Genomic DNA, 144,179 nt, shown 5'->3' with positions numbered 1-144,179 from the left:
ATATGTACACTCATTACTCATTCTGCAATAAATATTGTTTAATCTATTCGTGAGTTGTCTGACTGAACTTATATTCGGTACAGAATAGTGAGTTACTTGCAGCTTAAATCAATGGTAAATGTCCTCTCCTCTATTCTGCTCGATGTCCCCTGGTGCAGCTAAAACTGTGGTACAGTGGTTGTTGGAGGAAAGAGGCCAAAACGTGCTCCTCAGAGAGCCTACTAGTGATTATTTTTGCTGTTCATTTGCATACAGGTCAGACTACTGTCCAATAGCAGAACAACATAATTAATAATGAGGTAGGGAGATTAGCAGCCTGGTCTGAATGAGAGGCTAGGGCAGGTTTTTTTTTAGAAATAATGGGTCACAAGTACAATTCACTGGTGTCGGCATCCCCAAAACGTCAGCTCGCAAGCATACAATTAGATCCATTTTAGTCTTGTTTCCACGTGTGTGGAAAATTCCCTCACGGCCCCAAGCCTAAACCCAGCCCTAACCTCACACTAACATAACATTTGTTGGACTATTCGAAATAATGGGCTGTCACACTAATGGGCACTACATTGGAGGTGCCATGTACTGTATGTAGTTGAAGTAATACTTACATAATTGCTTTTTGCATTATTTAGAACATGTGATTCTCTCAACTTCCAAACCTGGCAAACCACAGATTTTTATTCTAGGCATTTAGTCATAAATATTTTTGAGAGGGGCTTTGAATATTTTGTTGTTATAAAATGTTATTGGCCTGGTTTCCCAAAGGACACACATATATATACATATATATATAAAAGAAAATAGTAAAGAGAGCCTACGGTCAGAGCTGTCCAGCAGTCCAAATATTATTAAATTAAATTTCAGAATGGTAGACCTGAGGCCTACCATACCAGGACTGAGGCCTGAGGCCTACCATTGCGTGGCACATCTATGCACGGAATGTCTATGTTCACAGGCTTCTGTGTGTGGCCTAGAGGGCATCTGAGCATGTTCTACACCTACACCATACCTCTTACACCATGTGTCCTTTGGGAAACCGGGCCATTAACAGTTTGTAGAATAAGCACAGTTCAAGGAGGATGAACTCAGAAAAGCACTAAGACTTGTTTAAATTGGGGTCCTCCATTTTGAATTAATCCGTTTTCAGTCACTACTTGCATGTCAGTTCATTTTATAATGTTTTAACTGGATTGAAGTGCCTGCACTTCAAAAAAAGGGGAAAAATGGGGAAAGATTCTTTCCACATTATTTTCATGTTGGATGTCAAGCAAAAACTGGATAAATCATGTGATGCAACACAATATGTAAGTTGTGGGGAAGCGATGTAGTGCATATGGATTCGGTGGCGTGCAAGATTCTTTTGTGCATGGAGAGATGTGTGCTGACGGAGTGGTTTTGTAGGAGAAGGCGAGTGGATAATGTGCTTGTGTACCCCCTTTCCATTAGGGTAGAAGGATGCTTGTGTACCCCCTTTCCATTAGGGTAGAAGGATGCTTGTGTACCCCCTTTCCATTAGGGTAGAAGGATTGGTCATATATACTGTCATACAGTTTAGTCTCACTGGTATTCTCATAATGTAGACTTATTGTCAGTTTGAAAAGGGCTCTAGATAATGGCTCTAGATCTAAGATACAAATGATGCGTAATTGACTCTTCCATTGTTATTTAATTAGGCAACAATAAAGTAAAAAGCTGAACATAATTATCAAGGGAATTACTTACGTTTGTATTAGCTTAGGCAATATGCTCCATATTGATTTCAATTACCTTACCCTTGCTGCAGTATTTGCTGGACTGTCACAAATTATATGTTCCGTTTAGTTTTCTTGGCAGCCAACACTTTTGGGAGTGATAAGTCACTGGTGAGAAAACAGTACCCCTCTTGTGCAGAGTCATTGCCAGATACTAAAACTAGGCATAAGTAAAACAATATTCTAAGCCCTAGTACAGTGTTTCTCTATACACATATCCTATCCTAGGGGTATGGATATGTTACATATAGATACATTTAATGTATGTATTAATTATTAAATTATTTTGCGTGAACCTGCTGATTTGTGAAGTATTAAACCACCTTTAAATCAAAAACATGACGAGCAACTGTTAGTGAATATGAAGCAATACTTATGGATATTGGATTAAACCCAGACTTAACGGCCATTTTAAGATTTTAGAACCCACAAACTAACGTAGGTAAAGAGAGTACTTAGATTCAGACTCACAGTGCTATAGTTGGACTGTACTGAAGCCCCATATATCACACCTGTGCGTTTCAGAAACTTGGGTTGACAGGAGAATGAAGAAGGCATTTGTCACTTCTCTTACCTCTCAGCCACCAACTGCAAGTTTATGAGGTCTTCAGGAAACAAAAAACAAAAAACAGACATTTTAATGTTTCATAGAGTGAAAATCTTGAGGCTAATCTTAATTATTTGCCTGATGCTATGAGCCTAGACACACATATTTTTAGATTCAAAGTAGACAAGCTCATCCAAACCCTAGAGAGTTTCTATCAGGCCTACCACTGTAGGGAAGTGATGTTTTTTCTCTCATCAGCAGCGGGGGCTGTGCCACTTCCAAAGCAGGATGTCCCCATACAGGTTCCAGCCCACCTCTCCGACCTTAATCAGTCAGTTCCAATCACTGGCATCTTTTCATCTCCCCACTGTTGCCGTCATCCTCCGTTTTTCATCCAAAGCAACCCCAGATAATGTCTTGTCTTATCAGTGGAGTTCAGCAGCCACATGCTGAGTATTTTCTACTTACCGGTCCTGTTCTCCACCTCATCAGTGGTCTGTTACTTGATTGGGTGATAGCAGCACGCTGGCGGCCTATCAGGTGCGTTAATCAGCCATACAAGGCCGGGCAATGATACAACATTTTGTGGCCGATGGCCTTTTTTCCCCTTGACCTCAGAGGAGTGGAGCCAGTCATCCTTAGGACAGAGAGTGGATGCCATGGGAGTGAGTCCGAGTGACCACACTTGCGTCCTTCGAAAGCCTACAAGGGTTGTGCAAGGACGCTCTGTGATTGGCCAGAACGCTCTCGCCAGAACATTATTTACATTATTTACTATTCTCTGTATATAACCCATGTAGGATTTAGAGAATTTTGTAAATTAATCCTCATACTACAGTGTCACACAAAAGTAGCAAAAATAGCTATAGTAGCTATAGTAGCTATAGTAGCTACAAGCTCACAGCACATTGCATGTCTGTGGGTTTACAAATATTGATCCAAATAAACGTATATAATTTAACAACAGCTTGTGATTAAATACCTACAATGGATCCATTGGAACAGCGTTTTCTTTCCTTTTTTGACACACAGTTTCAGACATAGGAGGTCTCAGGCCGACAGCGACAATACATAGAAAGTGAAAGAGAGAAACTCAGAGTTCTTACACATGCTTTTTCTTTGTGTGTGATGCTTTCACACACATACTGTACTATTCCACGTGTTATCAATGACCTTGTAAAGTGATAGAGATACAATACCGACAGTAGAACACAAGTTTGTGGGTACAAGTGGAAATACTGTAGGTTTCAAGGTCTTTTTGTGTTGATTGATTAATTTATTTTATTTTAGTGATAGTACAAGAGCACAAAGCTGCTTTCCGACATACAAGTCAGCCATCACCGAGGATCATAAACATTCGGCTTATTTCCATTGTGGTCCCCAAAAAAATAAGAAATAAATAAACAAAACTAAAAACTAAAACAACATGACAAAACAACACAAAACAATAAAAAAATATACAGACAAATATCAATAAACTACAAAATGTCTCTAAAATAATGTGCAATCAATGCATTTTCCAAATTGTTTAAGTGACATCATGCAGGTAGCGTGGCATTGATTAGTCCGACCATTACTATTACTAACACTATCCCCCCCAAACCCTAACCTAACCCTAACCTCACAGGAAGCCACGGGTGATTTGTAACCCACAGCACGGGTGATTTGTAACCTGCAGCACAGGTCTGACTAACAGGAGGTCTGACTTAAGGGCAGTCCCCGCCCAGAAGGGCACTTTTTCTAGTTAGTTTTGAGTTCGATTTTTAACAGCTGTGAGAGGCCAGTGTACCAAGAGGTGGCAGCGTACTGAGCGAAGTATATCTCTGGACCAATGTTCCAGCTAAGATGTGAGGTGTTGATTCCTCCAGAAATGCAGCTTTCTTGTGCTTGCCTGGCCTGCTGCACTAACGACTAATCTCTGTATACTGCCACTTGGAGAGAAAGCAGACACAGACACAGCACTGCACTTACCAGCACAATGTAGTGAGAACATGCACACTTTCCCTTCACCCTGATCTGCTCTGACATGATTGCCTGTAGGTGTAGCGATGCTTGGCGCCCATAGGCCCTTGTGAGTGCAGAGAGAAGGCAGCATCTAGCAGTTCTAGCTGTCTGCAGTCTGCACTTTGCCTTTGCCGTACAGGCACAGGAAGACAGAGGAGTGCATATTCAACCAGCAGGCCACACAGAGACATACATATTACAAAAGTACAACCATACGTCACACAGCAGGGAACTAGGCAGCGCTGTGTTATCAAATGACATTCCAGAGCCTATAAATATTGATCTGTTTCAAGCAGCTGTATCAGATGTTTTAGTGAAGTCACATTTCAGAACACATTAAACAGGACATGTGGTGGACATCTTTCATCAGGGTAATGGCATTGGTTTTCCCTGTTAAGAGAGTAAAATGTAATATAAAGAGATAGAAGAGATCCCTCTCTTCTATCAGAGTAATTAATAGAGATTGTAAAACATTTTATCTGCATGTTTAATCTTACCCTGGCCTGCTGAGATGGTGTCGTTTACTCTGTTTGAACTATGGCAATTGGCGAACGGACAGTGTTCTCTGAATTCTATTTACATATTTTAATGCATCAATTTGCATAATTACAAATAGTCTGCATTACTACAGTGCCTTTCCTTCAAAAGCGCTTTACAATGTGCATTACATTAACACATTCACACCAACTGCAGAAGGAACCATACAACACACCAACCTTCTCATCGGGAGTAGTTACTGTAGACAGTGTAGGGGTTGAGTGTCTTGCTCAAAGCCAGGAGAAGCCAGGATGAAACGGGGAACCTTCCCACTCCCAGATTGTCACTTTACCTCCTGAAGAACTGCCGCTCCACAGAGAATAGGAGGCTGCATGCTATCCATAGCAGATATACCTGTACAGACACAGGCAGTTTCACAACCCTCAAGCTCATTTTTTGTCTATGTCCCTTGCTGCCTATAATCGACATAGAGATCAATATAGAACTGACTTCTTGGTTATTGTCTTCCAGTTCTTACTTTGCACTAACCTCGGCCCCTTTGGAGATTAATTTGGTTATGTCGGTCTGGGTGGCGAATCTGATTGTGTTCCAGGTCTGCAAAATCTCCCTACAGCTACACGGTGGCAGACGCTCAGATAATTGACTTAAAAGGTATATGAGTGAGCTCACTGAAAAGACACTGGAAAAGACAGATGTTGCAAATTGTTTTCAGTGTCCCAAAGGCAGCCAATAAAGCTGCCAGGGGGACAAACAGGTTTCAGTTACAGGACTGCCATCTAGGGAGGGAAAGATTTACTACACCCTGACCTCTACCTGTCATTCTCTCAGGAGAAGATTGGCACCCTTTTGACATTGAGTCCAATTGAAAATGCCTTCTAAATCAGTAGTTCTCACATTTTCAAGATTGTTCAAAAATAACAGATACAAGCTTGTAGATCTTCTATTTATGAATAGCCAGCGCTGAAATCTAAAATGACATGGATGCTTTCCTGGTTTTGTTGGGTTAAAGTTGAGAACTTTGTGAGAACGTTGTGTGGGCATTTCCCTGAGCCTGAGGCTTACCATAGTGTCAGTCTTCCTTCCATCTCAGTGTATGAACTAAACCGTCCTGAGCTTCCAATCCCTAGCCTCCTCATATCCGCTGGTTTGACATGGCTCCCAGACTTTAAGACCGACATGCTGTCCTGTAAACACTAAAGCCCACACGTTGATGTTTTACTGACAGTTGTTTTCAGAAAGATCTGTTAGTCAATTCATTATCCTACATTGCTGTCCGCCTTTGATAATAATAATAATTGATGCAGTCACGACCCAGTGTTTATGATATTATTTGTGTGTGTGTGTGTGTGTGTGTGTGTGTGTGTGTGTGTGTGTGTGTGTGTGTGTGTGTGTGTGCACGTGTGCGTGTGTGTTTGTGTGTGTGTGTGCGTGCGTGCGTGCATGCGTGCGCGCATGTTCCTGTCTCTCCCCACAGTACTTTGTGGCGCTCCGCCCACCGTAAATAATGCCTTCCTGATCGGACGACAGCGTTCTCACTATGATATCCACTCCGTGGTGCGTTACCAGTGTGCTGACGGTTTCCTGCAACGCCACGTACCCACTGCCAAGTGCCGCGCCAACGGCAAATGGGACAGACCCAAGATCATTTGCACAAAGTGTAAGTGATAAGATTATGCTTGTTTCATTCATGTGTGCGAGTGGGGGTTACTGTTTATTGAGACAGAGGGCTATATTTTGCGTGTCTTAAGTACCAGGTCTTATTCCCTAACTTGAGTAAACTAAAGACCTGGAGGCGTGATCAATGCCATTTGGCTATTCTGAGTGGCCAAAGAGCATTGATCACGCCTCCAGGTCTTTAGTTTACTCAAGTTAGGGAATAAGACCTGGTACTTAAGACACGCAAAATACAGCCCAGAATTGTGTGCGTGCGTGCGTGCGTGCGTGCATGCGAATTCGGTCAGATCAGCCGATCTCCAAAAAATAATCAGGAGTACGTCATCAATATGACGTCATAGTACTGTCACAGACTGGCCTTGACTCTATATTTGGGCATATGGCTCACACAGAGCCATATGCCCCTCTATACATTAAATTCTCAATGACAATGGATGAAGAATTTACGTCATATGTGGACGAGCAAATCGGCTATTTTTGTCCTGCACAAAATTGTCAAATTCCCGTTGACAATGAATGGATAATGTATGATGGTAAAGCGTTATTCATAGTATGGATTTTCGGTGGTGAGGTGACCACCGAACTACAACATGACGTCACGAGCCGCGATGAAGAGCAAACCATCGTAACCGCCCCAGCCCTTCTCTCTGTTTTTACTCACCACCGCTCAACGTTATTTCAGCTCCGGTGGTCACCTCACCACCGGAGCGGTGGTCACCTCACCACCGAAAATCCAGACTATGAATGAGCCTTAAGAGCGCCCCTCACTTCACACGGATGTGATTTGTTTGTGGTACAATTATCATTTGCGCTCCAATTATGTTGGTAGCTGAAACAAAGCCGTTATGGATGTCATTAAAATGTTGTTAGTTATAGCTGTGTCATTATAAAAGTAGTATTTTCCACATATTTTGTTGCAGTATAGTATTACCAGTGCACAGAATATGTTGTTTCTATTCTTCTGCTTTTCCAACAGTACATCCTCCCTCGGGCTTTCAAATAAACTTAATTTCTGCCTAAAAATAAATTTTTCCTTACAATGGATGTCTTAATATGTCATTTCTATATTTGTCCCTTTAAGAGGTTATACAGAATTAGAGCGTGGCTGATGTATCACGTTGTGCCTTGTGGTATTTCATTACACACTTGACAGCTAGGACGGGATTCTGTAGCTTCTGTCAAGAGTGATAAAGACTCATTTTTTTCTTTCTTTCTTTTTCCACTTATTTCGATTTATCTTTCGGGCTCCGTTGTTTTTTTCCGTTGTTTTGTCGACGAGTTACAGTGTCATTTTGATTCACTGCACATGTCTCATGGTGAAATCCAGGGAAGTACCAGTAGATCCAATTTGGCAGTACACCCCAGGAACAAGCTTACACTCAGGCTTTTAAGTGGGTATTGAGATCAGTGATGTGTTGCACTGGCACTGCTAAAGGCAGCCAGTCATGATAAAAAACACATCTCTGTAGCCTGCAGTGGCTCCTGCCATAGAGGGGTATAAATAAACCAAAGGACTGTGATCCAGGCCCCTCTCTGTGCTCTCTGTTGTTTTTGTTACAGTTTTTCTGGCATTTTACCTGGTTTTACCTCCCTCGCTGTCAACTTCCTCTGAACTCTTTAACACCCACTTGTTCACCTTTACTCACTCTTTAAAGGAGCAGTTCACCCCCAAAATACTTATTGTCTATCATTTACAGTTTACACACCCCATCATGGAGATGTTTTTGTATTTGTCGCATTCCTAAGCCAATCATTTGATGAATCTCTGGTAGGACTGGTGTACTGTGTGTGTGTGTGTGTGTGTGTGTGTGTGTGTGTGTGTGTGTGTGTGTGTGTGTGTGTGTGTGTGTGTGTGTGTGTGTGTGTGTGTGTGTGTGTGTGTGTGTGTGTAAATATATATATATTTTATAAATAAATAAAGCAATATACAATCAACAAACATAATCTATAGTGAACTTCTCTCTTTCTCTCTCCTCCTGTCGCTCCCTCCCACAGCCCGGAGGTCCCATCGTTATCGGCGTCACCACCACAAGGGCAGGAGAGAGCGCAGGAAGCACAAGAAGCACGGCCATCGGGACGGCGGCCACCACGGAGCAGACCAGGGCCACAACCATGGCCACTTCTGAACCAAAAACGCCTCTTCACTTCCCCCCTCCTCCTCCTCCTCCTCCTCCTTCACCACCTCCCTTCCCTCTGTTCCGTGGCTGCTCCATGCAGTTCGCCTGTTCTCCTCTCCTTCCTTAAGTCAACCTGGTCGCCAGAAACTCTTTCTCCTCATGCCTCCAGCACAGAACTCGTGTTCTCCCCTCTCTTTCCCTGCCTTGTCCTTCCTTGCTCCCAGCTCAGCTCCTGGCTCTTTGAGTGAGCCTTTATCATATAGTCAACTCTGAGGTCTGCTGGTGTGTTTCCAGGCCTCATGGGGACAATAACAATCCCTTTGTACTCTTTACACTTTTCCTTTCCATGGCTTTACTTTGCACTTGTTTATCGTCGACCAGGTTACCTTTTTTGTTTTGGTCTTTAACTCAGAGTTCAAAGATGACCTGAAATGTGGATTCTCTCTGACCTGTTTTGGGAACCTTTTAGTTTATTTTAACATTCGAGAAGTGGTTTAATACAAACTTGTAAATAGTGATGACTTCCATTGAAAATGCTGTATCAAATCCAGTGGAGTCAGGGAATGCACAGGGTCCATGTTTTGGACTTTTGAGTCCTCAACACACAAGTGTATTCCTTGACTCTGCGGTTTTTGAAGTGCTCTTTGTAAGACATTTTACCTGACCTACAATAACTCCCAAGTTATTCTGAAACAGATTTGAATACTTTACTTTGGATCAGAGGCATTGTGAATAATTTTTATGTTTAGAGTTGTATCTTGTCAGTGTAAGACAGTTTATTTTGGGTGCATGGCCCCAGAGGAAGATAAAGAACATAACCCATCCCATCACATCACACCATACCACAACTACATCATTACTACATATTAAAGTTACTTTATGATAGACTTGTAGGAATCCAAAACCCTCTATTTGTGTCAGACCTCCATACAGCTGTTATTGCCAGGGGTTATGCTGAACATTGGTTGACAGTTTGTCATACAGTAATAGTATTGGGTGTTTCCTCTTGCCCAGCACAGCAGTCATGAGTTCTACATTCACTTTAGCATACAGTATACTGTATCTGGTTGTGGACTGACATTGTATAAATGATCAAATAAAGACTAAGTGGCTTAGGAGGTTCCACTCACTGTATTTATACTGTTTCTCATTCTCATACTCACAGTCACACCAGTCACTTCTTATTATTGCTTGTCTGGACTGATAATGAGAAATTGTGCTGTCAGCCAAAAGGAAAAAGAGGGTATTTATCTAGATCCTTAATTTCTGCGCCACGCACATTACATATGGCGATATGACATGACTCTATAGTCTATACTGTATATGTGCAGCCTCTGGCTACAGCACCATGCCCATAATAATTAGCTTCCCAAACAAGTGCTGCACTTGTTTGAGATGGGACGGGAAGGCAGGGGAGAACTCCCCATGGGATGCTTGACTGGATGAAATACCAAAGGGCGGTGGTGATGTCACCTGGATGGTGGATCAAGGCCGTGTAAATTGGCACAGGGAACAGAAAGGTAATGCAGGGTGGAGACAGAGATGACAAAGGAAGCTTGAGATGTCTTATCTCAGTGTGTGTGCGTGCGTGCATGTCTGCAGGCGTGCATATCTGCAGGCGTGCATGTGTGACAGTGTGATCGCAAGTACTGACTGGCAAGCGGTCTCTGATTTCTCTCTCAGGACTCGCAGCAGTTGTCATATATTACTGTGTTAACTTCTTGTGTGTGCCCTGGATCTAAAGAGTGGCTTGTCTGTCTGTCTATAGCTTCTTTTTTTTTAAAGATTTGTTTTAGGCTTTTCTGCCTTTATTGATAGTATCAAGTGGAGATTGACAGGAAAGAGGGAGAGAGAGAAGGGGAGAAACATGCAGCAAAGGTCGTCATGAACGGGACTCGAACACGCAACGCGCTGTCAGGCCAAAGCCTATATGTGGCATGCGCCTGGACCACTAAATATCATGTGATTTTAGTCGACTAAATCTACAGTTGATTTGGTTGACAAACATTTTATTTTGGCAGGCCTTGATGGAGTCGCAATGGCAGATTTTCAAAGAGCAACACCCGAGCGCAACCAAACATAAAATGAAGGTAGTTGACGGGACTCGACGGACATTTTTCATCATAGTTTTAGTCGACAAAATCAACACTGGTCCACCACCGTTCTGCTAGATAGACTCAATTAATAAGCTAGGTTGTCCACAGAACATTGAAGGCATGCAGGCTCCATGGTGACAGGGGAGGTTAGCTTTAGGTTGATGGACAAGCAGACCCTGACACATGATGTAATAGCCGTCAAACCCTGATGTCTCTAAGATATCAGGCTGCTGTGGACTAGTGTCAGTCTGTCCCACAAGATGGACTGACTGAGCTGGGATGAGTGGCTGGACAGACAGACAGACAGACAGACAGACAGACAGACAGACAGACAGACAGACAGACAGACAGACAGACAGACAGACAGACAGACAGACACAGACAGACAGACTGTCTGTCTCTGTTAACCACTTTAAACCTGGATGCATGCCTTTAAATTATAGGCAAATTATTAAATAATAAAAAAGAAAAGTACATCCACATGCTGCCCATAATGTGTCGCATCACGGTATTGTACTTGTAGATTGGCAATTTTATATATAATTTAGTTCTTTGTGGTTAAGTGGTTAACAGTGGGGGGAGTTGTGGGAGTCCCTTTTTACAGGAGAATCCAAATAATGTAGAGACAAAAACAAAGATAGCAACAGAGCCAGCTTAAATGTCTGTGCTGGCATTGTCTGGCTAACAAAGGGGTGAAATACAAAATATGGTTTGTTTCAATCCATCATCAGTGTGTGGCAACTGGCAAGATTAAGACAAGTAGAGCAAAGAACCCACCTTTTGTTAGGGAAGCCGTCAAGAATAGAGGTGCTATTCTGCTATCAATAATTGCTCAACCTTATTGTCCTTGATAATCTCATGAAAATAGACTATGCGTATCTGGTCATTTGGTGTTAATAGATTCTCATTTGTTTCTGACAGCAGGCTACTATTGGAGCAGGATATTTCTCAATATTGAGGCCAATATATCAACATGGCTTTAAATTGCTATTTATCTTCTTAGCACTGTAGCACTATAAGACCAACACTGTAAGACCACACGCCAAAATGTTCGCAAAAAACAAAAATATCTACTTTTGAGCTTGTTCGTGACTGACCAGTTTTGCATGCTATGTGCAAGGTGTCAGGCTGTCTCTCATCCTCTCTGTCTCTCTCTCACACACACACACACACACACACACACACACACACACACACACACACACACACACACACACACACACACACACACACACACACACACACACACACACACACACACACACACACACACACACACACACACACAATCTTTGCTTTCCTGTCTGCAGTCAGAGCCCTTAGGCTAGGCAGACAGCCAGAGACAGAGCCATCTATAATTGTGAGTCATAATTATGAAGAGTGGCTAAACAGAGGTTGCTTCCAGCTGTCTCTTGGCTCAACACAGAGTGGAACAGAGTCTTGTGCCTGCAGGGGAGCAGTCGGCCATTGGGAAAACCATGGAGCATCGTCACTCACACAGCCAATAGAGCCTGGTATCTCCTCAGGCTCAAGCTAAGCCACCCGTCCTAATATGCCACCAAGCCATTTGCACCACACACGCTGCATGCGTGAGTCTTTTGAGCTTAGCCAGAATTAGACGTGAGTTGGATAATATGATTGCATCGTTGTATTGCTAATAACATTGTGAATGTCTGTGTTCATTATGGTCAGTATAAGTAAATGCTGACAAGGGAGAACTCATTTGGATTTGATATACATGCATTGTAAGTATTCAGACAATAGTAAAATAAACAATGTTTAAACGACTGGATGTATGTGCATGCGTGTGTGTCTGACATAATTTTAACCTTTTGGCAATGACAAACTGATAAGAATGGAGCTCGAGGCTGTTGGATCTGTTCTTAGCACCACACAAAGAGTCTATTGATTACATGATTAGGCTATCTGTCTTGGGTTCCTATTAACTCTGTCGATGACATTGAAGGTACAACAGCATGAATGGATAATTAATATCTGCTGAATGACCACATGTGCGGCAGCATCTGTCATCCTCTGCATACACACACTGTCTGAACCTTTAGTGTTGACAATGATTTCTTTATTTCTGTTTGGGTTGATGCAAATCAGTAAATGTAATTATATGCGTTTTACTCACATGTCACGTGCATAGAGACCTTTGCAGAATTGCTTTCATTTGCTCATGTACTGCAGTGGTTTTCAACCCTTTTCACATCAAGGCCCATTATTTATTCAGCATTTGAGCCATGGACCACCATTTGATGACATTTAGCTTCCATTTAGACCCAGAACGTCAAATATTTTGTCCACAATTCAATGCTGTTGACAAACGTTGATCAAAATAACATTATTGCGCCATTCTTTAATTGTGTAGACTTCTTGTAAATTAAGTAATGCAGATGTTTAACAATAATGTAACTCTCAAGAGTTAGAGATCTATAAGGGTCCATTTGGTTACCAACTCTCTGTTATTCAGCTGGGAACCACTGGTTGAAAACCCCTGTACTACTGAATCATTTCCTGGCAATAATAGGCTCACGTTTCTCATTGCCATGCACCTCATGTACTGTAAACCCCTGGTGATGAGAGATTGCATATCGTTACACTTCTATGTGATATTGAGTTGACATTTTGTTTCTACCAAGAAAACAGTGAGTTTAACTCTGCTGGGCCTGGGATGGTTGAATACTGTATCCACGAATGAATGGATGATTGGAGAAAAGTTATACTGAGTCGATGAAAAATGACAAAGACCGACACTCTAGCGACAAACGTTCCTCTTTCTCCTCTCCTCTTTGTGATGTAAATACTGTATATTTTGTTTTGTTTTTTTGTTAGCCTTTTAAACTCTGGTTGTGTTTGTTGTTTCGGCTCACTGGACCATATTCATACAGCCTCAATACATCCAAAACTCATCTTGTCCTTTCTCTCTCCATCTCTCTCTCTCTCTCTCTCTCTCTCTCTCATTCATCCTCAGCGCACGCACACACACACACACACACACACACACACACACACACACACACACACACATATATATATTTTATACTGAAGCATCACAAAATAGGAGGCCTATGCTTCAAAGAAACGGTACACATTATGTCAATTTGCTACTTTTGCTCCTTCACCTGGACTATGAACTCAGATACTATCTGAGTTAGCCTAGACATTGCGAAGCTGTGTGAATCTGGTCCTCAAGTATTTATGCGTATTTATTGATGTATGTTATTATGAATTCCAGTCCTGTCCTTGTATTATATTCTTTACAAGACAATGATCATTAAAAACCTTTGATTGGAGCTGTTTTTTGTTTCCATCTCTGGTTGGTTTATTTAGACCTGGAAACATACAACACTGTCATATGTTTCTGGTTCGGTTCACACTTGCTGCTGAGTGCACGCGGGTGAAATCAGCCGCCAAGTGTACCAACTATATCTGGCAGACGTGGAAGCCACAGGTGTGACACTAATTACCAGTCTGGTAACTGCCTTTCTGACAGAAATACCATCTGATTAATGCATTTCTGATGTATGAATTAATATCGGACATCACACGGTTGTTGTTTGTTGTTTGCGGTTGACACAAAAATATGGATTCAAACCCAGGAGGTGTGGATTGCAAGTCTATTGACTAACAAGCCATTCAGAATGGGTTTTTAGGCTGTTGTAGAATATGATGCCCATCTCGTAAATAAAAATCACACTTGTGTGAAGTGAGGGGCAGTCTTATTATCATACATCATCATACATCAGCCAATCAAATCACCACATTCCGTGATACAAACACACAAAACCCTGCTCGGTAGGGAAGCCTCGCCCTCCATCCCTTCCCCAATTTCTGGCAGAAGCCGTTGGCGGCTGATTTCACCCTTCTGCCTGCTGGGCCAATCAAATGAAGCTATGAGAAACTGACCTGGAACAGGAGACTATACTTCATATAGCTCATGAAATAAACTTGTCAAAGGCTGTGATGAATCCAGCTATTTTGGAGCCTCGATGCGTGGCACATGCAGACCATGCAAAATGAGTTGGAGTGTAAAACGTATAGTTTGTTTTCGCTTTCACGGTCTGTCTTCATAGCAATAACAGGTCTGTTGTTCATAAGCCTGTCTGCTTTTGCTGCGTAAAAAGCTGTCCCAGCCTGCTCCCTGCTGGCCTACTGGGCCTTATAGTTCTATGTGCCAGATGGTAGTAGCCCTAGGCCTAGAATATCTGTGATCATACATATATTTCATATATTCCTAATACACAGCCATAGAACACCCGTATCTGCTCCATGTGTGGCATAAATGTGCTCGGTGGGTGCATTAATCACCACCTGCCAATTGTGTGCCCCATACATTTGTTTCCCTCGTCAATTGGTGATGACGTGTGTGATGATCAGAGAAGGTTTTGATAAATGAAGTCCAGCTGGAATTCCGGGCCCCCTCGCCCGGACAGAATGGTGTCCGTGTGCAGCTCGTGAAAAAGTGGAGATATTTGACTAAACAAACATTTTCTGCCAGAACTTTCACATGGATGTGAAACTAGAGGATCTGACTCCAAGTCTTTGGAATTATTTATTGGGTGAGTACAAACGGAGCACAGAGCATTTATGCCACGCATGTCGCGCAGCTCACCCGGAGCCGATGGCATCGATCTAGGCTCTGTATTGTGAGGTAGGCTACTTGCAATGTAACATCAGAGACATTCTGGGCTAAGAGATGGTAGAGGCCATGGTCCATCATTCAAGCAGAGGGTGCTGCAGTACCCCCTGGTGGATGGTAGTAAGTAGCCTTGCCGAGCCATGAGGCCCATAGGGCAGGAGCCTATCTCCTGTTTCTGTAGCGTGCTGCGTGAGGCAGCTTGATGTACAAGTACACCCCCTGGACATGGCGCTAGTATGTCGCAGGGACTTCCCCCCAATCCAACCCTTGATGCTGAGTGTCAAGCAGGGAGGCATTGGGTCCCATCTTTAGAGTATTTGGTATGACCCGGCCGGGGATTGAACCCCGAGCTCCCAGTCTCAGGGCAGACACTCTAACCACTGAGCTGGTGGATGGTACAAGACCTGTATGTTCACAACTCTACATTTAAATAAACTATTTTTTGTTTGTTAATGTGGTGGTTAACTTTTCACTCCAGTTGTTGGATAAATTAAGCTACTAACTTTAGGTCTCACATGACAACACACATTAATGTCGCAAGCCAGCTCAAGATATAATGGCCAGCAAGGTGCTAACTAGGTGAAACTTCCCATAGACAGACATAGAAAGTATTGGAGTTTGGAAGCACTCGTTTTTAGTAAAGCAACCTCCTGCATTATGTGCAAATTTAAAACAGGTGATACGCAGGGCTGTTGAGTGATTTCCAACGAGCACTCCCAAACTCTGACACTAAGGGGAAAAAATCACCTGGAAGGAATTTCTTTACAGGAAGTAGCTCATAACATTTCTACGGTGGATTCTTATGAAACACAAACTTTACAGATTGAAAGAGGATAATTCAAGCTTTTTGTACAGCTGCAATGTTGGTGAGTTTGACGTTGTTTAATACAATCAGATAGGACTTTTCTACAACACCAGATCAAGTCATTTCCCCAAATTCAAGGTACCAAAAGTTAACTCTGAACTTGGTATAGATCTTTTGGCTTCTGTGGCCCTAATACATGGAATGACCTGCAATTGCAAACTACATTAAAATTGACCACATTGGTACCCCTGAGTCATTTTAAAACCTTGGATGCAGGGACAGGTGTAGCCCCTCTCGGAACCCTCCATAAAGCTTTTCTGAAATTTTGATGTCGCTTTGTGTAGGGTCACTGTTCATATTTATATTTTCGTATGGGAATTTTGGAACGCGGACATAAATATGCTCACTAACATCGTATCTGCGCCGTTTGACGGCCTGTTTTCCTTTGAGGGCTTCTGAAATCGTGAACTATATGTACCTATACAAACCGCTGCGAATATCTCCTGTGGCGCGGAAGCTGTTTTAAGTATTTTTACTTTGTTTGACCGATTTGGTCGCTTTATTTCTTCTTGTTTGTTTACCGTTTATTGTACCGCCTCCCGGTGTGTGGTTGGCTTGTGCGGCTACGTCCCTGCCTCTGATCTGCTCTGTCATAGCTATAGTGCCACTAGCTAGCCAGATAGGCGGTAGATTAAAAATACTTAACGGCTTCCGCGCCACAGGAGATATTCGCAGCGGCATGTATAGGTACTTATAGTTCACAGATTCAGAAGCCCTCACACGAAAAAAAGTCGTCAAAGAGCGCAGACAGGCCGTAAACACAGTGTTTATGTTTTATTATGTCCGCGTACCAGGTGGCAGGATACTGCTGCAACAGGACCCCATGGTCTGTGTCGTCAAAAATGTCAGAAACTTCAGTACCATTGGGTTCTGCTTGGAGGGCTAGGTGTAACACTTACACGCCCAAATATACCCCTGGCCAAATTGTACCCATGCAGGATTAGAGTGTGCTGGCCTGTTTTAGTTTTATATCCCAGTGTACATTTTGGGATAGTCCAGTTTAAACCCTGGGATATAAAATAAAAAGGCTGGCCTAGAATATTTCCCCCCTAGTAGAGCTGAGCCAAGCAGCAACCTAAGTCTGTGCTCTTGAAACACTTCAAAACGTGTGTGTGAGTGTGTGAGTGAGAATACATGTGCGTGTGTTCTGTATTGTGTATTCTCTATTCTGGTCTATGTATTTGGGTTCATGTGGTTGTATTTTACGGATGGGTAATGTAAATATGTTCTTTGGATGCTTGAACTGTTCGAAATGTGCGAATGCTTGAAAATTCAATACAAATATTGACCAACAAATGTGGGGTCATGGGCCCAATGTCTAATTAAGTAAAATGAAATTTTGTTTGCTGCAGAGATATCAGCTAAGCTATTTTGAAGACGTTTTTTCTATGGTACTGAGGCATTTGCTCTGCTCTACTTGCTGCTCAGTGTCAATCTAAAAGAGTAGGTCAGCCAAGGAAAATCTCTTCCACACTGCTACAGAATAAATAGATAGGGGGGGTGGGGGGTAGATAGGGAGGGATGCAGAAGTGATAAATCGAGAGGGGAAGAAGGGAGCAAAGCAAGGGATCAAATAAATAAGAGATTGTGTTTGGCAGTGAGTCGTTGGTGAATACACCTTCTGTTGTCAGTGCACTGACCTTCCGCCCTTCAGTTAACCTGAGCTTCCTCTGCCAGACAGACAATGGCCTTTACTCTGTAGTGCATGCACACACTGTCCTCCTCCTCCCTGCCCCAACCAACAGTCTCACTCAGTCACATTATTCTACCAGAATAGCCTACTGAGACAGCACACTGTCTGACTGTGTTATTGTGTTGACACTCGATCATACACAACTTCACAAGTTGTTGTTTCTCCTGCCTTACATTCTCTTCCTTGTTGCTTGCTAGCTGAGTAATGTTTTCCCAGGCTTTGGGAGTTTAGGGACAATGTTCATTAAGTCTCTTAAATGCCATGTTCTTGAGAATGACCTTCAGCCCTCTTCTGTAAATGTAATTCTGCCTGGAGCAGTGATGGATTTGTTACAGCCACTGTGCCAACATAGATGTTATGAATCAAGCCCACGGAATAAAGCCTTTCAAATTGTTATGTACATAATTACACTTAGACAACGTGTGTGTGTGTGTGTGTGTGTGTGTGTGTGTGTGTGTGTGTGTGTGTGTGTGTGTGTGTGTGTGTGTGTGTGTGTGTGTGTGTGTGTGTGTGTGTGTGTGTGTGTGTGTGTGTGTGTGTGTGTGTGTGTGTGTGTGTGTGCTTATAAGTTATTACAACTTTTTTTAGGCTAATTTACAGTATTCCATGCTTAGCACACAATCTTTCATCAAGACTTTTCCTCACAATGAGCTGTGAGAAAGCTATTGATTGTCCATTGCCCGCCTGATTACGATACTTAAGATAAACGTCGGCGTGGAGATCAGTGGATAAATTAGAGACATGAAAAGCTGTCTGCTTAATACCATGTTCTTCATTCAGTGGCAAGCTCATCTGGCAACCTTGGCCAATCAATGGGGATCTTTAACACCACCCTGCGTTATCTCCTGAAACCTAATGACTCTGCCAAAGTTCAGAAAGATTATGCCAAAAGCAACAAGGGGTTTAGCATAAGCTGCTTTGCTCTTAGACCTGTCAGTTTCTTCACAGTAAAATTTCTAGCGTCCATTTGATTCAGAAATTGAAAGAAGTAAGGGTTGTCCCGATCGGATCGGGTGATCGGAAATCGGGGCTGATCACGTCATTTTCAAATGATCGGAATCGGATCGGGAGCCAAAAAACGTGTTCGGGACATCCCTAGTATCAATATTATATCCATATCATGATATTAGACTGGATATTGTCTCTGATTTGGGATATTGTACTATATTGTACAATATGGCATAAAGGTGTTCTATAAAATATAAATATCGGATCGGGAAAAATCCGTATCAGAATCAGATCGGTAGCAAAAAAACCTGATCGGGACATCCCCATAATTAAATATGATTGCGACTGTAGGTCGCAGATTACTATGAAAACCTGTCAGTCCGTTCGTTCGTTAGTCCGTCACGCCTCATGACCTGCTCCATATATGGCTGTAATTATATAAAGATCACTGTGACCTCATCAAACCTTGGATAGCCATATACTGTACATGGAGAAGACTGGATCACTGGACATTTAGATCTGCATATATGGAGCCGGCCAGCAACTCTACATCTGACCTCAAACCCTTAGATCTCCATATATGGAGCATTGCATATGTTGATTCTTCCCCACCTGTCCTTCCTCTATGGGAATTTCCAGACCTGTTGTTTCAGCGACCTCGCCCTCAGGGCATCTTACTGATTATTTTTTACTGTGTAGCCTACCTTCACTTCAACAACATTGCATCCTCTTTGATAATTTTCCTCTTTAATTCCCTAATCTTTCTCTCTCTGACTCTCTCGCACACACGTGCTGCTCGTGTATACACATTAGTTGCTTATCCTGATATGTTTTTGTATTTATATCTTCAGCACATTTATCTTCCTTATCCCCCTGAATCTGCATTCACACCCATTTTAATGATGTTAGAGCAGATGGAAGAGCATAGTTTATTTTAAAGCTGTGTGTGTACTGTATGTACTCTGGACCGAAGAAGATGGCAAAACAACACCTTGAGCCTTCATGGTCCTTCATACACTCAATCACTCACTTCTGCTACTGGCACCGTAGCTACACAGTGCAATGTTTTGTTGTGTGGGCGGGGCGGCGGTGGCTCAGGGGTAGAGTGCCTGGATGGTAACCGTAAGGTTGCCAGTTCGAACCCGGGCTCCCCCAGAGTTACTGTCGAAGTGTCCTTGAGCAAGACACTGAACCCCTAATTGCTCCCGATGTGCTAGTTGGTGCCTTGCATGGTTTCCGCTGCCATCGGTGTATGAATTTGTGTGTGAATGGGTGAATGTAATGCACAATCTCTGTAAAGCGCTTTGGATAAAGGCGCTATATAAATGCACCATTTACCATTTACCATTTTGTGTGACTAGTACAACAGATTATCTGGAATTCTGGCTTCATTAAGCAGTTTACCAAGCATCACTCCACAACCGGATTTTCACATCTTGGAATCAAAGCAGCATGGGATGGCTGGAAGGCAAGTGGGTGGATGAAGGCGAGACGACTTTATTTGGCTGCTGTAGTTATTTTTAGATTTCTCCCACTTCTAAGACAGGCTCCACACTGTGCCTTGGACCCACCACCCTGTATGGGGTAAATATGGCAGAATCTGACTAATGACCTCTTGTGCATGCATGCAAGGCATGATAATGATCATATGACATATTAGATCAAAGAGATCTGTGATGTCATGACACAGGCAGCATAATTGTTGCAACCACAGCTGGGCATACCTACAGTTTGTCAACAGCCTTGGTGTGAGTGACTATTGTCATGGCAGACCCCTGAACAGTGTTTGTGGCAAATTGGATGCGGATTGAAACTAATAGGGTTGAGCCTGATTGGCAGGGCTGTTGTGGGCTGGGTGTTGGCTGGGGGCTACACAAGCAGCATTCCTCGACGCAAGCAGAGCAAAAGTACCCCTGGCGTCCTTTGGCAGCAGAGAGCAAGAAGGCTTTTCCTCTTCTACTCGACTAGCCTGGCTAATAAGCCAGACTCAAATCACACTGTCGTGTCCGGCAGGCAATGTTTTTTTGCCAACGGCTGATTCGCTCTAGCTTATTAGCCAGGCTACTACTCAACCCCCTCTTTCTGTTTCTGGAAGAGGATGACACTTCCGCCAGCACCTTTGTAAACGTAAACACGATCTGTATTGAAAGTTAAACAGGACAACATGACATCATCGTTCGAAGCCCAGCTTTGCAAACTTAAGACGGTGATTATCAGGCCTGGACTGGCCACTTGACGTTATGTCCAGTGGGCTGCCGAATGAACATAGCTTTAATATGTTTTTGGGCCAAATGTCAGGGATGAATTTTCGACCCAGTCCAGCCCTGGTGATTATCAGACGCGGAGTGTGTACAACATACAAGCTCTGATACTTGTGTATAATTTATCGTCTCCTAATCCTATGATGATATAGTGTAAGACACACTACAGTTATAACTACATCTCAACTTATAACAATCCAATCTGTCATAGCTAGCTACCATCTAGTGCAGGGGTTCCCAAACTTTTTTGGACCAGGTACCCCTTTTGGGGTAGATATTTTTCCAGGTACCCCCTCATCCTCGCAACACAGATAACAATATATTTACAACCACAAGCAGTGTTTCCTGCAGGAAAAAGCTTTGGCATGGTGCTGGGCGCAGGCCGCAGGGGGGCCTTCTTGCGTCGAACATTTTGATTAATTAATTAATTTGATTAAATAATTAATTAATAAGATTAATAAATTAAGATTAATTTGTATTATTGCTCTTGTATTGCTATTGGAGACACTGGGGGGGACACTGGGCAGGCACTGGGGAGGCACTGGGGAGACACTGGGGAGGCACTGATGGGACACTGGGGAGGCACTGGGAAGGCACTGAGGGGACACTGGGGAGACACTGGGAAGGCACTGAGGGGACACTGGGGAGACACTGGGGAGCATGGGGAGGCACTCAGGGGGACACTGGGGAGGCACTCAGGGGGACACTGGGGAGGCACTCGGCTGGGCACTGGGGAGGCACTGGGGAGGGACTCAGGCGGACACTGGGGAGGCACTGGGCAGACACTGCAGGGCAGACACTGGGGTGGCACTTGGGGAGGCACTGGGGAGGTACTGGACATTTCATATCACACACACCATGATTCACTAGCCCCCCCCCCAAAAAAAAAAAAAAAAAAAACCCTGGCTATGCGTCGTGTACCCCTAGGGGTCCGCGGACCCCACTTTGGGGACCGCTGATGTAGTGGACGAATAGTTGATTGCACATTATGCACATTATAGACCGACATAAGCCTACAATAGCGACGCAACTAACGCAGGGACTATGTAAGGACTAAATAATCTTGATACAGTAGATACAGTAACATTTTGATGCCAGGAGCATCTTAACACATTGTATGCTAGAGTTTTCTATTTGCTCAGGCTTGCTGGTGCTAAGCGATTAACATTGGACTTTTGAACTTTTTAGGGGCCCACAGCGAGGGGCCTCTTATAGCGAGAATCACATCGCATAAATAAAAAGTAGGCCAAACATGTCCACTTCAATTTAAAAAAAAAATTATGATTCTACCATCTTCCATTCTGGAGATATTGACCTTTTTCTAAAACCTGCTTTTGAAGGCACGCTGCTCGCTTGAAAAAACAGCAGAGATATGGAAGGTTGAAGTTGACAGACATTGACAGACAGATATAAAAATGAACACAAATAATATCATATACATACTACACACTGAATGAAAGCCCTGAATGTCTACTTTTAGGAGGAAAACAAATACACATGGTCCCATGTATAGTTTGTCAGTAATTGGCTATTGAATGCAGCTTGCGCCCACCAGAGAGGATTTCAGAAAATGCATGGACCAGAAGAACTATTATTCACAAAATAAGGCCTATAGCGAAATGTACATACTATATACCGTATGAAACAGAAGACTCTCTGCTTTCATAAGAAAAATACTTCTACTGTAATAATAATGAAAATCACACCCCTGTGAAGTGAGCAGTGCAATGTTGCGCAACATTGCACTGCTCACTTCACAGGGGTGTGATTTTCATTATTATTACAGTAGAAGTATTTTTCTTATGAAAGCAGAGAGTCTTCTGTTTCATACGGTATATAGTATGTACATTTCGCTATAGGCCTTATTTTGTGAATAATAGTTCTTCTGGTCCATGCATTTTCTGAAATCCTCTCTGGTGGGCGCAAGCTGCATTCAATAGCCAATTACTGACAAACTATATTTGTATATATTTGTATATTTGTTTTCCTCCTAAAAGTAGACATTCAGGGCTTTCATTCAGTGTGTAGTATGTATATGATAATAATTTATTTATGTTTATATCTGCCTGTCAATCTCTGTGACTTTAAACCTTTATAACTCGCTATGATAACTTCATGAGGAAATGCTCACTTCACAGGGGTGTGATTTTTATTATTATTACAGTATTAGTTTTTTTCTTATGAAAGCAGAGGGTCTTCTGTTTCATACGGTATATAATATGTACATGTCGCTATAGGCCTTATTTTGTGAATAATAGTTGGACCTGAACAACTGCATTCAATATCCTACTGACAAACTGTACATGGGATCAATATTATGTATTTGTTTTCCTCCTAAAAGTAGACAATTAGGGCTTTCATTCAGTGTGTAGTATGTATATGACAATAATTTATTTATGTTTATTTTTATATCTGCCTTCAGAACGATAGTATAACGGTGAGATGCGTTACTGGATCGGTGAGTTTAGTGGTTGAGGTTGACATGTCTGGACATGTTTGAGGAAAGAAGCACAGGAGAGAGAGATGATCAAATAACTGGCTGCTTTGTTGGACAACGCTATCTTCACTTTGTTTGGGCAAAGAAGCAGAGATCAGCGATGGAAAAGAGTTTTATCCACGGCAGATAAGTAATGACGTATTATCGAGGGACCGCCATGATCAACTAACTGCCTGGGACCGAGGCTACGTTGTCACCAGCCAATGCAGCCATCGCTATCCGTTGTGTGATTGTAGCCTTTTTATTCATTATAATTGCAGTGATAAGACCTATATCACAGCCGGGCGTCTCTCTCGATACCGTGGATATAGCCTACATCCACAATCACACAACGGATAGCGATGATGGCTGCATTGGCTGACGAAGACGTAGGCAGTAAGTTGATCATGGCGGTCCTTCGATAATACGTCATTACTTATCTGCCGTGGATATAAAGCTCTTTTCCATCGCTGATCGTGCTTCTTGCCCAAACAAACAAAGTGAAGACGCGATGGCGATCCACACAACGGATAGCGATGGCTGGTGAAGACTGAAGACGTAGCCAGGCAGTTAGTTGATCATGGCGTGTGCCGTGTGCGTGTTGAAAACGTTATGAAATGGCGATCGTTGAAGATTATTCTTGGTTTATATACTGGCAGAGGGCAAATCGACACGACTGCGTTATATCTTTTTCCGAGAATGAGAGAGCGGTGCAAGGCGATTACAAGGCGCAGTGTGGCCTGGGGCCAGGGAACTCAAACTGCAATGCGATCCGGGCAGAAGAGACTCAGACTCCCCCCACAAAGATTCCTCGGGAGAAACCATGTAGAAACAGGAGGGGAGGGGGAATCGAGTGTATTCACAGACACTAGACTACTACTAGATGGGTAACTCCATTTTAGATGCCCTGACATCTGCGTTGGTCTATGCCGTTGCCGTGCAGACCCATACGTGTAATGGAGGCATTGGAGGAGGGAGCGTCTTCGCCACAGACAGACCTCTTTTCAGGAGGGAGGGGCTTTTTACTCCCGGATCACATATTGGAGCTTCCTGGAGACGATCGCTGTTATTTTCCTCGGTGTCCTGGAGCATAGGACGTTGATGTACAGTAAGCAATAAAAAAACGTATAAAACGTATACATACGCTTCGCGCGTACGGCGTTCGATATTAATAAAGCGTATGGATACGTTTCCAGCATTTTTTGTGTTAATAAAAGTCAGTGGTACTCTGTTCTCTTCAGTATTTCAGACCAATGTCTGTAAATGAGTAACCACTTAAACCATATACTTCAAAATAATTGAAAAAAGTGGTTCAGATTAATTCAAAATAAGTCTGAGTATTTAAGTGTTACTTGTGAGATTCAAAGCATTGTGAGCTTGTAGGCCAGGGGTCTGCAACAGGCGGCTCTAGAGCCGGCTCTAGAGCACACCCCTAGTGGCTCCCTGTAGCATTAAAAGTAGCAATAAATTATTTTTCATTTATGGTTTCTGTAGGAGGCCAAACGTGACAAGCATTCTTAATATTTATTCTACACATTTTTACAAAATTGGAAAACTTAACTAAACTAAAATTTGCGTCATAGCATGCGACACACTCAGTGCCGTGCCAGCCAGGTGTCTATTATAAACAAACCGGTGGGTGTGTGAGGCTGCTGCCTGCTACGCTATGGCTTCTACAGGGAGAGAAATAAAGATAGCCGACGAAAAACAGAGGATTTAACGGTTTGTGGACAGAGGCTTTTGCCTTCACAGCCAATGCAGATTGACTGCCTGTATGTTTATGAGAAGCTATCAAACAACAAAAAAAGTAACGTTGAAAGACATTTCCAGGGAAAGCATGCTAAATTCTGCTAGTTTCGTTTCGGAGATAATAAAGCTTGGCAAGCTGCATTATAATGCGTAATTTTCTTTGCGGCTCCAGATAGATTTTGAATTTATTTTTGGTCGAAAATGGCTCTTTCAACATCTTGGGTTGCCGACCCCTGTTGTAGGCGGTAATTATGACATACATGCCCAGAATAAGGACACAGGGTTCATGTGGTTAAAATTTATATAGACAGCGGCCTATTGTATTTGGAGGTGCTGTGGGATTTTGACCAATGGACCATGGTCCATGCTAGCTCTGGTCCATAGCTCTGATGCGTTATTAGAGCTATAGGTCCATGCATACCTCTGCAGCAGAAACTCAATTCCCCCACTCCCCCATTATTAACAATGGATTTCACCAGCTATTTTCTGCCTTCCAAGGGATGGTTCTGGCGGCCTTGACCATGCCTGCAGTGCGCTGCACGTCCCCGACACCCTGCATTGCATTCGTCTCTCTTTTCAACTTCTCGGCTCGCTTCATACTCTTATCTCACTCCCCATCTTCATTCCCACTCCCATCCCTGTTCCCTCCAACTATCTCTTATCTCACTCCCCTTCTTCATTCCCACTCCCATCCCTGTTCCCTCCAACTATCTCTTATCTCACTCCCCTTCTTCATTCCCACTCCCATCCCTGTTTCCTCCAACTATCTCTCCTTCACAGGCTTTCTTTCCTCATTCTCTGACTTCCTCTCCCTCCAGCCTCTCTGCTGTCCTTCACTGCACTCTGGTGTTCCTGCTGACGCCGTCTTCCCCTTCACAAAGTTCACACACACACACACACACACACACACACACACACACACACACACACACACACACACACACACACACACACCCTTTGTGTCACATACACCTTTGTCTCTGTGTCTCATATAGCAACATCATCTTTTTGTTTTTTAAATTAAGAATTTGAAGATTTTCAGAAAACCTTAGGTTAGGTTTTAAGAGGCGTTTTTAGAATCGGCCTCAGGTCTAAATAGGATAAATGGCGCATGTTGTACTATAGTAATGTTATCCCTATAGCCTACCTAAGTTTTGACCTCTGGTCTATAGGACTGAGGTAGCCTTGGTCCCAGGCTTACTCATCTGCGAAGAGAAAAGGAGTGAGGTGTCAATACACCTCAGCTAATTGAAGCAGATTGGACACTATATATGCACAGCCATCTTTGTAGTTCAAACATCTTTGCAATTGCAACGGGCCATTTGCTTTGAGCGATTGATTGCAACAATAAAACATAAAACATACGGTTATGGCCTGTAGCTTTTTAACCTCTCAATATAAAATTTAAACCCAATCTGGGATGGTCAAAACAGTCCCGTAAAACCAGCACAATATACTTAATACCTTGGATCAGTGAGTGTGACTGCCTCAGTGCCTCCGGTTGTCAGCCAGCTGAAGAAACGACCGTGTAACAGATGGGAGCCTTAAGTGAGTAGCACACGATAGGGCCAGTCTCATTCATAGACACAGTACTCTATTAGATTTGTTAACAGTTAGCACTATCAATTAACTTGACGCCATCGCCTGCTTAAAACGTCTTTGGGGGAAAACGTCCTCACAATTTGGCAAATTACTCATCTCAGCTAACCAAAGCACTGTAATGTATCATGTGCAGCACCATAAGCATCCTATAGTTGAATTACACGGAGGGCTCGAGAGAATGCATAAAACATTATAGATTGCAGAGCTTGGCATAATAACAGAAGTCATTTCCCATGCAGAACTAATGTTACATGAATGTCACTGTACGTCATAATGAGGCAGACTGATGCAAGATAGAAACTGTGGAGATTGTTCTGCTTGTTTCTTAACCACTTAATTAAACTGTACTTAGTTGACTGGGGTCCCCCAGGGCTATGTATCTGTATATCCTCCCTTTTCCCTTAGTCAAAAATCTTTGTCATAAATAGCCAATCTTTTGTCGAATGTTCACCCTTCACCCCCAAAGTAGAGACTCTAGGTTTGCTGTTCTTTTGTTAAAGGACCATACCAGCATCAATATGTCTATTCACAGCTTCAGCCATATCATAACATAAACATTAACTATTTTCCCGTTAATATGTATACAATATAGGCCTATATTATTTTTAGATTTTGCATTTGTTTACATATTTCCAGTCATTAAAATGTTACTGAACTTGGCTGGGGGGGGGGGGTCATATTTTGACAGCAGGAATTGCCTGTCATAATTCAAATACATCCCAGTATTAGGATGTACTGTATTAGGATGTTGATATTCATTCATCAGCCAACACTCCCCACTGGTTTTAAGATGTTGATATTCATTTTGTATTCATCCTTAGGATCCCAAATCACACCTTAGAAAGCATGAGTGTCTATTTCAAACAAAGTGTTTTTTGACAGGGGGGTCATATTTGGACAGCAGGAATTGCCTGTCATAATTCGACCCCCCTGTATTAGGATGTATTAGGATGTTGATATTCATTCATCAGCCAACACTCCCCACTGACACTCCCCCCCCCCCCCCCCCCCGCCAGAGAGGACGTATTGAAATCAAACTGTTCAAGGTATCTGATTCAATGCAAATAAAATCATCAATGTAATCACTTACAGAATAGAATGATTATTTCATGTTGAAGGTTTTGCCTCGACTTGGCTGATTACATGATCATGCCAGTTGCTATGATGACGAGTGATGACCATGGTCAATTCTGCCACTGTTGCTGCAGAACCAGAATTCGCCCACTGGTGGCTGTGCCCTGCTCAACAGTTCTACTCATGTGCAAATACACTTGGGAGATCAGATACAACAAAACACTAATTACAGGAAAAGGACAGTATCCCACATCGATTAAATCAACAAATAATCTCGAGACTTTATTTATTCTACAATAAACATTCATTCATTTTCTATAGCCCTCAACACATTCAGGAATATAGGTCATAGCAATGCATTAATTTAATTGTACTTGTTCTATTTGACAATACAAGCAGTGTAGTGCAACTGATGGCCAAGGCAGCACAGGCAATTCAGTAGATGAGGTAAAAAAGCGGCAATTGCAGCTAAGTATTTCTGCTATTTCAGCCCCAGCGACAATTCTCAAACTAGAACATGCTTGCTTATCCTTAAATGAAACCTTTTATTAGGATACTAATTATCATAAAATATAACTATCTATAAATATGTGCAAATATCTGAGCAAGTGCAGCGTATTGTTTTTGTTACTTAGCCTGTAAAGCTATGATATTGTGTTTGCCAAGTCTTAGTGAATGAAAAAAAGGATCATTGCATTGTGCCACAGTGCCAGAGGGCTGTTAACAAAACATGGCTTCTAGGTATAGGCAACATAACTCGGCATGGTCAAAACATGTAGAACATCAGAGCTTTGCCATACAATCACAAATTCAAATATGCACATACATACTTATTATGTAGCTGCACAGACCTTACATGTAGACATCTACATGTACTGTAAACATCACAGTCATTATATAATCTTATGTGCACTGTGCCTAATATCCAGCTGCTGTTCAATCTTCCATTTTCCACCACCGGTTTTGTGAACTCACTGACTCCTTAAGATGATTGACCGAATGGAGACAAAAGGCAAATCACCCCGATACAGACGTCACCATTAATTTCACAAGGCCTCGCTTCTCCTCTCTGGCAAATCTGCAAATGAGCACATCTTGTCAGTGAGTATTTTATTTTAAAAGCGATGAATGGAGACTGGCTGCTAGGCGACAGTTGATGCAGTAAAATCTAAAACTCTCTCCACCTCCTGCTCCCCGTCCGTCAAATCACACTGGTGGCATTCATGGGGATGCTGTTGCTGCTCTTCCTCATTGTGGAGATCTCTGTGGGGGGCCTTGTTGCTGGGAAACCACCTGCGGCCTCCTGTTTGGTCTTGCGGAAGCAGTAAACTCCATAGAGTCTGAACTTCTTATCGGGGAATCCCAGGTGTCGGACGCCGGGTTGGGGCCCTCCACAGCGGGCGCGAGGGTTGACTATTGGATAGCGAATGCTGCCATCTTCCAACCAGCCGGCTTCACAGCGGTCAAAAAGTTGTATCTTCCAGGCAGCATACAGGTGGCCTACTTTGGCCACCACTGAACCATCACGAACGCATGCCTTCACAGCCTCTGCATAGTTCACCTTCTTGAAACGTTTCAGGAAGTACACTTTGCCTGAGAAGAGGGGTTTAGGGAAAGGTATGGAGAGATTATGAACAAAAATCTATTTAGATTGGTTCTGAGATGACAAACAAAGTTGACAGAGGAAAGTATGTTGTACAGCAAGACAGGGTGAGGAAAGACAATTAAGGCAAGTGAGAGAGAGCAACTGAAAGAGAGACACTGATAGAGTACTATGTAGTACTAAGTAGCATGTGAGTCTGACCCCATACTTTGAAATGCTGCGCGGAAGTCTCAACCAAGCCCCCAGACTTCCACTGAAGTGAATAGCGGGGGCGGGCCTGTCGCTCCTCATCCGCTCTCTAGATATATTATAACTCTATTGGTCTCAACCCAGAGTCTGTAACACCACAGAAAAGGGGGACAGGGCCTGGGCTGTGGCTCAGCGATCCAGGCACCTTGGCCGGTAGCCCAAGTCTGGCAGTGTGCCGCGGGTTCGACTCCCGATCCCGACGGCCTTTACTGCATGTCACCCCCCATCTCTCTCCCCATTTCCTGTCAGCCTACCGTCTCTCCCTCTATAAAAAAGATAAAATAAAAAGGCCACAAACAAACAAAAAAAAAGAAAAGGGGGACAGATGCACAACGGAGACTGTTTCACCTGGCTGTTAATGATACGTGTGACATTCTTGTTTTAACTGGACTGTACTGTACTTCAGCATACTTTCTCCAGAGATGGGCAAAGACTAAAGTAAACTATCCAAGAACAAAAAGCACCTGGTCTTTACCAAAAAAATTGATATCATGAAAATGTGCCTGCAGCCTCAGCCTTGCACCGCTCCTCCACTATTGATTTCTGCTTGTTTGTGACTGGTGGCTGTTAGAGAAGCAGAATATTGTCTCATATTTCCCCTGGGGCCATTCAGTAAATATCTTCCAGCTGGACCAAACTATAGTGTCTATCACGTCCACTCTGGAAGCACAGCAGACTGTCCACAATAATTAACACACAAGGGAAGTATGAACGCTTGTATACTTATAGGGTCTCTAGCACAATACCTTTTTTCTTAGGATAGAGAGAAAACATAATGGTGCTATTTCTCTTCTCCAGTTTAATTTGCTTTACAAAATGTTGTTTTGTGGTACAAAAAGGAATAATATCGTTTTTCCGTCTTTGTCTTGGAATACAAAAATGGTTTAGCTTTAGGAGAGCACGCAAGAAGCTTGAAGTTATAAATCATGTTGTTCTTTTCCAAATTGAATGTTTGAAATTCCCCGGCAACAAATGGATCATTCTGTCCAGAGACTTTGTGAATGTATACTACCTTAGAGTGAACAGCCCCCAGAACTTCAGCTACTGTAATTTTCATTGCCCCAAAAACTAAATTAGACAGCCTCCTATTTTCTCCACTTTTAGCTAAGGTAGAATGTCTGAATAAAACACTCGCAGCTGTTGTGTGAATACAATGTAAATCAAAGGCCTGTAAGATAAAAGGCTATGGTCTGCAGTTCTGCACCCAGAGGACATCGTGGCTCTCCTAGCAGGGCAAAATCAACACCGCCTGATGTAAATCCAATGGCCCAAGGCCTGTTACATCACATACGGAGATCAAGGCATTCAGAGATCATATTCCCATAGATACATATATGATACATAATGCAACATTTATGCCCAACTGTTGTCTCATCTCCTCCACCCTCATAAACTTTGTGCTGGAAATGCTGAATGCGGGGCAGGATATGTGTTCGGGAGAAACTTCATTCAAGTATTTGATAGAAGCATTGAAAGTTAGGGGCCGTGTTAGGGGCCGTGTCGACAGAAAGCTGTGTTTTTTCCATCTGCGATTCTGCCAGCACATTTCAGCCATGCATTTCTATGGTAAAGATGTGCTTGAGCGCACTTCTTCCTTGCGCCTCTCATCGCATTTCAGAGTTCTCAGCATCCAGTGTTTTTTTGTTTGTTTTTTGCCGGAGTGCTCTGGGCGCCTCAAGTAGAAAATTGTTTTGGACGATGAGTGCCGCTCATCAATGTCACTTGCCTAATTATGCAGAGGTTTGGAGAGACACAACTACAGTGATTGAGCAGGGGTAGCCCAAACATTTAGATTCTCGTAGAGGTTTTTTTCGATTCTGACGAATCTCTCTACGAGAGTCTAAAAGTTAACCCCGCCCCTAACGTCGAAAAGGAACGTTTGTGCCTCAAAATCACTCTTACCTTGTACAAATGCAAAATCTAAGCTGCTTTAAATTTTGCTTTAAAAGCTGCTTTAAATGTTGCACACCCATATTAAACACCGCACATGCTTATTTTTCAATAAAAAAGGTATTTTAATCCACTCTGTTTCGGAATCCTCCATTGTAAATGCGCAACAGAACATTGCCCGCGCCCCTAGTGGCCAGGGTTCTCTTGCGCATCTACAATGGAGAGAAAACCAAGATGGCTGCCAGATTCCGAGACAGAGTGGATTAAAATACCTTTTTTAATGAAACATAAGCATGTGCGGTGTTTAATATGGGTGCGCACAGATCACAAACAAGTGGGGCAACATTTAAAGCAGCTTAGATTTTGCATTTGTACAAGGTAAGAGTGATTTTGAGGCACAAACGTTCCTTTTCGACGTTAGGGGCGGGGTTATCTTTTAGACTCTCGTAGAGAGATTCGTCAGAATCGAAAAAAAACCTCTACGAGAATCTAAATGTTTGGGCTAGAGCAGAGGCATCTCATTCAGTGCATGTGTAGCATGTGTAGAACATGATATCCAAAGGGCTCAGCTGCAACAATCAAACACTTTCTGTGGACATAGCTCGTTTCAGATCTTTTCACATGAAAGGTAGTACAGTGCACGTACGCACGCACACACACCCACACTGTCCTTGATGTCTCTCACCATTGACATTGGATGTGAAACAGAAGGCATCATAGCGTTCGTCCTCCTTGTGCCTGTAGCCATAGTTCCGTACACCAGCTGGGGAGTCCTTGCGCCCACACTGCTCTCTGGGGTGTGAGATGGGGTATTGGACTGAGCCATCTTCCAGCCAGCCAGCATTACACCAGTCCAGACCTTCTAGCCAGGCCTGTGGGAAGGTTAATATGGACATGGAAAGGGGCAAAAGAACTCCATTCATCTAAGTCCAAGTGGTCCAATAATGCAGCAGCCAGTTAGACAGCTGCTAGGTTGAGGATTATGGCATATTAGTAAATATTAGAGAATGTTACAAGCAGATACTAGTTGTTTTACAGATGGTTTTCAGAAAATAATCTTAATCTTATTCTTGTATTGATACGGGTAGGTCTACAGGCTTTAGTTCAGGTTCAGGTTTATTTGTCATGTGTATAGATATAGATACAGAGTATAAATACAATGAAAATTATTTTGCTCAGAGCACTCTGTCTTACATACACAGGACATAAACAAACATAGTGCAAGAAAAAGAGAAAAAAACAGAAAAAAGTGCAAGTGAAGTGACAAAACAGTGCAATACAGTTCAAGGTCAGCTGTTCAGCAGCCTGACTGCCTGGGGGTAGAAACTGTTACTGAGACGGGTGGTGCGAGATTTGATGCTCTGGTAGCGTTTTTTGGAAGGGAGTGGTTTGAACAGGGTATTTGCGGGATGGCTGGTGTCTTCCATGATGTTGTGGGCTTAGACATACTATTGGTCCGACTGTCATTGACAACCTACCTCAAACACTAACCTAACCCTAACTACAAGCACGGCAGATGGATTTCAGAAAATAGGTTTCTCAATCTTGTATTGATACTAGTCTCACTTCAACATATCTCACTTTGTCATTATCTCCAAATGTTAACAATTTGGTTAAGCATTAACTCACCTTGTGTAACTGGGAATGAGAGGCCAAGATGGCATCCTGCTGTTTACAGGCCTCTTCAGCCTCGTGGTAGTTGAGCTTATAGCGCCCCACGCGGGGGTAGTAAGGGAACACCACTCCTGCAGGAGCAAAAAGAAAGGCTGATTACGTGGGAGAAGGAAAACTACACCCTTTTATTTGACATCATGTTTAACAGTCCTCAATGTATTCGCCCGGCCAATTGTGTGTGTGTGTGCGTGTGCGTGTGTGTGTGCGCGCGCGCAGAGGTAATCTCACACACTCGTCAGCATCAAACTTTGCATACTCTCCCAGTAGGTCAAGGGATGCCATGTCATTATTCAGACAGCCCATTATTCCGACGTCCCGTTGGTCTGACCGGTCCCATTACCTAACCCTAACCTCACACTAACCTAACGTTTGTCAGTCTATTTTGAATAATGGGAGGAATTATAAGTGGACCCCAGTCAAGGAAGACACTCCACAGTGGTGCTACACCAGGCTGTTTTGCATTTTGGCCAATAACTTGGCTAAACATGAACCATCTAGCGGTAGCTAAATCAATGGGAGAGAACCCAAATGGATATGGTTTCCCTGAAAACTCTGAAATTGTAACCTTCCAAATTGCTTAGTGTGTGCAGATGTGTGTTAGTGACACTGCAGGGAGTGATTCTGATGGCAGCTGAACCCAGAACACAACAGTGTTAGTGCCGAGTTTGATGCAGATCAGAGTGTTGGTGCGCCTCGCAGGTCTGCATGTTATGTTTGTGACGTCCACCCCACCGCCCAGCGCCCGCCCGCCCGCCCGCCGTCTGTTGACCCTCTAGGCAATTTTCCATATTTTTGATTACAAGCATAAATGCAAATACAATTTTTCATATGTTCCAAATGTATACCAGAAAATACATTAATGGTCAATTTAAATCTGTAATCGTGACCTAATCCTCACCTTCCAGGTCAAGATTGACAAATCCCGTGTCATCCTCCATATCATTAGTGATTTCACACTCATAGCGTCCATAGTCTTCTAGGGTAACGTTGTGGATGATCACAGAGGCATCGCCTGGCCCCGCCTCCTCCAGAGACAGACGTCCTTTGTACGTTCCATATACACGTTGCTGCCTGCACAGCACAGCATCACCTTATTGACCGTGTTTGTTTAAATTCTGCAAATTTAAACTTTTCACTTTGTATCGTATAGGAAAAATAAGCCAAATTAAAATAGAATCTTTACCTTCCTAGTGCCACAAAGACGTCCTCAAACTGCAAAGAGTCTGTCACCTTTGTCCACTTGATGCGGATGCGGTCAGGATCTGTGTTCTCTGGTTCATGGCGGTACCGGCAGGGCAAAGTGATGGAGCCTCCTCGGTGAGTGAGAACCTTACCGGGGGCTGTCTGCACGATCACCTCCCCTGTATCATCCTCTTCAAACAGGGACAGGGAGGTGGTTACACAGTACAAAATTGTGTGATTCGTCAGTATACGAGAGTTTTGAGAGTTCATGCCAATGGCATTAATTGCTGTTTGAATTGTTTGTGAATTGTGATCAAAGACAGATTGGAATCTCTATGTAACATCTTAATTGATACTAGCACAAAGTTATACCTGAAATTGGATTAGCTATAAAGATGTCTAATCTAGTTTTGTCACATTAGCACTGTCTAGCCGGTAGCTAAATCAATAGGAGAGAACCCAAATGAAGTCCAATCATTGCTGGATTACGTTTCCCCATCTGAAATTGTAACCTGCCCTCTGAAGAGACCAAATTGCTTTGTGTGTGCAGATGTGTGTGAGTGATACCGCAAGCAGGGTGCGATGTGTTTTCAGTTTGTGGTTGGCTCACTGTTTAGATCCATATGGTTCCATTTGTACACTCTCAGAGTTACAGACCCCCCAAATGAACCCTGATGGGCCCTGGGCCCCACTTTGAGAAGCACTAACTAACCACGAAGGCTGTTTAAAGAAATCCTTCTTACATGATTTGAGCATTTGAGCTTCAGGCAGTAGGCCTACCACTTGTCGACCAGTAAAGTTCCTATAGTTTCTATCTGAACACAGGGTCTACATTTCTCAATAGAAGTGCAGGGAGACCACCACCTCCACCCACTGTACAAATGCTAGTTATATGGTATTATATGGTGACATAAATACAATACAAAGAAATTACGGTAAACACATGAACCCTAACATCTCTATGCTGGAATTAACATTCTGCAAAAATAGCAGATCTACAAGGTGTCACAACATGTCTCATTGTGAGCTTGTAGAGATTTGGTGTAGCATAGGATAAGTTAGTGGGCCTAGTATTGATACCTGAGGGTATGGTCAAGGAAGTAGGGTTTAAGTGGTTAAGGAAACGATCCTTGCTGTTTGCCATCTATAAGAAAGAGGAAAAAAGAGATTTTACCGAGCACGTGCACCACTCTCCTCCTTCCCTTTTCTGTGTTAGCTGGTAGGGAGGTCACTGAGAGGGCAAAGGTCAGGGTGATAAGCATGAAGGTCAAGGATGTTGCCCCGAAGGACAGTGGAAGAGGCTGCCGGGAGTGCTGCAGAAAAGGAAACATCAGAGAATGATGTGAATCATATATGGTTATTGGTTACCGAATGTGGGTATTGAATCAATTAAGTATAAGGGGGTTCTTCTTCATTATTAAATATCAAATATGTAGGCTATTCAATGATTACTTATATTGTTAAAATGACAGTGTTGTATGAAGAATGACAATTTTGGACAGGACCTCACAATTTGGCCCTAAAATAATGTATTCGGCCTATAACCAATCATCATAAATGTTTGTCTCTATTATATTATTATACTATTGTCTTATTATACTATGTCTTAAGGTCCTGCAGTAGGTCTAGTTTCACATCTGGGTATGTTGTTATTAACCAGACTGACTAGAACAGAGTAGACACAGGTAAATGTGAAATTTGAGGGCACTAATCCTGGCCAGCTACCCATTTATATCTGGACAGTGACAGTGTGTTATGGATGGGGATTATTATTTTTATACCATGCAAGTGCGCCAAGCATGAGTGTGTGTGTGGGAGAGTTTTGACCTATAATTTAGCAGCATTTGGCAATGCTGCATGAACCCCCCCACAGAAAGAACTGCCTCTGTCTACACACACACACACACACACACACACACACACCTAGCCTACCCTCCTATATAGGACACAACACTGACTGTTTGTGGGCTAGTATAGTGTAGGCCTAGATAACGTCACAGTCTGAGGCAGCACAATCTGGACTCTGGAGGCAAATTTGCTTACATTATTGTTTATGATTAGTAGACATGTCATTGTTTGCGTAGAGGCTAGCCTAAAAAAACATGCAGTAGTGTATAGTTGACCATTTTGACCACCAAACATAACGCACAATTACAACAAAAACAACCCTAATAGGCTACACTGCATGTGTTCACATACCACAGTCATACAACAATCCTGCTGCATAATCTTATTATCATTGCCTAATATTTTCAAGGTTGGTGCATTCGATTCCATACAGTTTTCAACGCAGTATAAAAACTGCATAATGCGCCGTAGATATCACGTGAGCCAAACCATTCGACCGCACAAGTCAACTTACCATTCTCATCACAAGGATTGTTGTTGCCTGAATGTAGTAGTTGTGCCGCGGTGCGTCGTTCTCTTCCAGACAGGTTAATGACGCTGTGATGCTGCTGCTGCAGAGTCAGACCTCAGCTCATCTCCTCCTCCTCTCACTTGGGCTTTTTCTTGTCCCATTACAGATCCCTCGCAATGCAGGGGAATCACAGCGGGCTTGGTAGATCCCAGTAGTCAGTGAGTCATGATGACGTTGCTTCGATTGAACAAGTGATCGATCGCACACACGGAGCGTATGTTTGATCAGAAACACGTCGTTTTTAACAGGTCACTCACTGTCTGCTGGTGCTGGCGTATCATTCCGACCGCGCAGCAGCTCAGCAACACTGCACATCAGTCCCCTTTAGTTAAATCAATTCTTGCTTTTCAGCTGGTCTATATGTAGGACCGCGATCACGTAAAAGCAACAAATACTTCAAAAGAAGATTGATTGGTCTGGAATCCTGACGAAGTGACCTGATTCCTTATTTTTGTAGTCTTTATATAGCGCCACGCTGCCAGTGCACCTTCGTTGGGGGATTAGCTCAAATGGTAGAGCGCTCGCTTAGCATGCGAGAGGTAGCGGGATCGATGCCCGCATCCTCCAGTTATTATTTTCTTCAATAAGTTTATAATTGTTACGGCGGCCCTTATTTGGATATAGACAGTGACGTCACACATGCATTTACGTTTCGTACTTGAGGTCAGCTCTTCATCTTCATATCATAGGCTACATATTTTTGTCTCCAGACTCCACCCGGCCGGCCGAAGGCATGGGGACTGGGGTGATTTTGCAATTGCACCCTGTAGCCTAGATATTTGTATCTTTAAAGGTATATTCAGTGATTTCACTTATTTCAAATATCACTTATTTTTTTGTTTTGTTGTGATAATCCTCCCTACTATAGAGTGTGCTGGCCATATAAGGAGTTCCTCCCTGTCCCCAGTTAACCCCTGGGGGTCAAAAAACCTTAGGTTTCGTTTTTGACTCTCTATCCTGATTGGACGAAAGGCTGGGTCCCACAGCCAAAAACGAAACCTAAGGTTTTTTGAGTGAAATCACTGAATACACCTTTAATTGTTATGATGGACTCTGATGATGTAAACATTCTAAACAAACAAGTCTTGTGCTTTTCATGCAGGCTGTTTCCGTTTTTGTATTGACTTATGCTTTCGTTTGAAATGTAGGGTCCATTCTATTCTGTGAAATACAAATATCAATCGATCAAAACCCTGTCCGAGCGTCTGTCCAGATCAGTCTGTCTGTGATCAGCCAATCTGAGAACCCATCGTCAAAACATTAAGGAAAATCACACCCGTGTGAACTGAGTGGTGCAACTCCGTTTCCAGCGAGCCGCCCTGCGTCCGAAACCGAGAAATCTGTGTGGGGGAATTAGCATTGAGCAGACATCTCTCTCTCTCTAACAGTGCAACACTATCTCTCTCTCTCTGTTTCTAGCACAATAGTGCCATGTTTGCCCCTACTGGTACTCTATGGACGGACGGGTACGTGGACAACTGGACATGGGGACATTGCTGTTCTTTGGAGTGGTTGCACCACTCAAACACGGAGTCAACAGTCCAGCTAATCTCCGCCACCTGTGCAGTGCGCACACACACACACACACACACACACACACACACACACACACACACACACACACACACACACACACACACACACACACACACACACACACTCTCTCCCTGGATGCTAGAGCAGAAACTGCCCCTTTTCAGATCAACCTGTCATAGAGCCACCATGAGGGCCATTTTTGGCTAAACACATTTTCTGCTCCTACAGATTTTGTCCAAAAATCACTCAAATCGGTACACAGCATCTCTTCTTCTCTTATAGTCATCAATACGAATCTGTCTGATTTTCCATATTCCATCCTGATGGCTAAGATTGACTTCCAAAGTTTGCAGGATTGGTCCGTTTTGAAAAAAATGTTTCACATCATGAACGCAGCTTGCAATTTCCATGTAATGTTGCACGCGACACATTCCCACTATAGGCAGAGGGGAAAATCACACCCATGTGAAATGAGGGACGCTCTTGTCATCGATTCGTACATCAATTTATGTTAGCGGACATTTGACATTGCTACATAAGGTACATAAGGTGGTCCCTTATTGGCCAAGTGCTTCCACCAACATGTGATTGGTTAGACGATTTACTCATTTACATATGACGTACGTTTTCCCTTCAATGTCAATGGCGTTTAATGTTTTGATGTTTAATTTACATAATCAGCGGAATTCTGACGTCATTTCTTCGTTCATTGTCAATGGCAAATATTGAGACGGGCGGGGACATTTATAGAAGGGGCTAGCGCCCCTTAAAAATCATACCTGTGACCTGTGTGAAGTGAGGGGCGCTCTTACCATCATACATCATCATCTCATTCCGGCCAATCACAATTTCCGTCCTCACTTTTCCTTCTTCACTTTTCTGTCCTCACTTTTTATCCTCAATACACGTTGCTCAGCCAATCAAATCATAGCTATGGGGTGCTGCAGCCAATCAAATCATCGCTATGGGGTAGGCTAAGGTAAGTCAGCCATGGTAGAGTATAACAGGCGGATTTGTGTTTAACTGCACCGATCTGCGTGAAACTTGCACACAGACTCCCTAGAGGAAAAGGAAAAACATCTCCTTTTTATAGCGCCACCAGGAGGTTGACTTTTGCCAAACACATTTTTTGATATTACTCCTACAGATTTGTTCACAAATCACGCAGTAACTCTATAGTCATCATCATCTATAGACATCATCATCATATCCAGAAGTAATGCGGGAACGCCTACTGTGTGGCAAAAAAACCTTCTGGCCTTATGACAGCCCATACATCCAAACAGAAAAGTCCTATCTGATTGATTGGACTGAAATCACGACGAAGTGACCTGATTGTCGTTTTATTTTTGTAGTCTTTATATAGCGCCACGCTGCCAGTGCACCTTCGTTGGGGGATTAGCTCAAATGGTAGAGCGCTCGCTTAGCATGCGAGAGGTAGCAGGATCGATGCCTGTATCCTCCAGTTATTATTTTCTTCAAGAAGTTTATAATTGTTACAGCGGCCCTTATTTGGATATAGACAGTGACGTCACACATAGTTTACATTTCGTATGAGAAAGTCCCCCCCCCCCCCCCCCCAAGCTATTATCATCATCGTGGGCGGCGGTGGCTCAGGGGTAGAGTGCCTGGATGGTAACCGTAAGGTTGCCAGTTCGAACCCGGGCTCCCCCAGAGTTACTGTCGAAGTGTCCTTGAGCAAGACACTGAACCCCTAATTGCTCCCGATGTGCTAGTTGGTGCCTTGCATGGTTTCCGCTGCCATCGGTGTATGAATGTGTGTGTGAATGGGTGAATGTAATGCACAATCTCTGTAAAGCGCCTTGGATAAACGCGCTATATAAATGCACCCATTTACCATTTACCATCGTGTTGATGATTGCATTAATCAACGTTAAACTAACTTTGCCAGACGATTTGCCAATTAGCCTACTTTATGCATGCTATTCCATACCTGACATAGGCTATTTGTTTGGTGAAAGATCACAGTTCAGAGAAGTGGTGTGTTAATATTGTTAATTGTTAACACCTGCACCTCCATTACACAATTAATGTCACGCACCCCCAGACTCGAGGCAGCTTGCGTACCAGTACCCCAGTTTGAGACTCCAACTCCCTGCTCTAGACTTATTAAACTGGATCTGAGTTGGTTCGTGAGCCACATTAGATTGTGAGCCTGTATATCTGCTATTTTTGGCTAACGTTCCCCTCAGAATAATGGATGCTGGGTCAGCTTCAGCTCTCCAGGGCTGACTGACAGCACAGCTGAGCAGACAGCTGCAGCAGGATCCCTTGTGAATTCCTTCATGGAATTACAGAGCTGTTTGGAAAGGGCAGATTTGATTTAGAGATTTATTCACACACACAATGCATTTCTAGCATGTGCAAGCTAGGCCAATGCCACACTTCAGCATGAAAGAACCTGTCTGTCTGTCTGTCTGTGTCTTAGTCTCTCTCTCTCTCTCTCTCTCTCTCTCTCTCTCTCTCTCTCTCTCTCTTCTCTTTTTGATGGAATCACGCTCAATGACTTGACAGTTTCTAAAGCATATTATCAGCCTATAGCGCATGTGCATTTATGCAAATAACAGCATCCAATTCCAAACCTCCAAACCATCATGCTGACAACAGTTTCAACATTTGCCAACCCCCTTTCATGATGATATATTATTTGTTTATTTGATTCATGCTGAGATGCAAGAAACCCCACATCCCTACAAGCATTTGTGTCTGTCTAAAATAACATTAAGCTTTGTATTTTGCCTTTGTGTCCAATTATTTGTTAAAACGAGAAGAAAAAAAGGCACTATCCATTTTTACTTTGTTGTGGGGACACAATTGTATACAAAACAAAATCCCCCAAAAATGTGTTTTGTGTATTTTTGTGAGAGAAAGTTCAACACAGATCTACTAAGTAAGTGACGCATCACTGAGTAAAAAATCACACCTGTGTGGGCTGTCATAAGGCCAGTCTAACTCATGTTGATTAGGTGATGTAATGGTGATGTAAAACAAACGGTGCAAACACAAACATTAAACGCCCTTAACAATAAAGGGACATTATGACGTAATGTTTCCCTTCATTGTCAAAACAAAACAAACAAACAAACATTGAACTAAAGACAAACATTAAACCTGTGTATAGGAGGGGCTGGCGCCCCTCAAAAAAAGAAACAGATATCCGAAACAGTTGTTCCTTATCTGCAGATTTAAATGGGAAATGAACCCACATCTAGACTGAAGCTTGTCCAGAACGCTGCAGATACTGTAGACTCCTGACTGGGACCAGAAGGTGGGAGCACATTACTCCCGCCCTGGCCTCCCTCCACTGGCTCCCAGTGAAATTTAGAATCAATTTTAAATTTGTATTATTTGTTCATAAAGCCCACCATGGGCTGGCACCACCCTACATCTGTGAGCTGCTCAGTGCTTCCTCCCCACAATCCTAAGCCACTTCAACTGATCAGGGGCTCCTCAAGGTTCAAAAAAGGTGACCATTTACCCCTAACTATTAGGTCTGCTCCCTCATTGGACACTTTTTAAAGCAGACTGAAAACACACCTATTCTCCCAGGCCTTTTAAATCCTTACCTGGAAATTGGTTGGACTCTTTTTTTAAACTTTTTTATCTGATGCCTTAATTTTTATTGTAGGCCTATTTGATGCCTTTATTTAACTTGCTGCCCCTCTTCTGGTGTTTTTGAGTGGTGCAACCACTCCTATACAGAGCTTTGTGTGTCCCTGTGTCCCTGTCTATGTCTGTCCCTGGCTGTGTCCGAGCACGAAAATAGCATTTGGTTGGTTTTCATCACCAAGTGTCACTGTTGTGCAGCCTAATACACACGCACATATTAACTGTATATATGATGATTTTGGGTGTGACAGTACAGTACAGTGACTACGGTACAGCACAGTACAGTAGAGGGACCCCCACACGGTAATTCTGTCATTTCATTTCTCAACCGTTTCGGACGAGGGGCGGTTCGCCGGAACTGGGCCGGTCTCATTCCTGTGGGTCTGGAAGTTCCGGGGACCCCACGGGGACCCCCACACGGGGTTGCACCACTCACTTCACACGGGTGTGATTTTTTACAATCTTGATGTGTTGTGTAATATATGTGATGTTTTTGCACAACGAGTTAGTTTATATATTGTGCAATGTGTAGTTATTTGTTTTTCTCTTGGTGTACAGCACTTTGGTCTGCCGTTGGCTGTTTTTAAATGTGCTTTATAAATAAACCACCTAGCACACAATGACCTTCACAATCTTTGACAATTACCTCGAACATCACACAGAGTTAAATTAACACTCAGGATTTATTGTGCACTTCTGGTATGCTTCTCATTCCTGGAAAGATTAACACCCTCCGTTCTCCTCTTGCCTCCTCAACTCTTGTTTCTGTTCCCTCTACTTTTTATGCCTCCACTGGCAACAGCCGTGGCCAGAGGCATTACGTTTCCGGGTTGTCCGTATGTTGGTCCCAACCTTGTAAATGCAATATCCCAGGAACGCCTTCATGGAATTCCATGACATTTGGCTCAAACGTCCACTTGGACTCATTCAGTTTTGCAAGAGAAAGGGAAAATAATTACCTGTGGACAACTCTTACAAATAAGAAATTCTAGTAAACAAGCCCACAATACACACTTTCAGCTAATAGTTGGAACTTGGAGACCAACATTTCAATGACAACAAAAACCCATAGCTGTTGAGCAAAAATAATAGTATATTTTAACATTTCAATTTTCAAACAACTAATTTGAAACGGCGTCAATGCATGAAATAATTATTTGTTCTTTGTGATTAAGGTGTCTTTCTCCTCGCTGTTTGGCAGACCTGTCTGCCCAGGGAAGTAAGCAACCTTCAGGAAGAAGTAGGGATCACTTTGAACTCGCAGAGCTAACAAGCTGGGGATAACTGCATAGATTAGGTTAGCTGCCATCACACACCAAAAGGCATCATCTGGAATACGGAATGGAGCTGTAGTATGAGAATGGAGTGATCCTCCAATATGGGCCCACTGACACTGGGTAGAGAGAGAGAGAGAGAGAGAGAGAGAGTGGGGGTATGAGGCTGGTTCATAACAGCAGAACTCGAGGGGTGTTTTGTTTTCTAGTTTTTTCACAAAGAGAAATACAGAAAAATGTGAGATACAGCTTTTGATGTCTCACATTTCTCCAGTGAGTAATAAAAAACAAAGCATGAAAAAGGCATCGATATTTTACTTGTTAGAGAATCTAGTAAAAATGAGGGAGAGCAGACTTTTAAACCCAGAGCTGTAATAACTAATGTCATATTGTAACTGGCATCACTAACATGCACTTGCAGTCTGCTGTTTGGTCATGTTCTGTATTCGCGCAAATGTTAGCTCATTTGTTGGCTTTACTTTTCATATCCTCCCCCAGAAGAATACATACTTTGAGCCATTCTTCTGCAGTCATTATATAAAGTCTAAAGTTAGCAGTATACAGTACAGGGCACAGAGCAGCTGGCTGTTCACCGGAGTCTTTTGATTAACCAAGCATAAATCGTAAGGCTGAACACTGCAGCCTGTATATTCAGCTTTGATCATGGGTGTCCTGTTCTCTCCATTTCTTACACCAGATCAATACTTCAGAGAGAGGAAAGGCCACCTGTCTGTTTGATATAAGCAATACAGTAAGACAGACAAAGTAGTATACGGACAAAGCTATAACTTCCCAATGATCTGTAGAAAAAGGGTTGTTGAAGCTGTCAGTTTTGGATTACGATGATGTAATCTATAGAAATGCTGCCTTTACCACTCTTTTACCCCTAGATACAGTTCTCACTCAGCACTTAGATTTATCACTGGTGAAAGCTACAGCACTCACCAGGTTGGTCTTCCCTCTCTGAGAGGAGATCTAGGCTAGGATCTAAGCTATTGATGGGAAGATACCACCCTACATCACATTGCTGCTAGACTGGAAAAGAAGTACTCGTCAGATCCGTTCAAGTGAATGGCTTGCACTAGAGGTCCCATCTGCAGTCTGAACTGGGAAAACCTGCTTTCTGCTTCGATGCCCCTACTTCATGGAACACTCTACTCTAGTGTTTGTTGTAGAGTCTACAATAAACACTAAAATACCCCAATATCCCATGGACAATTTAATAACCTGCTTTTAAATCTCCCTACCTCAATATGTGATTGGTTAAACTTATGCTTTATTTCACTGCTTGTGTGTTATATCTTTATGCCTTACTCGTAGATTTGTTTTTGTGTCTTAATTTTTGATGTTGTGTATGTGATCTCGGCAGCACTGCAAATGAGGGTGAACCGCAATGCTTTTTCGAGAATAAATAAAGGTTTCGATCAATTATAGTCATCGTTGGCTTTTCAGAGTGTGGGCTCCAGGAACTGGATTAGGAAAAGGAGACAGTTGTTAATGTATCAATACTTACATCCGAGTCAGTGAGAACAACTGATGGAGATGCAGATATAGGCTCTATGCACAACAGCCATATTGGAAAGAAATTGAGCCTCTTTCTTCCTTGTTTCCATCTTACCAATTATACTAATTATGGCTCCGCTCCATTCTGGTCAAACAGATATGCTAAATTATGAATCTAATTACATAAGGCTAAACTTGTGTAATGTATATGTATTTGCATGTTATGCATTTTCTCAGAGCTTCACTGTACAGATATCTACTGTTAGACAGATATTAGGTTATTAGCTTGCTTATGATTCTTGATGACAATTCCTATGTACTTGATGTATTGCCTTGTGTTGTTCTTGCTTACTGTAAATTGCTCTGGATTAAGAGCGTCTGCTAAATGCCTAAATGGTAAATTGTAAACGGAGTCGGGGTTCTGATATTGTGCATGTTGGCTCACTGGAAACACTGCTACAAAGTGTGGTCCAGGTACCCTCTGCCCTCATGGTTCCTTGAGGGGGTTCCAAATGGCCCCATTACAGGTGTGTATTATACACATTTACTGTAAACTAAAATGTTGTGTCCTGATCCTTTTTCATCCATTATCTCTTTTTCCCAAAGTTCATACCTGGGTCACGGCTCCAGCGAAGAAAAGGGTCCAGTCTGACATCCATGTGCATCGAGGCTTGAGGAGACCATAAACAAATGCACCCAACATGGGAAGACCATAGAAGAAAAGGTGCAGCATCTAAAAGAACAGGATTGACATCATGAAGAGATGGTTTGTATTAATACAATATTTCCATATTACACTTGTCAGCCGCAGTATCTCCTGTACTTTTACTAAGGGCTATAGTTATAGTCTAAGTAACAGTAAAAGTTAAAGTTGGCACAGGCACAGCCATCAACATCTGCCATCATCTACCTGCTCCACAGATGCTACAACTACACACAATGTAGAGACAGTGTAGCACTGCGCTAGTCATGTTCTTTGACTTTTTCAGTACCTCCAACACCAACCAAACCTGCTGCTGGCCTGGATTACAGACTAGAGACTATACTTACTACACTACACCAGCAGGTCACAAAACGTCAGGACTGCAGGCCAGCCTGTCAGATGTGCTGTATGCAACAATGGTGTTGGTGTACCCTAAGGCAGTGTTTCTCAACCTATGTACCGCGGCACTTTACTGTGCCTTTGAAATCTCCAGGTGTGCCTCGAGATTTTGACCAAAAGTAACACTAGCCCTCCCCCGAAAGCGATAGATAGGCGTCCTATTTTTGCGTTGTTGTTGTTGTCACACGTCTAAATAGACATGCGAAAACAACATGACGACGGAACAATAGACTCTTAACGACCATCGGCCATAGAAATGTTAATCGCCTGGCAACTTTACTGTATAAATGGGGCACAGCACAGACATTTCGCTCCCTCCAGAAAGACACCACCAGAACCCGACAGCAGCACACACAGCGCCGCCGAGTCACCTCCACCTGACCAAGGCACAGCAACAACAGCAACAACGGCGGCTACTAATAACTACTAATAATACTAATAACGCAACGCCTACAAAGAAAGCCCCTGCCAGACTGTACCGCGATGATTACATGAAGTTTGGATTCACGTTTACTGGGGATAAAACGTACCCGATTCCGCTGTGTATAGTTTGTGGATTCAAGCTTGCAAACAGCGCATGGTTCCGAGTAAACTGAAGCGCCACCTTCATACCAATCATGATGAACTCGCTACGAAGGACAAACACTTTTTCGTGAGCTTGAAAGAAAAAAAGGAGAAAGACACAACGAAGCAGGCAAGTCTCTTGATACTTGAAAGAATATCCAGCCATCACAGCCAGCGCATGGCAGTGCTGCTCCCCTTTTCCACAACTTACCTGTGAGCTTAGCTTTTCAAGCCTGACTTGAAAATGAAGAGCTCCGTGTCTGTTTGTCCAGCATCCAGCCAGGATAAAAACTCTTTGTTCAGGAAAACAAGCTCAAGGTTCACACTAAGACAGAACTTGTCAAAAATATTTACTTTTCTTTTTATCAATTGTTTTTTACGATTTTCTTTGTACAAAAGTGCTCATGCAAGTTTAAGACCATTGTATTGTTGCAAAAGATTTTTGTTCTTGTTTTTACAACTCCTTTTTTTATTTAGAAGTATTACTTTGCATTGACAAATTGAACATGTGTGTGCTACATTTTGTATGAGTTCTCAAAAATAAATTGGTGAAACTGAGGCACTGTCTCTGTCCTTTTCTTTCTCTTTAAAGTAATTTGACGAGTGCTGTCATGTGTGTTTTTAAAAGTATATTGGGTTCATATATATATATATATATATATATATATATATATCATATATTATATATACAGTATATACACACACCATATATCTAGGTGTGCCCCGAGATTTTTAGGCTATGAAAAGTGTGCCCCGGGACAAAAAAGGTTGAGAGACACTGCCCTAAGGAACTGTGCTGTCGCCTTTACTGTTCACCGGCATCTAAGAATTGGACAATGTTGGGCATGACTGTCATCAGCTCAAATGAGCGTATGATCTGCCCATAATATGGACTGGACATGCCCGATGACCACACACAGAGAGAGGGAGAGAGAGTGTTACATTCTAATTTGTATGTAACTATATTAGCCTATAGCCTATGTCACAGCTGAGTTATTCAAATTCCCATCCAGAGGTGGTTGCTTTTGGCATTTCAAAAGCAGGTTGGGTGAGCAGCCTGTGATGTCGATGACTATGAGGAGAACTGATGCTGATGAGTTTTACCTGGGGGATCATGTGGTTCAGAGTCATTCATAGATTGACAGAGACACGCAGGAACGCGGTCATGCACGGAGAGGCACAGCAGTGCTTAGTGCCTTTGGGACGTAAGGATTATTGGACCCAGTTGTGGAATAAGGAACACGTGCTGTGCAATGACATTATTATTGAACCCAGCCATGTTCCTTTGGGTTTGTTTTAGGTGCTTTAAGTGATTTTTGAGTGTCGCAACCACTCCTATAGACAGCTATGTGTGTCCCTTGGGTCTGTCCCTGGCTGGGTCGCTGGGTCTGTCCGAGCACGAAAATAGCGTTATAGCGTTTGTTCACCACCAAGTGTCACTGTTGCACAGCCTAACACACACACACACACACACACACACACACACACACACACACACACACACACACACACACACACACACACACACACACACACACACACACACACGCACACACAAGTACATTACAGCACCACTCACTTCAGACTGGTCTGATCTTTTAGTACAAAATGTCTAAAAAGTGCATCGACATCCTCAACCCTGATTTGCTTCTTCATCACTGCATGTTTGATCATCACTGTAATGTCTCTTTATCTATCTCCCATATTACTCACAGCCCCACATTTAAAAGATTCACTACAAACATTTGCACACTAAGCACGAACAGCATGCATAAGGGTCATTACTGGCTTGGACTTCAACTTAAATATTTGGTGCATGAAAGCCTGCTTGCTGCCACATAATGGCTCCAAATTATGTCTTTTCATCCTAGGCTTTTAGTCCAGAAGAATTCTAATGAGCACGTTGTACCCAGCTTGTGTCTGAGAGCCAATCATCATAATGCCCTTCAGTCTTATTGTGGGAGTGTTCCAGTGCTGCAAGTCAATCATCACGTCACGGCATGTGGTTTATCGTCATCAGTGATGAAAAGGGTTGGTCTTGCAACACAGACGTCCTCATTTAACATTTTGCACGCACGCACGCACGCACGCACACACACACACACACACACACACACACACACACACACACACACACACACACACACTGTATTCTTTTTTGACTTTATATTTTTATCCCACAATTTTCTTTTCAATTATCTAATGTAATCCTGGGCGCTACACTCCCTCTCCCAACTTGGGGAGAGCAACGGACTGACCTCATGCTTCCTTCAATGCATGAGCATTTTCACCTGACAGGGGGGAGTTTCCCCGATTGGACGTAGCTCGTGGAAGGAACACGTTATTCCAACCAGTTTATTTCCCCTCCATCAGGCCCTTGCCCTGGCTGGTCAGGGCAAGACAGTTTAGAGACCAGGATTACTGCATGTTTTTTGTGAGGGTACCTACCCTAGGGGACACGGGGAGAACATGCAAACTCCACACAGAAAGGCCCTTTCGCCAACCCCACCTAGGGTATGATGCAGAGGAGAGAGCATGCCCCCAGCGTGACCTTCTGTGACACGCTGTATTCTGATTAATAAAGTATTTAATCAATCAATCAAAAAGTCACTCTTGATAAGAGTGTCTCAGCTAAAAGCCCAAATTGTAAATCGCAAATTGAAAGTGTGATACAGTAAAAAGAGAGATTTACAGATAGAGAGAGAAGAAAAACCAACCATAACTCTGGGGAAGCCCACAGGATCCTGCAGGTAGGGTTCATATTGCTTCAGGTACATGGAACAGGCCTCTAGAGGGGAGTCAAGAGCCACCTGCATACATGCACATAACGTTTTGGAATTAAGTTTTAATTTTTTTAAACATTTGAATGCCCAACAAATCATAGTAATGACAAAAAATACTTAATAATAATCTACACATCATTGCTACTAATACTACTACTGTCTACTACTACTACTACAGTACTACTACTACTGATAATAATAATAATAATAATAATAATAATAATAATAATAATAATAATAATCCATGGATAAACCTGCAGTAAATACTAATACAGCTCAAATGAACTATACCAACAGTATGTATTACACATAAAGATGAATATCTGTCTACTAAATGGTCCAGGCATGAATTTATTTTACTGACACATATTGATTCTGTGGGTCTCACTCACCAAACCCCTGAGAATGGTGAAAGCCATGGCACCTATCAATAGCACTACCAGTGCTAGATCCATGGGCCTCCAGATGAGTTTCATGCACTGTGCTTGCTGGGCCTGAAGGGAGACGCCAACATAAGGTCAAACTCCAACATTGTGCTTGTTTCAGTATATATCTTAAGATATTGGCAGATGATGATGAAGGAGGGAGTTTGGAATAAGTCGATTTGGCTTGTGGGTATTTAAACTTGAGGTTAAATATGCTCTAGTCTAGCTACACACAAGGTTCAAGGTTGTTAAATCTTGTATGCATGCAGGCATTGTACATAATATGTATAATATATTATAGTAAAACATATTTCTTGTTCGACTTCTCTGACATTGTAGCAGCATTAAACTAAAATAGAAAAAGAAAGCAATGTCTGTATATTGCAGCATATATGGAGTCAATGGCTCCGGTAAAATTAATATGTTACTGCATTGCTTATTTGTTGCCTCAAATGGTTTCAAAAACATTCTTTAGTCTACTAACATTTAGCTGTAAAATGACATTGTGTGTTTGTTTACATGGCTACCATGAACAAAGAAAGCACTGCATGCGGATTGTTGTCTCCACCATCTGTTGTCTGTTATTGACTGCTGAATTCAGTGATTGACCAAAATCATAATCAGGCATTCAACCAAGCCTTGTAATAACAAAATGTGTATTCACTGTGCACAAGGTTATCAACATGTTTAACAACATGATATCAACATCTGATTGTTGATAATTGTGAGCATGCTAAATGTACCTGTGCCAGTGACCTTAATTGGCACACATTCTCAAGCTAGCAATTTTCTTTACATCTAATTTCGTTCCACTGATGATATCCTTTACACACATTGTATCCACCAGTAAGTTGTTTTTCCTGGGACCGTGAAAAAATCAGGATGGCGCCCAAAACAGGCATCAACAGGAAGAGAAAGTTGATCCAGAATGCTGGACGGATTTCTGACCCGTATTTACCTGCCAGAAATAACACACACACACACACACACACACACACACACACAATTCTCAGAGAGTCATTAATTAATTTGTTTCCTGTTAAGTCTCTGGAGAAAATGCATGTGTCTAAAATAACAAAATAAAGAGAGAAACCCTTTGCCGATGGGCAAGTTTGATCTTCTGACACTTGCACATTACATGCAGCTTGAAACAACAGAAGCTGTAGTCTGTTTTCAACTTCATGTTCTGGGGTTGCAATGCCAAGCAGGGCTATATGTCTGTAGGCCTATTGTATTTCCAAGCTGATGTTACAAGGCGGTGCAGATGTTCTGTTGATTAAAGCCTTCACCCTGGGATTGTTGGTGGGGAATATAAGATGAGGCTCACCTGCGACGATCCCAGCAATAAAGACACTCATGTTGGCACACAAAGAGCCAGCCCAGAACAAGCCAAGGGTACGATAGGACTTTCTATGGAGTAAAACAGATAGACGTACATGATGACTTTTTTTTTAGATACAACACACTAACAGCTTTTATTCTGAGTACAGTAATAATAATCATTTGCAGTTTATACCGTAATTCTCCAGCCCATGCTTCACAGACAACACATGGCACAAACGTGGTGCTCAAGGACTTAATGTGCATACAATCTGTATGGGATCAAAGGATAACTTCCTGAGAGATGAGGCCTACTGTTTGTTCTCCCTCTGGGAAAGGGTTGAGGGTGATTTAAACAAGATCTTATTTCCATCACAGTATCAGCCCTCAGGCATTTCTCTCTGAACTTAAGAAACTGATTTTTGCGACTAGCTACAGTAGCTAGGGAAATATGTACTGTATTTATTTTCCCTTTTCCTTCTCACCACAGCTGAGTATATATTGTCTGGGATGAAGGAAACTGACAAATCCTTCCACAAAAAGTCTTTGTTCACTTCACTGCATATTCTGTTATAGTCAAATAGCATAAACAATGTGAAAGAAGTGGATACTTATGTATTATTTGATAGGATTTGCCTGCTCGAATCGACACCTGAGAAAACCAACCCAACTGTGAAGTCTCCTGTTTACTTTGTTTTACTTGTTTCATATAACATCACCATTGTTGTGGTCTAAAAACAGCCATAAATGTGCTGACCTCATCACACTGCTTCGTCTCAACCATTACTCAATGGCTCTGGTCTCAGACCCCGCGGTGGATATTTTGACATTCCGTTTTGTTTTGGAATGTTGCCACTACTGTTGGAGCAGCCATAAACTAAACAGGTTCATCTCGATGTTCTGGGCATCTTTGTAATGTTAGTGTTAGTAAAAAGCAGGTAATAGAGTAACGTTTGAGGCAGACTAACATCAGTCACTCTACCGTTCACTGTAGTAGAAGAGGTGCGCCTGATGAGGGTTTAAACCCCACAGCTATGTCGAGTCCGCCTACAGGAAATACGTAAGCTGCGACCATGAGACCCGTTTCTGAATTTGTCTATAGGCCGGGGGTAGGCAACGTGCTGCTCCAGAATGTGGCTCTTTTAGGCCCCCTAGCTCCCATGACTCCCTAACCTGACTCCGCCAGATTGCGGCAGTATTGAGTTCACAAGAGGAGGAACTCACTACTGCCACCATCTGGTGGAGTCAGTTTAATGACTCCCAGTTGCTTGGGCAAATAAGTATGTAAAGGAATGGGGGGTTTTCTGATATGCAGTTCTGCCCATGCAAGTCTGTGTCAGTTCTCATCCTGTGTCGGTTCTGGTCCTACATTGAATTTCTATGTCACCAAACGGAAGTCGGAGGTCTCATCTGAGACTGCAGAATGAGTGGCACTCACCTGTCTGATATCTTACTGATCATCATCAGGTACATGGTGAAATGGACTATTCCATCCCAGTAACACATCATGATGGCATAGGATGTGCCCAGATAGGGTTCTCCCTAAAACATTGACATACATTGTTCAGACTGTAGTTACAAACCTGAGGTTAAATATTTGTAATATAATGTGTTTTGTTTTACTTTGAGCACCATACGCTATTGGGGTTGCCTAAAACCCAATTTTCTGGCCTAAATTCCCAATAAGCTCTAAACAAAGTAAAGATCGTTAATGGAACAATAAAAAAGATAACGCTATTTCTATAATTGTTGCAATGGGCTATTGTAAGTCCAGGAAAAACGTACTCGTTTGGATCAATATATTGTAAGTGTAGCTTTGACAGTAAGAAACTCACCGTTTTCCGGTAGAATTCCATGAACCCAGAAATAATGCCATCATACTCCAAGGCACTCACCAAGTCAATGATACATGTAAACGAGAACTCTGCAAACACTGGAAAGAAAGATCGACATAAGTTGTACAGAAAAGAAGTATAACATCATAAAGATCATAGACATCAGAAATAAATATGGTTTGTTTTTAAATCACTAACAAAACAGGAAGTGCCTTGGATTAATGTCTTTCAGTATCCTTGGGTGTAAAATATTGTACATCACATCTCAGCACAATCATCTTGGTGTGTTAAAGCAGCTTACAGATGGTTTGAACAAAATATATTTCAGAGTGTGACGATTTTAGATAATTTCTCTTTAATTTAAGGTCTCAATCTGCTTTGTCTGCCTTAACAATAAAGAATACATCTGTCCAATGAGCTTACTGCGATATTGCTCTCTCAAGGCCTTGATATACTTTGTTGTGTGTGGTGTCACGCACCAAAAATAGCAGCTCTACAAGCTGGATGAACTTTTAGATCAACATTTCTGGTGTGCAACACTGACTCACAAATATAAATCACCCTTCACCTCACCTCCCTCTCAACCTCATCGTCTTATTTGCTTGCTCTACTAACTAAATACTGTTTAGTTTAAAACATTTCCCTCTAACAAAGCGGCTTCAAGGGCTAGTGTCGGGAGATAATGATGTCTTCTCTAGCAGTGAGGTGGTTTGGAGGAGAATAGACCTTTCCGCAGGTTTCAGTGCCCAGCTGAGCTAGAAGTTCACATCCCTGTACCATAGCTTTATAGTTCACTAAAGTGTGGAAATTGCAAAGACTGCTAGGTAGAACAGGGTGGATCTGCTGATAGCCAAGACTAAACCCAGACAACAGCTGGTAATATGCTAGTATGGACTGTTCTCATTTCTCAACCATTACATTCCCTGAGAGCTTTTGTGCTGGCAACACAGTACAGCAGGAAAAGGCCTTGGATGATGTCTACACAAGTATGCTACAAATGGCACTTGATGTAAAATGGGCAGACCACATCACTGTAATGCTTGCGTTTCTGTCCTTGAGTATAATTGTATTAATAGAATATATCTAACAGCATCTCTTTTAATATTTATTGGTACACAAAGTGAAACCTTATAATGCATATTCTGCTGGAGAACCAGACAGTCAGACAATTTACTTCGATCTACATGTCCATAGTTTGAAATGTGTCTTATACATATAAATACAATATGAGAAATGGGTTTAATAATGTAGGAAAGGCTGTAAAAGTCCTTATAAAATGAAGATCTGTGGTCTGAACATGGCAGGATAGTGTCACATTATAGTATCGTGCTGGTCACTGTCTGTCCTATTTATCTGGACTAACAATGGAGACAGGAGGGGAATTATGGTTCTGTACATGTTCATACAGAAAAGCCAGACAAATCGCTGACCTCATCCCTCTGGTTCTCCAGTCTATAACATCACTGTCATGGCCTCAGGCACCAGTTTTTGGTCCATTGGCATAGCCACTGGCATTGGCCACACGTCTGCATGTTTGCAAGGGTGCCCTTGGCTAGAAATGGAGATAATAGTTTGTAGTAGTCATACATGTACGTACGATATGTCAAGGCATGGTGCTGGTATGGATGAATCATTGTTCCCATTATAAGAGGTGTGCATGCATAGTGTTCCAAGTGTGTGAACTTTATTCTTTTACTATGCAAAAGAGAGCATAGGATGACATTAATTATGTCATCAAAATGGGAATATTTGTAGGTGTGCCACTACACTCTGTCCAGTCCATCATCCTTAGACACTAACATTCAATTAATTAAAAAATCACACTTGTGTGAAGTGAGGGGCGCTCTTATCGTACATCATCATACATCATATGCCGTGCCCAGCCAATCAAATCATCACATTCCGTGCTACAAATACATTCTGTGCTACAAACACACCTACACAGAAGGTGCCCTGGATGGCGTTTACACACAAATGGCAAACGACACTCAGAAACTCAAGCAGATCGGTACACATTCTCTCTGGAGTCATGTGACCGAGAAGTTTCAATCCGTTTCTTTCTGTGGATTACTTGAATCATGCAACTGCCCATATAGGTCCCACCCATTTCTGCCTAACAAGATTTTCCATAATTTAGCGGTTTCTTCTAAACACACTTTCTGCTATTACTGCTCCTACAGATTTGGTCAGAAACTCACGCAAGTCAGTACACATTCTCTCTGGGCTCATGATCAAGATGTAGATCGAGTATACAATACATACATACAATTCTAGTATACAATACATCACAGCTCTTGTGCACTATTACAATAAGTGTTGTACAGTTGTCAAGAGTTCACATGGCTTAGGCACACTGTGCCAAATATGTAGACTCTCAGAAACTCACTGGTGGTGGTGGTGGTGGTGTAAGAGGAAACTTAATCACTTTAACCCCTACTTGGTTGATTGGAGTCCCTCTGGGCTCTATACTAGTAACTTCTCTGTTTTCACTCAACTTTAAATATCTTCTCTGAAAGTAGCTACAAGTTCAGAACACGTTCTGTTGTGAGCTTGTAGATCTGCACATTTCTTTTAAAGGTTTTCCCCATAATACAGATCTGGTGTTTACTTAAGTGGTTATGTTGAGAGGGTGGAGCACATTTCAGAAATATGCCACAGAAATACCAGTCTGGGTTTAGCTTCTCTCTGAGCCTGATCAGTGTAAGCCTCTTTCTACTACGTGATGAATAGACAATGAAAACTATTCATGCTCTCGTTCCAACACGGCGAGTAAGAGAAAGTTCTCAAAACCTTTATTTGGCACTGGAATCAGCCCAAGAACGTTGCAGAATTTAAAAATAGCCACTATAAAATTTAATCTATTGTATACAATACCAAAGAATAAAACATCCTTAGGTGGGTTTCCTCGAGTGATGATGAAGTAGAACAGAAACACCACAACCAACACAGCAATTCCAACGTGTAAGATCATATAAGGCCTGCATGGGAAGGAGAGAGAACAAAATGTTATCTATAATGTGTAATAGCACTTTATCCACAGACTTTCACCAGTGCTACCACTTTGAATCTGACATCCTTATTTTGATTTAATCTTTTTTTCAAATAATTCCAAATATATTCAAAAATCTTCACAAATTGCAAAAATAGAGAATTTACAAACTCATAGCTTGTAGATAAGATATTCCAGTTTTCTTTTTTAAATGGGGCTTAAATGTTTTAATGCATTTTATACTTTTTAGAGGACCCATCTCCCTTCTGCCTCATTCTCTTTTCTAATTAGTTTCTCCCTGGGAAGTTGTGGCAGTCTCCTCTGTGGTAGTAAATTACTGAACAATGATGAATGGGAATACAGAGAGAGAGAGATAATTATGCCAACACTCCAAGTGTGTATCAGTGGGGGGAATGCAGCAGAGGTGTGAGGGAAAAGACGGTGACAGACGCCGGTCTCCAGTGACGGCTGTGAGCCTGCTAGTTTTGTACATTTTTCTGGTCCACAGGGATCCTAGAAAGACAGTGGTCTCAAATTGGATTCATCCAACCAAGAAATCTAAGGTTGCTTTTTTTTAATACAGAGGTGAAATATTAACTTCAATATATTCCAAGGACAAATTCTCCACACTGTCGGGTGTGTCTTGTTGGTTCGAACTATATCATGCCTGCTTAATGTGCTTGTGCATATCACAGAGCTGCAGGCTTGCACTGCCCTGAGAAAGCAAACAATCATACGTACGTAATATAAGATGCAAGTCTACAGTATGTAATATTTTAAAACGGTCAGTTAACTAACTAGCCTGAAATTGAATGGAGCCTTTATCATCCTAATTGTACATGGTTATCAATACTGGCAAATAACGGAGGTAGGCTATAATTCTATCAGAACCCCAGCAAATGGGAAAGAAATCCTTACACCAAGAACCTTCCATTACTACTGTGTTGCTCCAGATGTGTTCAAGTGGATGAAGACATAATCCATCATGCCAAGGTGTGGAAAGCAGCAAGCTATGGCCATGTTAGTACAACTGTGCCCTCCATGTTTATCAGTCAAAAGTACCACTGCCGTACAATGGAAAAGATTAATGTGCTCAAGGCCTCCCCTGGTAAACAAAATCACTTTAGCAGAAATGTACAATCTATGCACACAAAAGCCAAGCAAATGTTGTGAGGCCAAAGGGAAGCTCCTCAGTCAATCTCCAATTCAACACCACAGTAAGATTTATGCACTCAATTCTGTTTGTTTGCAGAGCGGAAGAGCACCAGGCATAATGTAATTCAAGGCATTGTCAGGAGCAATTTATCAAACTCTTCTGTGCTGTCTATTGATTGTCAAGTCAAAAAAGTGTCAGCATGTGTCAACATTATAGACTATAGAGGTTTGTCTACAGGGAGAGCCTTACCTTTTAACTACTGCTACACACTGCCCATCAGTTGCAAGGTTTAAGACATAATTTAAAAATTTAATTGATTACATTGAATGTACAGCATATTTTTATGATAAATGAAAGGTCAATTTGAGCTTTCGGATAACCCCCCATAAACCGCATTGTATGAACTGAAACTATTCGATTCCCATGGGCTCTTTGACACACCTTTTCTCGCTACCAGGATTTACACCCAGTGAAAGAAGGAATTTGTAAACGCCATATCTGCAGTTTGAACTGAGAACATTAGCTGTTTCAACATGGCCAGGGATTTATTCACATGCTGACACACGCATGTGGAAATTAATTGATATTAATACTTACATTTTGAGCTTATAGTGTCCTCAAGTGGTGGAAAATATACGGTCTATTATGAAATAATACTATAAGCATCACCTGCACCCTACACAATACGTTTCAGTTACGTTTTATCGATTTATTTTGTTCCCCTTGCATGCAGAGCTGATTTATGAAAGAGCAATAGGAACATAAAAATGTAACTTACTCTTGGAGTTCTGGATTGGTATTCATTGCATAAAGTATACCAAGTGCAGAGAATGAAAATAAGAATACTAAGGTCTCCATTTCTTAAAAACGTTTCTTCACCTTTTCCCAGTTGAACTCCAAGCACAACTGAAAACACAATACATCATTTTATGTCCATGTAATTTGAAATCAACAACAATATAACGTAGGATTTAGGACTAACAAAGCATCAAATAAAAACAACTTGATTTCATGATCATTCTCAGCACTGTAAGAGAAAATGTAATTCAATGATATGATTTAATTTAGTGCTAAAATTATCTGATGGATGAAAAAGTAAAACAGAACATGCCCTTACCGTCTGGCTAGTCTTTTGGTGGTCTAATCACATATGGCAGTCTGAGGCAGACACAGACTTAACAGGGGGGGATATAAACCAAAGACAAAGAAGCTTTTTGGTGCAAGTTGTGCAATTTGTCAGAGATTTACATAAGTCGTAGCCTATTACAGTGTGTTCCAGTTCATGAAGAATCTCACTTTAAAGTCACATTCTTCTATTTGGCAATGTGTGTGTGGCTAAGTATAGGATTACAACACTGGATGGTTATACAAAAACAGGTATTATTGCATGTTCTATTTTCAGTCAATGGATTTACACACATGAAATGCAGGGAAATAATCGCAATATTTAATTAATTCAGTACTCATTCAGTACTATGGGGCTTAGTGGATTTTCCATTCCCTTAACAGGGTCATGCCTATGTTCCCTCAGCCCTATGTTCCCTCAGGTTAGGGTTAGGCTTGGTTTAGGGTTAGTGTATACTATACAGTTCTATGTTCCCTCAAAACTAACACTATACTATATATGTGTTAGTTTTGAGGGAACATAGAACTGATAGGGCTATAATATAACATGAGTAGGCCTATTATTATACATGATTTCTTTTAAATAGGCTACAGATAGGCCTACAGATCTATAAGCTCACAGCAACACATTGCATTGTTTTTTAGCTGGTGGTTTGGTTAATTTCACCATTGAAAACACTTGAAAAAGTGCCCCTCGGGGCACAGGTCTCCACCAGGGCAGGTCAGGTTGTGGCCTCCTTGTGGTGCTATAATAGGCCAATGTGAAAAGGGTGCGATTTGTTCTTAAGCCTTTGATGGCAATTGGACAATTTGAAGCATTTTGTTCCAAAAATGTGTTTTGCAAAATCCACCTGTTGGTGGCGCTATAACAGGCCAATGTGAAAAGGGTGGGATATATTCCTCAGCCTATAGGAAAGTGCGTGAAAGATTTCACGTAAAATTGCACACTGCGTTCATGATTTGAGGCTTTTTGTTCAAAACAGGCCAATCCTGCAAACTTTGAAAGCCAATGTTAGCCAATTAGGATGGAATATAAAATATCGGACAGATTCGTCTTGAACACATGACTATAAATTTGCGGGATATTTGGACAGAATCTGAAGGATTAATATAAAAAATAATGTTTTTCAAAAGCTGGCCTCCTGGTGGCGATATAACAGGCCGTTCTGGAAGATTTGGCATCGACCAGGTTAACGGTGCCGGAGATTAGCTGTACACAGACGGACACACACACACACACACGGACGGACGGACGGAGTGCAAAACATACTCTCTCTCCCTGCCTTCGGCCTGGTGGAGGTTTTGCCTTTAATGAATAAAATTAGCCTGGCTAATAAGCCAGACCGAATCAGCCGTTGGCAAAAGAAATCACACGACAGTGTGATTTGAGTCTGGCTTATTAGCCATGCTATTCTAAAAGCCAGGTTTAACGTTGTTAAATTTCATCAGCTGTAGTTATTAAACAAATTGAAGCCTGTAGTGAACCTCTTCCTGTAGAGTGCGCCAAATTCAAACTTTTATACTACAGCCACACTAACACTGCTGGTGGGCTCAGGCTGGAGAGCGTGGCCTGCCCTACTGTACAGTTAATGTCTATAACTGTTATTATTTGTACCCATCATGTTACAAATAATGTTACGAATCAAAATGCAAACATACACTGACATGTGAGGTAGCATATGATATTGTTGAATTGATCCACGGCTTTATCTGACTTATCTTAATAAGAGAAGTGATTTGCACCCAGATCCTGCATGATTTGTCAGCACAAGAGCACATACCGGTATGCATCTATTCCAAAGGTGTGTCCTTTTTTATACTCAACCCCATAACTGTAGAAGAACAATACAATAAATACACAGGGGGCAAACAAAGCAGTGTCCGTATATGTCTTATACATTATCAAATTATTTCATGAGCTCCACCTTGTAATTCATTATGCCCTGACACACTCTGTGCCAATACCCTGCTCCTACCACCCCCTTTGTGGGGGGAAAGGGGGACTGTTATACCAGGAAAGCAGTGTCCGACTGTGCTTACTGGAAACAATTGGAGCTCTTCCAATAGTAGCTATCGCTCAATAACTCACGGATTGATGCCAAAAAGAGAACAACAACCAGGAAGAGGATAAACAGATACTGTAGAGTCTACACATATCTGTCTACAGTAGACTACTTCTTTAACATGATAATCAAAATAAAAGCAAACCAAAGCTTAATTGCACAGTAAATGTACATTTCTAGTAGTCCTGGTTATTGGATAATGCAGCACATGCAGGGGTGTCATGCTATCAACATATCAGATAGCGCTCACCCTGTCCTAAGCCATACCATACCCCCATTGAGAGTAGAGAATGTGTGTATGTAAACGTCATTGTTTAAACTAGGAAACGGCTCCAAACTCTTCATTAAAGACATAATTAAATGATTTGCCCATGCTGATAACTGTTTATTAGGCTAGTTATAAATCAATCCCATCTTGTGCAGGGCCATTGATATTTGTTTTTATGTAATGAATCATAGCCCATTGAGCCTGAGCATACTAATTTATAGTCTTATGATAAATTACACTATCTTTTATGAGGATTATTTTTTATCTTGCAGTATAAACAAATTAGGCAAGTGTGAAGCTGAATATGCATAATATCTGTCAGCAAATGAGCAGAAGGAACAAACACACTTTATTTCATTGCTTTGATTCTGGTAGACACCTGGCAGAATGTTGCAGTCTGCAGGTGCATGATTTATCATCTGTGAGGTGCAAATTCTTAGTAAAATTGTTATACTTCAAAATGAAGTCAGTTGGCTATAGGTTAATATAATATCTGACATCAACTTCAGCCTTCAGGACACATTAAAATGCATTTACCGGTACTCAACTTTCAAACAAAATAAAATTGCTGATGTGTTTGCGTTATGACTACTTCTACTTTACATAGTTAGACAAACTTTTTTCTGTAGTGCAGTGTTAGTTGTTCTGACCAAGCAATTGGTTGAAATAGGCTCTCCAGCCATACTGGAATGAGCATAGCCGATAGCCGTTAATAGAGGTTTTGAGAACGGATTAATCGCATTCGAAATATTATTAGTTGTGCTGATTAGACAGAGTTTCGTCAGAGCAGCAGCAAAATTGGCTTAGGAATGGAACAAAAACAGAACAATTCAAATATTGAATTAAATAGTGTAAATAGCTGAATAGAATGGGGAAGGTCTACGCTCCTATACTTTAACATCAGTTATCATGGTGGTACGGAGAGACATATTTACTGTGGTGGGTCTTGGTATAAAAAGGTTGAAAATCACTGGTTTGTGTGGGTACAGGTGAATAGTCACTTGCATGGCATCATCATCATACCTAGACGTTTTGCAAGAACGCCTACTGAGTGGCAAAAAACTTTCTGGCCTTGACAGCCATACATCCAAACTGAAGTCCTATCTGATTTGCCACTCCATTTGCCACTCACTTTATGCATGCATGGCATGCACATACCCTTGCACTGGTGAATTGGGCACTTTTACAAATTGAGCATGGTATAACTATGCATCTTTGTCTTAAGCATTGATCATAATAAACTATAGGGCGATGCCCGTTGGGAACGAAAGCCCCTTCGGTTATAGGCCTACCCATTGAACCCATTGTCAGAGTACAGGCCTACTCAGTGGAGTCAGTGCAGTAGCCTACTTGGAGGCCATGGCAGCGGTGATGTCATAACTCATAATGATAATGAATATATTTGCATAGTGCTTTTCTAAGCAAGGTTACTTTACAGAACAAGCAGCAGCATAAGAAGATATAAAACAGAAAAGTAAAATCTAATCTGATCAGATTTCTAAACCCATTAGCCTACATGTTATTACAATATATTACATGTCATATGTTAAAAATCATTGCTGAAAACTGCTGTAGGCACTACACATTCTGGGAAAGTATGTTTTTCTGAATTGTGGAATGGACCACTTCACTGTTTTTCTTTTGTTTTTTTACCACCACATGATTATATTGAAATATTGGCCTTAAATGTAGGTTAATAAAAAACAAATTATTACACGTATTTGGCCCCTCCTTCGTAAAATAAATGTAGATACGCTATAAAATGAAATAAAAAGAATAGACTAATATATAAAATAAATATAGTGGGGGGCCCACTGTTCCCTTATGTCCCATAACCTGAAATCGCTATGAAGTCCCAGTAGTTTTTGTTCCAACACAATAGTGTTATGTGCACAAGACTAAAAGTTTAATTAGTGAAGTATCACATTAACATATCACATTATATTAAGCATTTTTTTCCTCCACAATTGTATGTATTTTGACAAATTGCGCAAGTCCTATAGTTTAGCGTCTTATGTTTTAGGAACCATTTGGTCCTGGACTGGTCTGCATCTGCTGTAAATGTAATTATGTTGCACACTAAATGCTCACCTCGTTGTTCACGAGTGATTAGAATGGGTTTTTATAAATGTAACACGTTAAATAGAGGCCAGTAAAAACATAAAATAAAAATGTGACTATAGTACCTGACAACCTGTCTATCAAGTAGCCTACAGATGTCTTGGACTGAAAGTGACTTTCTGTCATAAGTGCAGATTAATTTTCTGCAATAATTTCCATCATGTGCATATATTATAGTCAGTTTACTATTTTTGGCTCTTCGTTTTCCAAGGTCCGGGAGAGCAACAGGGGGGAATCGGGGGGTACTTCGTGACGACACCAGCGGAAATATCTGCTTTCGTCTATTCAAAATGGCAGCGTCTCAATCAGGAAGTGAAGAAAACAACTGAGAAGAATAAGTTGGATACATTTCGGTGTTTGTCGCCATTTCACGCCGAGTATTGGAGTCGAGTCGCGCGTTTGAGAGGAGCCTGGATTACGAATAAGTAACATATAAGTGGTAAGTGTAATTCGGGGTTATTACACGGGTCCAGCCGTGCGCAACCGACACATCGGCAGTGATCATTAAGTGGATGTTGCTCTAGGCAGCCTCTCCTATAGGAGCGTACGTTTTCGGCAACTTTGTACCCCGGTTGTTGGTCTAGCGCCGACAGAATTGTATGCTACTGTATCCGCAGTTAACCCCAGTCTGCTGGCGTGCATTTGAGATCTACATTCGTGACCCAGTTTAAAGAGACGCATAGAGATGTTTAGAAATGGCAGCGACGTTTAAAGAAATGCCACAACTGCCCATACGGTTGTTGTTGTGAACACAATCACTCGTCTTGTCTGTACAAACGGTAGTTGCAACTTAATCTGATGTTTTTGTTTCCACGGTATGGGAATCGGATTACCTTGAGTTCACGTTGTTTTGTTTTAATCGGATGCCCTGCCTGGCATTCATGTAAAGCCAATATCCTTGGCAGAGCTGGGCGACCAGAACGAGCGTACCCCAAGTCATTAAGCCAACAGCTATCTGCTATGCTAACCTAGCTAGCTCAACTGGCGATCAGAAGTACACTGCGTTGTTCTTATTAAACGTGTGGGCATGTAGATTCAATCGCCTCTGTTGTATTGTGTACAGTACACCTCCGAGATGGTCTTGTTGGGTTTGGAATTTGGTCGAAAGGAACTATAGGTTTCCCGTCGACGTCAGCAAACGTTATCCTTTTGTCGTCTAGCGAGCTAATACTAATTTATTCCTCGTCGCACGACCGTGTCGCTGGACGAATATGACGTGTTTTCCTATTAAAAATCGGGTATTTTCATGTGACTAAAGTGTCGACGCGGCTCAAGTCAACACTTTCACTATTTAAAAATGTGTCATTTTGTCCAGCGAAACGGTCGACGAAGTGTAAATTAGCCACAATAGCACCAATGCTACTAGTACCTCTGCTTTTCTTTGTGCTGCCAAGGGAGCTTGATTTTCAACCTTTCTGAGGCGACAGACTATAAAAAAAACCGTACACGTACAGCATCTGTGATTGCGCTGGAGTTTCGGCATTTAAACGGTATATCATCAATATGAAATGCGTGCTTTTCATTACACTAGATTAGTTTAATTTAATCAACGTGAAGTTTATTAATAGTTTGATTCAGTTCAAAGAGCACGCCTTGAAACTGACGTTAATAAACTGTATGTACTATGTACTGCCTTTGCTCATGTCCACATACAACTATCAATGTGAGGCTATGGCTGGCGTCTTCGGAGTTAGCAGTGGGGCATAACATTCACAAGTAAAAAAGAAGTCTTCTGATTAATTGCATATGAAGGACCCGAATGGAAACAAGCCATAGGCTTTATTGGTTTTTAAATCCTCTTAGCCGACCTTGTATTGAACTGTACTTCTGCAAAGTATTCAATCACCAGTCGTTAAAGTACTGGAAAGTAGGCCTACAGCTAGCTAGTAGATGGTATGGTACTCTTCTTACAGCGGTGGTCTCCATGTTTAACATCGTAAAAGCAAGCAGTCTCTGAATGCCTGCTGCTTATATTGAAATGGCAGTTTAATCTCTGTATGTCACTTTGTCTGCGATCAGTAACTTGGTTGGCTTTCATTTAATACATTGGTTTAGTTTAGTGACATGTAGTCAGTCTGGTAGTGCTTTTATAGGCCTGTCTGGACTTGTGGACCAAAGTTTACTTAAGCATTGTACTGAGTTACATGTGTTACATGCGTTGTTATGAGAGGAAAGCAGATGCTCAACTGAAATGTAGTTTACTGTGTTTAGTGTGCTTTCAGAGTAAGCTAGAGTGCTAGACAATGGATATATATAATCATAAATATAAACCAAGCACTGTTTTTCATACACAAAAGCCCCATACTCTCAGTGGATATATCAGCCAGGTGCAGAATGGACTATTTGACCAGTAAGAATTTAAGACATGAATTCAAGCTCTCACAAAGCTACCCCCACTTCTACAATTTCCACTGTTTGGTTTCCCATGTCTCCATTGCCTGCAGGCAGGGCTTGTCAGTCAATCCTTAAGCCTTGACATATAGGTTGCCATGGTCGCTGGCTATTTTTCCAATTATGTCATTTCCTACTTGTTGAGTGATGCCATTTGCCAATATTGAAGTGAATGACATGTTATGCTTCTCCCCCAAATTCCTGTCGAGTACTATTACTGGTAATATGATGGTCAATGGCCTTTGTATCATTTGGTGTTTACCATGTTGCAGCTTGCTGTAGTGCTGCACAATGAATAAAAAAAGATCAAGATATATTCAGACACCTATATGCAATCTCATTTTGTGAAGAATCGAGCAGCACTAGTTGGCTGTCCAATTCATTTGAGTTACTCTTATATTTTAGTTTTTTGATAAATATTTTCATGGAAAAATGAGAATCGCCTCAATTCTTGTGGAGGATAATCGAAATTCACATTTGAGCAAGAATCGTGCTTGCATTAGCTTGCTGTCCTAAAGTCTTCGCAGCTTGATGTGCAACACACTCGTATCACCACACACACTGTAACTACTGTGTCAAAGGCGAAATGCAGGGTGAAAAAACCACAACCCTCCCCACCACCACAACCCCACAGGCGGTCTCTCTCCTGGCCAGTTGCAGCTCAAAAGCACCAGAGTTGCTGGATCAATAGATGCTTGTTCTCTCTGTGGCAACATATGGAGGAAAAAAGGCTTCAGCTTACACTGTTCTTTTGTCTTGTCCTGTGTGAATTTGCTTAACTTAAGTAATGGGGCCTCATGAGAAGAGAATGGACAAAAAGTATATGTAGATAAGTTCAGGCAAGGAATATAGTCCATCACAAACAAGACAAATGCCTATTATGGCAAAACTAAAATTGAGCAACTTCTCGTCTTTGCATGTACGGTAATCGTGCCGCTCTAACCATCCAAGTCTGAATGCACCTTTACACCTTGAAAAGGATGCAGGGGACAAATTGGGGTTGTACCTGCCTGGTAGTGGGTAGTCTCACGTATCCAGACAACGATTCCACAATCTCCGAATGCTATATAGATACTGGAACAAAACCTCCCGAAATCCGAGTAAGGAAGCTTATATATTTTTAAATATCTTTAGAGCTTATTTTCTTGAGTGGTGCAACCACTCCTATAACCGTCTGTCCCTAAGTCTGTTTCTTATGTTTAGGGTACCAACAGGGGGTGCTGTTGCACCACTCACTTCAGACATGTCTTATTTTTTTATTTCCTTTTCTGCTAAGCAACAAGCTATATATCTGCTTAGATGATTTCTATTTATATTAGGATAAATGTGCGCGACTATAGACGAAACGGAAGTGGGGAGGAGGCTCCACTTTCGCTTTATATTTTACTCATGATAGAACTTCTTTTGCTCCAGAGTCAGTCCAGACTGTATGATGGAAGCATTTGAAAATTGCGAGAGGCAGTCTGGCAACACGAGACTAGGTAGTGGGTGACGACTGGTGTGTGTACTGTACTGTACCTAATTAAAATCCAACCTGAACTGACCTGGGTGAGTTGAATCTTGAGCCCCACACACCAAAAATAGCAGATCTACAACATACTAGATAATGCTTCTTTTTAACTCATTAGCAAGTTGGCTGCCACAGAGCCTCTTGGATGGTTATGGATTAAATGGTTGAACCTCAATATAGACTTATAGTGGTACAGAGCCTAGTATGTAAGCAAAGAACATCTGAACATATCAATATACGCATCCGTTTTAAACATAAGCATACCGTATTGTGCCGAATATAAGATGATTCTGATTATAATCACATCATATTGCCACAGAACACTAGTAAGTTCTGTTGTAATAGCCACTAGCCAGGCCCTTCCCAATACAGCTGGCGCTGTTGGTGGCAACTCTACTGCCATCACTGCTGGAAGCCTGGAACAGATGGTTAAATTACCTGGATATTCCGATGCTATGCAGAATTTCTTACAGGTATGGAGGTTTTGCCCTTTCAAGCGATAGGTTCAGTGTTTATGAACGGTTATTACAGATGTTTACCCCCTGGACATTGGCTTGTATCTCTTCCAAACTATTTTTGCTTTAGCTTTTCACTCACTTCACTGCTGACAGAATGAACATGAAGCTGGGCTGAATGCAGAACTTCTGACCAACATCTGACCAATCACAGTAGCCAAATTAGTTCGGGGAGTCACAACATCTTGGAGACTCTGAAGTCTGAACAACCAAAATCGAAGACTGCCCACCCAAACCACTGAATTACGTCATCTGTAGCCAACTGAACACATTTTGTCTGTTCTGATGTAGTATGCATTATTGCATTTGGGCTTCTTCAGGGTTCCCTTCCACTTCACATGTTCTTAACACTTTATTTTAACATCCTATCAATGACACGTTTCTTTCTACAGCGACATTCTTCCTCTCTATTTGCCTTTGCTTATTTCCATTTCTCCCCACCCCTTCTTCAGTCAGTGCTAGTGATAAATCTAATTTATTGCCTGTGGGCTGATTGAAGTGAGAGTGAAAAATGTGAAGTGGAGGAGGATGGTGGTTATAGTAGTGAATGGGGGGGCAGTCAGGGATGGTTTGACCGTCTTGGTTCTGCTTTCCTGGAACCTGTACCCCATTAGGTAATAGGTCATGTATTAAACATGAACCCTCAATGAGTAGATGGAGCAGAAAAGGGATTGCTCTGTCTTGGTGTATATGCCCCGGGCTGGATGGCCAACCAGTGTTTCCTCTATATGCATAACAGTGGCACACTACCACTGCAGAATATCTGCTGAATGTTTGTAAATTATTAATTTACACAACATGTCATGAGCTTGTGTCTCTGATATTTTAGGTGTGCGACACTGCCGTGCAACCAAGTGTCAACTGGGCTTTATTCTCCATGGTCTCCTGCGAGACGACTCTTCCTAGGGTAACTCATTTCTATGGGTTACATGTTTTGATATAACGGTTGAGAGCCATCTGTGACTAAATTTGATTGAGGGACTGCCATTGGATTTTTTTGAATTTTCGTTTTTTCATGTCATGTGGAAGCAGGGAATCATAGCTTCAAATTGACATTGGTTGTTCAGTTTGACCCACCAGTTTTGGAGATATGGCTTCTAGAGTAATGTCAGCGAGTTGAGAAAACAGGCTTGAAAGGTGCACTTCTGTGGTCTCTAACGTTACACCTACTACATGTTTAAGCATTTATTTCATTTACATGTCGATTTCAGCTCTGACACTTATTCCAGGCATGCTCTATGTGAAGAGTCTGCCTGTGCCATTAACTCATTTCCTCTGGTGAAAAGCTAGTTGCTTTTTGTTTGTATAGTTTTTCTAAGATAATTTCAAAGCAGTTGTTGTTGATCATTAGCATGGTAATGTAGGATGCATGGAGGCATGAACACTATCATGCGCAGGCTAGGGTTTTTATGATTCGCAGGTGTCGCGTGTATTAATAATTTGACTCGTCCCAGCCTGCCCGGCACCACTTTAACGACCCGCAACCACCAACATTTTTCATAGACACAAATGTATTTGAAAGGGCTTTTATACCATCAAAAAGGTGCTTGCAGACAGCCTTAATTGGGCGGCAGTGGATCAGGGGTAGAGTGGCCACTTGGTAACCGGAAGGTTTCCAGTACGATCACAGGTCCCCCAGAGCAAGATCCTAGTCTATTTTGATTATTTACAGAATAGTAGAATCGCTTCATATTTAGGAGTGGACAATAACTTTGCGCTTAGTTACACAAAGATGTTGTACACAGCAAAATATAAATCGGGCGTACATTTTAAATTCAGCATCGTAAGGGAATCACGCTCTGTAAAAAAAACACCAGAATACTGGCACAAACATCTCTACTTTTCTTGACTCTTGTCCAAATCTTTCTGATGAGATTCTATTATTCTTCCCCCTTCCACATAGTGTTGGGTCCAGGCTTTTGGTCCGACATACCAATAATTAGTCCGACACCATACCCAAATACTAACCTAACCGTCCCTAACCACACGGACACCATGGGTGATTTTTTTTAGTGGTACAACCACTCCAAGGAACAGCAATGACCATGTCCATCCCTATGTATGTCCCTATGTTTAGAGTACCAACAGGGGGCGCTGTTGCACTACTCATTTCAGACTGGTCTGATGTTTAACCCTTAGTCTGCACCCCCATAGTTTCTCTGTCTTGTTATTTAGTTCCTATATATTATCTCTGTTCTGTGAAGTGTAAATTAGTAAATTACTCTTTGCATCTTTGTCCCTTGTGTATTCTGACTTTCCAGGAGTAGTGAACAGAACATAGAGTAACAAATGCATAGACCATTCTACTTGTCTTTAAAATATATATATATATATATTAACTGTAGGCCAGGTTTCTGTCCATCTCTCATCTCCTGCCTCTCTCCCTCTCCCCCTCTCCCTGTCTTTTTGACACACACACACACACACACACACACACACACACACACACACACACACACACACAATGCTACATTGGTTTAAAGTACTGTATCGTTCACAGAGGATGATGACACCCCAATAAGTCAAAATGACAGTGCTGGACCTTTATCGCCAATGATTTTGTGCAGTCACACTGAATATTTCTCAGACACATTTTATTGACTTCATCTAGCCATCCGTTGATATAGGTAGACCTTGAAAGCTGTCCATCTGAACAATTGTTTGTGATTGTTGCTGTGGAGTACGACAGCAACCGTTACCTGAGTTGGCCCAGTCAGTCAGACGCCCACCAGCTGAAGCGAAGCCCACAGCCGAACAGAGTCAAGCTGGCACAGACAGAGACTCTGAGCGTGTGAGGTGACTCGTGAGGTCAAACCGAGTCCACTGCAAAATCCTTCCTTACGGGGCCATTTTTATTGTATTTAAATCAAATGGATACTCACGATCTTGCAGTGTAGGCCAGAACAGTTTAGATCAGAGCTCAGAGGTGTTCAACAAACTGGTAGTTGACCTCACTATCCTATGCTTTAGGATTGTGTAATAGTGTGGTTAATAAGTCAACACGTTTAAAATCCTAAGATTACTCTGTTCTGTGTTTTTCACTGTTCCAATTTCCCATGTATTCTTTCTTATTAAATGTAAAAATGCGGCACAAATCTTTGAATATATATATATATTTATTCATTTTCGACGTCAGGCCTAAATGGGTTAAACAGTCCTGTGACTATGCCATTTTGTGTTGCTGAAATGTGGTTGTAACAGACTGACTCACAGAATAATGATGGCTGACTGGGATTCTTTTAGGTTCTGGGATGCTGCAAGCCAGCAGCCTCAAAATCAAACGGAATCAAAACAATTTCTTTCAGGGTCAGGCTGGGTGAGAGGCAGCAGCAGATGCCACAGGCTAGCCTCGGTTCGATAGGAGGGAGCAAGACACACAGGGAAAGTAGAGCGAGCGTATATAGGCCAGGGTATATGGATAGAGATATACTGTAGTCTGTAAGGAATAAGAATGATAGCAAAATGCCATTACTGGGCCAGGGAATAGATTGGGCTGTAGTAATTTAGACTGTCAACTGAAAGGAGAGGAAAAGAAAAACAATATATATATAGAGGGCATGCAAAGAAGGAAATGGTGCGCTATCAATGGCAGAATAATGTGGAGAATAGTAATGGAGAAAGAGGGAGGCAACGGCAGCTATAATAAGACCAATGTGAAAAGGGTACCATGTCTTCTTGGGCCTTTCATGGCAATCAGACGCTTCATTCATGATTTGAGGCATTTTGTTCCAAGATGTGTTTTTCAAAAATCAACCTCCTGGGCCTTTAGGGAGTGTATTTGTAAAGTTTTGTGCAGATTGGTGCAGTTATAGGTAAAAACGCCAATTGCCCTGTTATAGCACCACCATGAAGCTGATAAAAACAATTTAATCAAGAGACATTTTTCCTCTGCCCAGTGGGAATGTGCGTGCAAAAGCAAGCTGTGTTCATGAGTTTAGACATGTTGTTTCAAATGGACCAATCCTGCAAACTTTGGAAACCAATCTTTGCCAATGGGGATGGAAAATGGGTGCACGTCAGCTAGGTCAAGAGGAGGTAAGAGGGGGTGCATGGCCAAAACAATTTGGGAACCGCTGCTGTAGTTGATGGAGAGAGAGTAACAAACAGAAGGTCAGGGCAGAAAGAGAGATTGTTTATTGTGGTGCTTTTGGCATGATGTCAACACTAATTAGTTATTTCAATCCAGGAACTGCTTTTTGTAACATCATATTCAGAAAAACTTCATATTTTCAAAGATTTCTAAAATAAATATTTATTTTTTAAATGGTGTTTAAATGTGGGTGCTACATACAAAATGAAGTGAGAATATTTCTTGGGTATCTGCGCTCAGCGGACGCCAGAGTTTTCCTGGCTTTCATTGTGTGTTCACCTAACTACTGGTTGAAGCAGACCAATGGGGGCATTAGAACTACCACATCAGCCTGCACTGACTCCCTATTTTGTCCTGAGCAAAGATGACAGAGGTAAACAGAAGCGGAACTAGAGAGTATAGTTCCGTCCCTTTGATCTAACTGGCCTTTGATCTATTCCTGGTGCATGATGATGATGATGGTGGAGGTTGAATTAGAACTGGGAGTTGATTGGGGTATATATTCCTAGATAAGTGAGTTGGGGTATATAATGCTAGATAAGTGAGTGTTATCAAGTAACTGCAAACCATTGTTGGTTCTTTTTTTTCAGCTGTTTTTCCGTGCCTTGATTTTCTCTTCACTGACCCCCCCCCCCCCCCTCTCTCCCCCATGCCTCTCTCTTCACCACAACAAAGACACCCTATGAAACACGAGGGCTCTATTAGTTGTCTTTTCTGTTGATAAATCACTTTAAAGCCTCATTCAGCTGGTGATTGTGCCCACAATGATATTCATCATCAAGGTCTGTGCACTACTGAATACCCCCCTTCAGTGCGTTTCGCTTGGAGTGAGGGTGGTGAGGGCCTAGTCAAGATGAATCATTATCTCTTACAAATACAGCTTTGAGCCATATAGCTTATTCGTGCGAGGCCAAATCATTCAGATGGCTGCCCGCTTTGTTCCTGTGTGCCGTCCCAGCCAGGCGAGAGAGACCCCTGTCTGATTTGAATGGTCAAAAAGCAATAATGGGCTCTTAAAACCCAATTTGTTTCCATTTCCCGGCTTTTGATAAGACAGATGATTTGGTTACAGTCATATGATCATCATTCTCCCTCCAGTGTCTACTGTCACTCAGTGGTTCACACAGATTCTCTATGGTACCGTCTGCGTCTTCTGTAGCCCCGAATGGAAAGTGTGACTTGTGCCAGTTTTTGTGCATGTCGAGTACATCCGCATGTCAATGGTGTGTGTGTGTGTGTGTGTGTGTGGGTGGGCGGGTGGGTGGGCCTTTGTGTTGAGAAAGGTCCTGATTAATAATGCAGGTTGTTTCTGAATGACGGAGCTCTGCGTGTTTCCCTGAGAAGTAACTTGTTCCTTTTATGAATATTTCATCACCGTGGCTAATGAAGCCGGCCAGTTTAGGCCATCATAATCATTTCAACTAATAACCCCCCTGCTGCTTGGCTATAATGTAGCATTGTTGCCTAGATCATTTCTATCCTGATTACCGATGAGGAGAGTAGACTTTGATGGGCTGAGATTGGTTATGAGTGACTCTGTGCCATGGTGTGCCGGACTGACCTGAATGAGTGTTGTCAGTTGTGCGTGTTTGCCTACTTCTAGTATTGAAGACAGATGCTGACTACTAGACAACAGGAACAGACAGCAGAGGTTTGTCCTGTCGTGTGTGTGTGTGTGTGTTTCTCTCCTCTCCCATTTACAACCACGTGCTGATTCTGAAAAGCCGGTTAATGAAGATGAAAAAAGCTGGTGCATTAAAGGCTTTTCCCTGTGCCTTAAGAAGGATTAATGCCAGGCCCAAGGAGAGAGGTATGAGGAGGCGAGAGTCTGAGGGAATATGTGAGAGCTAGTTGAGCTCTCTCTCTATAACCAACTAGCACAGAGCCTTCCTCAGAAGCTGTCCTTCCAAGATATTAGCAAAATAAATGGCTAAATAAAAGGCAAAGGAAGAACGTAACCAAGCTTCCTTCTCGATCATGGAAGAAATGGCCCCTTTTTGTCCTTTTCTCTCTGGTTTATTTTATTTAGACTCTATTGTAAGATAATTCCAGGTTCTGAGGTACATCCATTCTATTCCGGGCTGCCCCGAATACTTTTTTACATTTTTGCTTTAGTTGGTATTGTGCATTTTACAAGACAACATATGAAAAAAAAACAATAATGAATCAAATCAAGACTCTTTGTGGTGAGATTGTTATCTCTGCAGAGAAATGGCGACGCACCGAGAGCCACTTTCACTGACGAAACACAAAGCTAAGTATTATTGTTGGCATCTTTTCTGTGTAAGGAAATAGTTACACTGTAGTTGATGATCTATCTAGTATCTATGCTTCTAAATACTAGACTGGTGCCCGGCTGTAGAGCACAGAGTCGGTAATGATGGAAGTTGGTAATGATGGAAGCTGGTTCTGGACAACCGGCTATGCGACGGACTCAACACCGGGCACGGCACTGCACTGCGCTCCCTGTGGTGGCGTGAAACGCGTATGTTGACTTTGAAGTCGGTGGGGCAAGCTGTTTTAGAGTTACATGGATTACAGACGTATGTACATATATGTATATATATATATACACCGAGACAAACTAGAGAGGTGCCTGTGGGGCCTCTATGGCGGTGCCCGTTGGGCACTGGCTTAGTTTTGTTCATAGAATACTAGGTGAATCGAATTTAAATGAAAAACATGAGCAGCAAACTGCCCAAACGATGGCATACAAGCCAAGCGGTACACATTTCTGTGCAGTCCTAGGTGTGCATGTCTGGCTCTGAGCAAGGCGGTCCGTGTGAGAGGCAGGATGGTGGTCCTCGTGAGGGCTTAGCAGCTTATGGGTGTCACACTTCCCTGGATGACTTCCATGTGCAAGTCAGAACCACCTGGGTGACTATGCCATTGCCTATCCAATCCCCGCCACATGGCACCCATCTACCCTTACCCAGGGTGCTGTAGGACATGGTGACTGCTGCAACCACGAACACCATAAACCATGTGACGGAGGTTTGCTCTGCTGCTTGTTGCGAATGCAATGAGCACTAACTATGAGACCCTGCAGATCATGTCTGTCTGTGTGTGTGTGTCTGTCTGTCCCGCTGTGACACCACCCGCCCGCCACCAGAGGGCGCAGCTGTAGCACACACACACACACACACACACACACACAACCACACACACACACAAGCTGCGTTCGCTTCCCGCGTTTGCGCGTCTTACTTGTTAACTAACCTATGTCTGGTAGACTGGCATGGAGGGTGACTCGTACTGCCCTGGGGAAAGGAACTGGCTTCGAAACTCTGCCACAACACGGCTACAGTATGTATTTCTAAAGGAACGCACGCAAACCTTATAGCCGCAACAAGTTTTAATTGTACACTTTGATTTGTATCTTTGTATGTGAATGCTTTTCATTTCTTCTAACTGCTCTTATTATTTTTTACTCTGGAATTATGTGATATAGCCTAGTCTTTCAGCCCTCTCGGCTTCTGTGTCAGGCCACCCAGAGAGCGAGAGCGGGGGAGACATGAGAGGAACAAATACACATGGAAGGGGTCTACCAAAACCAACGGCAGCCTCAGATCCAATTAACAGATACGCTGTGTAGTGTGTATCCATTTAAATACCCTTGTTGCTCTCCCTGGTTCTGTCTCTTAACTTTGGCCTGTGTTGCTCCTATACCCACTCACCAATAATGTAAGCTTTTAACAGCTTTTTGAGATTAATGACACAAATTCCACCCCAGAATAATGGCCATACCCACATTGATCAAGTTGTGACACTACACAGATATTGTGATATACAGTATGTTGCTTTTGGACTTTTGAGTCACCACACACAGGATGTAAAATGGCTTGTTTATTGGCCATATACTGTATGTGATTCTCCGCCTCTAGGTTTGGAGAGTGACACTAGGCGAGGAGAGTGTCTACATGAATGCAATTGCTCGTATTCAACGGAGGGAAGCCGGGAAGGGTGGGCAATCTTTGTTGCTGTGCTAGCGACTAAAGCCTTGGGCAGCACCTGTCAGTGGACGGTGCTGAACGGGAAACCACATAAATGTGACAAAACACAGAAATGTGTGGGAGCGATTAATTGTCACAACGACTAAATTGGGAGAAAACAAAAATTGTTTAAAACATTGGTAAAAAAGGGAATCCACTTGCTTGCTCATTCTCTCCTTGCATTTTCCCTCTTTACATCTACCAGCATTGCATTTTGCCCATGCCTTCCAGGCTTCCACACACTCCTAACTCACCCACATCCCTCCCTCTGTTGCTGCCCCTCTCTGGAGGTTAGCAGCACTAGAGCAGGCGGGCAGAGAGTTTTTTCCTGTTTTCCAGTAATGATAAGGAGGCCTTACAGGAAAGGGCTTCTGTTCTAGTGATCAGTATCGATTGTCCTCAGAGACGAAGGAAGGTGGGGCATGGTGTGGGGGGCCTGTAACAACGGACACCTCTCCGTTGCTAGGAGACGCTAACGTGCCACACGTGTGAGCTGTTGGCACAGCAATGGTGGGTGGGCTGTCGCAGGAGTCATGTTGGAGGAGCGGGAAAAGGGACTGGGGGATTTTGGGAACTAATCCCAGTGGCACCAGAGACGAGAGAAGATGCAGTGGCTGGAGGGTGGGTTGGATGGATGGATTAAGCTTTATGGATCGAGAGAGATCTTCCATTTGAGATGAGAAAAGACCATTCATTCATTCATTCATTCAAACCTTTATTTATTCTCGAAAGACATTGAGGTTACCCTATTTTGCAGTGTCGTCGAGATACAACATAACATTTTCAAAGCAATAAACAAAACGGATTAACAGAACGGCAACATTCAATTGACCTTTGTAGATTTATCATTGTTGCAAATTCTCATATAATTCAAAGCTACTAAAGTACAGAGAATAGAATACGTATACAATGAGCAGAAAGTGAGAACGCTTTACCTTGTCTGTGCTTGTAAAAACGCCAGTCCATGTCAGTTTCTTAGGGGGGGTTAATTGATCACACAGATTGGTTAGTTTTCACAGTATGTTAAAATGGGTCTCCAAATATACCTTGCACTGTTGCACACCATAGTTTAAAACGATAATTTTTTACAGCATGTAGAAGTACCTTACATTATGAATCTAGTTGTTTCCCATTTCCGTGCCCTCCATGTGTGTGGGAGGGGGTTGGCCCATAATAGACCATACCAGGGGACAGCCTGGATTGATTGATTGATTGATTTGTGGGTCTTGTTGCATTTGTCAGTCATCTCACTTACTCCCACCTGCATGCCCAACTGAGGAAATCATAATCTGCTTCACACCAGGCCACCCACCCACACAGCATCCACTCATTCCACTGTAACACACACAAACACAAAACTCATAACTACACAATGTACACAATATGTGCATACAAGCACTTCCCGCTGAAGGACTAGTCCATATTAGCCTGTCATCAGCACTGCTAGATCCACCTCCGATTATCTCAGTGATGTCCCACTTCTAAGGAATACTTGTACATAGAAATTATCTGTGGCTCCGGTGGCCATGAATACACTACAGTCCCAAATTCCCAATTTTAAGATTTCCTAACTTCCAAGGCCACTGTGGTTTGATTTCTTCCTCTGTAAACTTTGTCTTTGACCAGCGATGAACTCGGCACTGCAAGATATTTGAGAACCTCCCGTCATGCAAACCAATTCTGCAGTGTCCTCATGGTGTTGCTGCAGGTGGTGTTCGTTTAGATGACACACACAGAGAAAGGCCACTATTCAAACAAGTCACTCCCAGCCCCCAGGTACCCTACGTTTGGCCCTTTCTGCCTGCCCCTAAGCTGAGCTTCAGAGGCTAATGGGCTGTCCATACATACTCTGACAATATCCAATATCCAACTCTACTGGCTGCCGTCTCCCAATATAGACTGTCTGAGGAGCAGTCAACACCTGCCTTGTTTTACTGGGTGGCTTGTTGGCTAGCCCCACCTTCCCATGGTGCGCCATGCACAGTGCACACACACACACACACACACACACACACACACACACACGCACACACCCCTCCCAGACAATATCACACTGGTAGCCTGAGGGAATAAAATGGCTTCCTCCATCCTTATGTCTAGTATTGGGCTCAAGCCCCCAGTAAGGCTATCCAACGTTGAAGATGCCACTACCTACTGGCGAAATGTGGAATTGCAGCACTTTAATGGAAGTAGACGGACGTTCATGACGTCACGTGCGTAAGCCTAGTCTAGGCTAAACTTCTGCTCACTCGAGCCATTGAGTTATAATTATACTTCCGGAAGTCTTCCGGGTGCTTCAATATGCCACTGAAATGAATAGTGGGGGGGTGGGGCTAACGCTCCAGTTCGGTCTCTATCCTTCTTTATTATGCTGGCTTTGTCCCCAGTGAACAGGTCCGGCCAATGTTACAGATCAGGGAGTGAGGTGGACAAAAAACTGGCAGAAGGGAGAGTGGGGCAGAGTGTGTGATTTGTGTAGGGTGACGCCACGGTGTGTGATTGATGTTACACAGCCATGCATTGCAGGGTGTTGAGAGAGATTGGATTGATTGTGGTAAAAACCGGAGTGAGACTTTTCTTGGTTGGGCTTTGATCATTTTATTTGTTAAAAGTTACAGTGAGCTAATAGTTGATTGTACATTGTAAGTGCAATTTGCAATTACCCAGACCATTCTTTCATTTTTTTCATTACCTATTTCTGAGTCCAGACCAGGTGTGATAGTGAGACTTATGTTATGAATTAATGAATTAAGGATTTTATTTAATTGTCATGCCACCGTGTGGCACATCCCTCATGGGATTATATGACACCTTTTCATACAGTTACAATTATTCATTTCAGATATTCAGTTATTACACTTTCATAACTTAACATCCTGTAAGTAGTAAACTAGTGTTGACTAATCATTACAATAGCTCAATCATTCAGAAGGTCCTGGGTTAGATTCCCGCTCGGGACGCTGTGGGTGCTGGCGGCGTGTTTCCTCCTCCGCGTCATCAGTGCCCATACCCAAAGGCGGGGTTGGCGAAAGGGCCTTTCTGTGTGGAGTTTGCATGTTCTCCCCGTGTCCCCTAGGGTAGGTACCCTCACAAAAAACATGCAGTAATCCTGGTCACTAAACTGCCTCCCCCTGGCCAGCCGGGGTGCCTGATGGCGGGGAAAGGAACTTGTTGGAATAACGTGTTCCTTCCACGCGCTACATCCAACCAGGGAAACTCCCCCCTGTCAGGTGTAAAGGAGCAACTTGGACACTCAGGCATGAAGGAAGCATGAGTTCAAGTCCGTTGCTCTCCCCTTGTCCCCCATATATGGGGACTAGGTTGGTGGAGGGTGTGTAGACTAGAGCCCAGGATCACATTAGATGATTTACACAGGGGTGAAAAATGAGTTACAAAATCGTGGGATAAAAAATATATTATAAAAAAACAAAACATGGAACCTGCATTAATAGGTGCTGCATTAGTTGAGTAATTAATTGTATATGTGTTGGACGTTTGTGGTTGTGATAGTGATAAACGGACAGGTGCTACCAGTGGGATATACTGCTGCTTAACGACGACATTGTCTGTGACTAGTTGTACTAGTGTAGCTTTGCATCTGCCGTGTGAATGCAGCTTAAGGTTGTGGCAGGATACGAACGTCCGTTCCACCCAAGCACCCCCCCCCCCCCACCAAACTACATGGCCAGGTGCCCCTTTTTTTAGTACTGGCCCAAAATTATAATGTGCATAATAATGTTCATCTGCAGGCTGGCAGACTGGCTAATTCTTTTTTTTTAAAGATTTGTTTTAGGCTTTTGGGAGAGAGAGAGAGAAGGGAAGAGGCATGCAGCAAAGATCACACACTGTCCGGCCAGAGCCTATACTAGGCCAGCGGGAGCCCCCAAACTGGCTAATTTAAATTTTAAATCCGCTCAGGTTGCATATTATCTAGCACGCACACGCACGCACACATGCTTTATTTCTCTCCCCATGCTCTCTCCCCCACAATATGCATTTCCGGCAAATCTTTTACACACTTTTCTTTTAATGAAGCATTTTGTTTAGAGATCAAGCATCGAGTACAGTTATAGAATTAAAGCCTCTTTATGTAAGAACTGTCATGACGGTATTGGTTAACAGACGTTTCATCACACTCATGTGCTGAGGTGAGATAACAGTCCAGTTCCCTGAACTCCCCAAAATTTAATATAGCAGTAAATTACAGGCACTACATGAGAGTGCGACGGGTATGATGAACAAATATATCTATGCAAGCTTCCTTTTTTTTAGGTTTGGGAATATTCATGACATCTCATTCTGTGTGACAGCCCCCCCCCCCCCCATGTGCGTGTAATGAGGTCTCTGATGGATGAAAAATCTTTAGTGATGTCTGTGTCATCCAGCTAATGAGGGTTGTCAGTCAAGTACTATGTATGAGCTTCCACTCAGCATTATAAATGTATTTGAACAAGAAATAAGCTATATTGTGGTTGAAATGTAGATTTTTTTCATTCAAATTATAGTCAATTAAGTACAGTAGATCATTGCAACAATGTGGCGAGCATGTAGATTGAAAATTGGTGTACAACTGTGTCAATTGAAACTAGCTAATACAGCCAAAGTATTATATAGGGCCAGTCAATTATATATAAATAAATAAAAACGGCGATGGTAAATAAGCAGGTTAAATGCTCTAGTCCAGTGGTTCTCAACCTTTTTTATACCAAGTACCACCTCAGAAAATATCTGACTCTCCAAGTACCACCATACACTTAGCCAATAATGCTGCTGCTCTGACAATCAGCTCAACTGATGATTTCTAACGTAATTCATCCGTTTTCAAATCTTGTGTGCCGTCACGCTCATTTCAGCACGGCTGGTCATAAGAACTACCTGTAGTAATATAAATATCAAACCGGTTGAGAACGACTGCTCTAGTCTATAATGAACAAAGAACATGCACGGTAGGTGCATGCTGCTGTCCAGTGCACACTACTGGTTAGAATTTGGTGGCAGAAACTATTTTCATCATTGGAAATAGTTTGATCAACAATGAACACACTAGTCATTTACCAAATTAAAGTATTCATTCCAATATAAAAACATGTGAGCTGTACATCTTTTTTTATAATTAAAATGTTTATTTATTTGTCAAAGCGGTACACAATATAAGTTTAATGAACAAATGCCATATTTTTACATTTGGCTCTTGGCTCTGGTAGTAACAGAATACACAGACACAGGTGCGGCTAGCCTATCACAGCCATAATCAAGTAATAGGGTAACTCACCCCTATAGAAGTGGATCTTTCTTGATTTGGCTGCCTTCAGCAAACAGTTTTCTTGGAGTAATCCAATCAATCAGTGAGAGATTTTGTGCTCTATTGCAATTTCAGCCAGTCCATTCAGACGGTCTTCAGAGACATAGTTGACCGCTAGTAAGATTTCATGAGTTGAGAAAAGCTTGTCTCACCCAGAGGCCACTGTTGCCAGTCCAGCACAGATAACAATATATTCTATTTTCGGTACCGATCCAATTTGATCACCTTTATTTGTATCATTACTTGACCTTTGTGTGCCCACCCCAGGGCCTTGGGCGCGCATCTGTACCCTGATAGGGGGCCTGAGACCCCTTTTTTAAGGGATCGGAAATGGAAATGTCACACATTGGAATTTGTTTGGACTTAATATATGTGATACTGATCAATTCAGAGATATATATATATATATATATAATATAGGAATAATATAGGAAGTGACATATAAAAGCGCTCTCTGACATGTCTCCCACACAGTTTCACTTACTGATTTTGGATAAATTCTTCCATGTTTGTGGCACCTCATCCCAAGATTTCACTTTTCATATTTTCATATTTCTTTCTTGGAATACCGGCATGGAACTCATCCAATCTCGTCTGTCTGTACTTCTCTGTTCCCCTCTTTCAGGTCATGGAGGGCGTTTGCCATTGTTAGGAGTACTCTCTCAGACACAGCCAGCGGGTGTGTGTGAGTGTGTGTGTAGCCTCAGTCTGCTGGTGGTCATGTGCCAAGCTGTGGTCTGATGCCCACCCTCCCCTCAGCGCTGGCCATGGACGGGGAGAACTACCTGCATCCAGAGGGGCCTCAGCTGGAGAGCAGCCTGTTCCCAGTGAGCACCTCCAACATGGAGGTATGTTTAGCTGATTTCATTTTTAACCCTGCATCATTAAACGCACTTCATAGGAAATGGTTTGGGCATTCAAAAAGGGCAATATTGTTGAAGAATTTAGCTCCTCTTCACATCCCATCCTTTGACTAGAGCCAAACAGTCCTTTAAATCACTGTTTCCCCAAACAGTGGGCCGTGGACACATCTTTACAAAAAACACTGCTAAATTTGACCATAGCAAGGTTATAATAGTTTTGGTTTTATCATTATAGTTTAGTTTTAGTTAGTTTTGACATATTTTTTTCTAATTCAGTTAGTTTTAGTTAGTTTTTAGAGTGGGTTTGCTAGTTTTAGTTTAGTTTTTATTTTGTGAAAATGCTTAGTTTTAGTTTAGTTTTAGTTTAGTTTTAGTTTAGTTTTAGTTTTTTCGTACTTTGGTTTATTTGTAACGAAGTATAGGATTAAAAAAGATCAGAGCAAGTATTGTGTAATAAAAACTCAACAAAAGATACCATTTAAAAGTATATATATTCAGTCTCTGTTGGACAATCAACCATGACATACTTCGCATATTTTCCCATCCTCATCCACAAGGCACTTGCTTGCATCTCCCACACAGTCATATTCGAAGAAATCCCATATTGGGCTGTGGTGGCCACCTGCAAGACCTCAGAAAGGAGGACACTTTTGCGGGGCTCTCTCCCCAGCCCCCCCCCCCCCCCCCCCCAAACAGACACAGAAAAGCGCTAAAAAATTCCAGATATTATTATTATTACTATACTATTGCACGCACCTGATTTTCACCACCATCATCTCCAGCAGTATGTCCACAGAGAACATATATTTGCTAATTCAATTAACCTTTTTAAATGATGGGGTACCACAAAGGTCATTCCTTTTATAATCAATTTATTTTATTTCATGTTTAGATATGTTTTATGTTGAATCTCTTTCTTGTGGGGTTTTTTATACAGTCTTATGGTCATCGGTGTGGGACATAGAATGAAGCCAGTAGCCTATGTTCACAGTGCTTTAGCCTCCCTTTCTTTATGATGTCGAGCCATATTGCTCATTAAATGTATTTTTTCATTTTGCATTTTTGGTTTATTTATCCCTGCATTAACTATACTAAAGTGATTGTGAGAACACACATTCCACAAAAAAACAAACAGACCATCCCACTGGCAGTGTTGACAGGTTTTGGAAGAGAAACAAGCAACCATGTCTATGAAAACAAGCCCAAAAGAAGCCTGACTAGGCTTAGTAGGCTATTTTATAAAACAAGGCCAAAGTCGCTTATAATTAAGCGGACATGGCAACGTCTCCTCTCTCTTCTTTGACAGAGGGAGTGTGGCTGGCTCACTGCGGAGCTGAGCAGCTCTGCGGAGATTTTAATACAGAGACAACGTAAATGACAGTTATGACACAAGCACTGTATATCACACAAAACCGGACAATTATGTGTCCGGCCAGAGGTTGAGTTGGGAGGAGGACAGGTGGTTCTAAAACCGGACTGTCCGGCGTGAAACCGGACGTCTGGCCACTCTTTCTGCCAACTTTTGCCATTTTTGCGAGATGCAAGCAGCAGCATTAAAACTTGAAGCGACCACGGGGCTGCACTGCAGAATGTAAACACGGGTCGTAAAGCGTTGTGACATGCTGCCTTACGGTGCTGAAAAGTGCCGTAAAAACGGCTCGGGGAAATAAGGAAAAGAACCGAATTCATTTAAAAGGTTTATATTCTAAATGTCCGTAAGGCATATAAATATTGATAAAAAAACGATAACGAATGCCATTTTGTCTATCATTTCAGTTCGTTTTAGTTAGTTTTGTGAACACACAATACAGTTTTAGTTTAGTTATCGTTTTTTAATTTATTTTAGTTTCAGTTTAGTTTCAGTTAACTAAAATGTTTTTTTATTTCTAGTTTTCGTTTTTTCGTTAGTTATAGTTAACTATAATAACCTTGGACCATAGTCACTTGGCCAAATGTGATGACCTCTATTTGGGCAAATTTGTGAGGCAATTTTTAGCCCAAGGAGTTTTTCGTGCAAAACTAATGCTTGGAATTGATTCAGAATCATGAAGTGAGAACCCGCTAGTTTGACATGTCACATGCTACTTAAAATGCATAATGTAAATTTGAAAAATATGCCTTTTCTATATTGGTTGTTAATATAACCATGAAGGTCGCCGGCTCGGGCATCAAATCATTAGAGCATGCCCTGGGCTACATCTGTGCAAAATTTGGTGCTTTTAGAGTTAGATGAATTAGCGCAAATTATCCCTAAGCTGCTCAACTATTCAAAACATTTTCAAAAAACATTCAAAGCTACAGTTTTCATGAATTTATTCTAAATTTAATTAATTTAAAAGAAAATGTGACACGTTGTGAGATCTGCTCCTCCACCCTGGTCCCGGGGGAATGTCAGTCTAATTTCTCTTCTGGGCCACGGGCTAAAAAGTTTGGGAGCCACTTCTTTAAATAGCTGGAATTCACCCAAGTTAACTTTTTGGTATGTGTGAATCAAATGTGTTGCAAATTGCAATGTTTACTTTGGCTTGGCAAGATCTTGCCATGTGATTTAGTTTCAGACTCATTGGATTGAAAAGGAAAGTAGTCCAAGACTTTGGTTGAATGATGAAACATGTCAGCAGCTTGGCAGACCCCCAAATATGGTTGTCCTTTGATAGTGGATTAAAGGAATACTTCAACCCCAAAATGACTTTTCTCAACCTGTGAAGGCTTGAATACACACAGTAGGACTGTGTAACAGTCCAAAAAAGCGATTTACTATTTTTCAATATTCATAAATATATATATAATATTTATGAACCATCAATAGTCAAAGGGGGCGGGTGTCAATAAACCAATAAAAAAAGCATCAACTGTGGAGAAACAAAACTGTATTATACATTCTCATAAATGTTGCCTCAATCAAGCTAATGATAACAGATACCAGTCCATTATCATCAATACCAATAATGCAGTCACACTTTGGTAGGCCTGTAGACCTGTACTGAGTCAACATTGCACCATTATAGCATTCAATTCACCTAGTAGGCCTAAGCTGAGAAAATAAATGTTATCCTCTAAAATGTAGTTACTATGGGCAGGGTTTGGATGACAAAAAATAGTGTTTTGTTTGACAAATTGAAGGATACAAAAACAGGATACAAAACTTTCAAACAAGTAACAATTGTGACTGTGGGGTTCTCAACCTCACCAAACCTGAAATGGCTGATGGTCTCTACATGATTGTATGATGCAAACATTGTACAGTTTAGATCAGGTTCAAAATAAATATGAAGTCCAGGCCATCTCGCTCTTGAAGTGAATTCTTCAGGCCTGGAAGTCGGAAAAACCTCAGACAGGTGACTTTGGCTAAAGGAGCTGGGAGGAGGAGTGCAGCATTTGGAGAAAATTACCCTGTCAAACCCTTATTTAAAAAAATCTGGTCACCTAATTAGTAATTATTGAGATGCTTGTTGGACTGAAGTGACTGAATTCAATATTGTTCTGCCATAAATATAAAATAAAATCCTTGGTCTACTAAGAATGTGTTTAGTTGAAGACAGCCCTACCCTCAACAGATATGTTCATATTGCAGTGTTCATATTGCAGTGCTTACTGTGTGGTTTGTATGATCTGATCGGGTGCCTCTGGCCTGCCGTCTCATGACTGTCACAATGTTTAATGACCCTTCGACCTGAGTAAAACCTGGAACGCATTCGCAAAGGTCCTCATGCATGCAGCGTTTGCCGTCTAACTTTTGGCGTCTTTGCGGCAACACTGTTCTCGATTTTAATCACGTATGCGTAAGTGTAGAGATCTCTCACCCTGATAAGTTTTGCAGGTGATGGTTATTGGTTGTGAGCTGCATCATCGCTCAGACACAATGTGCACCGCTGTTTAGCACAAATATCTGATATGGTTTTGTGGTCAACACAATGTAAGAATTGTGCTTTCTATTATCACTGTGCTGGTGGTAAAAATGCACTGGTGATAGTCTATCTGGGGACATCCCTTTGGAATGAATGGAATAATATCTCACATTTGAAAGGCAAATTCCATCTTGTAGGTTTTCAAGACGTGCATCTCTAAAGGAATGAGCAGCATTGGGAACCATATTGTTTTTATTTATTTGGAATATCTTCGTGGGTTGGTTATGAAGCACTTATTACGTTCACACTCCAACATGTTTTTTCATTTTTTTCCCCTGTGTTCCAGAGTTCCATATACACCTCGTCTGATTCCTGGGGATCCTTCTCACAGCAGGCTGGATACAACAGCGTACACTGCCCTATGCAATCTGGAAACCAGTAAGTTTATACCCAGTGACATCCACACATTGACTTTCAACTACATTGTTCCAAATAGAAATTAAGTATTGCTGATATTGACTTGTTTGGTCACATGTTTGATCCCTATAACAAGCTAGTGTGTGACTATCAGTTGCAGACTCCAATATTATCTCCATGACCATGGCTGTCACGTTCAGGGGCCTGTTTCACGAAACTTGGATTAGAGAGGGATTTAACACATATCCTGGCTTAATATATCCTGGATCAGCGATTAACCGGTTTCATGAAAGCTGGTTAATCTTTCCAGATTAATTTAACCAGTTAACCTGGATATGTTGAGGCTTGATTCGGTTTCACGAAAGTGATGCTACATTAGTTACCATGGAAACTAATGCTTTGGACTTAGCCTGGAGCAGGCTAACAGCCAGGTTTTACCTAATCCTGATGTCTTTACTGTTCATTAAACGCCCAATGCATTCTCAATGGCAATAGCACAAACCTTGGCATGCTACTAGTCCTACATACTTACACCTAGAAACCCCATTCAAACCTATTTAGGTTCATCTTACGGTAGACATGTTTGCCTGAAAAGGAATCTTTGAAATGTTTCATAGTTTTAGAAATATAGTGCTTTCAAATTTGAGACATTTATAGGCAGATGGTGGCATGTCAAAAAATCACTTTCACCTAGAAACTCCATTCACACTTTGTAAAATTCAGTTTACTGTGGAGACAGATGCTGGAACTTTTTACTTTGAAATGTTTTGTAGTTTCTAAGACTAATTTAAGCACTATATAAAATCAAATAACCAAAATATATAGTCTGCACAACATCATGACAGCTTGTGAGCTTGTAGATCAGCTGCTTTTGGTGAATGTTCCCCAGAATAGGTTTGATGTTGTGCAAGTGCACGGTTAAGAAGAATTATTATATTATATATATATTTTTTTTTTGTAAAAGTAAAAACCACTAAATATTACCATTACTCATTGTTTTACAACATATTACCATTGTAACGTTTCACCCACTATTGAACCCATGACCCACAGTTCACCAGTCTGGCCCCTGTCTGGACAACAACCCCCTTCCCCAAAGGTAGCTCCCTCAGAGGAGGGAGTTATGGCCAAATATCACAATGCGACAATATCATTATGCTTAAAATATTAAGAATTCTGTTTTAAGTTAATAGTAGTGGTAAAATGGAAACTATATTTTTGGGGTAGTTAATCATTCAGTCTATCCACTATTGAGAGTATGTTCTCTCTTTAATTACAGCAGCAGTATTTATTTTAGAAGCTTAAGTCCTTGTATCAGTAAGTCTTGAATAGATTAGTAAAGATACTGAGATATACAAAAGGGGGCAGTAATGAGACTATTAAGGATGCAAACTGCCATAATACCGCATGAAGAAGAAGGATCAGTAAATCTGTGTTCTACAGAATGGGTCTAGAGACAGAAAGTCAGGCTATCTATTCAGCCAGGCTTGCAGATCCCGGCTCGCCAAATCCGCCAATTCTGAGCCTCGCTTGGCTTTAGTGGAACGGAATAAACCAGGCTGTACAGACCAGGATTGAAAAAGCCTGGTTTTGGCCTAAATCCTGGATTAGTTAATCCAAGTTACGTGAAACAGGCCCCAGGAGAGCCAACCATTGTTGATGTACATTTGAATGAGGATGTGAATGGCGAGTGTTAACAAGGTTTATTTGAAGCTTAGATTTTTTGCAGTGACCTCTGGAAAGTTTGTTTCTGGTCCTATGGTTATTGATGCACACTCCAATTCCCATATTGATATCGCTAAGTGGCCCAACTGGCCCTAGAAATAACTTGTTCTTTTGAACCTCCTCAAGCTAATGTAATTTATGCTCCATTGAATTGTGATTGAATTTCTAAACCGTGGACTGTAAACATGCCAACGTTCTTTGACGGATAATGTTCAAATGATCTTAATAAATAAATAAATTTACACCTACAATGTTGGTCTGTTCACAGCTACTATAACCTAATGAAGGCAGGCTGTTTGCTGGTAATGCATCAAAGTTGCACTGACACTAAATCATCAACCAACGCTAGTGGTGACAGACTGTAATAGTAACCAGATTGTCTTTGTGCTGTTTGTTCTTAGCATTCAACTTGTGGCATCAAACCAGTACTGGCCTCCTGGGTTTAAAATCGTAGGGTGGCCTTCACTTCCTTTATTAGATCTACTTCATTTCCTGTTGTGGGCGGCCTGGCGTCAACCTTAGTGTTGGGGTGGGGGGGTAGTTATCTGAACATCTGGCAACCCGCCTCTGTTCCATAGCCTCCCTGTGAAATGAGAGGTGCACCTTGCTCTTTTAAAACCTCTCTCTCCCACACTGTGTGTGTTTCTCTTTGTATCATTGTGTTTGGCCAATATATTTGTGTGTGCTGTAGGCCTACTGTGTGTTTGAGTGGGAGTTAGGGATTTATTTTGTGTACTGTTGTATACGTACGTTAGTACGCACTCTAAAAAATTTTTAACTTAGAGGAAATCCACCCACCCATGCATAGGACAAAACTGACTTCTTGGTTCAGTCATCAGTTAAACTAAAGTTAATGCATGGTATAATGGTGTTTGTTCCACTAGCGGTATTCTGTGTATTCTGTATGTGGTTTCCTTGATAGCAGAGTGAAATCATGCAACAGATGACGTGGTAACTGTCTCTGTGGCTTTCAGTTGTAGTCAGAGTGGAATTAACTGGTATCCACTCCGGGCTTATTTTTCAAGACCCTTGATCAACAAAGGTGTGGTTTTGATGTTCTTACTCTTTTATTTATTTATTTATTTATTAATAACTCTGGGTCCGTTCTGTGGTGGTTCTGTAGTACAGTATGTACTATGGTATGTAGCCATGACGCTACATCAGTGGTTCCCAAACGGTGTGCAATGAAGTCCATCCAGGTATGCCATGGGATTTTGTGACAACTGCATATTATTGCAATATATAATGTATACAACTAGGCCTATACAAAATATGTTTTGTAAACTATGCCTTAAATTAGAAATATATCAAAATATATACATTAGTAAATAGAAATGAGACGTGAGACGTGAATTCAACATATAACTCTACCCTCTCTTTAAATAAAGGTAAGTTTGAGTAAGGCAGTGCAGACAAGATCCCGCTACGCAGATGAGAAACCGCTTTTCATTTGGTCTTCTGGTTTCTGACATTCGGTCAGGTGCTTTTTCCACGCGACTGTACTTTGGTCTTATCTTTTCACAGTACACAGCCAGCTACCATTCATTGTGGCTGAGATATGCTCTCTGTACACTAGAGAAATAATTAAATTAAATTAGAGATAGCCCACTCAGATGCTACTCTTCACGTGACCTATCTGAACAAGCAGAGAGTAATGGGATCACACCAGTGAGGAGGAAATGTGAATGGGCCCGTGTCCAGCATACGTTTTACACACAGAGACCGACCATTAGACTCACTTTCACACACCAGGCCCTTTTTTCACATTATTTTATTTAACTAGGCTACATTGCAAAAGTAGCATTATTTTTCATGTAAAATTACTTTTCAACAACTGTAAACATGCTTTCTTGTTTAGAACCTAGCTTGAGTTAACATGCAAAAAAAGCTTTCTTTGATGGCATCTTAGGATAGATGTAGACCTATTTGACAGTGCAGAAACATAATTTCCTTCCTTGATGTATTAATGAGCAATGAGCATCAACGACCATCACCTAGGCACAGACACACACACAGCTCCCCTCTGCAGGACTGCATGGAGTCTCTCATTTCTCTCCAAAAGCTGAATGATTAAAGCTCACACTTCATATCACACACACCATAATTCACTAGCCCCCCTAAAAATATATATATCTTTTTAAAATTTAAATCGTTTTTTTCTTTTAAAATTAAATCGATATATCGTCGGGATTAATATCAATATTAACATACGATATATCGTTGCATGCCTATTTAGCAGAAGTGGGTCCAAATACTATGCTTTATGAAAGTGGTGTAAGTGAGAACTCCTTGCTTGGAGTGCCGAGTTGCCGCCACAGGTCTACCCTATGTCAGTGACGTTGCGCCTTACTTGCGTTGAGTGTAACAGGTCACACCAGTTATTTTGTTAGTGTTGTCTAAAAAACTGATTTCGGTGCATAAGTTAAAAACATCCAAATATTAACCACTCAAAAGACATCTTTTGGTGGTGTGTGACATTAACATTAGAGATTTTGCGGCAGCCATATAGATATTTGATACGGTACATATGTTGGATAAATCCAACAGGATAAAGTTTACTTGATACTCAGAGGATCAATTCTCAAGTAGCCGAACTACTTGAAAATGTTCATAGCTACTCAGAGGGAGTTCCTCTGACCGTGCCCCCCCCCCCAAGTTCAAGTCAATCAAGGGTAAGAATGGAATGCATTCTACAACCACAACACAGTGGAGTGCTCTGCCAATGGCCCTGAACGTTCTAAATTCCCCATTAAAGTTTAAAGCGGACCTACAATCATGACTCCACCTAAATTCAAATTGGAGCTAAATTGGTTCTCTGGCTGGCGTTTCCCCTGGCCTGCCCCTCTTTCAGAGCTTTGCTATGGGAGTGGCATCATCCATGGGTCGTATCCCTGCCCGCCCCACCTAGACCTGTCACATTACATAATCACCTAATCGCAATCTTTTGAGATATTCGCTATTATTTTTGCCTAATTTAGCAAATTAGCTTGTACTGTAAAGAGAAAGGAACTAAGGGCAGCCATGTGAGACATGGCAGGAGTCATGGCTGCACCACATGCACCCCTGCAATATCTTGTTTGATTAAAGAAATTGCACCGTATGATTCAATAAACTTTAGTCATTAATACTAGTGCAAGACGACAACACAACAATAAATACTGGTTGTTAATTATATTAATTAATTATTTTCTATCTGCAGCTTTTGTCAAGTATGATGTTGGAGGAGAGAAATAAGAAATGCACTACATAGAAGTGGTGCAAAAGTTTTCCTCTCTCGCTCTCTGCTTGCCTCTGCTGCTTGCCTCAACACTGCACTGTGCAGTCTAGAGATCCCATTAATAGCCCAGAGGGTATGGGACCCGTCCGCTGACTATGTGATTGATTGGTTACAGAAAAACACACTCCTGTTTCTGAGCTAAACTTTGCAAAAAGTTTAGCAATAAAGCCATTTCAAATACAACCCTTGAAATACGGAAATAAGGAAAAGAAAGATGTCTCTTTTTGAACTGATAAGGGTTCCTTTACTTCCTTATTTGTGGGAATTAATCAATGACGAGAAGTTACAGTAATCTTGCTGCCATGCTCTCCTTTCTGATCCTCCTTGCTGCTTGTCTGTTGCGTGAGAATGCACGGCAGTTTGTTTCATCCTCTGACTGGATTAGTCAGCACAACATGTTCACCTTAACGTGCATTTGTGTATGTGTGTATCTATCATAAAATGTGTATGTAAATATGTATCCCATTCTCAACCCAGTCTTATATAGCATCAGAGGTGGTATAAAACCTGGGTGCCCCCCTCACCCTATTGGTTATCTTGAACTTAAATAACATCCTCCCCCTGATCTCTGGCCAGCGAACTCTGAGCCAAATCCTTGACAGCCAAGCTCAATCCTTCTGAGCCTTGATCACACAGGATTTGTGGGGGAGGTGAGGTTGGCTGGTGTGCTGTCCACCAACATGTCAATGGCATACTGATACTGGGCATAGTTTTCCTTTTGCTTTTATTTTGACTGTATCAGAGTACATGAGTTTATGATGGCACGCTCGGCGGGTTAAGTATTTGTAAGTGAAAGCGTCCCAAGGTTCCTAGGAAATGCTAATGTTTGTTCTGTTGTGGATTTGAGCATTTGGAAGGAATTGGATTCCTGGAAGTGATAGTGAAAGAAGCAAGTGTTGCCATGGTGTGGATATGGGAGTGTGACACTTTGAGCCTAGGTAGTAGAGTGAAGGCTGTGTGTCTCCACTGTCCATATTATAGAGCATGTGGCTTGAATATGTGAGGTGATGTCTGTGGATTTGTAGAGGTGGGACCAAGGAGGGAGTATGGCTGATATTGACGCAATGTGGTCTACTTTGATCATGGAATCACAAGAATGGTAGGAGCTACCCCTGTTTACTTTTACTCCTCTTCTGTGTGGTTTTTCTCTCTCTCTCTCTCTCTCTTGCTCTTTCACTGTACGCGCGCCTGGCTTTTAACCATTCATTTCTCCAGTATGTCAGACTTTAGTTTGTAGGACTGCAACAAACTAATTCTTTTATTTTTTGGTTAAGGTTGGGTTTTACTTTGGTTCTCAGCACTCAGCTGCAACAGGGGCTGGGGCTTTAGGACATCCATGTGGAGCACAGCTACACTTTTGCATTTGTGCCGGAAGGACATTCTTAAGGTGTGCATGTTGAGAGACAATTCAAAACATCGTTTTTTTCTGGGTAGCATTAATACATACTGCGTGTGTGTGTAACCCTTTGTTTAGATTTGTACTGTGATCAGAGAACAGATTTAACTAAAATAGTTAATGGTCTTATCGGTCATGTTCTCCCTTGGACTGTATTTGCTGCTTATTGCCCAATGTTCATATTCTGAATGAATCTCTGAACATGTACTTACAAACACTGTAGCTTTACAGAGACTCCATGTTCATTCTGATGTTTGGCTGGATATCAGGGGTCTGAGATTCCGTTAATCAAATTCCTGGATCATTTATGTAATAAATTATTTTCACGAGACTGAAGTATTTAAGATGGTTCTTTGGCCTGAAGTTGCAGAAGGTTGTGTAATTACTTCTGAAGAAAACACCTGACAAACATGACAAACACATGACAAACACCCCACTGCGAAGTCTATGTCCTAACTAAACTTCTGGATTTCTAAAACCTGAAATGAGTCATGTGACATTGTAAGCCTGGCCATCTATTTGTGTGAAATGCTGGGTCTAAAACGGTCGCTATACACTCTTTACACTTTATGCCATGTTTGCAAGGCGAACATGGCTATCGTGCTGTCTGGGCTGCAACACTGCCCTCCCTCTTCCAGCAGTAGTTTTTTATTGGCTGTGTATCTCTGCCCTTTCCTAAGGCAATACCACTTGAACAGCAGCAGCAGCACCACCACCACTCCGGATGTGCACATGGACATGTACTCGGGCTTCCCCGATGTAGACTTCTCCGGCCTCAACCTCGCAAGGAATGGAGACTTCCCCCAGGTAAAGCCAGTTTTTTTTTGGTTTCCTTCAGTGTAACGCTTGGGGGGTAGTTGTGTGTGTGTGTGTGTGTGTGTGTGTGTGTGTGTTGACACATGCACAACGAATTCCAATGATCATGTCAGAGTTCACTGGAATGGGAGTGGTAGACTGAGTGTGAAAACACCCTTAATCTCTGTGAGATACAGTACTGTACACCCACACACCATGCACTTTCATGCTGTTTGCATTTGCTTCCCGGGCATGTCTTTTTACATCTGTGACCCCCCCCCCAATACACACACACACACTCTCTCACACACTCTTAGCTAAGGGAGTTACCGTCCCGCCCACTCTTTTTCTTCTTTCTTCCTGTCCTCTGTATGTTTTCAGCTCCCATCACTGTACCGCAGAGCGACCATGATTAAAGCCCCAATGTTGGCTAGAGCCGCTAGACAAAAGACAGGAGCTCCCTGTACTGTGCCGGCCCTGTTTCTGTTGAGGCGTGTCATTAATAAGACACTGTAATTTAGCTGTCCATCTTCTTTGCTGATCTTTCTATTTTACACCAGGGCCTCTCTTTGTTATGCTTCCCTTGCATAACGATAGGATACAGGAAACAAATCTCATTTTAGTATTTATTTATTATTCTTGTGAATTCATTTCCATCCGTCATTTGTATTAAAGGTGTGTGGTTTTAAATGTGGAAACCGACATTTCTAGATGGGGACATTTGCTGAAATAAAAAAGGATGAAATAAATGTCCACCCCCTTTCTTCAGTTTTTATTTAGCTGACTATCCTATAGCTATAAAGAGCTAGGATAGTCATCCCCTTGTCATTTGCATTTTCCATTTCTCTGCACTTTTGTGTCGACCCAGCCAATTCCGCATATAATGAGCTTCATATGAAAATGAGCTAAATCCTAATGTCACAGACCAGTGCATTTCTCATCTGCAGCTTATTTTGGGATGAGACGTTGAGTGTCTGGGCATCGCCTCTTGTTGTAGAACCACATTAACACATGCACACACTCTGATAGAAGAGTGTAAAAGAAGAGCAGTCATGGGTTACTAAGCAGCCCATTAATATTCCTCTCATGTTTAGCCTTCCTAACCTGGTAAGAGGGGGTGATTACAGATTCTGTAATATAGGCAGGGCCCAGTTTCTGAGGTTGTGATTTATGGTGCTGTGCCTGTTCAAAAAAGAGACGAGGCAGGTTATTGGGAACGCAACCCCCAGGGATTGTTCTTTGGTCTTCTTTATTCTCTTATTGCTACCTTTACATAATATTGTATTTTATTGTTCTCTTTTTCTTCACACTGCACTGTAGCATGGAGCACTTTTTGTCATGTTTTTGTTCTGTTCTTTTGATTCTTCCTCAGTTTTATTTAAAAGTGCTCTATAAATAGTTTATTATTATTACTACAAGTCATTGTTTAAACCCTCCCCTGGAGACCTTACCCAAAATGTAGCACGTCTTCATCTTTCTCTCTCTATTTTTTCATACCGTATATTGACTATATATTGTTTTGTATTTTAGAATATTTTAGTTGGTCATATATTCTGTATTTGACTAGAAAGACGAGAACAACTTGCACAGAGATGAACTTGAACAAAAATGTTCATTGCAATTCCACGTCCAGACGTGTGAATGTGTTGAGGTCAAGTAAGTCTAAATGTATAAATGGTGTAGCCTCCTGTGAACCTCTGTGCTGCTCTTAACGTTTACCCGGTAGGTCAGGAAGGAAGTGAAGTCCTGAAGCGTGAAGTAATTTTGGATTGGAGCAGCCAGCCAGTGAATGTCTCTGGTGTTTGCTGATATTGAGAGTGGTGATCGTTTATTGCCGGGCCGTGTTTGAGCTTGACTGTGGGTCCCGGTGTGCACTGTCAGAGGTTTCCGTGTGTGAAGCCTCGGCACACACAGGCGTTTGCTTTTTTTTTCCTGTATGTGTGATCAGACTTGAGCCTGATTTATGCTTTGTTTTACGATGGTGTGGCTCCTCAAAAATAATCAATGAACAAGCTTGCAAGCTTTTTTAGGCTTTACAGATGATGGAAGTTTTAAGACCAAATACACAAGTAAGAGGTTGTCGTGCAAGGACAATGATGTCATTCCCATCTCATGTGTGCTCTTGCTGTGGCATAAGTGATTCATGTGGGGTTTCCCTAGTTTTCCATGTCTTCTATTCAAGTTTTATGCATGCCTGGCTGCCTGCACAGTGCGCCTGCGTGTGCGTCTACTCTGTAGACTTCTTCTTTACAAGTAAGTCAGGAGTCAGGACTATGTGTTACATGATGATGCGTCAATTTGTCATTTTACATATTTAGACTGGCATGTCTTGCCAGTTGTCCTTTTCATGTGGTTTAGTCTAAATTAGCTCTTTCATCAGTGGTGGGGGTATTGGAAGCACGTTCGCTGGTTTCCTGGCAATGGATATGTGGAATGTTATGAAGTGTACTTGTCGTGTGTGTGCGTGCACGTGAGTGAGAAAATGTCTGTCTCTCTCTGCCTGCCTGATTGTATTCAGTTTCCTCCTCGTGTGTGTGTGTGTGTGTGTGTGTGTGTGTGTTTTGCTTTCTCAGCTGTTCTGGTGGTCTCACTCCAGACCATGCCAGGCATGCAGAGAAAATGTAAGGCACAGGGTCACCCTGACTAATCTTCTACATTCTCAGCCGCTCCCTTCAAACGCTTCTCTTCCTCAGCCCTTTAGCCATAGTTTTTCTTCCTCAGCCCTCTAGCCATAGTTTTTCTTCCTCAGCCCTCTAGCCATAGTTTTTCTTCCTCAGCCCTCTAGCCATAGTTTTTCTTCCTCAGCCCTCTAGCCATAGTTTTTCTTCCTCAGCCCTCTAGCCATAGTTTTTCTTCCTCAGCCCTTTAGCCATAGTTTTTCTTCCTCAGCCCTCTAGCCATAGTTTTTCTTCCTCAGCCCTCTAGCCATAGTTTTTCTTCCTCAGCCCTTTAGCCATAGTTTTTCTTCCTCAGCCCTTTAGCCATAGTTTTTCTTCCTCAGCCCTCTAGCCATAGTTTTTCTTCCTCAGCCCTCTAGCCATAGTTTTTCTTCCTCAGCCCTCTAGCCATAGTTTTTCTTCCTCAGCCCTTTAGCCATAGTTTTTCTTCCTCAGCCCTCTAGCCATAGTTTTTCTTCCTCAGCCCTTTAGCCATAGTTTTTCTTCCTCAGCCCTCTAGCCATAGTTTTTCTTCCTCAGCCCTGTAGCCATAGTTTTTCTTCCTCAGCTCTCTAGCCATAGTTTTTCTTCCTCAGCCCTCTAGCCATAGTTTTTCTTCCTCAGCCCTCTAGCCATAGTTTTTCTTCCTCAGCCCTCTAGCCATAGTTTGAGCCCACAACTCAAATACTGGGATTTCCTTTGGGATCAACACATTTTGATTGAATCTAGTTAAGGTTATCTATCTATCAGCCCGACACTTGGATTGGGGGCAGCATAAGGAAAGCAGCTTGTCGTATATCAGCCATCAGCTGGCAGATGAATAAGCTAGTAGGCAGCTCTTCCTTTGCCTCTCTGTGTTGTAATGGCACAAAGGACACTAAGAACTGATCTGAGTCTGAGTTTGACTAGGGTTTGTCTGAATTCCTACAATGACCTGACCACAATGCTTTGGTGCGCTGCCCCTCCTTGTGGAGAGGGGGGATGCTGTGTGGCGGTGTGACTTGTAGTCCAGGAATAATAATAATCTTTATTGTCCCGAAGGATATTCGTCTTCACAGTCTGTTCAAACACCCATATCAAAAACAACACAGAGCACATAACACCAAGACAATACAGAAACATGAGGTCCCCACTGTGTACAGAACCATCCTATCGGCAGTTTGTTTAATGCGGCGATGGCTGAGGGAACAAAACTCCTACTAAAACGGACCTTTTTCCATGGCAAGGTTCTGTATCTTTGTCCAGATGGCATGAGGTTAAAGAAGTGATACAGGGGATGATCAGTGTAATTTCATATCGAAAGTGCTAGCCGTGTGATGGCCATGTTCATATCGGAAAGTGTGGGTGTGTAGGAAGTCAGATGATCTTGGAAGGAAGGAAGTGAGACCACATTTTTTTTAAATTCAAGTTCCCTTTTTTTCCCCTTAATATACTGCAGCAGCAGCCTGACAAACGGCCGCTACTCAGGCCTTCATCAGCGTTTGCCTTGTCTAGGTGGATGTGAATAAGTCAGCTTTTTTGCAGTTATTAATTGTGTCAATCACAAATTTACAATATAATAACAATGCATAAATACCTCAACAATACAGAATAGAAACTATACATTAAGTAGGGTAATACACAAAGTAATTCTTAAATTAAAAGCACTGTTAATTTTACTTTAAAAATCAATTAATTGACATTAATTCTTCATTAAGTCCTTTTGGAAACTCGGTGAATAATCTTGAATAGTCTTGCAGCGAGAAGCTTATTGGATCCACACGTTGAAAACTGAAAGGACTTCATGGTGAATTTCTTTTTACAGTACAGTACAGAGTCAGACACTGCTCTTGTGGATTTGTAATGTGCATTACCCTACTTAATGTTTAGTTCTACTTTGTATTGCTTTTTATATGCATTTCTGCCTTGTTATAATATTGCATATTGACATTTTAAATTTGTCAATGGCCAGTATATTTACCGGCTAACGCAAACCCTGGTCCAGGGACCGTACTTGTACATCATGGCCTGGGAATGTACTTGTAGTACATCAAACTTCCTCACGCTGTAGAAACGGGAGATATGCTCGTCGTGACCTATGAGGTCACTTTACGCCTTGTCGAGATACCCTTGGATTGTTCAGGAACACACAGCACTGCACATGTTCCCTCTGATAAGACAACATTTGTGTTTTTGCATTAGAATTATTCAAATTTGTAACCAAAGTCTGTGTGAACTATATATATATATATATATATAGGCAGTTTTATTTCAGTGTTTGTTGGCATTTCCACATTAAAACACATGATTTTGCATGCATGCACCTGCCAGGCTCAAACCCACATGCCCACCTGTCCATGTCTGAGTTGGGTCACTTATGGTCCTGTGCCCTGAAACCTGATTCATTTCCTCATAGTGAAAATATGACTTACTGGAAGAGAAAATGCAACCGCTCTGGCTAACCACACAGTGAACAGTGAACAACAGCGACTGCATGTGTACACACACACACACGCACACACACACACACACACACACACACACACACACACACACACACACACACCAAGCACTGTACCTCACATGCACCTTTCTCTCTCATCTCACACCCAGTCCACGAGCTGGCTCTATTCATAGTCAGCCGTGCACTATTTATTTTTGCTAAACCACTTAAGCCTGACAAGTTTCAGTTTGTATGATGAAAAGAACCATTCTACTGTATGTGATTGTGATGCATTGTGAGTTTGTAGATTAGCTATTGTAATGCATTGTGAGTTTGTAGATTGCCTCTTTTCACTGCGTTCGATTATATAAATTAAGCGCATGGCATGCTATTGGTCCCAATGACAAGCCAAAATAGGGACGCCAGGCATAATGGCGTATGTTAGGAGATTGATCCAGGTCTTTTGTCTCAGGGATTTCCATTGAGGTCAGTCCATTCAGGTAGCAACAGAAAGGGAGAGGTGGCCTGATTCAATAATCCACTTCATCTAAAATAAATGAAAGCTTGCCGTCCTGTTTTATTATCCTCCTTGCCTTGTGCAAGCCAATCTTCATTATGGTGGTCTGTTTCGCTCTATGAACTTTTTTTAGGCCAATTTAGGCATTTGGCATTTCCTTGTTTGAAGTAGTGTAGTTAATCATTTAGATGGCCTACATTTATTCACGTAAGGAAAAGATTATCGCAAAGGATTCTTATGAGTACAATTTTTCCTTTGGGAATGAGGGAGCCTCTAATAGCATGAGTTTAGATTATCTTGTGAGTCTTTTTACCTTTTTCAAACTCACATTTAGATTATATTGCGAGCCAAAGATCCACATTTCAAAAGGTAACTGTAGTAGACCTCAGGTATGTTGTAACTTGTGAGTGTCCATGCCTGATGGGTCATTACTCGTCTCCACATAATATTACTTTACTTTATATCAGGGAACCAAATATTTGATTCTCCTCCCAGCGGTTGTAAGCTTAATTATTTTTGCTAGTTCACTACAGTGGCATTAATCAGACTATGCTTTGTAAACGGGACATGTTTCTCTCATCATGAAGTGATGGAAACTTATCACCAACACATAGCTAATGACTTGTTTCTCTGATCGGATGCAGGTACTATAATTCAGAAAGTTTAATATTTGCTATTGAAGTGAAGCGCAACTGTGATGCAAGGTGTGTGTGTGTGTGTGGCTTTTGTAGATTCAGTCTTCTTGCTTGTCATAGACTTGAGCGAGCGTGTGTGCGCTTGCGCACACACACACACACACACACACACACACACACACACACACACACACACAATTCCGCTCATACTGGCCTAGGATTCCCACTCATACCATGACACCATGGACAGGCGCCACTCCGTCTCTGCGCCTGTCTCTCCTCCTCAGTCCAATAGAGATCAGTCCAGTAGAGATGGACGTTGCAGTGTCTTTACCGTCCTGGAGTTGATATCATATATTCCTGGAAGCGGTTTGTGCAAATGGACCCCTCTTCACCCCCCAAATCTGATAAATCACGTGATCTCTTGATTAAACTGCATGATTTTCTGACTTATCTCTGGCTCTTTTCCATTAACATTTTGCCTCTGTCTGAAAAGCTAGTGTTGCATGATTGCATCACTGTGTCTGAAAGAATAGCCTCCTGGGTTTATTGAAAGTAACCATTTCCCCATTAGATTCCCAGAATGTATTTCTTCCCTTCGTTGCTGTTGAATGGGGGATGGGGGGGGGGGGCCTTCAGGGTGTTAGTTACAACTCTGAAGAATGACAGGTTGTTCATTTGTGTGAGTATGTGAAGACAACCAACGGCTGGAAACACCTTAAAAGAATGGGCCTATTTTTATTTTTTTATGATGCCGTTTTTATTTATTTTTATATACAGTTGCCACATGCCAGGAGACAGGTGTCAACTGCTGTAATTGATAATAATTAATAATAATCTCATTGATTTCCTCTCCCAATTAGCTAATTAGCTGTCATGTTAGCCATCCCTCTAATCAGCTTTGATGACTTTTGGTAGCTAGCTCAGCACAAGTCGATCAATAAGAGCCGTGAACCATTACAACAGCAGTTAAGCAAGTCATAATGTCCAGATCAGTAGCCTTGAAAACTGACACTGCACAGACAACCAGACGGAAAGACAAAAGGCACGGGCTGAAGTAAGACATGCAGTCAGTCTCTAAATATAATGATCATTAAATAGAGCGTCATTAAACTGAGCGGTAAGCGTCTGGGTGTGAGCAGCGTCCAGCTCCAGAGCGCACTGCTGTTTACACTATAAATGCGGTTGAGTTACACCATGTACAGTAAAAGGGGCCTGACTGCCAGTAACTCTAGTCACTTACCAACAAAAGCATCATTTCCTGAAAGCTCCTCCCCCTCCCTCCCTCTTCTCCCCTCCCCTCCCCTCCCCTCCCCTCGTCTCCTCTGCTGCGCTCACTCACTCTCCCAAGCACCTTTTTTTTGAGCGCTGAGGAACTGGTCCACAATCAATATGACTAAACCTTCTATGCAAATACCTGTCTCTCCTGGCATAGCAGGAAGTGTGTTTTAGGGTGCCAGTTGTGTGTGTGTGTGTGTGTGTGTGTACATAGAGAGAGAGAGAGAGAGAGGGAGAGGACGAGAGTGAGTTGTCTATCCTTACCTGTGGTAGAAGCAGATGTGTGTTGGACTAAAGAGGAGCTTTGCAAGGGCTGTTTGGGTGGAAACACATCAGCTGTCAGGTGAATAATAACACTTTGACCGACACATGGAAGGAACTGTCGCTTTGAGGGATTCAAGGTGATATCCGAGTGTGTGTGTGTGTGTGTGTATTTGCCCCCACCACACCACAGTGTTTGGACCCATGTCTCTCATGCAGTTTTGGACTAAGTTATATTCACAGCTGGGACGACCACTTCCCAAGGTACTGACTAACTATTTTCTTATATTAAGCTATGTGAAGATAAAAAAATAATAGAAAAAATAAATTGTTTAAATTTTAAACTGTTTAATAAAGTCTATTTTGTTAAGACTTTTTGTTCTTTTTATATAACTGTAATTCGTTTGAGATGCCATGCCAGTGACTTAAACAAAATACTCATTCAAATGGGTTGGTTATCTTCTTTATCGCAGGATAACTTTAGATTAGTTTCCCTAGAATGGAGTCACATATGGTGTCATTTATTTGTTTTACTTCCTTGAATGAATTCTGAAAATACTTCCTTATAGTTTCATCACTATCTTCCTCCATAGCCTATGCCTTGCTTTCCACCACACCTGGTTTATGGCCTCGTAAGACCTGAACTAGTTTGCTGGAGCAGGTCCCTTCTTTATTGTTACAATACAATACATTCAAACTTTAATTGTGTAAAAATGTCTTAACAAAGCTGCTCATTTCAATAAAAACATATTTCTTCTTCCAAGGGGTTTAGCCCAGTATTTTAAGAATTGGGTGTCCAGAACGGCCCTGTTCATTTTCTCAGCTGGCCTGCTAGCCAGTAAGCCAGCCTATCTAGCTAGCAGGCTAATCACTTTGTCATCCACTGTGCCTTCCAGACTCACATTCCCAGGAAATATGACAGATAGTTGTCTGCCTCACTGCCTGGTGTTTTCCAGTAAGTGCTAGAACCTGATAGCTGGACTCTTCATAATGGCGCTTTTGTGTCTCTTGCATTCAGCTATTATGCTGTGATGTTGATATTCTCTGGTATAAGCAGAATATTGTCTGTTACTTTGTTGTGTTTGAAATTGCTTCCATTCATAAGACGAGACAAAGCAGAATGGGAACGGAATCTATATTAATCTGATGACATCAAAGGTGCATGGCTTACTAAGTCAATTTCAAGTCAATTTGATAGGCCTACAGTATCTATTACAGATAGATAAGCTGCTTTCTCCATTTCAACCATGATATGGCCATTTATTCCTTCGCCACACACATTTTCCTGGAATTGGCTTCGTCAGTGGTCTAAACGTGTCACACTGTTTTTCAATGGATAGTCCAAAGTACGCAGCACACCATGACAGCGTTGATGTGGTTTTCCACTCTGCAAATGAGCCATTCATTTGAAGCGCTCCCCATGAGTTCATTGTTTAGAGCTGGGGGGAGGCAGTTGTTGTTGTGCATATTTGATTGTTACATACATGTCGTATACCAAGGTATACACTGTCAGAGAGCCAGGCGTGGGCTTTACTGGAAGTGGATGAGCAACGGCGCAGTGAATGAATGAATGATGAGCAACTGTGAGAATGAGGGGATATGCAATCATAGGAGGGGTGCTGTTAGTATCACAATGTTTCCTTTCATAAGGTTGATCTCTTGATCAGAGAAATATGTATTCCGAGATATCGCAAGAAAGAGACGGGTTGTTTATTTAATGTAGATACTGTACACACACTTATGACTTATAAGGTGTCAATTTGATTTCCACAAACCAAATTGAACCTTGTTCAGAGCTCCTCAATGAATATTGCAATGATGTCAGTAATATTTCTCCTTATTTATGGGAACACCTTATTCCTATGAAAATGATATTGTTGGCTAACTGCTGCTCTTTTGAAGACGTTTGTTTGGAGAAGTTCATGCTCTCCAGCTTGGTAACCATATTCAATACATTTTCAATACGATCGTTTAAGACGGGGATTTTAGGTTCAGAGTGATCACATTTGGCTCTCTTCTAAGAGGAAGCCACTTACTGGCAATGACCCTTCTGAGTCTCGCAGATCAGGCACAGCATGCTGACCACAGGTGTTTGTGTATGTGTGCGTGTGCGTGTGTGTGTGTGTGTGTGTGTGTGTGCCACCGACGAGACAAAGAAGGTTATTTGAGGTGATGAGCTGCCCTTGGAGCTAGCCTTCAAAGAGCAAGTGTTGTGGATAGAGTAGAAAGTTTGCCAGTCAGAGACTTTTAAAAGGTATGTTACGCAATATTACACGAGAATGTGTGCTTTGTGGCATTAATGTCACGCCGATAGCGATGGGTGAGTTCTGTAGGCAGCGCAGAAGTGCCATTAATGACGGTAAAGCACAACTCAATTTCATTATAACTAAGAAATTCACTAAAAACAAATATGATATGAGATATGTGCACAAAAGAAGTCTGTCTTTTCTTGTTTGTGAAAGGTATTGTTTTTTATTATGAAAATCTTTTGTAGAAGTATAGACTATTACTTTAGGCTGTAATTATGCTGTAAAGTAGACCCTTATTACAAGTTGTATTTTTTTTAAATACCTCATAACTTTGTAATTTAGCAAAGTAACACAAGCTAAGCCTAACATGGTATACAATTACAACATTTGCTAAATATCATAAGATCTTTTAATCGAGGGCTTGTTTAATTATTAGTTTCAATATATGTCATGTATTTGCATGTATTACTAGTAAACTGAGGCAGCAGAAGCTATTCATTAGAATTCTATATAATAACAATTGCCTAATCAAAGCATGTTGCAAGTATTGTGTAGAAGAGATGATGGTGTAATTTCTTCAGAAATGAAACATCAGCTTACGTCAACAGCCACATCACATCCCTTCCCACAGAGCATACGCACACGCCTGACCCCAGTTTGTTCATGCGTACACAGTACACACACCCCTAACACACAAAGTGGTGCCACTCACATCACTGGTTTACGGTAATCCAATTCACAAGACCGCCTTCCTTGTTTTTGGTTTGCTGCATCTCAATTTTTTCCTTTGGTCTCCCACACTGTTTGGGCACACCCTGCCAGCGTATCACACACTCAGATTGATGGGCCCTCCCACAAGCTGATTGGGCCCCGCTATCATGTGATTTCTATTTTCCTTTTCCTTCTGTGGCTTGTCAAGAGTTTGCTGGAGCTTGTTTTCAGATGGCTGAAAAAAGTGTGTGCGATGGAAGAAGGCGAGGATTAGACTATTGAGACGTGTCCCGGTGAAGAAGGCGAGGATTAGACTATTGAGACGTGTCCCGGTGAAGAAGGCGAGGATTAGACTATTGAGACGTGTCCCGGTGAAGAAGGGCAGGATTAGACTATTGAGACGTGTCCCGGTGAAGAAGGCGAGGATTAGACTATTGAGACGTGTCCCGGTGAAGAAGGCGAGGATTAGACTATTGAGACGTGTCCCGGTGAAGAAGGCGAGGATTAGACTATTGAGACGTGTCCCGGTGAAGAAGGCGAGGATTAGACTATTGAGACGTGTCCCGGTGATCCAGTCAATGCTCATTCCAGTGGCACCAAGCCATCAGTGACTTCCTCTTGGCAGAACCTCAGACACAGCAGGGATCAAATCTCTCGTATCTCTTTCTCTCTCTTCCAATTCAATTTATCTCTTTCTCACTTGCTGTCTTTTGTTACATCTCCTTGTGTCTTACTTGCTTTCCTTTTAGCTTGTTCCTTAATTCCAAGCACTCGTTTAAGTGTGCCTTCCGTTTTTACATTGGGCAGAGAGGGGGAAGGATATGAGTCTCCAGTCAGAATTGATCTGGGGACATTGCTATTACAGTATGTCCTCGCTTGAGTCTCAAGTCTGGTCTATGTTGAAGTGACTGACTGTTGAAGTGTTAACGGAGCCTTTATATGCAGCCGAGCAGCTCTCTAGAAATGAAGACTTGTTATTCTGTTCTTGTGAGCAGACACACATCACACAGCATCCTTTTATTTTCCAGAATATGATGTGAAAACACTGGAAAGTTCCAGAGGCCTTCGGAACAGCTTGCTAGTTGTCCCTGCTCTTGGCCTGGTCTGCCATGTTTGGGCAGGACATGAAGGACCTTTGAGGAGGTCCCCTGCCTGGGCAAACCGTAAGCACACGTCTTTTGGACTCTGCCGAGCAAACTGTAGGCCAGACCAGATCAGGAGAGATGCTTTGCAGCCTAAGGCAGCACTGCATTAGCATTGGCCAGACTGTGGCGCAGGCTGAAGACTTGCAGCTGAGCTGTTGCATGGAGCCCTTTCTCCTACTGAGAATGTCTCTTTGAAATTGTAGTTGTAGTATTAATCATACTAATGGTGTGTAGATTGGGGCGGCTGTGTAGCTTGACTGTTCTGTTGGCCAAGATAAAGGCAGAGAGCACTTTCATGATTTGAAAAGGAATTCAGACTGCCGTTTTGTGGAAAATGTCCTCTTTGATCTATCCACCTCCACCTTATTGTGCAAGAGAAGTAGTTGCTGTGACTTTGCTTCTATGGTGTATTATGCAGACTTTCTGTTCTAACATAACAGGACAGCGCAGGCACTGCTATCAGACTATTACTGTAGTTGTAGTCAAACAACAGGGGTCAAAGCTGTACAAGCTATACAGAGCACAGGTGGACATGTCAGGGATGTGGGCAATGTAGGCAGCATGGGAGAACACAATCCAGACAGAAAGACAGACACCACTGACTGGCCGTCCAGACCCTGACCTCCGCTACACACACACACACAGTGTCAGTCACGCTCTGGTGACCGTAAGGCAGGGTCACCATCTGACCCTGCTTTTGGAAGGGCTGTTGTAGGGCTTCCTCTGTCAGCTGACTGCAGCTGTGTGTTTTGGTGCACTCGCACACGCACACGCACACGCACACGCACACGCACACGCACACGCACACACACACACACACACACACACACACACACACACACACACACACACACACACACACACACACACACACACACACACACACACAGTGTGTTGCAGTTGCAGTCTCTGGCCTGGAGCTCTTCACAGGATGAGCCTATGCTATTTTACTGGTCTATATCTATCAGAAATAAATGGATTCCCTTGCCTGGATGTTTTATTGCTTTTAACACCCCCCTTACCCCCCTTACAGCCTAATGAGGGGGAAAAAAATGCTTAGTAGATGGATTTCCGCAAACAAAAGGGTTGATGTCGTTACTGACCCAAAAAGTAGTAATAAAGAGGACACAGAGGACTTGTGTTAAAACACTCATGGATTTTAGTTATTTTAAGTGCTACTCTATATGCAGCATGTTTGCAATTAATCAAGGTTTAGTCTCCCTTTTTTCTAGCGCCACATTTTACTGGTGTACGTACGTTCTACTGTTTGCTAATATGCTGACGTCTGGGGGCACCAGGTCCCTTGACGAAGATGGGGCTTTTTTTGCCAAAAGGAGACTAACCTCAGTGAGGAATGACTGAGCCTCTTCCTGCTGCAGATGTCTGTGGGAAAGCAAACGTGGGTAAACACACAATGAGAGACTGGTGGGAGGAGAGAAGAGAGAGAAATGGGAGAGGGATGTTAAAGGATGGAGACGGTATGAGAATAGAGATGCAAACTGTATTGGGTGGGGGGGTCATTTTGTGTCTGCGTGGGTTGAGGTGGGGAAAGTGACTTTGCTTCCTGGCCTTGGAGAAGCAGCCAATCGGTCTGTAGGAGGGGGAATCCCGTGTGTGTGTGTGTGTGTGTGTGTGTGTGTGTGTGTGTGCGCAGTTAGCCTCTCCGATGCAGGAAATGAAGAGAGAAGAGGTTATTGAGTTTAACAGGATGTAGCCCAGGACTATGTTGCGCATTCCCCATAACTGCTGTTTGGATAGAATGCAAACATCAATGTAGTCTTGTGTGTGTGCAGCAGCCACGATTCTTCCCCTTTATGTTCAGTTGCCAAATAAAATGTGTTCATTCACTTGAATACACATTTTCAAGCAGAGGAAATGCTCACTGAAACCTTTAGAGCGACACCAGCCCTGTATGGCCCATATTGGTTCGATGAGCTACATTTTAAAGACATCAGAAATAATAATTCATATCAGTAGTCTGTCCCCACTCCTCTGATCAGCATACCTCCTCCCTAGAAGATGAAGATTACATTTGTATTTACAAACAGCTTTTTCCCTGAATGGGATGCTGGCAGTCTCAGTCTGTAATGATGAAGACTCACAAAGGTCTGTGGAAGTAATGGTCCGTAAAGCCAAGTAGAAGATAGACATGCTACACTTCCTTCTATGGCAATGGCCAAGCTTATCACTGGGACCTGTGTCATAACTGTTATCTTAACTGTTAACTTATTTTCCTTATGTCAGGACAGACTGTTCTCTCTCCTCCCTAAGCTTCTAGTTGGCTGATGTGCACAGCTAAAGCAGATAAATTTAGTTTTATTTCATTTATTTGTATAGTTATTTTAAGGGGTATCTCTCTGTGGCCGCAGTTTCACTCTGGGAGAATTTGGCCACGGTGTGGGCCAAATTCTCCCAGTCAGCTTAGGCATTTCCTGAATTTTCTGACACTGTGTTTCCAAAGACTAATGGCCTTGTAAATACATCAACAATAACAGATGAGAGAGCCTAGCTGTTTGTGGGTGGTTTGTGTAGAGATGTGGCTCTCTTCTCGGAACTGTATTTCTCAGAACCGACAACCCTGAACAACTTCAGAGCCATCAAGTACCCCTACAGGCCAACATGGAGATCGAGTTCTCACCGCATTGTTTATATTTACTCACCATTAGGCAGACAATTGCCTTTGTGCCAGTTTAACACTCCTTTGGATTTGTGGTGCAGTGTCTGCATGCATGTGTATCTATCTACCTATGTGTGAATGGGGGGGAGCAGGGGGGTAAAGCATAGTAGGCTTGGTTGAGTGCCCTACGTTTGGTGCATGCAATGAAAGTAAAGATAAACTGCCAGCGTCAGCAGTACAAACAGGAGAAACTGAAAAGTGGAAGATGAACATGTGAAAGGCTTCCTTGTTTAAAAACAGAACGGTGCTCAAATTACAGGAAAATATGTTTGCTTATTCTCACTCAGTCACATTTTCATCTATTCTAGATTTGTAAAAGAAAACAAAAACAATTGTAGGCTCCCTCTTGGATTTTGTTCCCTGAAAGTAATTAGAAAATACACACATACAAGATACAACATTGTGCTTTTGTCGTCTTGTGTGTTAGGGGAGAGTGGGGGAGGCAGGATTAGGAGGCAATGCAGTTCTTTGCTGTGGAAGGACCCTGATTACCATCAGAGCGGTCTGAATTCAGGCCTTATCTCTGCCTAGCAGAACCCGTCTTAGCAGGAACAGCAGAACTAGCTTAGGGTACAAACGCCACAGCCTCCGTTACGCTCTGTTCCCCATGCCTTTTATTCCACATATTTAATGAGAAAACCATGAATACTGGTCCACAGAATGCGATGCTCCCCCAGACTCTGCTTGAATTTCCATGGCGTTGCTGATAAGCCATTGTTTTCTCCAAGAACCATAATTGTCATTAGCTCAGCAGTACCAAAGCGAAATACTTGGTAATTTGTGTATGCGTCGTTGAAGAATGAAGAATGCTTTTGGTCCTGCCACTCTGAGGTGTCACGGAAAAGCCATTTTAATAGTTCCGCTGTTAGCAGCACAGAACAGTTGACTCTGTTTTCTGTGTGCGTGCGTGTCTGTGTGAATGCGGGCTTGTGTGGAATGGAGCCTCTGGTTACACAACGTCCCTTTCCCTGGCCCTCTTGTTTCTCATCGCCCCTCAGCCAGAACAGTCAAGATTCTTAACAGGGAGGAGAAAGGAAGGAAGGAGGGCATGGAGGAGAAGCAGACAGACCAAGACAGGAAAGTGGAAACAGAGGACTTACAAAAGAGAGAGGGGGAGAATGTGGGAGGGACTGTGTTCATGTATTTCTCCCACTTTGTCACCACATTATAAAAGGCAGTCACACATCTTTCTGCAGGGCATGCAACTGGGAGAGCCTGCTTTCAGAGCTCATGTCTGGTCCTGCCCTTGTAGAACAAACACACGTACAGAAAGATACACATAGCCTGAATTTACCTCAGAGAATCAATAGAAGTTTGTCTTTGTCTTCATACTCACATATACACACACACACACACACACACACACACAGATGTGTAACAAATTTAATCAAAACCTGAATAAGTTACTGGAGGAACATGCATTTGCTTCCGTACAGGTGGTCTGCATAACATTAAGTAATTGACATCCTATTCTGTGGAATGAGTATGAAAATGCCGAGCAGGCCCAGTTCAGCTCGATTTTGAATCGATATGGCAAGATATCTAATTGACTATGAAAGGTGGTTCAATATTGGGACAAGGGTGGCAGGAGCTTGAGTTACAGCAACTGCTTAACTGGATATTGTTTCAGTAGGAACAGTAACTAAAGTCGAAGTGACATCTGCATTTTGATCCATGGGAAAGCCATTAGTAAATGGGATACATTCAATGACCGGCATGAAGCATTTAGTGAATGAATAGATTATTTTGGTGCTTTACCATACCATGAATAAATACTTAAATAAATACAGTTTAGTTTACATATATAGTCAAACTATATGGTCAGTTTAGTTTACATATATTTAGTTTACAGTTTACATATATTTACAGTTTACATATATATTTATTCAATGGTGTTAGTTAGACCCATAGGCACTGGTGTACAGAGCTGTGGGAAGAAAGTGATATGGTCAGATGAGTCATCCAGCTGGGCAAGTTTAAACTGCTGTTTACACACTGAGCACGATTATGAGGCGATGATGCAACATAAATACTGTTTTAAACTAGGTCGAATCTTCATGGAGAATACAATCATCAACCTGTATGAATGAGGTATTCACCAAAACAATACAATCATCAACCTGTATGAATGAGGTATTCACCAAAACAATACAATCATCAACCTGTATGAATGAGGTATTCACCAAAACAAATGGTTGATGTCAAATAATCATTATTTTTGTAGCTCCTGGTGTATAATTAAGGGAAGGGACATTGTAAATCAATATAAAGTTATGTTGAGTAGTAATCGCCTTTATTCCATGATGAAACAAACATTTCTGTCCTTTACGAGAGTCTGTCTCTTCCAGGACGACAATGCCCCCATCCACAAGGCACTAGGGCTCACTGAATTGTTTGAGTAGGAAAATAATGTGAGTCATAAGCTATCCACAGTCACCACATCTCAACCCAGTGGTACACCTACAGGAGATTCTGAACCGACAAGTTTAATAGACTGCACTCTCCACCACCCTCATCAAACACTGAATGAGGGGAGTTTTTATGATTATTTTGGAACAGTGTTCCATCCTTCCAGTAGAGTTCCGGAGAGACTTTTACAATCTGTGCCAAGGTGCATTGAATATGTTCTGGTTGTTTGTGGTGGCTTCTTAACAACAGGTTTTTCCTTTAGAGAGTGAGTGAGATATAGGGAATATATACTAGATTTCAAGGCCGCGTAAAATCCAGTAACGCCCAATCGCTGATCAGAGCATTACGTCACGTGACGCTTGATTAATCAAATCAGGATGATGATGATCCGTTTGTGCCATTTGTTGCACCAAGTAACATCACAGCCCGTGCCGGATGTCACGCTTGTGACCAAATTGTCACCTAGTTTCGTCAATCAAAACGTTGGGATGTCACGTATGTGATGCACACATCGCAATACAGTATATATATATATACACATCGTATGTGTGTGTATATATAAGGTACATACTTCTCAGAAGGCGTATTGCTACTCTGCACTGCACACACCCGAGTCCTATGTGGCACACACGCCAAGTTTAAGGTTGTTCGATCAGACGGCTCCTGAGTTACTCCCGACACACACACAGATTCTGTATTAATAGATGGATTAAAAATATATATTATACAGAATGATATGTATTATACATGATATATGCTGTGTATATCATATGCACAGGAGCATAATCAGAGTTTACAGCAAACACTGATTAGCTAAGTGCTTTGCCCTTGAACAAGCACCGTGCTGCAGCTTCACACACTTGGGTGAGTGGGTTTCTGTGTTTTCTCTAGTCTGTGAGCAAAGAGCTGCGCATGTGTCCCCCCAAGCACAAGTAGTCCTAACTGTCTGTCTATCCGTTTGCTCGTTTAGACAACATAGTATTGTTCCAACCTACCACAAACCCTAACCGCAAGCACGTCAAGTCTGTCCGTTGGTGTGTCTAATCTGCGTGTGAATCCCGTACCGACATGTTCTCACTTCAGACTACTACTAAAGGCCTATTCATAGTCCAGTTTTCGGTGAAGAGGTGACCACTGAAACGGTTAGTAAAAACCACAATGGCGTGACGTCATGTTGTAGTTTTTGGTGGTCATCTTCACCAAAAACTGGACTATGAATAGGCCCTACTACTACTTCAGTGTTACTTTCCAGCAGGTCACTGTGACAGAAACCAGCGTAATTTGGCTTCAAATCATGAATCACTTAATGGCATCTGGTTGGTTGAATCAGAAGCAGCAGCATCATAATTTATATCTCATCTGGCTTCAACTGTATTCATCCTTTTGATCAGACAGTGAATCTTGTACCTTTCACAACAGAACACCAGTCTGTATTCCGTTAATATGCTTTACTTTCTTGCTATTCTTTCCTATAGAAATGTAAGTGTGATACATACATTTTTTTAATTGAAATAGGCTCATATGGTTCAACAGTATTTTACCTGTATTTGATTTTGTCCTTTGCTGTATTGTTACTTTGTATTTATTTGCTTGCTTATCCTTCCTGTAGTTCAATCTTTGGGGTGGGGCGTAAGGGAAAACCTTTATAACAAAAAATAAATAAATAAATGGGCTCATATGGTTAGTACCTTGTGATACACTGAAGGGCCGGATAGCCGAAACGTCCGTCTCTGCTATGTAGATAATAAAGAAATAATTGCCACTGCGTGTGAAAAACCTCAGTTCTACATGATGTTATTTTGAGTGGATAACGCACTGACCATAAGTCAGAGCGTGGTGGTCACAAGAAAAGTCACCACCCTGTGATGCCACAGGTTTGTGGTTAGTCTAGTATCCGCCCTGAGATTGGGAGGTCAGGGTTCTAACCCTGGTCGAGTCATACAAAAGACTATAATTATGGTACCCATTCTTCCCAATGCCTGTCTGCTTGAAGGGTTGGGTTGGGGATACATGCCTGTCTCTTGCATCATGTCAAGAGTACTTGTACATCAAGCTAACTCATGCTACGAAAACAGGAGATAGGCTGATGGGCCACAAGGCTCTAGAACCGTTGTTTCCCAAGGCTATTTACTTACTTACTACTACCATAAGGTCACTACAATAATGAATAAACACTGTATTGCCTACTGAAAACATTTGTTTTGTAGACGGCATTAAAATGAGAAGTACTAGTATAGTGTTGACGTTGAGTAAAATGCTTGTGGTGTATTTGCTTTTGTTTAGTCAGTACGCCCTTGGTATTCATTAATGCTGATTCATGGTCCCCCACCCTGTTCAGCTGCAATCGGGGGTGTGGGAATCGACACACATGTCCTAAGGAGTGTACACACACACACACACACACACACACACACACACACACACACACACACACACACACACACACACACAGAGATGTATATGCACAGAAAGATTCCCACTCCCAAAAACAACCCTGTCTTTCTTGACCATGTTCTTCCTCTCTCTCAGCGCCCCCCACCCGTCACCAGTCACCACCTCTCTCCCTACATCCATGTTTATAAGTCTCAGGGGAACATGACTGCCTGTGGGAGGCTAGTTAAAGAACATGGCATGCAAATGGGATGGAGAGGATATGAATGGAGAGGCGACTGGAAGGCAGCCATGCCTGAAATTCGCGTACACACACATGCACACAGTACCGCACGTTCTCTCTCTTCATGCCCTTTTCACCCTGTCTTTTTTCATGCGTTCTCACACTCCTCTGTGTGTTGTTGTTCATGATAGCATCTACTGTATAATTCAGGCTAGCTCTGTACTACATCCCGCTGATGGAATATGTGGTGCTCTTATTCCATATTTTTCTTTGCAAGTGGTTAAGGGGAGTATTTGGACTATACAAAGTTCACTCACTTCGCTTTGCATGTGGTAAATAAAGCGTCGGAAACTAAAACTGTGCAATTTAAACGGTGACTCAATGTGCTTTCTGCAGAATCCACCGTCACTCCACCGAAACAGAGAAAATTGACACATCCCCCCCCCCTTCCTCTCTCTCTTTGTGCCTCCCCCCAACAGGACCTGTCCTGCATCGATGACCTCTCCAACAACTCTCTGTTCTCGTCTCCGGCCGACTCCCTGTCGGAGTACGCGGATGCCCAGGCCTTCATCAGCACAGACAGCCTGGCCACGGTGCCCACCCTCTGGGATGTAAACACTAGTACCACCAGCACACCACCAGCACAGAGCCAGCTAGAGGTTAGAAGAGCACACACACTCACACACTCTCTTACACACACACACACACACACACACACACACACACACACAAACATTTTGTATTGTATTTACCAGTAAGGTGACCTGAGGGCGAGAAGCCACGCAGCCACGTGAATGACGGTAGACTGCTGGGTGAGCACTGTTGCTTTGGCATGCGGGGTCAGAACAGATATGGAGTGAATTCTGTACTGGCCATAAATGGAGCGTGTCTTGAGTGTACAGGGTTTGATGAGGTCAGATCAACATATGGAATGTCAGAACAGGAAGGAGGGGCGGGGAGGGATCAACATAATGGAATGTCAAAACAGGTAAACGCCATATATGGAGATCTAAGGGTTTGAGGTCAGATATAGAGTTGCTGGCTGGCTCCATATATGGAGATCTAGGTGATGATCCAGTCTTCTCCATGTATGGTTATTTAGGGTTAGATGAGGTTAGTGTCGTGATCTTCATATATGGAGATGGCCATATATGATGGCGTGGCATGTCACGAGGCGTGACCATAAATGTAGTTGTGATGTCACAAGGCGTGACCATATATGGATGCATGATGTCATAAGGTGTGATCATTTATGAAGGTGCGATGTCAGGAGACGTGACCATATATGGAGGCGTGACAAAAACACACACACACACACACACACACACACACAAAAACACACACACACACACACACAAAAACACACACACACACACACACACACACACACACACACACACACACACACACACACACTGACGGGAAATGCGCAATTTCATAGTTAACTGCGACCTTCAGTCGCAATTATCTTGTCTTTGTCTTGTGATTGATTGTTGTACCATGCTGCAAGCAAAACAAATTGTAAATTGGAACAAATGAAGGGAACTCAAACAGACGCGCACAAGCAACTTGATTCATCAAGGGGGCTCTGATAGCCCACTGGTGGTTAAGGCGCATATCGCATAGGCTCCGATGCCTAACTGGTTCGATTCCTGGGAGTACCCTTTGACTATCAATAAAGGCAAACCCCCCCCCCCCCCCCCCCCGCTCCCCTCCCCTACAAAAAGAGTAGTCAAACGTAATACAAATTCAGATTCTCACCCAATCATATCTGGTGCTCTTTTTTATGCTCAATTTAATTGTGTTTTATCCTCTATTCATTGCTTCCAACCAATGTGTTTGATTCATGGATTATATATTCCATCCAAATACACAAAACTGAACTGAAGCCGAGTTTGAAATGTATGGTTCGGCTCTGCAAATATTTGCTCTATTGATGTTCTGTGACGAGATGTGACCTGGTGTGTGCTCGTATACCACGAGTCCACGACCAAGCCATACTGTATGTATGAAGTCTTTTCAAAACAGGTGTGAGGTCAACTGTGGTTTAGGTAAAAAGAGAAATTCAAAAGCATACATAGATGGTGACTGGCTGCAAAGCTAGATGCTTAAGAAATGCATCCTCATTCGCATCAATTGCTGTTGTTATGGTTTGTCCAAGCATGCATCCTCCCCATATGACCCAAAGAGGGTACATTTTCTTCCGCTTCCTTTTTGAAAGCCTTTTAATGTTTTCCTCTTCATTCTGTTATCATTTCATCCATTATATTGCCAAGACATATGCTAGCTTTATCTTCCCTTTGTTGTTGCTGGCATTTCACCACCAGAAGACAAATTGCATTTTGTTTGAGTGCTGCTCAATCAGATATCCACAGTGCACAGGCACACTTGTGTGCCTACATATGCACATACGACACACACACACACACACACACACACACACACACACACACAATTATAATACATTCTGTCATCCCACCCACCCTCCAATGCCCCCATGCTTTTGTTTTCTGATTTATTTTTTTCAGTTTGCATTTCTTTGTATGTTTTTGTTTGTTTGCAGCTAAATGGCGGCAGCAGGTTTCAGGGTTTGGCGAGTTTGGAGGATATATCTGCCATTATCAGCACCCCACCTCTAGCAGGATTCCAGGTAGCCACACTAACCTCCTCAGTGCGAGGCAGGAAGGGAACCGAGCTCCCAAATGTAACACGAGCCTAATCATCATGCAATCCTCCGCTAAATATACTTGGCTGTACACAGGGGAAATGGCAGTTTGTGTTCAACATGTACGTCTCTGATGCGGCATGAGTGGCAACTGGCCATTGTTTCTAACGGCTTGGATGCATTCCAAATCCAGTCACACATTGACCATGAAATGGTTAATAAGATGCTTTGTCGCTGATATGCGTATTCCTGTATGCCACTGTGGAGGAGTGAAATCCTGGCTCCTAATTACCGCTGATGCTAATGATGATTCTATCTGCAATTTAACACCTTATTTCCAGAATCATTATCCGTCTGCTTGGTTTGGTACATCATTTCACTGGTATCACATTTCTTTCTACTTTCCTGCGGGGGAAATACATATTTCTGGACATAAAGCTGCTGCCGTAGATCTGCTCTTGGGGCTTCATTTAACTCATCCACTTCTGACTCTTGGTTCCGGTCTCTCTCCTACTTATCTCCATGCTACACACCTGGGCTATGCCGCCAAACGCCTGGTAATGAGGGGAATTATATTTACACACACGTCTTTGCTGTTGCCAGGCTCAGAGAACGCAGTCGCCGCCCGAGGAGGAAGAAGATGCAGAGGAAGAGGAGACGGAGGAGCTGGGACATGTAGAAACGTATGCAGACTACAAGCCTTCTAAATGTAAGCCACTTGACTCTTTACCTCTACAGGGTGACATGCCATCCATAGACCTACATTTGGTCTGTATGCGTGTTTAATGCTGTGTACAGGATGTATATCTGTCGCCTCAAAACTAGGTGAATAACAAGTCAAGCTGCAACCACCTTTGACCATGATGGCCTAAAATGCCTGGTGAAGTGACGGTTATGTTGGGTTCATGTTGGTGTGTGTACAATAGTTCATCGAATAGCTATGCAATTCATGTAAAAAAAAAACATTGTTCTTTTGAAGAACTTTTGTTATTAATATGGTATTTAAAGATAGATATTTTTGTACCTAATTAATTAGGCATAATGTATATGGTGCCACGCAGTGCTGTTGCCTAGGTTTTTCCAGATGGTATACGATAATTACAGTATTCCCTGCGCGACATGCGCATGTATAGTCTATACACTTGTGCGTGGTCAATGGTTGAAATGATTAGCAGACGGTATATGCTCTTTCCAAAACGTCGGCACAGCATACTACTATATAGCTCATAATGGTGGAAAACACCACTGGTGCCACGCGAGATTGGGCCCCTCTGTCTTGTTTTTTGAGAAAAGAGTTTGGAATCCAAAATATGTTATTGATTGAAGAATGTTGCATTTTTTAACAGCCACCATAGGAATCTCCCATCCAGACATAGTAGTAGAGACCAACACCCTGTCCAGTGTCCCTCCACCGGACATCACCTACACTCTCTCCATCCCAGAGAACATCATAAACCTTGGCCTGCTATCAGCACTGCAGCTTGAAGCCATCATCTATGCCTGCCAGGTACATTGTGAAATAAAATCCTGTGTGCTAGTTTAACTCTGAGTGTGTGTGTGTACTCAATTTCACTTGAGTTATTCATAATCCATCTATGTGCACTCTCATACCAATGTTCACACTCTCTCTGCGTTCTCAGCAACACGAGGTGATCCTCCAGAATAACCAGAGAGCCGGCTTCCTAATCGGAGACGGGGCGGGAGTGGGTAAAGGACGCACCGTGGCCGGAATAATCCTGGAAAACTACCTGAAGGGGAGGAAGAAGGCATTATGGTAAGACTATTATCATCACAGCCAGTCCATCCAAATCTGCGAGTGTCATATTTCTCTGGCCAGGCATACATTAATACAGGGAAAGACTTTAAACCTTTCTGGATTGCAGCCAGTATGTTAATACAATATAACGAGCACATTTTGTAGTGGTTGGAAGTGGACTCCCTTTTACTGGTTGCTAATTACTACTACCTGTACTACCTGAAGCTCATAAAGCATATTTCCCTACGCCAAGCAGGGATTGAGCAGTATAACTTTGGGCAGCTGGGCATACATTATTGTTACCAATATGCTTTAGTGAAAGACGGGAGGTGTGCAATAACCGATTTAAAGTTCCACCCTAAGCCTCAACACCAATGATTCGCAATGCAACTACTTGCAACTTGCAACCATTTGAATTGGCCGGTCTGAATTGACCCGCTATTTTCGGATAATGTTGCAAGTGGTTGCAGTTGTAACCAGTTGCGTTGCAAATCATTGGTGGGGCTGGGCTTAAAGGTATATTCAGTGATTTCACTTAATTCAAATATCACTTTTTTTGTTGTTGTTGTGATAATCCTCTCTACTATAGAGTGTGCTGACCATATAAGGAGTTCCTCCCTGTCCCCAGTTAACCCCTGGGGGGTCAAAAAACCTTAGGTTTCGTTTTTGGCTCTCTATCCTGATTGGATGAAAGGCTTAGGTCCCAGCCAAAAACTAAACCTAAGAATTTTTGAGTGAAATCACTGAATATACCTTTAAAGCTACACGGTTAACGTGTGATGCCTGTGTGATTGATTGATTTGATTGTAACGAAAGGAACATGACTCTCAATGTCTCTCATTGTTTGTCAGGATATAGTGTGCATGTTCGAACTGGTTTGTACCAAGAGGTTAGTTGTGGTTTAATGAGATTGATTCTGTTTCCCGTCCTCAGGTTCAGCATATCCAATGACCTGAAATTTGACGCAGAGAGAGATCTCAAAGACATAGACTCACCCAATATTCCTGTGCACGCCTTAAACAAGGTGAGTCCGAAAGGAAGACATCACATGTGGAAATTAAGTTTCATTTTGGCTGCCGTTTGCCTGCAACCTGATATTTCTTTGTATGATGGGGACATGTGCCAAAAATTGCCAATCTAAGTGAGCTGTTAGATCAGCAATTTCTGGCATGCAACACCGTCTTAAAACTTAGTATAAATGAAAGCATAATTTGCATTGTTTTCTTTGGGATCTGGGAGAAATATAAAACAGACTATTGGTCGCTTCCGTGGTTCTGTATATTTCTATACACAAAAAAGAAATACCGACAGTCAATGCTTCCCCCTGTCTTTCCACCCTATGTGTGTTTGTGTGGTGGTTCTTTTTTCTCTTTGTAGATTAAGTATGGAGACACAGCTACCTCAGAAGGAGTCCTGTTTGCAACCTACTCTGCGCTGATTGGAGAGAGCCAGGCAGGAGGACAGCACCGGACCAGAATCAAACAGATCCTGGACTGGTGCAAGGCGGATTTTGATGGAGTTGTATCCTTTGATTTGCTGCCTCACAGTCCCGTGCAGGATGTACGGGATATATTCTGAATTGTACCAAATTAGACACTCCGGATCAATCGGATAACATGATAGACGTCATACCATGTATGCTGTGTTTGCCCTTGACCCTATGCCTCCTGCAGATTGTTTTTGATGAATGCCACAAAGCCAAGAATGCCACGTCCACTAAGATGGGCAAGGCTGTGCTGGACCTGCAGAACAAACTGCCACGGGCCAGAGTGGTCTATGCCAGTGCCACAGGTATATACACACACACACACACACACACACACACACACACAATGTAAGGACATTGAACACTATGTCACTCTCTTGAATTCCCCACCTTACAAGCCCTCTGCACTTCCGTCCCAGGTGCCTCTGAGCCAAAGAACATGATCTATATGAGCCGCCTGGGGATCTGGGGAGAGGGCACGCCCTTCAAAACATTTGATGACTTCCTGCACGCCATCGAGAAGAGGTGTGTAAACTCACTGGGACAGTCTCCCCTCAGCTATTTCTACCCGTAGATACATATCTGGACACTGCTGTGTTTTCAGTGATGTTCCAAGTTGCTATCTGCCTGTGGTTAACGCCGGTTGACCCTTGATTGAATGATGTTGAATAATTGATTTGCCATTTCCATACAGAGGTGTCGGTGCTATGGAGATTGTTGCCATGGATATGAAAGTGAGTGGGATGTACATCGCCAGGCAGCTGAGCTTCTCAGGGGTGTCGTTCCGCATCGAGGAGATCGGCCTGGACAATGACTTTAAACTCGTCTACAACAAAGCTGCCAAATTGGTAAGTCTCGTCTGTCAAAAATAAGGTTTAGCTATCTGGTGTGTGTGATGGAGTCAGTGGCAGAACATATTTGCACTGTAACTTTTTTCAGGTGCGTTATATTTTAGGATAACACAAATACGTGAGCAGATACATTTTTGTCTGGAACACTATCAAATTGAAGCAGATTAATGGGTACTCTCTCCTGATAGGATGAAATTGGCAACCAACCTGAAAATGTATTTTCTCTTTATTGAAGAGATGGGGAGACCCCCGTTACTGAACACTCTAGCAATGATGACTATTAGAATGGATTTGTTTTTACGTCCAGATACCCCGTCCAGGACAGGTTTCAGACGCGCCTCCTCAGGAGACTTGGCTTAAACTTAAACCTGTTTCAACCAAAAATATCACTTGCGCTACCTTTAAGGTGCTGGGGTTCATACCAAAGACTCTAAAAAAACAGGAGATAGGCTCCTGCCCTATGGGCCTCATGGCTCGGCAAGGCTACTTTCCCGATTCTGAGGGGAACGTTACTGCACAAAGATAATTTGTTGTAGAGTGGGGGGGGGGGGGGAAGAGAGTGCCAAGTACAATTGGGCAGCTTGGGCCAATGGTTTAAGTGGTTAATAATCACAATTATCTGTAAATCACAAAATCAAAAATCAAAAGATGTGGCCAGCCCCTCCCCTTCTGCCCAGACACACAACACAGGAACGGCTGCTGTAATGTGATGTCCCCTATGGATCTCCCTCTCCGCACTCCGCAGAGAAACCTTACCTCACGGAAGGGGGAATAGTCACCATTTCGCTTATTCCTTCTAAATCTCTGTATTTAAAATATAGCTCGCTCAGCGAATGTCTTAGTTACATCAACATTGTTCTTAGAAAATACTTGGTTTGTGCCTAACTACTACGATTAGACAGATCGCGTTTGTTATTTCGCTACTGCCAGTACTTCTGATTGCACGCACACACACACACACAACACTACCCCGTGTCCCACACACACACAACACTGCCGCGCGGATTTAAGCTGTCAAACCTATTTTGTTAAAGTTAAATATGCCACAGACACTTGCCTGAACTGTGCAGCTGATATATATATACAGCATTGTCATATTTAAAAGGCGCTTTATAGCTTCTCTCAGCTCAAAGCATGTATGAATAAGGAGATAAATGAACAGCTGACGTCGGTGGGAGAGGACGTCAGCTGTGTGTGTGTGCGCGCGCGCGTGTGAGAGGGAGGTAAACAGTCAGCAACACGTTAAATTTCTACTTCTACTAAAGAAAGAGGCAGCGATGGAGCCATAAGTCCATATCCATAAATTTGGGGACATAAATTGCGCAAAATACTGTTAAACATGACGGCATCAGCCTGCTGCATCCTCCTAGCTGTTGTGTGCTAAGCTAAATCATCATACAGAACCACAACAGTCAACACGGCATTGACCAGGGTTGCCACATTGACTGAGAGGGAAACAAGCAACCAGGTCTATGAAAATGTTAACTGGCCAGATCAAGTCAGAAAATCCGAAAAATAAATCTAGAATAAGCAACAATATTGCTGACTGTCAAACATCATTGTCCAATGTTGTTTTACAGCAGTGGTTCTCAAACATTTTCATGTCATGGACCACTAATATTCTATATTTATATTATATATAATATATATATTTACTATAACAAAAAACATTGCATGGATGCACCTGGGACGTATCCTCAGTGATGTATCCTGAGGTCAATGGGGTTTCGGGTCTCGCAACATCATACCCCTCAATTAGGCGACCCAGCCGGGAGTGATCAAGTCCCGACTTACGTCCCAGTAGCTACCCTCAATCAGTCCCATTAGGGAAAAACCAGGGGCACACAATCCGTTGGAACTACTCCAGAACTACTCTGCCAGGGCTTGGAGGTACACTTCTGGCACATGGAGGGACTAGGCTCTGTGGGTTGTCTCCTGTCCGGGCCCCTCCTACGTCTCACCAGAGCGAGGACCTGTGCGTTGCACCAGAGTCCCAGCACCAGACAGTTCATTCAGGAGTGGTGGGCAATGGTTCCGCAGGGTCATGGTACTGCGGTTCCGCTTGCTGCTTGCATGGCCCTCCTAAAGGCCTCACCGAGGGTTGTTGGGCTTCCTCCTCACGGAGGACACAGGCTGGGGCGCTAACCCATACTGCTCACCCGGTTGCGGTCTACATTCCGGCTGTCACCCGTCTCTCCGGTGGTCACCAGACTATACCTGGTTGTCACATAGTCTAACCATTCCTATGAGTCACTATAAATAGTATACACACCGGTATATATACAGTGTACACAAACCGTATATCTAGGTGTGCCCCGAGATTTTTAGGCTATGAAAAGTGTGCCCTGGGACAAAAAAGGTTGAGTTAAGCGGTGCCCAAAAGGTAGATCACGATCTACCAGTAACGTCAGATCAGGGGTTTTGTCGGCCAGCGCCAAAAATGCTCCCCGACAGCATAATCGGAGCAAATACCGGGCAGTGTGTATGAGCCATAACGTGTTGACTACACTACACTACACTAACTAGAAAAAGTGCCCTTCTGGGCACAGGTCTCCACCAGGATAGGAATGTAGGACATTGCAGCTTGCCTTCATCTGGTGGTTGGATAAAAGGGCAACAAAAGTAAATTAGAGGTAAAAACACTTTTCGGCCAGTTATAGAGCCACCTTGAGGCTGAGTTGAAATTGTTCATGTGGCATTTCTTCCTCGGCCTAGTGGGAATGTGCGTGCACAATTTCACGGAAATCACGCGATGTGTTCATGATTTGCAGCATTTTGTTTGAAACTGAGCACTCCTGTGAACTTTGGAAGCCAATCTTAAGCAATCAGGATGGAGTCTGAGAAATCTGAAAGACCCGTTTCGTTGAATGGCTCTAGAGAGACTGTGTAGCAATTTGCGCGATGTTTGGACAAAATCTGTAGGTGTACTGTGCAAAAGCTTGTTTTGCACAAAGCGGCCTCCTGGTGGCGCTATAACAGGCCGTTCTGGAAATTTTGGGGCAGAGGTTCATCGTTGGCATCCAGGGAGTGTGTGTGCAAAATTTGGCATTGACCGTGTTGTTTTGCACAAAGCGGCCTCCTGGTGGCGCTATAACAGGCCGTTCTGGAAAGTTTGGGGCAGAGGTTCATCGTTGGCATCCAGGGAGTGTGTGTGCAAAATTTGGCATGGACCGGGTTAACGGTGGCCGAGATTAGCTGCTCACGGACACACGGACGGACACACGGACGGACGGACGGAGTGCAAAACATACTCTCCCCCCATGCCTTCGGCCTGGTGGAGACAATAAGGACACATAATAATAACTAATAACCCATCCGTTACTACATGTGGAGTCAACTCCCGCAATTTCCTTCTTCCCATAGTGCGCGGCAAAGTAACTCTGGGATGAGCGGCCGCGAAATTCTAGTATATATATATATATATATATATATATATATATATATATATATATATATATATAAATGCTGTTCTCGTCTAAACCCTCCTTCCTCCCTCCTAACCGTCCTTCCTCGTTGTCACTTATCTCCAGTGGGCGGAGGCTCTGCAGGTGTTCATGCGTGCTGCAGACGAGCTGGGTCTGGTGAGCAGGAAGTCCCTCTGGGGACAGTTCTGGTCGTCCCACCAACGCTTCTTCAAATACCTCTGCATCGCAGCGAAGGTTCGCTGTCTGGTGGAACTGGCCCAGAAAGAGCTGGCGGCTGGGAAGGTCAGCGCAACACACACACAGACACACACACACACACACACACACACACACACACACACATACACACACACACACACATACACGCACACTAATCCACTGCAGTTCACACTGGAGGACTAAAAATGGCTTGATTTGGATCCAAGTAGGACTCAGAGCTCTGCCTACTTGGTTTGTGGAGCAGAAACATTGTATCAGTTGAAAGGCATTTTTGGAGCAGGCCAGTATGGGTTATGCATACGTTTCTGTGGTTTAAATTGGAGCACAGCAGAGTTTTAGAGGTATCACCTTGATTCATTCTTAATACATTGTCCTAGTACATTTCTAAGTGGAGAGTTGTCGGAACATAAAAGTTACAACACAAACCCTAGAAAACTCAGAGGCCCTGGCACGTTATCATCCGACTGATGGCGGAAATAGCAGAAAAGCAAGCTCACAACGTGTCACCTCCCGAGTCCCAACACATCGTAGTTCTGCTTTTTTTTATGTAAATCTGCCATTTTCATTTGTTAAGAATACTAGGGTTAAATATCTACCTTTTTAGTTGATAATAGTCAGCTGAGGGTATTGGTTTGATTGACCCAGATAATGCTTATTTCTGTTTGGATTTTCTGTTTAACTGTTCTGCTCTGTACCCCATCTCCTGCTCAGTGCATTGTCGTTGGACTGTGTTTAACTGTTCTGCTCTGTACCCCCATCTCCTGCTCAGCGCATTGTCGTTGGACTGTGTTTAACTGTTCTGCTCTGTACCCCCATCTCCTGCTCAGTGCATTGTCGTTGGACTGCAGTCCACAGGGGAGGCCCGCACCAGAGAAGTCCTAGATGAGAATGACGGCCATCTCGACAGATTTGTTTCAGCTGCAGAGTGAGTGGAACTGTGTGTGTGTGTGTGTGTCTCTAACACTAGGTGCGTTTATTGCTGAAATTGTTTAATGGAAATGTACCTCTCCTGCAGTTTGCTGAACAGATCATATAACATATAACGGATCATATTTCCGCTTCACGTAACATATTGAACTCTCACATTAGACAAACGAAGGGTGGGCCGATTACTATTGTCTGATATGTGGAATATTAGCTGATGAGGGGTAAGAAGCAGATTGACTATAGCAGCCCTTATACATGTACTGTATGTGCATAGCTATGGTGCACACCACGTTGCAGCTTGTATCTGGAATATCCATTGTCGTCCTCGCCCCCCCCCCCCCCCCCCCCCCCTGACGTTGAGGATTAATTATTCGCTTGTTACTTGGAGCTTTGGCTGTCTGTGGTTGTCACACATTCAATTTTCTTACCTTCAGCAGACAGACAAATGTTCTGCCAAGCCCAGACAAAACCATATTTTTGTATTTATTTTTTTCATTGCAGAATGTATCCTTTCCTCTCAAGCTTTCCTTCCCGTCTTCCTTTCCTCTCTCCTTCCACCTCTTCAGATAAGATTTCAATCAGTTCCATTCATCCGTAACCCCAAGATGTCGTCTTTATTTATAAGCATTTGTTTAATAGTTGCCTGTAGGAAAAAGCTTTCGCACACCTAGAAATCAGGTGTATGCACAAGTGCATAGGCCAGTGGACATCAATGAAAGGAATGAAAATACACAGTGTGTATCTGCTCGGTACATGAGTAGAAACGTTGCCTTATTAAAAGAAAATACTCATGTACCAAGCAGATACAGTGTGCGAGTGTATTTTCATTCCTTATAGTTGCCTAAAATAAGTTAATAGGGCAAGAAAGGGTTTTTAACGAATTGAAGCTTAATCTTTCTGACTATTTTGTGCTCAAACATACCTGAATGCCTGGGTCACCCAGGTGGAAGACAAAGTGTCAATGTGTCTGGGAGGTATTTAGCTGTCATATGTGCTGAGACATGGCAGCTGTAATGAGGCCCATCAACGCTGCGACTGCTGGGTGTCGGGAATGCAGGCCCCTGTCAGAGTAATGACTACCTTCTCCCTGTCTCCCTCTCTTTTTAACTTAAAGGGGTGTTTTCCATTCCCTGGTCATGAAACATTTTCCCTCAGAGAAACAGAGGAGAGAGAAGGTCCCAGGAAACAAAAGAAAACGTAAGTCAACTGAGCTTCTGAGACACGCATCTCACACTGGGTGAACAGCATCACCCTAGCACAATACTGTACCGAAGCCTTGCTGTTTTATTTTACTATAACAGCCATGGTATCTGTGAACTGAGGTGGCAGACAACTCCACCCCGCCCTAGCTTTGTTTTGTTTTTTTATTGCCGGATACTGACGCTCTGTTCTGTTACCATTCATGTCTTATCTGCTCCCTAATTACTTTAGAGGCTGATAATACTGGACAGAGACCAATTCATTGAAATGTCAGCATTATATTATAATTTATAATGCTGACATTTCAATGAATTGGTCTCTGTCCAGTGTTGCTTAAGGCTAATTTATACTGTCGCATCGCATGACAAATTACATATTTACAGCTGGACAAGAAGGTGTCCTGGCAACAATGTATTGAGTTTAAATAGAATACTTTTCATCTAGCAGAATTTGTTGAAAGGGCAAAATATTGTAGTTTTTTCTTTAAAGACAGGTTCTAAAACATGTCACTATTGAATAGGTAAGCCACGGGGCCGTCAGACCAAGCTGGCTAAGCACATGATGGAGCACATTGGTGTCATCAACATCAGTGACGACAGTAGCAGTGACTCAGATGGCATGGACACAGACTCCAACTCCTCCCCGGACTCCCTGCTAGATAACGATGACGTCATCTTCGTCAACCAAACTAGCCTCCACACAGGTAGGCAAGCTGGTCTGACCTCTTTTACCCAAGCTGTATTACTGATTGCAAATGACAGTTGCACTCCTGCAAATGGCTCATGCTGCTGGCACTTAATTAACGATAAGCAGCAGAATGATGTTTTTTTATTCTGTCAGTCATGCGTCTCTGCTGTTGTATTCTGTCCCTAGACAGTAAAACCCTCTTAACACTAATAGTCCAGTAATAATATAATTTGACCTCAAACTAATTGCAACAAAAACAAACTCAGCTGATTTTGTATCTTACATATGTCCTGAATAACATACAAAAAGTCCCCTGAAATTGTCTGAGGGGAAAGTGTTGAAAATGACCTGTACAGTATGGCCACCATAGACATCCAATATAAGGCAAATAATTTCAAAATGTCCTTTTGCTTTAAATAGCATGTGACATGTCAAACTAGGGTGTTTTCACGATGCTGAGTTCATTCCAAGCATTAGTTTTGCATAAAAACAGTCCTTGGGCTAATACCGGCCATAGCCACTTGCCCAAATGTGCTGACCTCATCACATTTGTGATGACGGCTATGACCGTAATTTCAGGGGACTTTTTGTATGTTATTCAGGACATATGTAAGATACAAAATCAGCTGAGTTTGTTTTTGTTGCAATTAGTTGGAGGTTGACCCCTTTTTTCCCATATAATGCCTGTACTATAATGACTCATGCTCTCATGATTTTATGCTCTGCTAGCTAGTGTTACTCCATTTAATGTTCCTTTGTCGTCTTGATGTTTTCACAGCCAGGATAGAGGAGATGAAGCAGGCCCTTCTCTGCAAGATATCCGTACTGGGAAAAGAACTACCTCTCAACACGCTAGACGAGCTCATCGACAAGTTCGGAGGGCCAGAGAAAGTCTCGGAGGTACGTGCTGCGGAAAGCCAGTCATACTGGCTTTACTCATTAAAGTTTAAAAGTTTAATGAGTTCAAGTGCAGGAGAATCGGTTAAGCTGGAAAAGTGATGTGTAGTGGCAGGGTTTTCCACTTCCTGTTCATTGCTATTGTGTACACTTAATATTGTCTCCAAAACGAAAGTTGAGACACCAATGCTGTAGTTTTTGTCAAACGAGTTGTGTGTGTGTGTGTGTGTGTGTGTAGATGACGGGTCGTAAGGGCCGCGTGGTGCGACGGCCTGATGGCAGCGTCCGCTACGAGTCGCGGGCTGAACAGGGCCACACCATTGACCACATCAACGTCAAGGAGAAAGACCGCTTCATGGGCGGAGAGAAGGTCAGACATAGGAGGGCATTAGACGTATCTAATTGAACTATCCTTGAAGATACACAATCAAATATAAACAATGACTATTCAATAGTATAATGTTAGGTCCCTTATCACAGCTAAAACTAAATCTGTATTACACTGTTTGAGATCCAGTGGTTCAGCATCATCTTGTAGCTTTCTCAAAGAGTTATGCAACTAAAACTAGCTATTCTTTAAGCGCTGTTTGCCAGCAACTCAATGTCTTCCCTCTCCTCCAGTTGGTGGCCATCATCTCTGAGGCGGCCAGCTCTGGCATCTCCCTGCAGGCAGATAAGAGGATAAAGAACCAGTGCCGCAGGGTCCACATGACCTTGGAGCTGCCCTGGAGTGCAGATAGAGCCATACAGCAGTTTGGTGAGTCTTGAGCTGGAAACCATGGGCTAAAAGGTTACAGTGAATGAGTCCTGAATGAGTGCCTGGGGTAAGAAGAATGTATGGAGTCTTGAAGGAGAAGGTTTTAATCCAGAGGGATTGTGTCAAGTATCGTTCTTTCTTTGCCTTTATCTTCATGTAAGCCAACATTGTTTTTTTGTTCTTAATGTTCTTGCCAATTGTTAATTTATTTATTTATTGAGAAACATTTTAAATTGGCCTTACAGTTATTGAGCAATGTCCACATAGAAGCTTGTTACTATTCTGTAGCAATGCTAATGGAAACAAAATTAATCAGCTAGCCAGTAAATTAAAAAATATAATACACTTAAAATCATCTGTCATGTTGTTGTTTTCATGTGTTATTATTATTGCAGTAATGTCCTATTGTATTTATATTCTGTAACTACTAAGCAGTTTAACAGTACAATGAGTACATTGCTTGCTAGAGCATTCTCCAGGGGTGTACCTAATTTAATTATTATTGGGATTCCTTCAAAATAGAAGCTTGGGGTGCCGGGAAGATATGGCCGCTTTTACTCTGAACCAGTTAACATAGCTGCTTTGTGATATGTCAAATAGGATATTGTATATCAAGTGTTTTGAAGTAAACATCCTGCTTTTACACCATCATGAGCTATATTTTTATGCCATTTCCATAGAGAGGGTGTTTTTGTTCTGCAAATGGTTTCCATCTCCATCCAGTTCCTCTCCTGACTCGCTCTTCTCACTGACATTGTAGGTCGCACACATCGATCCAATCAGGTGACGGCCCCAGAGTACATCTTCCTCATCTCTGAGCTGGCTGGGGAGAGACGCTTTGCCTCCATTGTGGCCAAGAGATTGGAGAGCCTGGTATGTCTCATATTCTAAAGCTATTCTATCTCAGTGATGTTCTTTTGTCTCGTTTCATCTGGATTCCATATATTTTTGACCTTTAGGATGCAGTCAACACTGAACTTTGATTCTGCCTTGTCAATAGTAACAGAGTGCTTTGTTTTGCTGAAATCCACCAATGGTGATAAATCGCTCCACTCCCATTGAAAAGCATTGGCAGAATCCGCCGCAGAGTTCAAGTTCGGCGTGACCTAGACTTAAAATAGTCGATCTACAAACTTGTTGTGAGCTTGTAGAATGGCTATTCAGTGCAAGACATAAATCACCCTTAATTGTCATTTGAAACCTGCATACTGAGGAAACCAGTTGCACTGTTAACCAAAACCGACCTGTCTGCCTGTTTTCTCCTCCATTTGTTCTCTCACCCTTTGTCCTCCTCGTGTTCTGGGGCATTCCCTGGCATGTAAGACCCTCCTCTGGCTGGTTCATTCAAGGTCACATAAACAATTTCTCACCACATCGCAAACCCTCAGGAGATTCTCGGAGGTTCTTTCCCTCTCCGTCTTAATAATGGAAAAACTAAGTTAGCAGAAGAAAGGGAAGACGCATGGGTAATTTTATGAGCCTACCACGCTTTTCCATATTTATTATTGCGTTTCAGAACCACCAGCCATTTATTTTCCTAATCCCCCCCACCCCCACCCCCCCCCCCGTTCTATTTTTCCCTCCTTATTTCTATTGGGAGAGAATAGGAGGAGGAGGAGGAGTAGGGGGAGCTTTTTTTGCGAGTGGGGAGTGGGGTGGCTAGCAGTTCCAGAAAGTCCTTCCTGTCTTTGCCAGCTGTGTTCGGTAATTCGCCTTGAGAATAGGTCACATCGTATCCTCCTGGCTGAATTTGATACACCAAAACGCACGAACATGGGTGCGTGCACATGCTCTCGCACCAGAGGGCCAAATACTTGTGTGACTGTCTGTCTCCAGATGAGCAGTGATGTCATATTTGGCTCAGACATCCCTTTTGTTTTGGTGTTTCCAGACATTCCTGTGTGTGGGCAGCAGTGCCAGTAGCTCATTAACGTCACCCTGTTCCCTCTAAACCATTCATGACCCCCGCAGGCACAAAGTTTACCCCAAAGGTCAATGAAAAGTAATTATATTAAAGGGCAGTTTTGTTATTGTTTTATAGTGTATTTGTTTGTTCTTGAATTTGGCTTCAGATTCCTATCTATGTGTGTATATACTCTGCGTGCTGTTTTTAATTTGAAAATATGATATTTCCCGCAAATGGCGCCAGAAAGTATCAATTAAAATGAGGCTTAACGAGCTATCAATGTTTCAATCTGGAAGACGCACAAAAGACTTTGAGCTGTAATATGAAAGTCACCTTTGCCAATAGTACCACTTTATTTTCTCAAACCAGCAACTGAGAGGGGTGTGTGTGTGTGTGTGTGTGTGTGTGTGTGTCTCTCTATAATGCTAATGTTGGCTCTGCTCTACTTTTCAGGGTGCGTTAACCCATGGGGATCGAAGAGCCACTGAGTCCAGAGATCTGAGTAAATACAACTTTGAGAACAAGGTAGGTCAATGCAGAAAACTCTGGACCAGTCTTGCAAGTCTGACAATACCCACAAGTTATGGATTGTTGCTTTGCTTTTTAAGCTTTGAATTAAACCTTGAGAAATTATTTTATGGACATATTTTTACAGTGGGACAGATGTCAAAATATGGCACAAAGCTAAATACATTATACACAATAAAACGATGAGCAGAAGACACAATGTTTCAGATGCAAGAAACCGTTAAAGACATTCTCTTACAACATATTACTTACTAGTTTTAGCCATCACTCCATGTACTGTAGTCACACAATCATCTACATCTAATAATAGTAAATTGTATTTATTTTGGGATCCGGACACAATTCCGACGGAGCATTAGTCCGGCATGCGGGAACAACGGTCGGACTACCGCTCGAACATGTGTTGCTCCCTTGCTTGCGGTTATGGGTAGGTTAGGTAGGTTGTCGGTCTAATGACCGTCAGACCAAAACACGTGTTGGAACTTAGTACTGCACACTTTATTTTACGCACTTTACATTGTTTTAATCTCAAAGTGCTAAAGTGAAGTGATAAGTATAAAACGGCAGCAAATTAGACATGATGCATGCATTCTATAAAGTTTTGTTTCTCATAGCTGCAACAAAAAACATTTAAAAGGAATGCGGTGGGTGAGGCTGCAATACCGAAGCCGAGGGCATCAGACAGCTCTGAGGTCACCTGTGAGGCTGTGACGTAGGAATCCCTAATGATGTTTGTGTCATTTACCATAAACGCTGCAAAGGGGTTGATAAGGCCCTGTGAATTACCTTGACTAAATTACTTGCACCTTATTTGAGTGACAGAGGTTCCGCAGGGATCTAAGCTCGAAGCTGTTGTTTGAAATGGAGCGTTGACAATGTTTTTTATACCTGATGTATTCTCTGTAACTCTGCAGTATGGTACCAAGGCTCTGGATAAAATAACCAAAGCGATCCTGGGTCATATAGAGAACAAGGTTCCCTCACCCAAAGGCTACCCCGGGGGAGATGGCATGTTCTTCAGAGGTATGTTCTCCACTTACTCTCAGGATAGTTTGAATAAGATAACTTGTTACTTGCTTGAACTTGATGTGACAATAAAGAAGATTCTCATTCAGATATTTGCAGCCCTAATAAACTCATTTATTTTGTTCCAGACATGAAGATTGGTATGATGGATGTGGGCATCTTTTGTAGGGAGTCTCGATTTGGGATCAACACTGAGAAAGGTAAGACACTGCTAGAGGAGAGGCACAAACAGATTTAAAAACACGTAGATCCACTCTCAACTTAGAACAGAAACTGATGAATTACAATAGGAAGAAAGAATAGAAGAATAATATGATAGCAGTACATGGTCGTGCACTGTGAGGGGGCCGGGTCCATGGTCACACATTAATGGGCTCCGTGGAGGACCAGGCCCACGTCTGGACCAGGCCTCATTGCATTTAGGATCTTGCATAACATTTTGCTGAACCCCCATGAATTTCGCTCCCCATCTCAGACTGCAGCATCACAAAGTTCCTGAACCGCATCCTGGGCCTGGAGGTCCACAAGCAGAACTATCTCTTCCAGTACTTTACTGATAACTTTGACTACCTAATCGAGAAGGACAAGAAGGAGGGAAAATACGACATGGGAATCCTAGGTATGAAGCTCACTCAACATCACTATCAGAGGTGCTGGGCAAATCTGCTTAGCACAACTCTGTATCAGTGCAATACATTTTTCTAAAACTATTCATCGTCTGACACTGGGGCTTAAATAGTTAAACAATTGATAATATGCAACCTGAAAAACGGGATAAACGGGTGATATTAACCTGACCTATGGGCCACATTCCCAAGACTACATATTTACTTATGACAGGCATTGGAACAAGTGGTAGGCCTGCAAACATCACTCACTGTCTGTTTTCTTCAATCCCATTTATTCAAATAGCTCACCGCCACTTACATTGAACTCTGTTGGTTCAATGGCTTCAGCCTATTATTCTGTGAAAAAAGAGAAGAAAACTAATTTTCTAGCAAATAAAAACTTTCACTCGTACAAAGATATTTGCAAAGCATAAATTATACTTTTGTCTTAAGATACTTAATATTTTTGGACTATTCTTTTCTGTTCTACTCTGTCATGCTTGCAGGCTATTCTGTCTCTGACTGCTACAACTGTTCTGACTATTCTGCTCCCAATGTATCACCAGTACCAATCAGTCGTGTTCTCCTCTGATATTCTGCTGTGTGTCTCTCAGACCTTGCCCCAGGTAATGATGAGATCTACGAAGAGAAACAGGAGAATTTCCTGACGGCAGGAAACCCTCAGGACGGACAGGTTGTTTTGTATAAGGTAGGCACACTCCTATCATCTTGCATAACGCTGTAATGTGGGCACTATCTCATATAGCACTACAAATGAGTTATAGACCTGTATAGACCTGTTGAACTGCTGTACCTGCTTTGTAGGTAATGGGTGCAGTCAGACAGCCATGGACATTTACAAGATTAGTGAGATATACCCTTATACTTACTATATAGTACATTGTGTTGGAACTGAAGCAGAGGCTCTGTTGACCTATAAAAGACATTAGCATGAACCTCACTCCAGATGTGTGATAGTATTCCCATTTTACCACTTGTTGTTACATAATGTGTGTGTCTGTCTCCTCTTTCTCAGTTGTTCAGAGTAGGCTATAGGGTCCAAACCAGGAACATCACAAACGCATGTATTTTATGTCGGTAGAGCTCTATCCCCAGATTAAATAACTCTTAATTAACTATAGATTGCCTTAAACCAAGGTTTGCCCGAAACGTAACATTTCTTCCATGCAAAGGATTGAACCATGAATGTGGCTCCAGCTAGCTATGAGATATTATAATAAAACAAACTCTGAGTTTTAGAGATAGTGGCTTTGTATGAAAGCTTTGATTCAAATCAGTCTGTGAGCCCAAGGCAGAGGAGTCTGTGGAGCCACCGGTAGGACTTGCGAAAAAGATGATTAATCGTATCTGGCTTTTTGTGCCGTTGCTGCAGGCTAACCTACGCTGACATTTTAAACCTCAGTAGAAAGCAGTGTGCTGCACAATCAGGACTGGTTTAGCAAGTATAGAAAGAGTGGGTGCATATGGACATACTGTGCGTGGCGGTATAGTCTTTGGTTCAAATCTGCATGCATAAATCACTACACCAGTCATTTTGATCTTGTATTTCTTCACATGCGTTTCTCTCTCCATCAGCTCCCTTACAATATGAGGTTATGTGGCTGCCTAGTTTTCCTCTCTTAATGAGTCATTTATTCTTATTCTCTTCCCCTGTACTTCTCCCCCCTATAGATCAGTGTGGACAGAGGTATGCCCTGGGAAGAGGCCTGTGAAAAGGCACTGAAACTCAGCCGCACTGATGAGGGATTCTACTTATCTCATAAGGTGAATATATACAACAGTATACTGTGTGTCACAACAAACAAACCAAATGTGGGCAGTACTGTTAAACGTTGCTAAGTCCGGAGGATATTTATGCGGTCCAGGTGCCTCGTTTCCACACAGCTGTGTTCTGTTCGTAAGTCTGTAACCCCTTTCCCCAATATGTGTGAAACTCAGATTTTCACGGATGTACCAGGAAATAAGCAGAAGATGCTAATTTATTCATTTTAGTTGCTTGCATTTTCCTTCTGCATACAGTAGCTGGAAATAATATTGCGCATCACACACAGCTGTGGAAAATAGGCATTATTTCAGTTTGTACATGATAAAATATTTCCATGTTGCAATGTTTAAGGAAGGACATTGCATGACTAAAAAACAACAACCACGTGATTACCTACATAGTACTAACGTTTGCTTCCTCCTCACAGCTGCGAGGTAACAACCCATGTGTACTGTTAGCTGAGCAGGGCCGAGGCAAGAACTTTGTTGTGTACAAGCCCAACATTGGCAAGCAGCAGCACCCTGAGAGCCTGGACAACCTGCTGCAACGCTATCGCAAGGTGAGAGCCTGTTTCTCTGTCTGGTCAAAATGTCAGTTGGCTTATGTAGTACGTATCTGTCTGGTGGTGATTTGTCTATCATGTTCCACTAGCAAGGAAATTGCGAGTTGAATGTAATAAAAAGGCTGTGGGAACTGGGAAGGTATTGCAAAGCATGGTGCATCACTGTTTCATGGAGTCAACTGCCACCTTGTGGACGAAAATGAGTAGTGCCTTAGAGGGTATGCTATACAAAGGCAATTGGCATTTGTAGAACGTATGTGTTGCAATATTGCATAGACTACTAAACTCATTAGCGAATGCATGAGCAACCTAATGCAGGATTAAACGTATGGCTCAAGAGGTTGTTGCAAATCCCACTTGTATACCGGTACGTTGCTGCTGTTGAAATAAGCCGTGCCTCGTTCACTTTCCCACATGACTTAAGTGGCCGATGATTAATGATCCCCCCCTCACCATGCGCTTACTGAACACAGTGAAGGATTGTAATGAATGTGATGGGACCACAATCTGCCACCATAGTATGACTGGGATCACACTGTTTTTATATGGAGTGTGAATCCTCTTGCGTTCTCCTCATTCTGTATCATGCTCAGTGTATGTCCGTTCCATACTCATGGTGGTACTACGCACCGTACTGATGGCCATTGGCCATGCTATGTGCTCCTTCCCTCCAGGTGACTTCAGACGAGGCAAAGGCGAGCTGGGAGACCCAGTTCACCTTCTCCTTCAGGAAGTGTAGCCATGCCAACTGGTGAGTATAGTAACAAAGTCCTTGTAGGATTAATGGCTCAACTTGTCTCAATGCAACCTAAAGATGATGACTCTATGACTTTATTATTTTATTTCTTTCTGCCTTACTCTCACATGGCCTTTGTTGATTGGTTGTAGGGTGGGAATATATGTAGGCCTACTGTATGTTTTGTTTGTGTGTGTAGTTTGTTATTTTTTCTTTTTTTGTTATACAATGGGGGTTGGCTTTTAAAAGCGACACAAATGTGATACAATTTGAAAAGGGTCATAGCATTAATGGGATTTTCTCTCTCTACCATCTCCAGGAATGGGAAATGTAAGAAGATTGAAGAGGGTCAGGAGTGTCTGCAGGGCATGCGCATTCGTCAGTACCACATGCTGTGCGGCGCTCTGCTGCGCGTGTGGAAACGTGTCGCTGACTTGGTCTCTGACATCACCAGCTCCAGCATCCTGCAGATAGTTCGCCTCAAAACGAAAAATCACAATAAGCAAGTTGGTCAGTATCGCCCTCTTAGACCATTAACACGTTGCGCCGTTGGCTCAGACTTGTGGAATGTCTTTTCATGGCAGTGCAACCTGCGCTGTGTAGAGTAAAATTACTCACTCTAAGCCAAAGAAATACATTTGAATATTCATCTCCTGTGCATCTATCTATATTATTAAAAACATGCATATATTAGAAAATGAATGCACATTTGTCTATATAAAAATGTTTTGGTGTAAGCAAATGGCATGGTCCTTTAAAACATGATCTCAAGATGTCAAAAATTCAGGTCATGATGCTGACCTCGTTGTTTTGACATGTTGCTTGTTTACAACAAAGAAGGTTTTCCCTACAGCGCTGCCAGATGGGGCACAAAGTAACACTGTTGAAAGAGTAACAAATTAGTTCCTACACAACACAGCCGATATATCGTTAACTCTGAATACTGAGTTTATTTAAAAAGTAATAATGCGTTACATCTTCTCCAGGCATTAAGATCCCGGAGAACTGCATAGCCCGTGTGCGCGAGGAGCTCGTGTCGATGGACGAGGAGGTGAAGAGGAGGCGAAAAGAGAGGGATCAGCAGGCTGTGCAGCAACAGCTGGCTGAGAAGCGCAAGCTGGCTGAAGAGCGCAAGCTGGAGCAGAACAAACACCTCCTGGCCAAGCTGATCAATCAGAATCACATTCGGAACCAGTCCCTGACCCCACTCCCGTCCCTGAACCAGAAACTGAACCACATCCCACTACACATCCAGTCCAGTCTGCAAGCCGCCCAAAACTTGACCCTCTCGTCGTTACAGAGGAACTCACGCCAAATTCCTCAAAGGACCATGCTCAGCCGGACCACCCATGTCGCCGGGCCAAACCAGGGCACTCTGCCCAGTATGGCGAGCCTCAGCTCCCACTTCTCCCACTATCAGCAGTCCTTCTTATCCCCTTTTGCGCAGCTCAAGAACCCCTCCCTGCCCCCTTCGCAGACCACCATGTCGGCCCCGTCGTCCTCCAAGAGCCCTCTGGAGGACATCTTGGACCTGACAGTCAGCTCACCGTCGCCTTCCCCAGACAGCACAGAGGGTATGCTGAGTCTTGGAAGCTTCTCGGATGACTTTAGTCTTGAGTCTCTGTTTGCTCGGAACACTCAGAACGCACAAATACAGCAGCAGCCGCATCTGCAGGCCAGACAGCAGCAGCAGCAGGGCAACCATGGTTTACTGGTCAACAACGTCCAACCAGACTTTATGGACTTCTTAGACTTGCCCCCGCCGCCTTACCCACTGTCCACACAGACGTCCAACCCTTCCTCGTCTCCTGCCAGCTCGTCCATCTCAAACACAGTGTCTCACATCAGCACCGGGCTCCTTTCCACGTCCACCCTCCTCCCCTCGTCTTCCTCATCCTCTCTTTTCTCCAACACAAACTCCTCCCCCTCCTCTCTCTTCTCCTCTTCGTCCCCCTCTGTCCTCCCATCTCCGTCGGACTCTTTACCCAATGGCCACTGCAGTTCCGATGCTCTCAATGTGCGCGAGGTTCTGAACAGCATGCTACAGGCCGGATTGGATCGTAAGTCTGTCATACAGTATGGACAAGAATGGGACACTGCTTAACGGCAACTCATCTGGACTATTTTATTTTTGTTTTAGCAGATTGTGTCTTGTTGTTAGCTGCTGTCTGTGAACGTACCCCTTGATCCTGCTCCGACCCTCCCAAACCCCCCCCCCCTCAGGGCCTATAGTCACATCACTGCCTGTCCTGTCCCGTGCTCAGCTCACCCATATCTCATCCAAAGTTGACATTCAACTGCTTGGGTCACATTCGCTAGGTTGCTACATTTTTTTATAATCTGACCACCTGATAAATGTTGGGAGACTTGTATTATCTAATCTATTGTATTTTTAATTGGTAGAGTCACTAGCCCCTTTTACACAGTGTGTGCAAGGTGGAATTCTGTTATTCCACCTCGCTGTTTATAAAAGTTTAGAGATTAAATGGAGGCGTGTTCATTGTCGATCTGCCGTTAAACCAGCAACGGATGTGGTCACACAGCCGACTCGATGTTCTTGTAATATGGATAGCCAACATGGTGGGGACAGGGGTGTGACATTTTGATTATGTGTTGTGTGTTGAGTCGCCCTGCTAAATGCCTACATTGAAAATTGTGTGCGACCTGCCACTAGAGGATTAAAAAAATCTCTGAAGGCATTTTTAAACCGTCAAGAGACAAGTTTTACCCTACTGAGGATGTGTTGCAATAGTAATCCTGCTCAGTACGAGAGGAACCGCAGGTTCAGATATTTGGTGCATGTGCTTGGTTTAAGAGCCACTGGGGTGATGCTACCATCTGCAGACTGAACGCCTCAAAGTCAGAATCCTGCCTAGACGGAAAAGTACCATTATATGGGCGCCGAGGTCTCTCAGCTGGCCTGACTTTGCCAGACGTCTGCCCAGTGTAGAGGCTCTTTTGTGACTGTGATGGTCTGGGGGGGTAGCCAGATGATGGCTACCACCCTCTGGATGCTCACTCATGTTTGTGAATAACTTGGCGCTAAATGACTCGTACACATTTGTACAGTTAGCAAAAGCACCTGCCATTATTGATTAGAAAGCAACGTTGCTGCCTGACAGACGTGCATGTTAAACGTTGAAATAGACACTTATGCTGTTTTGTGTTACACGTCACACCTCTGATTCCGGAACGCTGGCATTGCCATGTTTAAGCACACTCGGCAAGCATTTCACTGGCTTTCTGGTTCTGTATAAAAAAGCAAAGCCTGCGTGATGACGGATCTTCTGTTCAGCTATGTTGCAGGATCTCTGTATAAAAGGGGCTACTGATAAGAGTGTAATACCTTGTACCAAATTGTTCCCTCAAACAGTCTACGGCAGCTGTAACAAAGTAAGAATTTTGTCTTTTGATATTTGGAAAGCAAATATTGTGGTAAATGTGTATGTTAAAGGAAAAAGAATATATATATATATATACATACCGTACAAATTGGGTTTATTCATTGAGGTATCAACTTTTTTATCTGTAACTATACAGCTCCAAATGGGACACAGCTTTATGCCAGGCTTGGCTGTAATTTCAGTGAAGATAAATAGTTGAACTGGAAACAAAGCGACAACAAAAAAACACGGATCAGATCAATTGGCCAGTGAGCTATGAGCTGCCTCGGTTTTAATCTGCCTCTACTTGCCCGCTCTTGTTTCTCTCCCTGCTTGTGTGAACACTTGTCTAGCGTGATGAAGAAGGGAGAGGGAGGTCAGTCTGCAGTTGCAAACAGTGCCTTTGGAGAAATCTACTAAAAATGCAGTCTTTAAAAATGAACCCATATAGGCCTGATGTATAGATTTGTACTTCATAAGGATTTGTTGGTTTTAATCTTAATTTATTGTGATATATTTGTATTTAACGATTAGCCCCTAAGTCAGTCGTCGTTGGTGTTACAAAATGTTGGTGGTGGACTTCTGGATTAAAGCTCCCATCTCCATTTGCCTATGTGTTTTTATGTTTATCTGTGGAACCCATAGCAGCAGACCTCTTCCCCCGACCCCTCTTGTTTTCCCAACTCGTAGGGCGGTGTACTTGGGAGTCTATATGAGACGGATGCTACAAGGATAACTCTATTAAGCGGAGAATCAAAGAAATGATTACCCACTTACCTACCCCCCCCCCCCCCCCCCCCCCCCCCCAATAGTGACTACATCTAGTGATGTGACTCCTGGTTTGCTTTGATTTGAAGTTCTCAGGAAAGTCTTGACTCGAGTGCTTTTTGTTTGTGTTTGGTTTTTTTAATAATTTTTGACCAATGTTGATATGGAGAAGAAGAAAAATTAGCATATGTATAAACCACTGAAAGACGTTTGGAAATGTGTTTGGTCAATAATCTCTCTTTTACTGTATTGGCTGTATCTCATGTTATTGGGAAAACCTGACCATTTCCCTTTATTAATGATGATCCTTTTGTAATCATCCATTTGTGCGATAATCGGCATTGCTGATTATGTTGGGGAATCCCAAGTAAAATGTGCCAAAATTGACATATCAGCAACAAGGAATAAACGCAACATATTGGCAATTGTATGGTTTGTTCACTGAACAAACAGCCAGGGGCCTTAGTTGTGGGTGGAAGAACCATACAAGGACACAACAGCCTCACAGTGCACCACCAACTCATGCTTGTCACCAGCCTGGTCATGCGTTGCTGTGGGGTGGCATTCCATTCCTCAAGGATTTGTTGCAGGTCAGCTTCTTTACACTGTCAGGTACAGAGTAATGACTGAGCTGATCGTGCTAGTGTTCCAACTAGATTGAGATCTAGGGGGCAGGTCATTCCATCCTCTCTACTTCCACATTATGGAGGTACTTCTGTGATAACCCTGCCTCTGTCTGGGTGAGTGTTGTCATCATGAAGGATGTTGTTAGGTCCTAGATTGTGAATATATGGGATCGGCAATGGCTGCAGAATCTCGTCCTGATATCTTAGTGCATTAAGATCACCTTCAGTGGCGACTCGCGAGTCTGGTGACAAGCCTCGTTATACCAGTGATGCAAATACTGCCCCCACCAAAAACTGTTACTGGATCAATGCAACAAACAACATTCTCCCTGTTGTCTCCATATGTAGAACCTGCCATTCAGGTTCCATTATCAGTGTTGCCAATTGATGTAGCAGACACCAAATGACCAGTTTGGTCAAATGAGCAGTATCAAGGACTCCCACTGCATTTTGTTCAGTCAACCACCTGTGCATGCTTGTAAGATAGAGAGCAATACACAACAGGCCCCGTTTAAGCACATATAAAGTAAAGTCAGCACCATGCTCCAAGTGTTGTCAATAAATTGCCAATCTAGTCAATAACAAAGTATACGGGTTTGACTTTGGAAGGGAATTTTGGCACATTTCACACAATCGGCCAGTCATAACATTGGACATTATTGTAAAAGGAAATGGACAGTTTTCCAGTTATATAAGATACAATGCTACTAGTACAGTCAAAACGGAACGAAAAAAGACACATTTTCAATCTTTTTGGGGGGTTTATATATATTGTATATGGAAACCTGTAAGATCCAACTGTCTTTGCGTGAAATGAATGCACTGTAGTTGGTTCACGACAAAATGCCTGGGCAAGATCAACCAATCCAAAAGCAATAAAAGGAAAAACAAACCAACCCAGATTTTTGAAAAGTCTCAGTACTGTTTACGTTGAAAAGCAAGCAATGGTTTGTGAATACCTGTGCATGGTATGAATTGAAATCTTATTTCTGTTCCGCTCCGTATTCTAGTAGTCAAACAGCTGAAATACTATGTATGTGACCTTTGTATAGAACATTGTACTGGGATGAAAGCAATGTGGTCTTGGTGTTTTTGTCATCATAGTTATTATGAAATTTATCATTGTTGATATTTATATTTAAGGGATATTTAGATTTTAGATATAATGTTATCCTGATTATTATGTTGGTTATCAAAACGTTTGGTCAGGGAAGTTTCTAGTTTTCAAGATTACTATAAAACAAAAAAGCAAGAAAAGTCTATTATAACCTGCCACCAAATAATATTGCACTGTTCTGTACTGCTGTACAGTGTCTGGGTTTAGTTTCTACTCATTTTGATTTTGCTTCTCTCAAGTATAATTTGTTTTATTTTATTTTTTCCAACTTCTACAGATTATGCCAGGGCTTTAGTTGGCAGACATACCAAAGTATTCCACAGACAGACACTCCTGAAGTTACTGGCTCTAAAGATATCAGATCTTTTTTATCAATCTCAGGAAGAAACCTTTAAGAAATGTATTGGTCGAAGAGTTATAAGACATGTTATAATATGGTTTTCCCTTATGACAGCGGAGAGACTAACCAGTACATTTGATTGCGATTTTATTTCTTCATTCTGTGCTGCAACCTTTTGCTGTATTTGTTTTTGCTTTTTCAGAAACTTAATGTGATGGGTCTGTTTTGTCATTGTAGTGGAAGTGTCAGAGATTCTTAACATGTATGCCTTCTTAGGGCAAAGATCAAAGGCAGTTTCTTTTAAGGAACATTATTATTTTGTCTTTACAATGTTTTATTTTTGTGGTAGGGTTATTATACAATTCATCCATGTTAAATCTGACAGATTTAGTGCAGATTTGCACTGGGTTATACTCGTATGTGCAATGGTTTGTGCAAGTCTTCAGAATTCGCTCTATTGCATCCGTCTTGATTTAGTCTCCTGTGTGTATTACTCACACTTGATTGCTTTTAAGTATCTATGTTTTCAGATGTTTTTATGGTGTCTTTGTGCCCACTTTACTTTTGCTTGTAGTTTTCTCCATCAAGGCACATTCCGAGATATACAAATGAATGAGTTGGCTCTCCCCATCAGTTATGCAGTCATAATTATTATATATTTGTTTTACATTTGAGGGAATTGGATAAATGTCCATAAAAGATATTCTGACAGAAAAAGAATACAATAATTTTGTTTCTTTTGAAACTCTGTTACTTTGATCAGAGTAGTTAGGCCTTTTGTCATTTTTATAATTTTGCACTAAGAATGGCATAATCATGTTACTGTTCTTGTTTATGATTGAGAGTTGCAAGCTCATTGTGTTCCTGACCTTTTGATGGATTGCTATTTGTATACTGTAACAAACTTCTTTGTTTCCCCACCTTTTGCATATTATATAAATAAATGTTATCACATTCAAATAATTTATTGCTAACAAAAAATGAAACAAAAAACATGCTACTGATTGTATGTATTTTTAAACAAAGCCTATTTTTTCTGTAAAAAAAGATGTGTTCAGCACTTTTATTCTGGGTTGTGCTTTTGTTTTTCTATATATATTTATAATTTAGATCGAAATGTATATATTGTAAAAATCGTGCCTTTCGACTAATTCTTTAAAAAGGTTTTCTACTCATAAAGGAAGGAATATATCATATTGCAATCTTAACTTTGTAAACAAATAAAACCTTGAAGATTGCTGAATTCTAGTCTTTTTTTTGCCATGATTACAGACGGTATCCTTACCATAGTAATTTATTGTATAGTTTATCTTCTCAACATCATGAGAATAGTACAAGTAACTTTTAACTATGTTTTTGTATCAACTGTTTTTAACCTGTACTGCGACCTTGAGTGCCCTGAAAGGCGCCTTATAAATAAAATGTATTATTAAGTACAGTACAGTACACACGTTTATAAAATGTATTAAAACTTGAGGGAGGGAGTTTCAAACTAAAATACTTGATTCAGCAAGTTAATATCCTGTACATTACTTGGTGAGAAAGACAGGTGAGTTACACGCAACAATAAAAACTGAAGTGTAATGGTCTGGATGTACATGTAGTAAATAACTAGAAGAGAGTAAAGCCACACAGTGTGCTATATTAAGCAAAGGCAGACAATATTCAAAGAGAAGAAAATGTTATGCTTACTTAAAGGAGCTTTTCACCCATTTTCAACCTTATTGGTATAAATTGGTCATAACTAATGCTCATCAAGTCCGCAGCCCTCTGAGACAATTCAGTGAAATGGGCTTTTCAGTATTAAACTTTTTTAATTTGTAATTTGAAGAAATACGTGAGCTCTATCAAAATGTAGCCTATCTCAAATGCTTTTTTAAGCAAGGAAAATTCTGTGAATTGTATGATATATCTCATTATACTGTAGTTGTTGTACATACATTTCATACAAAGATCTTTTCTTTAGACTGTTTCTTTAGACTATTACAATCTTTGAAACATGTTAAAAATAAAAAATACTTACTCTACAGCACCAAACAACTATTTTTATCTGTGGAAAACACATTTGTGTACAGTGTATGAAATGTATAGGCTACAGTACTAGTAAGCATTATCATCAGCTTTTTTATCATACATTTCAAATGAATTTTGCTTGTTTTCAACAACAAAAAAAGCATTTGAGGGACATTTTGACAGGGAGACTATTAGTCCATAGGCCCAGACCAGGATATTCACTAGTGAGGGACATTCAAGGTGCCAAATGCTATCATGTTTTTTTAAAGGTCAATATCCCTAGATAATATTTCAACATGATAGCAGTGGTAGCTTAGTTGCAGTTATCAGCCTTCAAAGACACCAACTATAGATTCACAGAATGAAAAAACAGTTTTTTTAATAAAACATGTCATACAGAATGATCTGTCTTTCACTCACTTTAACCAATGAACATCATCATAATCATCACTGTCATATCAATATCAATTATTCAGTATTCGTCATTATCATCACGTAATCAATCAGTTTCACTTCAGGTTTGTAGCTTGCACATTAATTTGTTGGCAAGGCAGGAGCAATCTGAAAGCTTGCAGGTCCGTACACACTTGCTGGTGATAGTGTACAGGGTTTGATGAGGTCAGATCAACATAAAGAATCGTATGGAATAAGGTCAGCTCCATATGTGGAGATCTAATGGTGGGCAGGGGCAGTGTATTGAATATACAGGGTTTGATGAGGGCCCCGGGCCTACATTTTCGGGCCTGTTGAGGGCCCTGCAGCCGGCTGCAGGGCGCGGCTGCACTAATACCTTTGGGGCAGGCCCGTCTAGAGTTTAAATGGACAGGTATCAGTCAAAAGGGAGACATCGAAGAGGAAGGACGGGTGGGGTAGGATCAACATAATGAAATGTCAGAACAGGTCAGCTCCAGTTTTGAAGCTCCATATATGCAGATCTAGGTGATGATCCAGTCTTCTCCATGTATGGATATCCAGGGTTTGATGAGGGCAGTGTCGTGATCTTCATATAAGGAGACGGCCATATATGGATCGTGTCACAAGGCGTGACGGACTGATGGCCATATATGGTGGTATGATGTGTCACGAGGCGTGAGGGACTGACGGCCATATATGATGCTGTGATGTCATGAGGAGAAACAAAACACTACATTCCACTATAATCTTTGGCCTTTGTTGGCAGGTGAAAACATTCAGTGGTATTATTCTGGTTGCTGATCAAAGTAACCAAAGTCAAATAGTCCTCTTCTGGTTGGACAGCATTTTGAGTATGACCTTGCTCTCTCCTCCGAATAATGTCCACAAGGCCTACAGTGACCTTTGTGATGTGAACACAGGGATCTGATTCTTATTGAACATGAAATGTACATTGATGAATTCTTGTCTTTTAGAGGGGAATCAAAGGGGACGTAGTTTCATAGCACATTGAGAAAAGAAAGGTAAAGTTCCCCAATTTCGGGATCTTCCTCCAGGATTTTATTGTAGTAGCATGGCCTGCTGCTCATGCTC

The 144,179-nt window shown here is 42.3% G+C and overlaps 4 protein-coding genes across 6 annotated transcripts in view; 2 read left to right on the top strand and 2 right to left on the bottom strand.

Moving 5' to 3' along the window:
- The window catches only part of ncanb (neurocan b), a 140,084-nt gene extending 130,477 nt beyond the window's left edge, over positions 1-9,607 (top strand). Inside the window, exons 14-15 of the mRNA XM_083766712.1 lie at positions 6,272-6,454; positions 8,467-9,607. Coding sequence (XP_083622838.1) covers positions 6,272-6,454; positions 8,467-8,597 — 314 coding nt within the window. The 3' untranslated portion in view covers positions 8,598-9,607. The remainder of the gene's footprint in view (positions 1-6,271; positions 6,455-8,466) is intronic.
- Positions 9,608-28,279: 18,672 nt separating this feature from the next.
- Positions 28,280-37,507, bottom strand: hapln4 (hyaluronan and proteoglycan link protein 4). The gene is made up of 7 exons (XM_083767046.1): positions 36,958-37,507; positions 35,770-35,908; positions 34,597-34,786; positions 34,312-34,484; positions 33,369-33,484; positions 32,425-32,611; positions 28,280-29,590 (listed from the first exon to the last, which is right to left on the bottom strand). The coding sequence occupies exons 1-7, from the start codon at positions 36,964-36,966 to the stop codon at positions 29,199-29,201; spliced, it is 1,206 nt and encodes a 401-aa protein (XP_083623172.1). The 5' UTR covers positions 36,967-37,507; the 3' UTR covers positions 28,280-29,198.
- A 5,826-nt stretch (positions 37,508-43,333) lies between these two features.
- On the bottom strand, positions 43,334-57,989 carry tm6sf2b (transmembrane 6 superfamily member 2b; the record flags this gene model as incomplete). The annotated part of the gene is made up of 10 exons (XM_083767013.1): positions 43,334-43,573; positions 45,571-45,690; positions 49,341-49,433; positions 49,799-49,900; positions 50,665-50,789; positions 51,159-51,241; positions 52,590-52,693; positions 52,987-53,084; positions 55,861-55,964; positions 57,910-57,989. 10 exons carry the CDS (start codon positions 57,987-57,989, stop codon positions 43,334-43,336), a joined length of 1,149 nt encoding a protein of 382 aa, XP_083623139.1.
- Positions 57,990-63,013: 5,024 nt separating this feature from the next.
- On the top strand, positions 63,014-140,099 carry sbno2b (strawberry notch homolog 2b). Of its 3 annotated transcripts, XM_083767752.1 has the most exons (32): positions 63,014-63,147; positions 81,134-81,356; positions 85,566-85,657; positions 92,715-92,841; positions 112,884-113,063; positions 114,968-115,054; positions 115,673-115,778; positions 116,416-116,576; positions 116,710-116,843; positions 117,759-117,849; positions 118,203-118,346; positions 118,499-118,616; positions 118,731-118,836; positions 119,006-119,159; positions 122,693-122,869; positions 123,634-123,731; positions 124,848-124,930; positions 125,454-125,636; positions 126,399-126,520; positions 126,756-126,887; positions 127,139-127,274; positions 128,035-128,147; positions 129,634-129,705; positions 130,623-130,731; positions 130,863-130,934; positions 131,210-131,353; positions 131,957-132,051; positions 133,035-133,127; positions 133,556-133,687; positions 134,365-134,441; positions 134,746-134,936; positions 135,413-140,099. In XM_083767752.1, the coding sequence occupies exons 2-32, from the start codon at positions 81,249-81,251 to the stop codon at positions 136,528-136,530; spliced, it is 4,755 nt and encodes a 1,584-aa protein (XP_083623878.1). In that variant the 5' UTR covers positions 63,014-63,147; positions 81,134-81,248; the 3' UTR covers positions 136,531-140,099. The 3 variants fall into 3 exon arrangements, with proteins under 3 accessions (XP_083623878.1, XP_083623879.1, XP_083623880.1); XM_083767753.1 differs by lacking the exon at positions 114,968-115,054; XM_083767754.1 differs by lacking the exons at positions 63,014-63,147; positions 81,134-81,356; positions 85,566-85,657; positions 92,715-92,841 and adding an exon at positions 100,449-100,863.
- Positions 140,100-144,179: the final 4,080 nt, after the last annotated feature.

The sequence above is a fragment of the Protomyctophum parallelum genome (genome assembly GCF_964188405.1).
Source record: "Protomyctophum parallelum genome assembly, chromosome: 6".
NCBI classification, from domain to species: domain Eukaryota; kingdom Metazoa; phylum Chordata; class Actinopteri; order Myctophiformes; family Myctophidae; genus Protomyctophum; species Protomyctophum parallelum.
This window is presented reverse-complemented; position numbering and strand designations above follow the sequence as displayed.

Excerpts from the sequence above, each read along its gene's own strand:
- hapln4 (XM_083767046.1), bottom strand. Across the intron at positions 34,485-34,596 it reads GTCTTTGTGGCACTAGGAAG|GCAGCAACGTGTATATGGAA; the intron begins GTAAAGATTCTA and ends TGTGCTGTGCAG. Across the intron at positions 33,485-34,311 it reads TGTCAATCTTGACCTGGAAG|GAGTGGTGTTCCCTTACTAC; the intron begins GTGAGGATTAGG and ends TTGCTCCTGCAG.
- sbno2b (XM_083767752.1), top strand. The coding sequence starts at position 81,249 with ATGCCCACCCTCCCCTCAGCGCTGGCCATGGACGGGGAGAACTACCTG. Across the intron at positions 92,842-112,883 it reads GGAATGGAGACTTCCCCCAG|GACCTGTCCTGCATCGATGA; the intron begins GTAAAGCCAGTT and ends TCCCCCCAACAG. Across the intron at positions 118,347-118,498 it reads AGGCGGATTTTGATGGAGTT|ATTGTTTTTGATGAATGCCA; the intron begins GTATCCTTTGAT and ends TGCCTCCTGCAG.